The sequence below is a fragment of the Passer montanus genome, unplaced genomic scaffold (genome assembly GCF_014805655.1).
Source record: "Passer montanus isolate IOZ18808 unplaced genomic scaffold, ASM1480565v1 scaffold64, whole genome shotgun sequence".
Lineage (NCBI taxonomy): Eukaryota > Metazoa > Chordata > Aves > Passeriformes > Passeridae > Passer > Passer montanus.
The window spans coordinates 1,745,930-1,888,247 of NW_024371482.1; the positions used below are offsets into that span (position 1 = coordinate 1,745,930).

Here is a 142,318-nt window from a genome sequence, read left to right on the forward strand (position 1 = left end):
CAGCTTGGGGACCCACACCTCAACAGCTGGGCAGTGGCAGACAGTGCCATAAGCTTCATTTGTGTTTTTTTCACTGAAAACTTTCATTTAAAACATTTTTGATCCTTTTTCCCAAGGAAGATCCTGATCCTTTATCCATGTTTTGAAGTTTCATCCTGCTTCTTTCACAGTTTTTTGAACAGAAAGGGAGGGGGAAGGAAACTTCCTTTGCAGATCTGCATCTTTCTGCAGTGGAAAAGCACAGCAAGGAGAGCGATGTGGCAAAATACTTTCTGCCACTCAGCCAGAGAGAGTGAAGTGAGGAAAAAAGTGCAACTGAAATCAAGCACAGCATTTAAAGATCAGTCAGCACTGAGAAATATCAGATGTCAGCAATCTGCTCCTTCCAGCTATAGAAAGAAGAGTTTTCTCTCAAACTGTCTCAGCCAGTTTTGGCGACAAAATTCCAAACATGCAAACCCACTTGCCAAAACCATTTTTGCCTTCCAGAAAGCATAGAGTTTGTGGGTGTCAATAAATCTGACAGACACTGCAGCCTCCTACTGCTGTGGGAGATAAAATTTCACCCGTATTTACACTTCAGTAAAATGAACTACAAGTGGATTTACCCAGAGAGAGACAAAGTCAACAGCAAAATTCACATGTTCCAGTTCCTTGTTTCCAACCAAAAAGTGATTCCAGAATAAAACTCTGGAGGGAGGAGGAGAATAGTCAATGTTTATCCACCAGCTTTGGTAAAAATACACCAAGCAGCCTGCTCCAAAGTGGAGGATAGTGGCTCTGGAGTCCTTGAAGGTGTTTTTCCTTGGAGAGCCCCCCTGGGGAAGAGCTGTGATGGTGACAGGCACTGTGCCTGCCCCTGTGGCTGTGCCCTGGGCAAAGCTGTCAGGCTCAGCTCCACTCTCCTCTCACTGCAGCTGATGCAGGAATTCTGGCAAAGCCTAGAACTCCTGTCTTGCCAGAAGTTATTGCTTGCTTAGGTACAAGGGCTCCTGGAAAGTTTCCAAACCCTAATGGGAACTTCACTCAAATGACTGAGTAGTGGGTTCCCACATATTTCAGCCTCCCCAGTCCCTGATATTTCCTTCTACAATACATCTTCCCTCTGTATTCCACTCCTCACTCTCACAAGACAACCTTTAAATAGACTCAAGAGGACTTTGTGACAAAGGGACAAGAGTTAGGAGGTGTCTGTGAACAGCTTTGGATGGAGAGCAGCAGGAGGACATGGAGCAGATCCAGAGCAGCAGCTGCTCTTACCAACGTGTACCACCCCTGCTGCCTTCATTCCCTGTTCAATGATGAGTGCTCCCACTTGGACCTCCTCACTCCTCTTCACAAGCCTTCATTGTGGTACAGCACATCCTCAGGAGGCCTCCAAATGGGGCTGAAATGGAAAGGTGCAATGATGAATCACACCAAGGAGAAAAATACCCACAGAGTGACCTGCATACAGTGGGTTTCACACTGCTCCCCTGCTGCAAATCCTGACCCCAACATGGCACCAGTGGGGACAATCTGAGCAGGGGTTCATGAGGTTTGAATGGGGCCATTTGCCACTTAGAGAATTCACTGAAAATTAGCCTTTTCCATAGATGTTTTGGGGACAGAATGAGGAACAGAACATGACATGAGTCTGGACAGCTGCTTGGAAAATCAGTGCTAGGGGATGTGGACTTTACAAACATCACCATGTGGGCACCCTTGGCCAGACAAAGGGGCAGTGGCAGCCTGGTTCCTCTCTGCTCAGCAGGAGAGATGTGCCCTGCTGCCAACAAGCACACACACACACACACACACACACACACACACACACACACACTCTCACCAGGACTGTCTCCTTCTCTGCATGGTGAGCCCTGCAAGGCAGATCAGGTGTCCAAACCCTGCACTGACTCCCTGCCTTGATGGTGTTCAGCCAGGCAAGCTCTGAGGGCAGGGTTTGTGCCAGAGCCAGGAATGACCTCCTCTGGAAACACCCCAGTGCAGCAGGTGCCCTGCACACAGCAGCAGGGGAAATCACTTTCTGCTTCTCTAGCTGAACCAAGAGGCTTCAAGGCCTCTCTGATGGATCCCTCACCACTGTAACACACTGCTTTCCCACCTGCGAGATGCAAAGGGTTAAATCAGCAGCAGCTGCAATTTCCAAAATGACAGATTTTGAGTAAGCCGAGACTTGTTCAACAGTGCTGCAGTTCTGACACAACCCCCCTCCCTGTGCCAGGCTGCCCAGCAACCCCAGGGAGCTGCAAAGAGCCTTCCTGGTGTCCTGGCTGCTCTGACAGCTCCTAATGGCCACCACTATTTCACACTGGATTTACACCTAGAGCTGCCTCTGTGATGGATGCCTCCCACCAGCACTGCCCCAGCCTGTGCCAGCAGGGCACAGGCAGACAGGTCCTGCTCCCTGTGGCAGGACTGACCATGATCCTGGCTCTTCCAGGTCCCAGCAGAGTCCCTTCCCTGCCCTGGCTGCAGCAGGGTCTTTGCCTGGTGTCTCCCCAGACACCAAAGGGAGAAGGAGCAGGAGTTCCATAAAACCTGGCTCATGGAAGATGCTTCCTGACATCAAAACATTCCCTGTCTGACAGGGTCCTCTCTCTGCCAACAGGCATCTGCAATAAACAATCTATTTCTTGGCTGGAGGAAGCCAAGAAGCTTTTGTGATTTGCTGCTCTCTGTCCTGCTCTCTCTCCTGTAAGGTTTGGCTTTTCCAAGCAGTACAGGATGGAAAGTCTGCCAGGATCTGGTGGCTGATCCCTACTCAGGTGGGAGACCTTGAAGGGAGCCCTGCAGGCAGAGGCAGCACAAGCAAAGCAGGACTCACTGCAGGGACCCCCTCCCACCTCCAGGCATCTGTGGGAGGACAGAAACAGCCCAAGGACAGGAAACATCCTCCTCTGACTGCTTCTGCCTCATCTTTGTGCTGAATCTCCCCTTGTGCCTCTGCCTGCAGCACCCAGCCTGTGAGGAGAGCACAGGGAGCAACCCTGGACCTGGGAGAGCAAGGAAGCAGCAAGGGGGGATGTGCAGCTGCAGCCAGCTCCTGATCCCACCCTGAGCTCAGCAGCAGGGATTTCCTGGTGTGCTGCTCCTGATGCTCTGTGTACTGCAGGAACTGTAAGGGACAATTCAAATAAATCTGCAAGACAAGTTAAATGCATTTAGTTATTTTAAATTCTAGCTATTATTCTAGGAAGCAGAAAAGAGGGATTTTTTTTTTTCTAGGAATTTTTTGATTGTTCATAATTGGCAACACAGCCAAATTCAACCTCTCCATCTCCCAGCCTTGCACATCCACAGCCCTGCAAAGCCAATTTTGGAATGGAGCAGGAAGATACTCCTGCATCCTCTGAGACAAATCACATCTGCCATGCTGCCACAAACAAAACAGGGGGATTTGTTAGTTTGGTTTGGGCTTTTGGGGTTTTTTTTGCACTAAACCGTTAATGTTGTTTATTACAATAGTGGCTAGAATTCAACACAGCTCAAAGATTCCTTTGTAGTGAATATGAAGTGTGGACAAGCTGCCATTTTCTATGACTCAGGGTGTAAGTGAAAGAACCACTACAGAATGTCCTGGTTGGGAATTTCGGGGGTTTTTTAGGGTATTTTGTTTGTTTGCTTTTAAACCAGCATGACATTAGTGGAAAAACCTCTGGGTTTTTCACTAATCTCTGCACCTCAAATACTGCCTTTATCCCACAGCCACCAACAGATTTGTCCTTTACCCTTTCTCATCCCACTTACCATTAAACTAATTAAATGTTAAAACTGAAGAATAAGGGAAACTTTTGAAGAATTGGCAAATTAGTTTTTCCCCAAGATACTTTTTGAAACCGGTGCCTGCCATCTACTGGCACTTTTCTCAAAATGCAGCCAAAAACTGGGTATAAGAACCGTTTTTCCACAAGCTACTTATGTTCATCTTGCAACTTTTTTATTCCAAGCCCCAGCAAAGTCACTTACTCTAAATGCTGAGTTGGGGTGTCGACTTTCTTTGCCAATTGTTGATTGTATGATCACTTGATACAGATGACAGTTATGAATTTAGAGTAATAAACCTGTTTCCAAGCTGTTTGCAGTAAAATTGCCTGAGCCCAGTGACAATTACCAGAATCCTGGGATGAGCAGTTATCCATGACACTGATGCTCCCAAAAGAAGGGATTCTAAAAGGCTCTCTGCCTCCCTGCTCTCTTCTCTCCCTCCTTCCCTACAACCAAGGCTCCCAGCTTTTAATTACTTGTCTCTTCAGATTAACCAGAAAGAGCTGTGACTGTTTTCCCATTAGTTTATCAGAATTGTTTTTACTCCACAAGGTGGGAAACATATTTCAATTAATATTTTCTTGGCTGAATCTTTCCAGTCTAATTTGATTTTCTTCTAGAGCTGACAATACTGAAGTCCTGAGTAGAAACCCTGACAGCACTTTCTAAGGGGCTTGAGGTGTGCACCTTTTTTTACCCCACAATCATTTGATGTCAATGGGTAGCAAATTTACTTTTTAAAAAAATCTGTCTCCTTGCCAGCAGTGGAATGACTTCTATTCCAAGCAGTATTTTGATTCAACAGACTGATATTTTAACCTCATTCTCTAAAAACCAGGGTTCAAATCCTTATATGTTTCCTAAACTCCTGACAACCTTCTTCAAAAGACTCCCACCTTCCCCACAAGAGCCTGTTAATGCAGCAGAGCCACCACCAAGGCAGTGAGCCACCTCTTTACATGAAGCTATTTAAAGCAGAATGCTCTGTACTAATCTAGCAGGGAGCTGGAGGCCGTTATAAAATAAAGAGATTTTCACGGTTTTTTAAAGTTTTCTGTCTTCCAACACCTTTCAAGGGCCCACATCTCTGATACCAGCAGTGTTTCTCTTGGTCTGGATCCTAATAACACTTGTTCTTAGCCTGCATCTCTAGTGTAGGGTCTGCCTCTTCTGGGGGTGGTGATAACTCAAGTTTGTAAAACTGCTGAAAAGTCTCAATTTTTTGTTTGTTTGTTTATAAAGACCTACTGCACTCATTCTTACATAACTACAATGTTTCACAGTGTGTGACAAAGCTTGCACATGCCTAGGTTCTGACCTCAGCAGGAATCACAATCATTCCTAGAGGAGATTCTGCAGCTGTGCAGCCAGGTAAAAGAACATCTGGACAAGACAGGTCTCCAGAGCCACCCAAAATTCTCAGAGCTGGCAAATGCAGTGGCCACCCACTGCAGCCCAGCCCAACACACCCACCCAGCACCCCCTGCTCAGGCCCAAGTGATGCACTCTCAACCTTCCTCAATTCAACAGTTTTATTTTTCTTAAGAATACTTCCAGAGGACAGAGAAACACAGACAATTGACAAGTCTTCATATTCAGTTCTTTCTCCAATCCTTTAAGAGGAAAAAATCCTGCAAATTAAATCTTTTTGGTGAGTTCCAACACTGCTCTCAGCTCTGGCTAGGAGACAGTCCCTGCCCCGAGGAGCTTCCAGTCTAAGAGAGTGATACAAAGGTGAGGGGCACAGGGACAACAAGGAGGAAGGTGACACAGTTTTTATGCTGCTGGTGCCATTCCTGGAGACTGGTACATGTGTTTGTGCTGGCAGTCAGGATGGACACACTGAGGAGACCACACAGTGCACGTGGCACAACGTGTTCTCTCTGCAGGGATTTGGAAGGGACAAGGTAAAAAGCTCTCAAGAAAGTTTTCAAGGCAGTCCTGTGATGAGGAAGGCATTTGTTCTATGTAGAAATTTTTGCCTATTTACATCTTTTTTTTAAGAAGAAAATAAAACATTTAAAATGCCAAAAAACACATTCATCAAATCAGCTGAATTACAAAAATAAAATTTTCAAGCAATGTCTTTCGAAAGTAAATATCAATAGGTAAAAATGGAAATAAATAAATACATGTATCCAAGCTGTCTTGTTAAAACACAAACAAGCATAATTCCTTACTGAAAAGTAGCCATGGAATCCCAATTAAAGCAGCAACTGTTCAGAGCATCCTTCTCAGTAACAGAGGAAAATGAGTCCCAAGCCTCAAGCAGCAAAGAACAGATTTGTAATAAATGAAATATAAAGGACTGTGTTCTTTATAGGAAAGTATAGAACATTTCCTTCTTTGCTGATCAACAGAGGCTAAAAAACAGACTTCCATGATATTCCCTAATGAAATGTACTGGTATTTCCAACCAGTGGAAGGTTATAATTTTTTCTCTCATAGGATAAAAAAAGAAAAGCCCTGTCTGTGAACTTGATTGATTGTGAACAAACATATTTAGTCCCCTGATTGAGCAGAAAATTAATCCATCTTAAAAATACTGAGCTGCTCTTTCTCCCCCTCCCCAAACAGCAACTCCCATGAGCAGAACCCAGACATTTCAGTCCTTGGGGACTGCTCAGCACAGTGAGCTGGGCCAGCTCCGCCTCGGGCAGGACACTTTTACTGCTTGGGAGCACAAGCTGCACCAGTTTGGGATGGTCCAACAGGAGATGCATGTTTCCATGGCAGCACCTTGCATTTCAAGGGGTAGTTGATTGCCCTGAGCTCCTGCTGGCAGGAGCCAGGCTCAGTTTGGCCGGTGTAAGTCACAGTGCTCTGGGTGACAGGAGGCAGGGTACCCTACTCCCCACGCTCATAAGGCAGTACCACTCCAGGAAATCTGTTTCTTTCTTGAAGGTTCCAGGTTTTTTGTGGTCCTTTATGTCCTCTTACTTTTTAAGTTGTTTTTCTACCTATTTAAAAGGAGCAACATGCCCAGATTAACAACAGAGGTCAAGTAGGCAAAGATTAAAATGTCCACAATGCAAGCTCTAGGTTTACAATGTACTGGTCATGCATAAACCCCTACAGATCCTGGCAGGCATTTAAACATTTAGGTTGATGGAAGATCAAATTGCTAATGAACTGACTGCTGAATGGACTGTAGCCAGCTTGAAATCACTGGTAGGTTCTGCTTCTGATGTCACAACAACTGAAGTCATGTCAGTGGTCATCTACTTTAGCCCTTTTTGCTTTCAAGGAAAGATGCTGCAAGAAAAGAAAAGAACAAAAAAACTGCTTAGCAGATCCACCAAAATTAGGAAAAAAATCAACTACAATGCTTTCTATCCTGAATCATAATTTAAATTAATTCTAATACAAATATCCACATCTATCCAAGCTCTGCTTGTTACTGACACAACTAAAATAAACCCATTAAATAAAAACCCACATGTACCCCAAAGTGATATACTGGCTTGTAATAAAATAACTCCTAGTGTTTTTGTACTAGCTGCAAGCACAGGAACAATTTCCCACTGGGAACAATTTTCCAGGTGTAAAAACGCACAGAAAGATGTGCTCCCAACAATACATCTGCAAAAACCACCAGGAGAATGTACGTGAAGGACAAGATTTTAACAACTGTATTAATCCTGAAGTTGCACTGGATCTTTGGAACCTCTGTGCCCATAAAGACCAATAAATGTGGAATAAAATGTGACAGGAGTTCTGCAAAACTTGGAATGAGAAATAACTGACCAAGATCAAGCTGTAGAACAATATTTTTTAACATAGTCCTATTCAGTGGTAATTTGTCTGTGACTTGACAAAGGAATAAAACCTTTCCTTCCTAGCACAAAGATGTATCCTTCAGTAGAAAAAGGGTCTGAGTATCTATAAATTAACATAAACGTGTGATTTGCAACAGTTCACTTATTCAAATTTCACATGTATGACTCAAAGTTTTACACAAGATAAATATTTCTAATTTTCAAACATTTTATAAGGACACCCAAGACTCTTGGCTGATATGGATAACTGACCAGGCTGGAAGAGAGAATTTTCCTCAAAACCAGCACCATCCTTGAGAGCTACCATTTATTTTAGGATGAAAGCAATGATTTGATCATACTGCAAACTAACTTCACTTGATCAAAAGGTAAAAGACTTGGTGAAAATTGGATTTTGATGTAATTTCCTAGAATATCTACAGCAGTAGTAGCACTACCCTGAAAAACATGTTCCCTCATTCAAGACAAGTCCTTTTTGCTACCACCTACCTAAAGGAAAACCTCACCCCAAACTTCAGCCCATGGAGAGGTCACAACAGGATTTTGTGTGGGTGTGGGCTGCTAAATGTAAATTATGTGACAACTGTAAATATGTGAGTCAAAGGACTAATTATTGCAGGAACAGATTTGATACAACATTGGCTCAGCTCCTCTTCACACCATGTCTGCAGATCATCTCCCAGCAGCTGAAGGCTCTGCCCCACAGGGGCATCACTGCCTTTGTCAAATGTCTTATAGGAAAAAGGCAGAAAATATTCAGCTACTTAGTAAGTCCATTTATAAATGGGAATTGTCTGGATAATTGAGACAAATTATCCAAGATGAACATAAAAAGCCCCTCTCTTGAGTCAATCACATGAAGAGATGCCAAACTGGTGGGAACTGTAACCCACAGAGATGTCCTAAGGTGCTCCCTGCAGCACAGGATTCTCCATTTTGACAAAACCCCAAGGAAGTGAAGAAAACAAATATCAGATTCTCCAAGAAGTCAAATAGTGAAGCAGATGTATAAATTAGAAACACACCACCTTTTTCATAGGTCTGATATGCAAATGCATTTTTTCATTCAGATTTGGAAATATTTCATTAATTTAAAATATAAAGCCCAGTAGATATTAATGTCCCATGAGAAATTCAAATACAAGATCAATTTGGTAATCTGCACAGTATTTATAGGCTATGTGGTACCAACAGCCCCAGCTGAACTATGAACATTTAGATAATATTTAATACCAATTCAGTTCTCAGAATGACCAGTGAATAAGTCTGGATTGACAGATTCACATGGGACAGTCAATAGAGGTTGATGACAACTACTAAGAGATACTTATAAATAAAAGGTATCTGTATCACACACAGCAATTTGCAATAAAGCTTTGCACAAACAGCAGCCATTCTTTGCCATTTCACATTTGAACAGATCAGAGCTCAAAAAAAAAAAAAGGCTCAGGATTTTCACAAACATTTGCAAAACATGCAAAGGCTCTCCTAAAATTATTATGCAAAGTGTGACCACTGCCTACCTACAGTGCTGCTCAGGGAAATGCTACCAAGGGCCTGCATTGAAGTGCAGATTGGCTGAAGGCTTCACTTCCCAATGTGATATGATGGTAAATGTAACTTTACCAGCAAATGGATCTCATGTTGTAAGTCTGAGATCCACTGGCTGGATCATAGGGAAAAACATTTCATGCATCAACTTATTATCCTCTTCCTTTATATTAAAACCACTACAAAGACCAGAGCCAACTTAATTTCTGTCCCATTAGACCACAGCAAAACAGAAACCCTGAGAAAGTTCAGACACAAGAGCTGCTCTGCAGCAATGGTACCGTTTGGCCTTTATGCCGATTCCGTACCGTTCCTTGCTGGTAAAAGTGAGGTGCCAGCTCCAGCAGCCAGGAGGATTCAACAGCTGTCACATCTCTCATGTAGTATTTAGCAGTCTGTATGACTTCATTGTAGACTACCCTGGGAGAAAGGAGACAAAAATGAATAGTGTTTGCTGTCAAGCAATGAGGGAGAGCTGATTAACACATATTTAGAGAGTTTCACATACGTGCTGCCAGAGGTGGCACTTCCAGAGTGACAAGAGAGTCCTTAAGCTGTAATTCAGCCTCTTGCCTCTTTCTCTGTGGTTGTTCAGAATCGTCGACATTAAAAAAATCTTCAGATTGCCATGAAAACAACCTCACATACTACCTGACCATATGGGTGCAAGGTATACATGAAAGAATGTTTCTTATAATAGGGTCAAGGGGGACTCACAACTGATGCTTTGGAAGACAGAATATTAATTACTCTGTGATATCATAAGGGAAAATGTCCAAAGCACCAAAACCCTGCACCCACAACAAGGAGGGCACAAACCCCAGCATGACTACCCCTGGCGCCAGTCTGCAGACAGGTGATAAGCATCAGAGGAAGAAATCAGCTTTAACTCCTGCCAGAACGTCTCCTGGGAAGAGATTTAGGAACATCCAACCATGTGGACTCATCCCCACTGCCAGCACAGTCAGGATGCCAGCATGGACAATCTATTTCTGAGGTCATCTTCAGTAGGTAAGGTCTTTTTCCCCAAGGAAGTGCAAACCCTTGCACTGAAGGGGCAGCTACCAAATCCTTAAGTCACCATCTGCCTTCCACACACGGCAGAGCTGCAAACACCTGAGGTTTGTGGTTTCTCATTAATTGGTATTTAGCTCTCAAAAGCAAAGAGGAAAGAGTCCAAAATTCTCTTTGTCAAATGCATCCTGAGATGTGGCAACTAACACAGCTAAAAATAAATCAGAGGAAAACAAACCAGAATGAAAACACATTTCCTATATACTTTTAGTAGAGGGAGAACTGAAGCCGTCAACAGAGGATGATTCCCCTGGCTGCAGCAGCACTGAAATTTAGGCTGCTGCCTAAGTTAACTCCTATGTGACAGGATGCCATGACACCAGGCCAAGCTTATCCTTCCAAGTCTCAGCAGCAGGCAGTGCAGGATGGAAGTCCAAATACCTCAGGCTGATCATGCTGACCTGAGAGCTCCACAAACATTTCTGTTTGTTATCTGAGGACCTTTTGCCTGCAAATGGAATGACCATGACCCAGCTGATGGGAAGCACAGCCAGTTCTTTCCTCAATCTGCAGGACAGCCATAACTTTTCACATCATGATTTTATGTGTAAGCCCTTTCCCTAAAATCCATTTGCCATTTCTGCAGCACCTGTTTGACAGGGTATTTCTTTAATAGGCTTAATAAAAGTAAATTAACCCTAGCTCTGTTTAGGTACAGAGACTACTTGGAGAACAATTTGCAGTGCAAGATGTGACAAAGATGTGATGCCCACTAAACTTGGCTCTGCTTTCCAACCTCTGCAGGTTTCTTTGACAGTTAAACATCACTCTATTCCCCTTATTTATTTGGATACTCCCAAAAAAGTTGCAAAGGAAATGCCACTTGGATTCTCCCTGTGGAAACTATGACCTTCCACATCTATTCCTCCACTGATGGGGAGATCCAATTCAATTTGGATGGTGCAAATCCCTTAAAAACCCCCAAGGAAGAGAAAGCAGCTCTAACTTACCAGCGTGGAGGTTTCTCTGCATACAGCACTGAGCTGGGGTGGATATGAAGCTCGTGGTCATCACGGATAGTCCTTGAAAGCAAGATTCTATTTCAGATTGTGCCTCTCTTTATTGCTTAACATTTGGTTTCTTTCTGCCCCAGTATCAATGCTTAATAAAGGCAAGAATGAGAGGGCTGGAGTAAATTAACATTTGCATTTAATGAACAGATAAAACCAGGCTTAAATGCTGAAGAAAGGAACAATCAATAATTTGATGTCCTAAAAGAGTTTTATCTACACTAAATGAAAAAGTAGCATTTCAGGCTTTTACGCAGTGCTCTGGGAGTGCTATAACACTATTGCACAACTGTACTTGCTTAACTTAAAGCAATCTAATGCCTACTGGTAGCAGTTTCCCACTATTAATAATTTTAGTTCTATTTGCCAAGGAGAAGAGATAAACACTGAGGCAGTTTTCAAATACAGAACTGCAAATATTTAGTACATTGATTGCCACATGTTCCTAATTGCAAATTAGAAGAAACATCTGGTTGTTGATTCAACTTAGATTTATTCATCAGGGGAGCTTTCCAACCAAGCACCAGTTGTAGTGAAACTGTACATAGTCACCTGTAAGCTCCTGTGGAGTGGAATTTAGCTGCATTAGCAAAGAACCCAGACACTATGCACCTCAAAACAGGATCTGGATCACCTGGAAAGATGAATTTTTCTGTAAGATGAGTCAATGGAAAGGTAAAAGTCCCTAAAATACCACTTAATCATCTCAAACAACTTTTCAGAGTGTATCAGGCTTTGACAGCAAAGGCAGGAGAGCAGACAAACCCTGCAATTCCTTTTGACTCCAATTTCACAGCAAAGCAAAAATTGCTGCCTAAAAAACGAATGTTGCCACCCGTGTCTCCATGAAGAGTTTCACAGTCCCTAAAGCAGCCCAGTGTGACAGCTGAGCATTGAAGGCTGATTTTTCAGAGCAGGTAGAGACAAGAGCTAAGAACCAGCCCTGGCACCTGTGCACACACAGCACAGCTGGAAAGCACATCCCAAAGGCTGAACAGCATTTTGAACAAAAATGGCCTTTTTGAAAAGACAAAGAGGGAACAGGGTGACCTATTTATGAGTCTTTTGGAAAATCTGTCCATTAAATAGATAATCACTGGTTTAAACTTTCGCTGGAAATCTCAACTAATGAAGACTGGACTACAATTCAATTTTACAAATAGGCTAAAGTACTCATCTGCAGCCATTTTTAGGAGAAAAATCTGGTCTAAACTAACATTATTTTGAGGCCAGGATAAAAATACTCCAAAGGTTACAAGAAAAGCAGGGAGCAGACTGACAGTTTGGAAACTACCTTCATTATGTACTGGACAAGAGCTTAAAAACAATCACCTTCACTGGACTTCTTTGGCACTTTAAAGCGGACGAGAAGTTTTTTCAGCTGCTCTCTTACAACAGAAGCTCTCACAAGCCCTTTGTAGTTCAGAAAGTGCTCCTGACACCACTGGGAGCTCTTGCTGTGCTGTACAGTGAGAAGAGAAAAAAATCTCAATGAGATACCATCAGCAAAGCAAACCCAACCTCTTTTGGATAGCCTTGTTCTGTTTTAATTCTGGTCTCCTACAACACATTTCTTGTGGTTTTCCCTGAAAATTACCTATTTACAGAGCAACTAACAAGGGTATGTAGCACTAGTAACTAAAAAACATGCCTCAAACAACTTGTAAAGAACAGCAGATCAAATGCTATGGGTTATTTTTAAACTGATGTGCTTCATTTCTTCATATGTGGTGAAAGAGAAGAGCATCAGTCATTCCATTTAATTCTCTCAGATCATAAACTCATCTGTTTTCAACCTCAAAATGTAAACAACCTTTTCAGTGCTGTTTTCATTGGTCTGCTCTCTGCAAAGAGCTGCTTCTCCAGAAAGCAGCTCTCCCTCCAAGAGCCTTTGCATCTGACTGTTTCTAAGAGAATTAACACAGATACAAAATGTGAAAGGCAACATTTCAGTTGGTGCCTGCCTGGCTGCTTTGTGGCTGGTTAAAAATAGTCATGTTTGAACACTTGGGTGGTTATACTGCTTCAACTCAGTACTGCTGCAAGTATTTTGTTACAGAAGTGGTTTATATCAGCAAAATATACTTCTCCCAAATAGGTGAAGCAACTTAAAAACTATTAAAGAAACCTCAGCTTACAGAGCAGTACTCAGGTTGGGGTTAGACCTCAGGAAATTATGATCAATGAGTTATTTAACACCAAAAAAAAAGACTACTAGATTTAAATGCAGATTATCATCAGTAAAACATAGGAAACATACTAATTTCATTGGAAATTTGGACATTTGTTTTTCCCCAAGCCCCAAGACCAAATCCCTGTCTCCTTGAAAACACAGCTGTCTACCCTTGAGATTTCCATGCTGTACCCCAACAAAATTCTCTTTTACTCCCAGTTCAGAGGAACTGTGGAAGATCTGTGGCAAACGGTGACCAGAGAGTCTTTTAATGTAGACTTATCACTTGATAGGCTTGCTAAGTCCTCAGCTTTGAGGACCTTTTGTATCCAGAACTTCCAGATTCAGAAGTGAGAACCTCAGCTTCCTCCTGTTCTGCAAATCCACATCCACTTGATCTGACTTACTTTGACAAAGGCTTCATAAACATTCAGCATGGTCAGGTGATCACCTTCCTCCACAGCAAACTTCCTGTGTTGCCTGGCCTGCAGAACAAGAAATACCATTTTATAGGCAGATTGATTGTTGCTGAAATCATGTCTGACATGCCCAGTTCCTTTCAGTTCTGTATTTCCTGGGGACTGTTAAATTCTTACCAACTAGGGCAGCTCCTCTGGGCAATAGCAATACTTCACTAGTCCCCCTAAACACAGGAACACTTCTAAAACTGAAATTGGGAAAATGACCAGATCAAGAATCTCCATTCATTAAAAATAGGCTATTAAGAATTTGCTACATCCTTCCTGTTTTGTTCATCTCAAAAGGAAATGGTGTGTGGGAAGGTTTTGGGGGATTTTTTTTGCAAACCCTTCCACAGACCAATATTGGTTTATAACCTTTCATGTTCCTGTACCTCAGAAGGAGGATTTTAGCACTACTAAATACTCCAAGGTTCCCCTGTTATTTGGTTTCTTCTTTTACCTACAACAAACAGATACAATTCCAGACCTTATTTTATTTTCACACAAAGTTGCAGTCTGTAATAGGCACCAGTAAAATACTTGCCAGAAGTCCAGAAATGTGGAACCAACAAACAGAAAAGGAGACACAACTGAACTTACAGCCTGGTTTTTTTGATTTGGAGGGATCACAAAGATGTTTTGAATCTGCATCATGGCAGCAATTGTCAAAATCTCTTGGGAGCAGCCAAAATTTCCTGAAGAGCAAATGAAGAAATTCAATAAAATAAATCTTCCATTCAACTTACCCCACAGAGAATAAAATTAAAAAGAAGCAGAATATGTTTTTATGGTCTTTAAAACAAAAAAACCAAACTCCTGTATTTTTTCATATAACAGTGAATGTTTTCAGTGGAAAACAAGAAGCAAATGTTAAACATATTAGACTGTGAAATGTCTTAGACTAATTATTTAATAGAGATTTGTCAATTCTTTTCACTGCAGACCACACCAAGATGAAGTATGGTTTGAGCTTAGCAAAAGTCTAGCAATGCATTACAACTACATGACTGTGAAGAAACTGATCTTTTTCCTCCCACCTGATTCCAGAAGCATCTTTGCAAACATAGGATTCAAAGGAAACTCTGCTATTCTCATTCCAAGAGGCTCTGTCAATCGGCAGTGCATGTCCAAACCTGCAGCACATTAAGAAATGTAGCTGGGACACAGGCAAAACAGCACAGCAAGGCTTCTTTTACACTGAAACTGGACTAAAGAGCAGAATTACAAGCTAAAACATAGCAAATGCACCTTAGAGTTGCTGAATGTATATTACACTAAGCTTAAAGGCAATCCATTATAGCCATTTACTCTCCCATGGGTCACCAGATTTATTTTCAACAATACTTGAACACACAAGTTTTTTTTAAATTTTGACCAAGTTTCACTCTTATTGTCAATAATTTTAAAAAAACCTGCAGTCCAAGTCAATGCCATGGCCAGAGGGGATGTTAGCTGTTAGACCTCTGATCCTCTTTTTAAATATTCAGTAACATCTTTGTTCATGGGGGTGTAAAGCAGATGAGAATGAAAATGGGGAGAAACATGGAACAGGCATTATTGCAGGAACAGGAAGCACTGCTGATGGAAGGGTGTCATTTTTCTAAGCACATTTACTTAGGTCACGGAGAAAAATAATGTATTATTGACTTAACAAGAGATGCACAGCTGATAAAGCTTTTCTACAGTTTAGTCTGGCTCATGTATCATCCACTCAACTGCCAGTCAAGTTCCAGCTGCAGCTTTTTCCCTGGAGATGGCACAGGAGGGAGGCCTGACAGCTTGATCTGTGATGGCCAGAGCAACCCAGAGCAACCCTGCACATTTACCATTTCAGAGGTTTGGCTCCCTCCAGTCAAACCCCTGCAGCAAGGGTGACCCAGGCAAAGCACAGGTCACAGTCCAACTCTGAGCTTTATGCTGAGATTTCAGAGAAAGATTTAAGTGGAAAAGCCTTTCCTTTGCAAGAGGATGTAGAATTTAAAAAATGCAATACACAGTGAACAATAATAAGGAATAAAAGGTTGCTAAGAAAAGCAGCAAAGAGTGAAAACTGAAAGAGAAAACTTCAAGAGGCTAAGTTGTATGAGGTATGACAAAGAGGTAAAGCACAAGAGAAAGGCTACACAAGCAGGGGTGAGTGAGAGCCCAGTAGCAGGACTTTGGGGCACTGCAGGTTGCATAACCAACCACAGCAAAGAGACCTGAGGAAACACAACCACAGCTCTCACATTACATAAACACATTATTTGTCAGACTGCGTGCTGGTAACAAAGTCACAGCTGCACTGCAGCTCTGTTTCACAGAGAAAAGCAAAACCACAAGTCAGGTCAAGGAATGAGATCTCCTACAACTCATGTCAGCATATCTTAACCCACAGATCCCTCCAGCCAGTGTTTATTTTATTATTTGATATGCTACCAACTCATGACAACGTAGTAATCCACTCACACACTCCTACACTGTCCAACACAACCTACCAGGCTTTTCACATAATGTCAGTGTTTTCCTCAGAAACAGGTACCAAAGGCAGCTTTTGTGCAATGGTGAACTAATATATTTAAACACTAAGTCACAGCACCTGCAAAAATTAAGGTATGATAGTTTTCATTTGACTAATGCCATATGAGAAGTTTAAGTTCTACCACAACTAATAGCTTAGATAGGTTTTCATCTACAAAAAGACAACTGCATTCCTAAGTAGGAAAAAGGAGAAATTTCCAAATATTTATGCACCACTTTCTACAGGTGCACCAAGCCAAAATCCTTTGGCTTCTGCTGCATGCTACAAACATCAATACAATCTGGCATAATCTATATATGGGTTGTGCACAGATCTATTTGTAGTAATAAGCTTGAATATAGCTTGCAATGGATACTAGTTTGGAATAGGTGAAAGTTTCCTTCAAATAATCCTGAAAGCAATCACTGAATCCACATATATACAGGAAATTAAATATCTTGGAAAAAGATATTACAAAGATTTTAATTAGATATGCCCAGGAGAGATTATTCAAGTACCATGGCACTAAAATGTTTCAAGTAACAACCACTGGTGTGTGACAGGCTGAGGGATTAAAACTATCCTTTTGAACTTAGTTAAAGTGGCTGCTTCTGATAGGTGACAACTCTCAAACAAATCTTTAACAAAGACCTGAAATAACCCTAAAAATAAATCCACTTTTTGTCTGCTTATTTACTTCTTAAATTATGCTTAAAACCAATAAACTCCAACTGACAACTCAGGCTCTCAAAAAGGCATCAAAGGAGAAGGCTGAGGAGAGATAGCCCTGATGTAATCAGTTTGCACCACTGTAAAAATAACCCCTCTACAAACAGTGAAGTGTTTATTCAACACAGCTATCTCAGCCTTAGGAGCATCTGCCCTGCACGAGTTGGCACCATGCTGGCACAACAGGGGCCTGACCCCAAACTGCCTTTCTGAATGTGGCTGCAATGCCAATGATGAAATTCATGTTCCTACTTGCACAAGAGAAATTTAATCCTCACTGCACCTGCAAATGCTTGGGCAGCTTCACCTCTGCACTTTTTATATAAATTCTTCGTAATACACCACCTAAAACTTAACTTCACCTTAAATTTCAGCAAAAAACTGAACAGTGTATCACACACATTTCCTTCCATCTGAAACACTAAGATCAGCACTTCTCTGTTCTGCTACAAAGCTGTGCAGCCAAGAGAATAAGAGCTCTTTGAAGCTACACGAGCAGAACACTTATGCCAAAACATCACCCAGCTAATCAGTGAGTTTATTGAACTTTCCTCTCCATTTCCCTAAGGTGGTTTTGGCTGTGAATTCATCCTTGCAACACATTCCTGAGCCACTGTGAAGGTCCTTGTTCCAAGCTTGCTGAGGTTGCCAAGAACCAAGGGTCTTAAGTGAAACCCTCCTTTGCGAGATGGAGCTGAACCAGCACAGGGCAAAATCCTGGCCAAGCAGAGCTACAGCTCCATGAGAATAAAAAGAGAGCAGACTGCCACAAGTTACAGCACAGCCACTGTGAGTGGTCTAAAAACAGCCACAAACCTCTGGAAGCTTCCAAAACTTACACAATCTCCTTTATGCTGCCTCATGTTTACATTATGGAGCAAACATTGTCAACTCTGAATTAGCTACAAACAAGGAGCTGAAGTCAAACACAGCTTAGTTTTGACTACTTGGCCTCCCATCAAGTTTCTGTTTTGTTTAGTTTATTGAATTCGAAAAGATTACACAGCTGTCAAAAAAAACTCAACAATATAACAGTTCTTCCTATAAACAAAATTAGGCAGCAGGCATCCCACTCACCACACAAAAAGGAGTTGAAAACTGTGTATAAAAACATATTACTGCAGTGTGATCTGAGTGTTAAAAGTATCCAACAGCAACATAATGAAAAGAAGCAGAATGAACACACTTAGAATCAAAGATTATCTCAAGTTGGAAAGGACCCACCCATAAGGCTCAAGTCCAAGTCCCTGCTCCTCACAGAACCACCTAAAACCAAACCATATGCCAACAGTGTTGTTCAGACTCCAATGAACTGGAGAACAAGCTGTGATTAGTAACACAGAGAACAGAATTTTTAAAAAGATACTCTTTTCAGTAGCTAAATAGTAGAAAAGTACTTTGAATTATGCTCTCAAGATCTGTCAGTCTAATATTTTCTTTTCATTACAAGTTTGTGTGTATCTGTTGACTTGTCCATAACTGGCAAGTTCAATACCAAAACTAGAGCAGTCTTTGCAAGTGGCATGCATTTAAAAGAATGAAAAAACAGAAAGCTGTTCACTGAAATACACACACTGCCTTGAGAAACACAGTTCCAGTTCATCCAGAAGAAAATGTGCTGGTTTTAGGGAAGACCAGAGGTTTTTGTTAATGGTTGTATCCTGTAATCACAGCTAATAGAATCAGAATAGTTCACTTGCTGTGGGTTTGAACTTTGCCTCAGCTGCAGGACCAACAGCACAACCATGAAAAGCATTACACTACAGCAGGTGTAATGCCTTTCAGCCCCAGCCCATCCTGAATCCAGAGCAGAGAACAGACTGGAATTAATTTTAAAAATTATAATTAAATTAGCTCTTAATAACTTCTGTCAGTAAAATCCTCAAAATCATAGCAAGGAGGCAGTTTGAAAATTACCCAAACTCTCTGTGGGGTTTCATGCACAGCTTCCAGAGACTGAGCTCTCCCAAATTCAGGCATCACATTTGACTCACGATGCTTAGGCAGAGTTCCAGCACACACACAGCAAGATCAGATAATGACTGCAACGTGTTAACAGGAAAATTTATAATATACACACTATGCTTTTCAAAGTCCCACTAAGGAATGAAGTTGCAATTCTATCAACCTTGATAAAGTCTGGGTTATTACAGTCAAACCTTTGCTACAACTTTTTCTATTTATATCTGCAAATGTTACATGTTTCCATTGCTGGCACAGTAACATGAAATGGAAGTCCACCACACCAAGTCTTAGGTATGTAACAATCTGTCTAACTGGATGCAGGTAAAGTTAGTGTCTAACTCCTCTACTGGTCTAATTAGTGTCCAAACTCCATTTTTATCTTCATACCATTCTGTAAGGACTGAAGGAACACAAAGAGGATCTGTCAGGTAAAAAACACCCTCATCAGCTCAGAGCCCTGTCCCTAGCAAGGACAAAGAGGTGGTTTCCTCTCATGAAATTGCAATGAAATACAGATAAGATAGCTATAAAATACTCATTTACCCAATCTAAATAGTTAAATTCTAGTTTAAATTCCATTGCTGCTGTTTGCTTGCTTACCCATCTGAAAAAGAAAAGACAGTAAATCCAGAAGAAACTGAGGTACACTCTGAAAACCCACCAAGAAAAAGTTTCCACCAGTCACAGCTGTGTTTCTCCTTTCTCAAAGCACAGTTCTGAAATGCAATTTTTATTAATGTCCATCTAACACCAAATACAAATTACAGGTTTTTTTCCACAACTCCTGCAATATAGCTACAAATAAAGCAAAGCATTAAAATCTCACCTCCTAAAGCATACAGCAACTCCAAAGCTTGCACCATGGACTGTGCAGGGGGTGGCTGTGAAGAGAAAATGTGCATTCATTGAAGTTATCAGCACAGAACATGAATTCATAGATCTTTCTCTTCTGCAAAATCCTTAACTACCAACTCTGCTGCAAAATGAACAAAGAACTCTCACGCTCTTTCTCCCTCATAAATTCAGCGCAAAGGGACTGCAGTTACAATTCCACAGAACCTCACAGTTTGTCTTTTTAAGACTCTGCTGACTTCTCAACAATTGAAACATCAAACTCTGGAATACAAATGGTTGTTTCTAAGTGGTCACATACATTATTTGCACCATTGGTTCCCAGGAACACACTTTGCTGCCTGCCAGGGGATGATATTAAAAGATTTTAAAATCATAGAAAATTCAGGGAGTTAGAAAGAAAGTTAGGCTTAGTAGGCCCTGGGAAAATGTTAAAGGCAGGCCCTGGGAAATGTTAGGCCTTGTATTTGCAAGATCATGTGAAACTGCACCTGTGTAGTCAGTGTATGATAAATGATGTAACTGTTAGATGTGATTAGATATAATTATTGTTTAAAGAATCATAAAAAACTATGTGAGGAGTTTGAGGGGGATCACAAGAAATCCATGCTTGGATGAAATCAATGTATACAATAGAACTATGTAAGTTTAATAATTAATATGTAAGTTATATAACGATAGAATATAAAATATGTTCAGCTCAAAACCATGTTGGAGTCAGATTTGGGTCTGAATACCCCTGACACCCAGAGCTCTTTAATAGAAGCACCTGCATATAATCATTCTGTGATTATGTGTTCCTGAACGCTAACAGGGACACCAAGCTACACTTTCCAAACCAGCAGGACAATGGTGAATGGTGGTGTGGGCTACCCCCAAGTCACCCCCTGATCTCTCTTCAGCCCAAGGGAAGCTGGCAGCCTTCAGAGCCCAGGACTCACCGAAAGGAAGGGGAACCTGAGCACGTTGTCAATGCCCAAAGCCTTGAGCTGCAGGATGACAGGGGCCAGGTTGCTGCGCTGCATCTCCGGCACCGTGGACTTGGGCAGCTTCTCAAAGTCCTCCTCTGTGGGGGAGAAAAACACAGCTGAGCTTCAGCTCCCCTTCTGTGCAGTCACCACAACAGAATCACACCCATTTCAAGTTCATATTATCACATATGGATAATTAACAGCTGTTAAAAGACAATCTCTATCCTAAAGATAATCTTTCTCCAATTACTTTATTTTACACTATTTTTATCTAAATAAATTCAATGGTTTTGGCTACAGTTTTGATTTTGTAGTTCACCCACTCACATTTCAATTTGAAATTCTTCACAGAAGTCTGGAAATGTTTTGTTTGTCTTCTGTTTAATGTTTTTGTCAGAAAATAAAAGGCAGGGTGCAATACTACAAAAAAGGCATTTTTTTAAAGAGACATGGAAAAGTTTCAAAGCAGCATGCTTTCAGTACAAGAACACTATTTTTGTAACTACTCAAACAGTTTAAAATATATATTTTAAATAAAGATTAAGAATGGAAAAACAATTTATTTAACAATGCCTTTTTAAAACCATGTTCACTATAAAGTCCGAGTATGGAAAAATACTCCATGTAAGGATAAAACACTCCAATAACCACTAACTGCAGTAAAAAAAACAGGGCACATCCTACATCATTTTCACCCAAACTATTTTCATTTCTACAGAACCCTTTTCTATCTCAAACCTTCCCTAGGACAAAGACAGTGCTGTTTCTCTGCTGCTATTCACTCTGTGCACTTACTTCTTTTCTTTTTTATTTTTTCCTCCTTTGAACACTTCTTAAAGCACTCCCTAGACCAGCTCTTGAGCACAGAAAAATATCTTCAGTGTAGTCAGGGTTTCTCCAGTAAAACACTCACAAGGCTAAGTAAGCTTGGGATATTGTGCAGCACATATTGTCTCCTGATTCTTACTGGATACATATAAATTCAGGGCATAAATCATGGCTTGGTTTAATGTGGCAACTGCTGGCAAGCACATACACATTTAAAGGAAAATGCTTCATCTCCAACATCTCAGAGCTCCAGTAAAACCAGAGGGGGCCTGAAGCCCATCAGCAAAGGGAGTGTTCAGCTGCAAAGCCTTTTCTCATTAAGCAGCTGAGAACAGACACTTTGACTGCAACTCTCTGGATAGTGTGAGGTGGCCAAGAGATTTATTTGTAACAGCAATTTTTGTGCACTGCCAGGGTCATTGATTCAAGGGAAGAATTTGGTGTTGGCAGCTATTCCTAGGAAAAAAAGAGACATGAAGTTTTCTCTGAGTTACCTAAAAGATTTCCAGAGCCCTTTTGTTAAATGCAAGGTCTATAAAGACTTCAGTCAGAGAAGAGAGCTTATAACACTGGTAAGTACTAAAAGCTGAAACTGCTCAGAAACCAAAATCCTTAAAGACCAAACTTCTTCATAAGCTCACCACTTTTAAGAGCTGCATTAACATTTCGTGTTTCTAGCTGCTGACTCTGCCCCATTTGTGCTTCTGAGTCACAAAAAGATTGTTTCTAACACCTAGCACATAAGAACAAGGTATTTCTAAACTAGACAGAGGAACAACTATGGGATCAGAAAAATAGAAACTTCCACAGATACTAAAGAATTTGATTTACAGTCTTAGAAGAAGCTTAAATTGATGTAAAAATCCAATACACAGATATTAAAAAGAACAATCATAAACTTATGTTTCTATAGTTGTAAGTAAGAATATACCTTAAGTGAGAAACTGTATTGATAAGATAGTGGAGGGTTTATAATGTAGGGGTGAGGTTATATAGATTATATATATGTAGTGTAGAGGTTATATAGAATAAGTTAAGGGTTTAGAAGTTATAATAGAAACATGTGTATACATACAACAGCAGCCTATTAGACAAAAGTATCTGCAGTGCAGTAGAAATAAGTAAAAGTGGTAAGTTAAAAACACAAAATAAACCTTATAACATCTGTCCATTAAACTAGAAAGTATATAAACAGTTATAAATATATAACTAGGAAGTTATGTATTACCTTGTAAGGAAGAAACTTGTGACTACTCTTGAACTATAACCAGCTACTTACTCTCACAAATCTCACAACCTCTAAAACTAATTTATCTAAATAATAAATCGCTCTTAACCCAAAAATAATCCCACTCCTTCATTAGTAACAGCAACAAGATAACCAGCAAAGGGAAATACTGTTCTCTGGATGAAAACGAACCAGCCCAGCCTTTCCCCTGTCCCACACTGCACGAGCAGCACGGTGCCCGCAGGGAGGGCAGGGCTGCTGACCTGTGTAGAGCCGGGTGCCCGCAGGGAGGGCAGGGCTGCTGACCTGTGTGGAGCCGGGTGCCCGCAGGGAGGGCAGGGCTGCTGACCTGTGTAGAGCCGGTAGCACTTCCCGGAGCGGTTGCGGCCGGCGCGCCCCGCCCGCTGCTTGGCCGAGGCTTTGGACACGGGCACCACCACCAGGCACTCGATGGCCGTCTTGGGGTTGTAGGCTCGCAGCTTCACAAAGCCGCAGTCGATGACAAAGGCGATGCCGTGCACGGTGATGGAGGTCTCAGCAATGTTGGTGGCAACGATCACCTGCAGGCACAGAGAGGATCCTGTGAGCCCAGCCACGACAGGCCCAGGACACTCAGGAGCACAAAAAGATAAAGTACAAGCAGCAGAAGGAGTTGTCAGCTTGAAATAAGCCCAGTTTGCACAGTTCTCACAGCTTCACCATCGCTTTCTTATTCAAATTTATTCTCTCTTCATAAAAGAAGAGCTTGGCAGTGTTTGCAGAGAAAATCTTTGGCAGTGTTTGCAGAGAAAAAGATGAACTGACTGTAAATCAAGTGTTCTTACGTAGCAAACTAAATGTTTTCTTTCTGCTTCTCAGTTACACTGAGCTATTCTTTGTACAATGAGGTGGGGATAGGAGGGGAACAGGATGATTAAGAGCTCCACATTCAGCATTCCTGCAGGGATTCATTTATATATGTATGCCCCAAAATAATAAAAAATAATTGTTCCGAGACAACAGTGGGAAATCTAATGTTTTTAAATTAAAAAGTAAATTTTGAAAGTTAACTGACTGATGTCATATCCTGGAGAGAAGTATTTACATGAAATGTTCTTCAATGGCAGATGAACAATTTCACTTGTCAAAGCAGGTACAAGAATTACAAGTCACCTTGGTGTAGTTTTGTCAGCTTCTTTCAGCCCCAACACAGGCTGTGCATAAGCAGAAAGCACTATTCACATCCAATTATATACTTCTGTGACATTAAGTGTCCAAACAAGACTTGCAGAAGTCAAAACAGAGCTTTTTTTTTCCACTAAAATCAAGTAAGTTTGAACTTGTTCTTTACATGAAAATATAGCACTTACCCACTCTGTCACTAATTTTACTACTACTGGTGGAAAACAGTCATGGACATTTAGATCACAAAAAGAAAGTAAAAGGTAAAAGCAAAGGAGTTCAGAGGGTAAGAAAACAAATACAAACTTGTATGGAGACATTTAAAAATTGCAGAGTTGATGAGGCAGAGAGTTGGAACTGACACATCTAGGAGTGATCAAAGATGATAAGGGAAGCCAGGGAACATGTTCTTGGTTCCCAGTCTGAAAGCTGGCAGGCACTGATGGGAGATGCAGAAAGCCTCCCTCAAAGCAGCATCTGCAATAGTCCCATGATGTGAACCTGATAAATGCAATCTGTGTGCTGCAGACACCCTTCTGGGTGGTGGAAATTGAGACAGACACCAGAGCTCACCTTCCTGACAGTGTGAGGGACTCTCTCAAACACTTTCAGCTGCTCAGCAGAAGGCAGCCCAGCATACATGGGCAGAACACGGAGGTGCTTCTTCATCCCGGTGCGAGCCAGGGCCCGAGCCTGTTCTATGAGCATGGAAACAACAGTCTCCACTTCCTCCTGCAGCCAGAGCAGCACAGACACAGTGAGAGAGGTGGCACTGCAACAGCACATCCCTGTCACCTAGACACAGAAACTGCACCAAATAATACCATTGTAATTGTCCAAACTCCAGGACTTGGACTAGCTCACTCCATGCTCTAATATTCTTAAGATACATTGCTATTAATAACAAATAAAGCCTTATATACATATTTGTGTTCACTGTTATTTAAGTCAATGTCATATCACAAACACATGAGCAAAATCATGGGGAAAGACTGAACCAAGCTTAGGAGGGAAGCAAGTTAATTTTCACGTCTATCTCAACTGGTGAGAGCAAAATGGGAGGCCAAAATATTTTGGCAGAGCAGAATGCTGTGGGCCTGGATCAGGAATGGCACAGGAACAGCACTGACACCTCTTGCTCAGCTTCATGTTTAATCTCAGCTGTGGCATCTCACTCTTAAAGACAGAAAACAAAATGTTCAAACACTGCCTAATGAAATACCAAATTCATTATTCAAAAGTTAAATCAATAAAGGGGGTGAGGAATTGCTTTTGAAAATATGCAAGATGTTACTGAAGCTCTTCAAGGTAGCTCCTCTCTGGAGAAATGAGTTGCCTCCCATTTGCTCTTCCCAGCTGCAAAGTGAGCTGACAAGCACAAATAGAGCAGAAGAGACCAGTACATTTTGATCTCATGGCAATTTGTTTTTCTGTCAAACACTTCAGATGTTAAGCCTAACAAATGGAAATTCCATTTGCCCTAACTATTAATGATGACTCACTGTCAATTTAACAACTGGATATGTGTGACTTGCACCAGCAAACCACACAGAATTCCACTCACTAACAAGGCTGAGAAATACAGCATTAAATGACAAAAACTATCATCCATCACCAGCTTTGATAAATTCAGGCCATATATTGTCTTCACATCTTTGGGACTGGCCTAGTTTTGCTCCTATCAATAGAGAAATGCTTGTCATCTTTACTGAGAATAAAGTAAGCACAACTAAGGAAAACCTCAGGAGACTGAGACAGCTTTGCAAAGCTCATAATACAGCACTGTAAAGCAAAAAAAAATTGCTTATGTCTATACCTGACCAGTTAAAAATGCCAGTATATCACCATCATTCTCCATCTGGTGAATTTTCATTGTAGTTTCCACAGTTGATTTGATATAGTCAGGAACAGGGCTATGGGGAGAGAAAACAGCAGAGACATGAGCAGAAAAATAGGTACAGACTCCTCTTCAGCAGGGACAAACAGAGCAGCTTTGGGACAGCAGAGCCCTAACCTAGACAAAATGATAGCACAGTTGCACAGTGTCACTACTGCCAAGACCAGACAGGAACACACCTCTGCAGGTAAAAGATGTCCACTGGAAACGTCCTCCCCTCAACAGTGAGGATCACACTGGTGTCTTTGCTGGGGTCACCGGTATCATTTTGATTAAAGAAATCTCTGAATTTCTACATTAAAATAAAAACAAACACTTTCAGTTTGATATTTAAAGGAATGGTGAGAAAAACCTGAAGACATGAAGAAGTTAAATGAATACTGCTTGGATGTTTACTTCATCAATATGACAGTGTCAACTGAAAAATATCAAAGTTCGATTTTGTTGCCTTCTATTCTGCCTGGGGTTCAGGCATTTAGCACAAATAGTGTTGCAATGTCTCATTACTTTGAGAAGTAAAATTTTGAAAGGGAAATAAAATTAATTATATCACCCGCTACATCTGGAAAAAAAAGATAAACTCTTAACTGGAAGTTAATCTATCAAATTAGCAAAGTCAAAGCTGAGAAGAACTTAGAAATAATTGATGCAAAAGGTTTGTGTGGGGCCTGCATATTCTCATCCATTTTTGGGTGAGTGAGTAAATTTTACAGCACTTACTGAACACCAAGATTTCACTTTGTAAAAGCAGAGTTAGACATTATTTATGAAAGTTTTTGATTTATGCATTGTGAGACACCTTCATAAATTTAGATCTATTGTCATGAAGTATTTTCAATAAATAACAACAAAAGATGGAACTTAAGAACCCATATAATTCATCTCAACTTTTATGAGCATTGTAGAGATAACCATCAACTCTCTGTATTAAAAAAAGTATTTATATAGTAATACCAATCATTTTGCTCGTATTAACTCATTTTAGATTGTCATCTATTTGAAATGTGGTTTCAGGCTGTTAAAATTTTGTATTGTAATGTACAGAATATAGAGCAGTGCAAACATCATCAAAGCACAGCATCTACCAACATTCAAGGCATATGGTATTTGTCACTGAAGGACATCTCTGTGTGCCCACACCTTCAGTGCCACATGCAAGCTCTCAGCACCACATCTTATTAAGGACAGAGCAGTTAGGGAAAGCGGAGAAGAGGAAAGAACATGATATAGGAGATGGAACAGCTGCCATAGGAGGAGAGACTGAAAAGGTGTGCTCGGGGAGCACAAGGCTGAAAAGACACAGCTGAAGTTTACAGAATCAAAGGTGAAATAAAGTAAATGTAAAGATGGTTTGGGGGGTGTTTTTTTTAAACACAAATCCCCAGTACAAGAACTGGGAGATCCTTGATGAAACTAACAGGTTTGAAAGAATTAGACCAAGTACTTCACTATACAGCAGGTGGCAAACTCCTGAAAATTACTCATGGTGTGCTGGAGATTCAAAGACAAATGAACAAACAGCAGGTCCATAAACACATAGCAGAGGGAGGCAGCAGGCAGGTGCTGACAAATATCTGTACTACAACTGCTGCAGATGCTGAGGCAGCTCAGGCTGAACAGACCCACAGCAGGTGCACAGCCTCACGTGCCCTCCCTAAACAGCATCTCCTGTTGCTGCTGCTACAAGCAGAGCACAAGGCTGAGTGAAACACTGCTCAGCTCTAAGAGTTCCTCTTCTCTTCCTACTCAAAATTAAATTAATGATGTTTTTACTAAGTTTACATAAGTGTCCACAGGCCACAAGTGAATCAGGGATCTAGTAACTTCTCACTGAAATGAAATCTATTAATTTATCACTTATTTTTTACTTGTCTATAGTTGCCTCAGATTATTTCTATCAGCAAAACTGAGCTAAATCAACATCTCTTAATAAATTAAGCCAAGAGAACATATTTCTGTAAAGAATACAAATAAGGAGAAAAAAGATATCAGTACATAAAAAGCAGATTCATATTTAAATTCACATCCAAAACAGTTTGCTAACAGAACATGAAAACCAAAAAGAGCAACTAACTACAGCAGATTTTTTCCTGCAACCACTCAAGCAGCACAGAGGATAAGCTGTACATGAATAGCAGTGGAGCTGTCACCTAATGTCACCTGATTTCAACCCAAATCTCTGAGCTGTACCTCGGCATCCAAGGTGGCTGAAGCCACAATCAGGCGAAGATCCCCACGCTTCTTCTGAACCTGGGAGAGACCAACAACACCCAGAGTTAAAACTGAAATACAAGACGAGAGTAAAGATTTAGAGAATCCAGATTGCCAGAAACCTCTCTGTAAAACTACTTTAAACTACAAAACAGGTGATGAATGAAGCAGCCATATCACCCCACAGGTCTAAGGACCCAATGACTGTTTGGAGTTTTATGTATTTATTTTAAGGGCATTCAGTCAGTTATTTTAATTTACTCTTGATTTCTGGTGGGCGTCAGATCTTTAGCAGGCTGAAAGTCAGCAACAAGCCCCAATCAGATCATTTCACATGATCAGCAGCAGCAGAATCAACAGTGTATTTTTGGAACTATCAGCTAAGGAGACATTTCAGCATCAGGAAAAAGAGACAGAGGATCTTCAATGTCAGATGACCAAAGTAAATAGCTGGGTATGTACAACAGGCTGCAGGATAAATGAGGAAGCAGCAATCACACTCCCTAAATGAGGAAGCAGCAATCACACTCCCTCAATTACCAGCCATCAGGATCAGAGGTTGAATGAAAAGGATGAAAATTAAAACAGTTACAGAGAGCTGTATTAAAATTACCAAAGTAAAATTACAGAATTACAGTGAATTAAAAAAGAATTACCTTTTTTAGCAAGCCAATGGCAATGTCTGTATAAAGAGTCCTTTCATGAGCTTCATCCAGCATGAGAACACTGTGAAAAAAACAGAAAGGTAAGGTTTCAGAAATCACTTGACTGACACTAGAATCAGTGTCTCCCTGTCTTCTAGAAACACCATTATTTGAAATCTGCTGCTGGACTATTACTGTTCACAGCCACTTACAGAACTGGGGAAGTTCAAAATGCTTGCAGCAGCGAAGCAGGGAGAAAAATGTACCTGACATCACATGGGACATACACACTGTTCTCTATTCAGGCTAGTTTTCGGAAAGGAATAGAAGAAAAAAAGTCTGTACTGCACAGGTTTTCTGGATATCAGAAAAGTCTGTTTGTTGTTGATTTTTAAAATTAGTATAAGGAAGAAAAAATAATTTTAAATTAGGAAATTAACAATTCAGACTCCATAAGGCCCCCTTAGCTTTCATCTCAAAACTACAGGATCAAATCCTGCTGGTTTTGGTGTTGCAATGAACAGCTAACAACAACATGCTGTTGATAAAAACAGTGTTGTTTTTACAACGTAAAGAAGTCAGACTTCTACAATAATTTTCACTTTTTTGATATTTAATTTTTAATAGCCACTAATAATTTATAAAAACTGCTATCATAATTGCTTGGAAAAAGCAGGTTTTTACCAAGTTTTACCAAATTTCTGAAGAAAGCACTCATTCTATGTTTTCTTACCTGTATCTTGTTAATAAAGGATCAGCCATCATTTCCCTCACCAGCATACCATCAGTCAGAAACTAGAAGTAAATTAAATTTTAAAAAATGTAAAATATCCTTATCATATAGTCTCCACTAACTGTGATTTTTATTGATGCTTTTGCCTGAATGTTTCTTGGCCTTTAATTTTCTAATGATCTATCAAATTACACTGTGATTGCAACTGTGGTCTTGAACTAAGTAAGAACTGATGGTAAAACCCTCCAAATTTCCAACTCTAAATGAATAATCATGCTTAAAAAATTAAATTCAGCTCTATTTAAGGAACAAATATCTCCATTTCTTTCACTGTAAAAGAACACCAGCCTCTGAAAAAAAATCACAAAGCCAATTGTCTCATTCATCATCACTGCTATTCCAGCACAACTAAAGCAAGTCCTCTTCTGCAGGAACACAAGCAACACTAACATTGCTCATAGCATTGAAAAACAGCTGCGAAGTTGCTATTTAATCCACCAAATTATCTCTCAGCCTACTCATCTTGGGTTTTATCTGTGCTTTTAATCAAAATCTATTGTTAGAGGAGGATACTTTTAATCTGTGATTCACTGCAGCCTTTCCCTATGACTTTGAGTGACACACAGGTCACACCAGCACTGTACCAACAGCTGGCCATACCCTGAAATTGTCCTCTAGATTTAAAATGGTGCTTGTCAGACTATCAGAACAGAATAGATACTCATTTTATTAAGGTTTGGATTGTCACAGCACATTTCAAGCACAATTTTGGGGTACCCACCTGGGAAAACGAAATGTTACCTATTCTCTTGAGTGGGCATCACAAGGTTCTGATTAATTTTGCAAAAGTACTTGAAGAGTTTCAACTAATCCCTTCAGAGTAACCACATGCTGTTCATGTTTCACCTTAATTCTTGTAGCCTGAGGGTCTGTGCAGTCGTCAAAGCGGATACAATATCCAACCTCATGTCCCAGCACTGCACCTCTCTCATCAGCAACTCGGCCTGCAACCTGAGAAAAGAGATCCTCATAAGCAACAAACAGCTCAGCACCCTTCAGCCTTGTGTCATTACAAACCACAAAGACACCTAAAGACACAATAAAACCCACAATACATGAATTAGTCCCTGCAGAAATCCAACCACAAGTTAGTGTCAGTCATTTGAATGACACTCTAACCCATACCTACAGGCAGTGAATTCATGATTTCACTTGGAATCTTATCCTCCCTGTCATTTTCAGCCCAAGAACTCAGAATAATTGTCAATCTGGGTAATGCAAGCAGAAGTGCAGGAATTTCTAAACTATGTGCTTTTTATCTTTGCAGCTACCTATCTTTATTTCTAACAACCCCCATGCTCTGCATGGGAGAGGAGATAAGTCACCTATTAAAATAAAATATCATTTTCAGTTCAGGACAAAGCAATAAATCATCAGTTATATTTCTCATCTCCAGTAACAGCCACAGTCCAGGCAGTCTGCAACAACAGTCTCAAAGAAAAACCCTGCTGTGTGCATGTACTAAGCCTGAATGGAATAATCTTTCTATTTTAGGCTTAAAAATGCCGCATTAAGACATGAAAGAGAAAAGAGAAGTGAGTTTGCTGTGTGAAATCATTGCAGCACTCACAACATCTCCTGTAGAACTTGTGCTCTGTCAGCTGGATGCCCTATGAAGGAGAAAAGGGAGGACACTGCAGGCAGACTGCCCAAAGCATAGGATGCAGAGCACTGCTAGAGACTGTTCCCTTAGCCAGGCTGGATCTGGTCAAGGAATACTGGATTCTACAGTCATAGGATGCAGAGCACTGCTAGAGACTGTCCCCTTAGCCAGGCTGGATCTGGATTCTACAGCATTTACCAAGGTACATGCTGGTGTGTTGGAGATACCATTTACTATATTAGACAGAACAGGCAAAATGAGGGTTATAAAATGGCACCTCAGCTCTCTGTAAAAAAAGAATGCTGCAGCAGAAACTTCACTCAAATCAGAGCCTGGCAGCAGCTGTGAAGACAAAGGAGCAGTGGATGCTTTCTGTGCACGCTGCTACCAGAGAGAAGTCATTGCCCTCAGCATCTCCTTTTCCCCCTCACAGCACATCTAGATGGTGTTAAGACAAAATATGTATATGCAAAAATTTCCTACAATAAAACTTTTTCTCCTTCTGCCTGACATTTTTACAAGGAGAAACCAAAAAACCCACACCCCATAAAAACAACAAAAACAAACACAGAAAAAAATATTAAAAATCTAGTTATGAATTGCTAGGAAGAGGTACACAACCTCTTGTTCCTTCCACTGGCTGCATAACCATATGCAGATTTACATCACTGTTTCACCTTGTGAAAGAATTTGAGGGTCACACAAGCACAGTTCTAGTCCTGAGTCAATCACAGCTCAGCCCTAACTTGTGCACACAGTTCTGCTGACACAGTCAATTTTACTTCAAAGCTTCTACATCTGCAGTCCTGGAATGCTGAAATGTTGGCCAGACCCACTAATCAGGCTGAATTTGGTGTGTAACACCAGCAGATCTTAGAGAAAGACAAGCAGAAATATCTTTTCCTTCAGGAGCTTGTGCAGATTCCTGCTATCAGCCAAACCTGCTGATAAACTGGAGGTAGAATGCCAACAGACTGGGAGGACGGGGACACTCACCGAAACAGCAGCGACCCGACGGGGCTGTGTCACCCCAACAACTCTTCCTTCAGCTGTCCAGCCAGCTTCTGCCAGGTACTGCAAACAGAGGGAATAACAGAGACACTGGTCATGCTGTGGTTACACCAAGGTGTTAGCTCCTCACACTGTGTTTTACCTGGCTCTGCTCAATGTTCCATGTAAAATCCCCTGAGGGACTACCTGATTTCAGCAACCCAAACAGACACTTACTTGTGGAATCTGTGTTGATTTCCCACATCCTGTTTCCCCAATAATCACCAGGGTCTGGTAGTTCTCCACTAGGTAAAGTATGTGATTTCTTAGCTGAAAGACAAGATGACATTTAAACATAAAAAGCAGATTGTACAAAAATAGGAAAACTATTAAAATTACACTATTTACATATCTGGCAGACGAAGTAACTTCTTGTTACATGGAGTTCACTGCCAAAAGCTAAACAGTCCCTTAAAATCTATAAATGACATGTACAGCATATAGTAAATAACATCCATCAACAAAGCCCTTAGAACTGACATTTACAGTTGCCAAACAGGACAATAAATTCCAATAAATAAAGAGCAAAGCCATAAATTTGTTATTTATGTTGTAATGTGATTTTATACTGTTCTTTCAAAAAAAAAAAATAAAAGACACAAGAACCAGGAATCATACATTGCATTTAATGTATCAAAAAGAACTCCTGTACCTTAAAAACAGGCAGCTTTTGCCTTTGCTGTTCAATGGAGAGGGAAGCATAAGGGTTGTAGATGACAGTGACAGCGCTGCTCTCAGCAGGGCTCTGCCTCTCCTCCGAGACACTGACACCAGGACCTTCTGAGCCTACACAACAGGAGGGAATTTGAACTGGAACAACACACTTCTGCCTGGTGTATCACAATACAGCCAAAATAAATATGTTGCATACAAACAGGAATCATGGGTGGCAGCACATTAAAAAAAAACAAACAAGTTTTCTGTGAAAGCAATGGAAATATTACCTTACAATAAAAAGGGATATGCCACTCACTTCAACTCTGAATTTACCTCAGGAACTGAAACTTAATTTATTCCTGCTGCAAATTATCACAAAACTACCGACATCTGAAACTGTGGAATCACTCAAGTGAACCAGAAACAAAAACTCATCTCAGTAACAGAAAGGGTCATCTCCAGCTGCAGATTCAACGGGAATCTGAGAGCAAAGAGGAGGCTTCCCCTGTTTTGTAGGATTTCCTTGCTTGCACTTCTCCCACTGTTACAAGGTTAGTCCTTTTCAGAGCTGCCAAGCAGTCCTACCACAAATCAATAATCACTGTTCTCCCTGGTGTTAACCACGGCTATTCCCACCCATGGCCAGGATTTTACTCCTCCCTCAGAACTCCTGGGGATTCCCCTGCACACTTCACATCCCCTGCAGACCCCGCAAAGGGCAGCACACCCACCAACCACGCACTCCATCCCCTCCCCTGCCCCCCCGTACCGGGCAGCACCAGCCGGAGCCACACACACGCCCTGGGCTTTGGCAGAGAGAGGACAGCCATGTCCCCACTGCCCTCACTGAATCATCACGGTTGGAAAAGACCTTCACGACCACCCAGCCCAACATCACCCTGCACCGCCGCTGTGACCCCCAAACCACATCACCCAGCACCAGACTCAGACGCCCCTCAAAAACCCTCACGGATGGTGACTCCACCACCTCCCCGGGCAAACTATTCCAATGCCTGACCACGCGAACAGTGAAATAAAAAATCATAATAGCTGATGGGAACCTGCGGTGTCTCAGTTTAAGGCTGTTTCTCCCGGTTCCCTGCCGGCAGACACCGCAGAAGGGACCGGCTCGCACCCCAGCACAGCCTCCTGTCAGCAGCGAGCGACGAGGTCACCCCTAAACCTCCTCTTCTGGAGACTAAGCACACCCAGCTGCCCCGCCGCTCCTCGCAAGACACGTTCTCGAGTCCTTTCAGAGCCTCACTGCCCTTCACTGTAAATGCGCCAGCGACCCCAAAGAGCCGAGAGGGGCAGCGCCGCGCCCCTCACCGCGGCCAGGCAGCTCGCAGCTCTGTCCCCCACACCCCTCACCGCGGCCAGCAGGGCTCCATCCCCCACAGCCCCCAGCGCGGGCAGCCCGCGGCGGGGCTCGGGGCCCCGCACCCCCACACGCCTCACCCGGCTTCCAAAACTTCACCGGCCCCACGGGCGCCGCCATCTTGGGGTGAGAGGGCGGCCGGAAGCCGCGCGCGGCGCCCACGTGACGCGGGGCGCGTTGCCATGGAGACCGCGCCCCCCCCCACCCTCTCCCTCACGATGCAGTGCCCGAATGTGTCCGCCGGTGCAGACCTGCCCTCCTTCCCTCTGCCCTTCTTCCCTCACAAGGCAAAGATCTGCAGCCCAGAGACGCCGCAGTTACTGTTATCACCCACTAACAGCCAGTGTCCGGCAAACTGCGGCGCGGGAGGGTGTGCTGGCAGCGGCTGTGCGAGGAGCAGCGGAGTGTGAGGGAGTGAGGCGCAAACCGGCACCAGGGCAGGGCCTGGCACACAGAACCTGGGGCTGCCCCTGGGTCCCTGGCAGTGTCCAAGGCCAGGCTGGACACTGGGGCTTGGAGCAGCCTGGGATGGTGAAAGGTGTCGCTGCCCATGGCAGGGCAACCCCTGAGATGAGATCTGCGTTTAGGTCTTTTCCAGCCCAACTCCCTCTGTGGTCACCTTTGGGATCATATGGGATTTAACGGGGTCGAAAGATCACTGTCCAAAATCTCTGCTCATTAATTAATTAGAGCTGATTCCTTCTCCAGTGAAGGATGCCTCCACACTACCCCCACCACAGCTGCTGCACTTTACACCAGGCAGCAGAAGGACAAGAAAGAAAATTATCCCACTAATAGTGAATAGATAGTGCTGTGCCCCAGCACAGCTGCTTACAGCCTGTTTAAACCACAAACATATCCATGAAAGCCCATTGAAATTACTATTACTTAATGTAGGCTTTGAGTTAATTAAGTAGAAGCCAAAGGAAATACAAAAAATAGAAAGCCCAAACTGTTTCTAGTAAGTTTAATAATACTGTCATATATTCATCCTTATGGGAAAGTAAAAATCTAATCACATCTTATATTCTTATAACTTCCCACGCTAGCAGTGCAGTTATGGTGATTAACACAAACTGCACCTCACAACACCCACCCTCCCTGGTCACTTGTTATGCTGAGTAACCACATGTAAAAGAGGTTATTAAGTTATAATTATGATGTTCTTTAAGGTTCTAAGTATATGTTTCAATGTACTTTTGATACTAAGTCCACCCTATCAAAAATAAACACAACTCGCAGTATTTTGTATCATCAATATATTAGTAATTATTGAGAAAAAATCCCACATGGAAAGAGCTGCCAATTAAAATAATGAGATGAATAACAAAGTGGAGAAGTTATGCTTGAGAAAATATATACAGAAAATTATTATGAAAATAAGACTGCACAAACAGCATTTTGCATAGAGTCCAACATTGTATGGGGTTTGCCTTTATGGAAAATATAGCTAAGAATAAAATTATGTATTTCAAACTTTACATCTGGATGGAAATTAATAGTATGAAGCTATCAACTACTGAATATTTACAGATTAGGAGAGTCAGAATGATTACATTTCCATGACTGTCAGTGCAGAAGAAAGAAAGCCCAGATTAGTTGCATACTAATCAGTACCTTTTTGCAATGTACATTTTTGTAAGATCCATCTGTCCAGTTTAATGTCACCTTGATGCTGTTTAGCTGAAATTCCTCTGCCAAGTTTTAACCTTCCCATCTGAAGCCCAGAACCCACAAGACACTCACACACACACATATCTGAGTATTTTGCAGTACAAGAGCCACAAGAACACTTGAGAAATGAGAAATCTTTGTTTTGGCTAATAAGTATCTGCATTGGCAGGCTGCTGGAACTTCAGGACCTCAATGTGCAGCTGTTTGGGAGGATAGATTATTCATTTGAGGGTGATTTTTTTCCCTCCAGAAATGAATGGATTAAAAAATAATAATAAAAAATTGGGCTTCCAAGAGACCTTAAAAATGGTTCTGTCACTGACTTTTGTGTCATTGCATTTCTAGTGGAATTAGGACTTTTGTGAAGAGGCAGCAGCTTGACAGATTTCAGATCTACTCAGCTTCTCCCACCAGAGAGCAGAAGCAGCCACAAAGATAACAAAAAGTCTGTCTGGTAATGCCAAGGAATTGGTCTCATTTGGCTCTCCTACAAACATAGCGGGTCCTTTAGAATACTATCACTTGCACACATTTACTGCATGATGTCCAGCAATCCAAACAATCTAATGTAAAGGCATTTGAAATTCAGTCCCTGCTAAAGCCTTGCCTGCTGACACATTAGCTCATTCTGCCTGCCAGCATAGTTTCATATGAAGAAAATGTAACAGTGGAGGAGTAGCAGTGTGGTACTGACCTACTGGCTTCTAGATTAGGGTTACTCCTGGTTTGTGTCATGAACCAGTTGGTGGAGAGTTTGTACAAGACCAAGACTGACTTCAGAGCCTGCTTTCATCTTGGAACAGACTTTCAAGCAATATGAATTTCAATACCTAGATTTCTTAACCAAAAAAAAAGGGTTGAGCTACTGAGCTATGACACTGCTTTGTACAAGACCAAGACTGACTTCAGAGCCTGCTTTCATCTTGGAACAGACTTTCAAGCAATATGAATTTCAATACCTAGATTTCTTAACCAAAATAAGGGTTGAGCTACTGAGCTATGACGCTGACAACCCATCAGCTTAAAACATGCATGAACAGGTTGAGAAATGAAAATTTAACAGAATAGTAGAAGTCAATAACAGATTTATAGTATTCTTCAAACAGCCACAATTCCAGTTTCACTTTCTCTCAGTCTGAGGTTTCTTTGCCAGCTGCTCTCACAAACACACTGCAAGACAGTGCTGGATAGGGATGGACGGACGTGGTTCCTGAGGTTCTGCTGCTTGCCCTGCATGAACATGCCGTTCATCTCTCTATGATCCAGTGTGGCCTCATAACCAGGGAGCCATTCCTCTTAGTCAGCGGGGGAGAGGTGTGCATCGTGTTATTTGGGCTGTACACGGCCTCCCTGGAGGCGTGCAGCCAGCTCCTCTTCCGCTTCAGATCTCCTACAAATGCTCTCAGATACAAAAATTCCATTCTCAGGAAGTGTTCCCTGGTCATGTCTCTGGACGCCAATGTTATCCTGAAGAGCTGGTCCCACACCCTGTTCTTCTTGCAGCCAGAAAACTCTTTGAGGTTGATAGGCTTTGACCGTGAATGAAGAATCCGAAATTCCAGGTCAAAGTGTGCAACTGCAGGGCCTGACAGGATCAAAATGTTACTGCTGTTCAGCTTCCCATCTGTCCACGTAAAACTAGCAAAGGAAGAGTGAGAAAATGATGAGTTAATTCAAAATAATCAGTAAAGAAAGTATTCACTGGAAATTCTCCTACATCACATTTAGTTATGTTGTTCTTACAACCCAACTGAGGAGCAGTGGGCTCTTTTAAGAATAAATGTTGGTCATAAAATCTGATAAGGAAAGCTATTCTTCAGCATTGCTAATTTTCCTTTCCATGGAGAGAAATCATGTAAAGCAAGAGAAAGATTGGCACTTGCCTGTAGGAGCCTGTGGTCACTCTAATGCCATCAATTAACATGAACTTTTCACGGACTTTTCCAATGATTTTGACGCCCGACCTGGTGCAGTACGTGCTCCCCGTGATAATCCGAACCCTCATCAACTGTTAAACACACAGCAAGAGTCAGGTGGGCTGCAAGGCTCAGAGATTGCATTCAAAGGAGCAACACAGCAACAACCATCCCTGATGAACTGTGCACTGGCACAAGAGTCACCCACTAGGAACCAAGTGAGGGTTTTGTCTTGTTTGTGTAGGCAAAGAGGTGACATGAAGGGGCAAACCCATAAACTGACTGTGCAGAATGGGACTGTGAAAATTCCTGTCACCTAATCACCAGGATGCAAATTCCACAGACTCCTGAGAACCTGCTTCTCCCTCAGCCTTCAAAGTCTCGACAAGCCCAAGCAACTCCAGTCATGCTTTAGGAACTGGACACTCCTCCTGCATTTCCTTGAACATTCAATTAAGTATTTGTTCTCAGAAAGCAGCTGTAACATCCAATTACAAAGGTTTCAGATTTTCTATTAATTACTGTCCTATGTAGGAATAGTTAAATCTTCCAAGATAGAGGATAGAGCTGGAGCTACATAACACCCATTTTAAGTTGTGGCAGCAGGTGTAATAATTTCTTCTTCTGACAGCTTAAAGATTACAGTCACAAGAGGATCAGTTCCCTACTCCTATAAATATGACAAAGCTCACCTTTTCCTGTTCAAGGTCAACTCCCAGATCCTTGCACATTTTTAGAAAGTGGGAAAATGAAGACTGATCTAGAAGGATATACACTTTAACTTGCCGTTGGCTACAGGCTTCCAAGAGGTCTGTGAAGATATCAGTGTCTGTGAAGGAATCCATGACCAGGGCAATCATCTGAAAGGAGTTTCAGAAGAAACCATTAGGCTGTTTCTACAGCATTGCAAAGGAGAGAGCACATGAGAAATTTGAGTTTCAAATTAAATGCTCCCCCCTGCCTTTTTTTCAGGTGGTTATGAAGCATGGTACAGTATTCTGTGATACAGAGTATTCTTCCTCATCCTGAGATAGAACTAGACCACTGGTTTTGCCCTATGTTAGGCAAATTTGATCTCTTCCCAAGCAAGAGTTTTTTGAGGTTTTTTTTCTTGAGAACAGATATCTCTTTCCTCAAAAGCATTGCCAGAAGAAAAAGTTAATGCTACAGTTTTTCCATCTTCCAACTTTTCAAATATAAAAAGAAACAGTAAGAAAACCCAAAACCACCAGTGTCTGACTGCTCTTTATATCTCAGCTCTCTGTTTATACAAGTCAGGTTTGTCTTCACCTTATTATTCAGATTCTCATATTTCAATTCAAGATCTGAATAAAACATCCCTTGAAGAGCCAGCTCCTACGCCCGCAGATCTTCCCCATGGACTGAACCCCAGGATTTGCCGTGGATCCTCAGCAGGATGGGGAAGCAACGGCTATTTCAGAGAGGCGGGAATGGGCACCCACGGGTGCCAACTCCGAGGGAACCTCAGCAGCACCCAGAGAGCCCGGACCCGGTTTTCAGCACTGGGAGGGGGAAAAGCTGACAAATTATGAACCTGATTGAAAAATAACTACAGAAGATGGTGGAAAAGACATAAAGCAATACGAAACAGCAGAGTAAATAAAAACGGAAGAGTATATAAGTAAGAGTATGTAAGAGTTAGAGGGGAAGGACGAGGTGGCCCCGGGCAGGGCAGAGCCGGGGCGCTCCCCAGGCACTCACTCACTCTCACTCTCACTCACTGACCTGTCGGGCGGAGCGGATCTGGCGCCGCACCGCCTCCTTGCAGCCGTAGATGCTGTCCCCGCAGCCGGGCTGGAAATGCGCCTCCACCCGCGTCAGCCCGCGGAAGGCGCCGCTGGCGAAGCCCGGCCAGCCCAGCTCCAGCGCGGGCGGCTCCAGGTCCGAGCGCTCGGGGAAGTAGGTGAGCGACGAGGCGTCCAGCGAGGCTCCGGCCGAGCCCTCGGCCGCCGGCTCCGGGCCCGCGGCGGGCGGCAGCGCGGCCCGGGCGATGTCCTGCACCTCGGGCTCCGACAGGAAGGGCGGCAGCTGCTCCCGCCGCAGGAAAGCGCGCAGCGCCTCGGGGCCGCCCGCCACCAGCTCCTCCAGCGCCAGCCGCTGCGCCTCGCTGTACGGCCCGGCCGGCGGCGGCCAGCGCCCCGAGCCCTCCTCCAGGCACTGCGACGCGTTGGCCATGGCCGGAGCGCCCCGGCGCTGCCCCGGCTCTTTATAGCGCTCCGCGGGCTCCTCCCGGCCGCTCGCCCACGGCTGTCACGGGTGGCACAGCCCGCAGCCTTCCCCACGCCCAGGGAAGCGCCCGCAGAAGCGCCAGCCTCGAAGGGGGAAGGATCGGCCCAGCCCTGGTCCTGCTGCCCAGCCCGGATCAAAAGGCTGCTCCTAAGGTTGGACAGGGCATATGGCCCCAGCCGGAACGGACCAAGTTCCGACGAAGTGACTTAGTCACCCCGATTTAAAATGCCAAATAAACAGAAAACAAAGCTCAGCGATGATCAGGTGAAAGCCCCGTGGCAAAAAGGAGTTTATTTGTAAACTGTTTCTTGTTCCTGTTAGAGTACCTTGACAGCAGCACGGTATAATAAAGTTTAAAAGCACATAGAACAAACAAGGTAATTTTACATACATTCAAGAACTGCAGGACTTGAGCTCTCAAAAATACAACTCGATATTAGCTTTGAAGGTGTAATCTTGGCTCCCTCCCTGCAACTTGGTTTAGTGGCAGTGTTCCAGATCCACGAATCAAGCAATAAAGTACCTTATCATTTTGAACAAGTGCAGACAAAACTTTTTTCCCTACCTCCAGCTTCAGTGAAGGAGTGGCTGCTTAGAAATCCAAGTAATTTAAGCAGCAAAACTTCTTTGTCCATAGAGATTTCAGACAGAAATGCCAAAGTTAGTTACTCTCAACACTTGCAGCCTTTTTGAGTTATGGATATTTTTATTCATTCATTCATTTATTCATTCATTCATTCAATATTCAAGCCAACAGCTGAAATGTGCCACCTACTGGACACACATGTCCCTAAATAAAAAAATACATAACCAAGACTCCGATTTGATTTGGCAGAATTCAGTGTGGTTGGTCACTGAAGTACTGAGATGCAGGTTTGAAGAAAAAGGGTACAGGCCAGATCTCAGGGAGACTGCACACACTGCTCAGGTAAGAGACCCAGCAAGAACAGACATGCACAGAAATCTGCAAGCAGATAAAGGCTTTGCAAAGCAACCAAACCTCACATCCACTCAATGTTGGAAGTATCTTCAAAAACCAGAGTGGCACTTTAGCTCCTCAAAATGAGTTAATAATGGAAAAATTATAGAGCAGGAAAGAGTATTTCAGACAGTACAGTTAAAAAGAGAAAAATGTTTATGTAATTCCTACAGTTACTTGTAAATTAACATTACCCAACATAACCCATAACATTCCGTAGTGCATTTGTCAGTTTACTTTTGAACAGGGGCTTTGTCACATGCCCTCAGTGATTGTCTTGCCTTGGAGTTCTCTGCAAAAGAAGGAACCACACACATGCACACACATATATATTTATACAGCTCTAAACAAAGGCACAAGAGCATGACCAAACTAGAGGGCTAGTTAGCTCATTCTCTTTCAGAAGGCTTAAACAATGGAAAAATAATATAGTTGAAGATAACCTGCAACTGTTTCAACAGACTCCTTGCAACTTTAGTGGAAGAGTAACATATATACCACAGAAGTTAGAATAAAATCAGCTTTATGGCTCTTTGTAAAAGCTGATTCCTCTCCTGTCAAAGACAAAGTAGAAATAAAAGCCAATATTGAAAAAAAAATTGAGAATTCTTGATATAAGACAGATCTCCAAAGCTACTCTAAGCAAGTTCAGTGTGACTCAGATTTTTCCAAGTTTACATAAATTAAAACTAGGGCATTAGCAACCCCAGAAAGCAGTAACAAGTTCAGTTTTGATGTTAAATACCCAGAATTAAAATGATCTTCACCACTAATGCAAGAGGAACTTCTAAATTGTTACAATCTGATGTCTCTTTTTCATCACTTACATTGCATAGTATAAAACAAAGTGCTGGAGAGTAGTGTATTAAAAAAGTATTAAAGAATTAAAAGTGCTGGACAGAAGTGAAAGAATCTTTAGGTGCAAAGTGCCAGCAACTTGAGCCTGGGGTTTGTCTGTTGTGTGGTCGGGGATCATTTATTGAGGGAGAAGAGCGAGGCGTCGCGCAGGCTGCGCAGGCTGGCGCTGATGTCGCGCCTCTGCTTCAGGCTGCACCCGCCAGGGTACTGGCTCACGTAGCTGGCAGGGACACGGCCCCGCCGGGACAGGATATCCACCATGTGGCTCAGCTTCGACCTGATGGTGGAGTAGTGGAACTGCCTCTCTTTGTGCAGTTTTTGGAAATATTGTGCCCTGTGACTACTGGAATATTCAAAGGAGCGGAGAGAGGATATTGAGCCTGTAGAGCTTGCAAGAGAGCACTGGGACGATGATGAAGACAATGATTGCAGACTAGAACTGGATACGGCCTTTGCAGACAGAAAATACTCTTCTTTTGAGAACTTTCTGGGAAGGAGGGGTGTTTCTGTGCCCTCCTCTTCCTTTGTCTGTGTCACTGCAGTCTTCAGCAAAATGGATGTCTGAGTGCCTGTCACTCTGGCCATGACAGAAGCCTGAGTGCTAGTGTCTGCTGTGGCAGTGCTGGCCTGAGTGGCTGCGTTGCATTTGGTCACAGCTGCCATCTCTTCCCATGGGCCAGTTTGAGTTGATGCATTTCTCTGTTCCACTGAGGCCACTTGATTGCTGAACAACTCCTCTTCACACAGGCAAGAATGCTGCAGGTTACAAAGCTTTCCTGCAGGAGTATATTCAGTTTGATCTGCTTTTTCCAGCAATTTCTTTGGAGTGCTAGACAGTCTGGCAAATTCTGCTCTCAAGTTGCCTTCCACAGTATATTCTTTGGAGGATTCTGTTCTGGTCAGCAGGTGATCAAACATGCCACTGTTCCTGCAGCTGGACGGTCGCTTTGGGCTGATGGGCAGGGACTGGGCATACAGAATCCTGAACTGGAGGTCAAAGTGTTCAACCACTTGACCTGACAACACCAGCAAGTTGCTGCTGTTCAGCTTCCCATCAGACCATGTGAAACTGTTGAAACAAAACCAAGATTCACAATTAATCTCCAGTGCATTTCAACAATACAGCTACAGACATCAAGACTCAGCTTAAAAATGAAGATAAGGTAAGAAGACAACAGACTATTCATTTCTACAGGAAGAATTCTATTTAGCCATGGCCAAGCTCTCTGCTAGCAACAAGCTGAGTAAACCAGTTTTCCAAATGTGTTTTCAGATTTGTGTCAGCCCCACTTTGACCCAGCTAGTCCATGTGCCATTGGCACTCATTAACACCAGGCAAACAGCAAAGTTAATACATCCTGTTGTAGCAAATCCCCGTTTCTACAGCTTCACTGGGCACCAGCAGACCCCAATACTTGCCTGTAGGAGCCTGTTGTCACTCTAATGCCATCAATTAACATGAACTTCTCCTTGGCTTTCCCGACAATTTTGGCACCTGACCTCATGTAGTACGTGCTCCCTGTGAGAGTTCGCACTCTCATCATCTGGTTCAGAAAAGAAAGGAAAAAAGTGGCATCAAATTTAAGTTAACTTCCAAAAACTTAAGCACAGTATGGAAGATAGGAATGAAAGGAACTTTTTTATACAGTCTGTGTATGAGTGTTTTTAGTCACACAGTGCTAAATTCCTGTTAGATTAGGTGAGAACAGTCAGTTCCAATTAGTTACTGCCCAGGAAGGCAGGAGTGCTTTTCCCTCTCCAGGGAAACTTTTACTGCAGTGAACATAAGCCTATCCAAGACAAACCATAACACAGCTATGTTCATTTATATTCACAGCAGCTAAACAAATCACCTGGCTCACATTACCCAAACCCTTTTAAAAGTATTAGGAAAGAAAGCAGATGATACCAGAGCTATACCACCCTTTAGCTTCCCACGTTTCTGTTTTCCTTAGCAAGCAGTTCCTTGAGCCAAAGAATAAATCTATTTAAACATTGCAAAATTAAATCCCTGAAAATTGCTGCATCCTCAGGACAGGGATCCCAGTGCACACAGCACATGGGGCTGGTGCACATCATGGTTGTAGCTCCTACATATGGACAACAGACAGGTTGCTTTAGCCTTTAAGGCAGTCTGATGCTTTATAGAAAGGTTTCTTTGATATGCATAAACTGTACCACAAAAATAAAAACAAACCACACTGACTCCAGTTCAGTACTTACACTTTCCTGCTCAGGACAAACTCCCAAATTGTTGCACATTTCCAAGAAATGGGGTACAAAGTCCTGGTCAAGAAGGATGTAGACAGGGACTTGGCGGTTGTTATAGGCATCCTGAAGGTCACTGAAGATCTCAATGTCTGTGAAGGAATCCATCACAAGGGCAATCACCTGCAAGGAAAGCCACACCACTTACTCAAGGGACTTATTTTACACAAGACCACTGCCTCCCCCAGCCATTTTCTCCTGCTGTTATCATCAGGGCCTCATGCATATCTCCTTGTCCTGCTGCACAGGCTCTAGCAAGCTCTAAAAGATTTCTGTATTCCCATAACACTTCTGTAAATTCATTGTGCCTCAGCATGCAAAGCATAGGCCTGAAGAGGTTTTTCCTCTGTCTGCTGCTTTTGTACACTTTCACATCCTCCTTTCCTACACAATTCCCTGTAGTGTGGCCAGACTGGGGAAGCTATCACAGCAGAATCTGGACTCCAGACAAGCCATCTCCACTCCTGTCCTCCCCGTGTTTCAAGCAGCAACAGGAGAATTAGCTTGAATGGCCTCCTTGCTGTCAGAGCCCACAAACCCCAGCTGATCTCCAGGCTCTTCCTGGTTTCTATATTCTTACTGAGTTTCTATCCCTTACCTTCAGAGGAAATCCCTCCACTCACCCAACAGTTCTTTCAAAAAGGCAAACCCTAAAATGGGAATACCACATGTATGAACCATCTCTCCAGCTAATTCAGAGCCACCTCACACACTGATTTGGTTGAGTTCTCACCCTTCCAAACCACTTCTGTGTAGGGACACAAAGGCATAAAAGATTCAACTTTATGACTGAATTTTCCACTTTTGTATTGAACTAGCATAAAGAACAAAGAGAATACAACCACTGTGGGTACCTGGCACCTGCCCTTATCAGATGGAGGCTGCTGCAGCACACCCAAGGTGTAAAAACATGCAACGCAGCTGCTCTGTGTGTGGCACAGCCTGTACTCACAGGACACCTTTCCCACAGGAACAGGCTGAGCTCTGCATTCCCACCTCTGTCCTGCTCCCTAAGGGTCTGGTTCTGTTTGGCTGAGTTCTGACATATAACATGCACAAGCACATGGGTATTTCTATATAAAGTTACTTTATGTTGGTGCTTCTTGCGTGTGTCCTGAGCCTCTTGCCACCCAATCACTCAACTAAGTGTTGAAGAAGATTAAAAACCAATAAGATGCTTTTGACAAGACCAGACAAGTAAGAAAACCACCCCTGAAAACAAAACAATTCACACTAAATCCTTGGGAACACTGATGCCTTCATATGACAGCTCAATTCACAGCATATTTGAGTTCTAGTCCCAGAATTAGCAGCTTGAAAAGAAATATAGTTTTGCCTAAAATCTATAGAGGAAAGAGAGAAAACCCTTTTCTCTACTCATCCATTCAGGATAGTAAGGACAAGATCACAGCAGTCACTAACTGCATTTGAGTGCATTAATTAGGGAAGATATTATGCAGCATCTGCCATTTTCCCAGTCTTCACATTAACTTGAGGAACTCAGAAATTATTGAGAAGTATCACACAGAATCTGACATTCAGTAATCTTAGGGTGTCAAAAATGTCCATTTTTGTCCACAAAAATGCTCCCTGGATCAGGCACAACCACAAACGGGGCAGGAGCAGCTTGCTCTTGGCTCAGAGTGAGGGAAGGTGTTCGTCAGGATGCTGCAAGAACAATATTACAAACAATACAGCTGTTGGGGGGAATGAATACCTTTACAGTGTTTATTCGAGTTACCAGAGTGGTCTCATATACCTGTAGGGATTTTTTGAGAACAGAGCTTCCTCTGTGACCGTTTCTGGCAAGGAGCCCGTCGTTCATGTCATCCTCACACACTCCCTAAGCCTCTGCCCTCGCAAGGGAGTAGAGACTAAGCTCGGTTCTCATTCAGGGTGTGCCGTGCACGTTACACAAAGAGACAGGGGTTGCTTCATCTGGCCACCCAAAAAGGAAGCTACACATTTAAATTTTAGCTGAGCCAATGGAATGGCTGCTAAGGAGAAGGGTGGTTCCCGGCTGGGGATTGCAGTTGCAGGCTATAAACTCCGGGAATGCAATGAGTTACAGAGAACAGTTACAAGTTCCTACGCCACGTGGTTACAAGGGCAGCTGTCTCGCAGAAAACATCAGTGGGGAATCTTGAATAGGAGACCTTTTGCTCCCAGTGAAAGCAGGGTCAGCTGGGTCCAGCGGCTGTGCTGGCCAGGGCAGCAGCGCTGCGGGACGGGGAGATCTTGGGGCATCACCCAGAGCACCCGGGAAAGGGAGAGCTCGCAGATGCAGCAAACAGAGTGTCACTTTCTCTGTATTTTCGAGCTTGTCCTCCTTAATGACACTGTCTGCTCGACAAGGGTTTTAAAGCCACTTGGATGCGCTCCGTGTCCCATGGCGACGAGCAGCGTTGCCAATTCTTGATGCGCTCGCAAGAGAGGGAGACCCAGGGGAGAGGCAGCAAACAGAGTGTCACTTTCTCTGTATTTTCGAGCTTGTCCTCCTTAATGACACTGTCTGCTCGACAAGGGTTTTAAAGCCACTTGGTTGCGCTCCGTGTCCCATGGCGACGCGCGACGGTGCCGATCCTTGGTGCGCTCGCAGCCCCAGGGGAGAGGAGCCCCGGGCCCCGAGCTCTCCTCCAGGCACTGCGACGCGTTGGCCATGGCCGGAGCGCGGCCCCGAGCCCGCCGGGCGCTTTGTGGCGAGTTTGAATCCAAACAGCGCGGCCGCCGCCGGAGCCTTCCCCGCCCCGCGCCGCCGTTGGCTCCCGCAGGGCGGCACCGCCTCCCCCGGGCGGGACCGGGACAGGGCTCCCGGCCGGGGACAGCCCTGCCCGAGCCCTGCCGGCCCTCAGTGGAGCCGGGACAGCCCTGCCCGAGCCCTGCTGCTCTTCAAGTGAGTTCCCGGCCGGGGACAGCCCTGCCCGCGTCCTGCCGGCCCTCAGTGGAGCCGGGACAGCCCTTCCCCAGCTCTGCAGGCCTTCAGTGGAGCTCCCAGCTGGAGACAGCCCTGCCCGAGCCCTGCTGCCCTTTAATGGAACCGGGATAGCCCTGCCCGGGCCCTACTGTCTCTCAGTGGAGCCGGGCTAGCCCTGCTCGAGCCCTGCTGTCCTTCAGGGGAGCCGGGACAGCCCTGCTCGAGCCCTGCTGTCCTTCAATGGAGCTCCCAGCTGGAGACAGCCCTGCCCGCGGCCTGCTGCCCTTCAGGGGAGGCAGGACAACCCTGCTCGAGCCCTGCTGTCCTTCAATGGTGCCGGGATAGCCCTGCTCGAGTTCTGCAGGCCTTCAATGGAGCTCCCCGGCCGGGAGCAGCTCTGCCCGAGCCCTGCTGCCTTTCAATGGAGATCCCGGCTGGGGACAGCCCTGCCCAAGCCCCGCTGCCCTTCAGAGGACGGGCAGGGATCGCGGAGCTTTTGCCCTGCACAGAATCAAACCCCTCTGAGAAGGGCGCCCGTACAGATGCGTGCTAATAAATGCTGGAGCTAAAGCCTTGAAAGCCCCACGGAAGGCTTCAGAGGACGGGCAGGGATCGCGGAGCTTTTGCCCTGCACAGAATCAAACCCCTCTGAGAAGGGCGTTCGTACAGATGCGTACTAATAAATGCTGAGCTAAAGCCTTGAAAGCCCCATGGAAGACAGGCACAGCTTTGGCTGTCCAGCTTGTCTCCAGCTCCAACTGCCTCCACTTCACAGAACCATGGAATATTCTGTGCTGGAAGGGATCCCCAAGCCACATCAAAGTCCGATTTCTGGCCATGCACAGGGCAGCACCAAGAATGGCACCATGGCCCTGAGAGCATTGTCCAAGCGCTTCCTGAGCTCTGCATTTGAAACAAAAGTTACACCCACCCACTGCCTAGATTTCCTCTTCTAGACATCCCCTGGCTATAGACAGCTGAGAGGCAGAGATATTTAACAGAGTGCCAAAACTCAAACCAATTTAAAACCAAACCAACAAACAAAAACCCTCAGTAGAATTTTTGTATTATTAAAAGAAATTTAATATAATTTTTAAATTAAAAAATTCAATCTCTCTATTAAAGACACTGAGTCAGGTGCTAATACTGTCAAACACGCTTTTGGCATGAGTTTTACATAAAGTTTAAGATTTTATGCATTGCTTCAACATGTTAAGAAACCATCTTCATACTTACAGTAGCAATAAAGTCAATTCCATACAATATCAAATATCCTTTTTTAAAAAAAGTTTTAAATATATTAGACTCTGATTGCCAAAATGCCATTTTATACACAAAGCTGCTAATACAATATACAGTTCTTACATTATTTTTTTTTCTTCACATAAAATACATTTCATCAAGTTTTATCTGTACATCATTTACTACTGATCAATGGAATTACGAGTTATTGCAGAAGGCTTGCCATCATCTCCTACTGTCCTGTACACGCAGCAGTCCCACCTGTACCAGGCTTATCCACACTCCTGCAACCTCACACTGCAATCTAAAGGCTGAAGAATGGTGGTGGCAATGCTAAGGCTGCATCTGCACTGTTTAAAAACCTGTGTCTCCCCTCCAGCTGTGGGTGGAGATCGTTGCATTGCTGTAGTTTTGGGAACAGGTGTCTCGAGCAGAGTCTCCTCTGCTACAGCTTTCCTGGTTGAAATACAGCAAAGTGTTCTAGGCCATAATTGTGTCATGGCAGATGTTGCCCGGAGAGCCCAGTGGTACTTGAATTGTGTGAGGGAACTGAGAAGCAGTTTGGCCAACATGAAAATAAAATAAAGGTGAAGAAAAACCAGGGAGAACTGTTTTGTCCCACAGACATGGGCAAAACAAAACAAGAAATGTAAATGTGTTCTGGTGTAAGAGGTGACACCTTGCTGCTGCAAGCATGTTCTGGATTCTGCTTGTAGAGAACTGACACACCAAAGCAGTCAACATGATTTGTTAAAATACAAAGAAGCCCCTGTACATTTCCTTTCTGTGTATTTAGGAAGAGAGAAGTGGCGATCATGAGAGAAATTGAAAGAGTAAATAATAACGTCACAATCTGGCATGCTCTGGACTGTTATCCCCTTGCAAAAGTCTCCAAGTTAAAGATCAGCAAGAACTGTATAGCCACCACAAACCTTCCAGAGATGAGTTACCTTTAGCAAGTATAAGGCACAGAAATAACCCAGGTGTAGGGAGAAACCTTCCAGCAGACAAACAGTTCATCCATGGCTCACTGGAGACCAGTGCTATTGCTACCTCAGGATATTCCCTTTTCCATGGTAACAGATTTAGTTTCAGCAGGGATGATGGGGGTAATCAAAGCTCCAAGACTGAAGGAAAAAGACACTAGACAGAAGTTATAATGTCACTTGGGAGCTTTTAAGGGGCTTCAACCCCATGAAGTAAGATCCTGCTCAATAAACTCAAGAATTCACTGCCTCCACTGAGTATTGCACGGAGTCATTATTGCTATTGCCCTGCCATGCTCTTCTCCTTCCCTACCAGGAGTTCTTCATCCAGGTGGTTCTTCAACCACACCTCCAAGATGGCACAGAATCACCTCAGCTAGAGTCAGTTCTTTCCAAAATTGGGAGGGTCTTAAGATTCAGGAGCACCAAAGCAGTGAAATTAGGTGGGCTGAAACTGCATCATGTGGTATGTGAAACACAGATCCAGGTCTGATTTCAAACAGATCCCAGCAATGGGACTTAAGCCCTCATCTAACATTTCCGTGCTGGGGCTTCCTTGTCTGAGCCCACCAAAGTAGAAACATTGTTTTGAAAGACATCTTTTTCTCCATCTAACAAATTTCTTTCAACGTGGAATGTAAAACTGCTCTCATCAACCACTAGAAACAGTACAAATTCAGCACACAGGAAAATGTGAGGAGAAGGTAGGGTTATGCTCATGCAGCTCTGCCTGCAACAGACCTGTCAGTACATTCACATTCTCAGATCTTTGCACAGTCTCTATGAACAACTACAACCTTTGGCTCACTGGAACTGAACTGGGACTCTAATCTGGCCTTGAATCTGTAATTAGATATTTATTGATCTCAAAAACATTAAATATATCATAAAAACCTCAAATGCTGCTCTAATAAACTAAGATATGCTAGTCACAGCATGATTTCTACGTTCTACAGATTTTCAGCCACATTAAGATCCCATGAAACAGCCAAGTGCCCTCTGCTCTGTACCTCAGAGCTTTCCTGTAGGATGGCCTTTAAAACACACAGATATCAAACCCCCACTATTGTTGTAATACTGCTAAATTTTACAGTGAAAAGTGTTATTCCTAGAGGTAGGCTGCTACAATGCCCATGTAGAGAATCTGTGTGGTTTTTATTCCCCCAAAAGCCTGTTTTTCTCCACAAAATAGTCCACCAGAAGCAAATTAATTATCCACCTTACGGAATCCCTCATCCCAGACCTGCAACCAACAGCTCTGCCAGTGCTGCACAGGCAGTGACCATTACATCCCAAATGTCACCACACAGAAGCATGAATCCATTTCAGGCCATTCTTCAACAGCTTTCCAGCTCACACCCTGGTGCAACTTCAGCCCACAGCCATGGTAGGTAAACACTTGGCAGGGCTGTGAAACATATCCTTCAAAATTTATCCATTACTGCCTCTTGCCATTAATAACTCTCCTGTCTGGTTAAGAATGGATTACATTTGATCAGACACCACTAGACTTCACAGCTAGGATGATGAGTTCCCAGAGTTTTACTTATGTGAAATACCAGTGGAAGCCAAAAAGCTGTTTGTCTAAAATGGACTGGTTTCCTGCAGTTTTAATGTGTTAATAGTTCTCAGTGAAAAGAAGCCTCAAGCTACTGCATTCAGTGATCTCCTTTTCATTTCCTTGGAATTAGGCAGGGTTCAATACACTTGCTAGCACAAAGTTGCTCTGAGAAGGAAAAGGGCCCAACTCCTCCTTTGCTGGGAGGGAAGGCAACATCTGGGCCCAAATTTTGCACCATATACAACCTAGTAGATAGCGGCACCAAAATTTGTTAGAGTGAGTTCAGAAATCTCATCAGGATGGATGTGGAGAGACAAACCTCACCACCATGGGAGAAGAGAGGCACCTGAAAGAATCATCTCCCCGGTTCTGAACAACAGCCAGGCCACACTTGGTGTTATCCCAGAATAATTTACTCCAGGTAATCAGAAGATCCACTGTTAACCACACACAGATGCAGTAAAGTCTTTCCAGTTACCAAATCATCCTCTTACTACTAGAGAATGACTTTAAAAATCCCTTAAGGTCAAGCACAAGAAGCATTTTCTAGTTCTATAATTAGCATATGTTTCAACAATGGAGGGAGCCTAACTTCTCTGAATGCTTCAAGCTCTGCCTTTAGCAGAACTGGTGTTTTAAGTGAGTCAGATCAACTGCTACCAATTTCTAGGTTGCACCTAAAACTGGAGAGGAAAGAGAATTCTATCTTCTTACAATTCAAACCATTGAATTGTCAGCCTGGTACCTCACAGGTCCAAAGGTGTCTCCTGGACAGCGTGGCAGTGGTGGTGACACACAGCCACCTCTGCTGCCTTGAGGAGCCCAGAGCCCTGCAGGGGAATGTATCCAGCCCCAGCAATGGGTGGGTTTATGGGGGGCAGAGGGTAGCACTTAACAGTCACTGGCAGCCTCAGCCAACTTTTTATAGCCTAGAAAAAAGTTAAGGCTGTGAGGATCCCCACAAAGGGAGAGTACATGTGAAAGGGAATATTGATGTCTAACAGGTGCCAGATAAAAGGAACATGGGTGGAAGGTGCATTTGCTGTTGCTTGGCTGAAGCACAACTACGTGAGCTGGATTTAATCCACTGAGGCTTACAGAGACCCAAACAGGTTTATGTCTTCAGGGTTTGGAATTTAAGCTGCCCAAGAAGACACATATATATTCATGCAGGCAAACAGTTACGTGTGTGACAGCCCCTCTGTGCAGAGGAGTTAGAGATTTACAGTTATTCCTTAGCTACGACTGAAGCGTGGCCAGTTCCTCAGAGCTATCCCACAGCTCCCCCAGGTACACAGAGCCTGAACCTGCTGCAAAGCCAATGCCAAAGCCCCAGGTGACTCCAGGTGGGCTGTCAGAGCTCACATGAACTGCACCAAGACAGTGTTGGCACTGCAGCTGCTCCACAGCACAGAGGCTTTGTTAAGTGTCAGGCAACTCCCCCAGACACAGAGGCATTTAAACCTTCCTCTGCCAGCTGCTACCCACTGCTGACAGCTTCAGCAAGGGAGCTGGAAAACAGAACAGAACATCTCCTGTCCTGCTGCAGTGCTCAGCTACCACAGCAATGGTTACAGTTATTTCTCAGCCAAAGACTGCAGGTTAATGCAAGTGTCGTTCACATCTACGGGATTAGAAATGCTTTCATGGCCTTCCTGGGTTAGTGTTGGCAAGCCTTTCCTTCCCATCCCTCCTGAGCCCTGTGGTTCTGGAAATCCAGAAAAAATCAGAACACAAAGCATATTGCCCCTAATATCTGTGTTGAGCATACAGAGTAAACAAACAGAATCAATAGGAAAGTGAGATCAACAAAAGTCTTTTCAATTTTAACAAATTAAGAGTCTAAATAGTACAAATAAGTTTTTTAAATTACTTATCCCAATATAGACGTTTGTCAGTATTTTATTGCAGTAAAATTCTATTGCCAGGGCCCCTTTATTGCAACATCAGTTTTAAAGCCTATTGAGTGAAGCCTGTTCCAGGAAAAGTTCTGCTTCAAACCTGATGGCAGTCTGCAGTGACGAGCTGGCACGAGCAGAACAGACCCAGCCAGTGCACAGTTTGTGATGGTGAGCTGTCACTGCAAGGAGGTAACACCTTGCAAACTTCCTAAGTGCAGCATCTGTGCTTGCTTGTTGCTTCAGCCCAGGAAGTGCTGGATCCAGCTGTGTGGAAAACAGCTCTGTCCACTCTTGCAAACCTCATGTGGGGGCTGACCTCTCCTCCAGGATATGTGCATCCCCCAAGAGTGAAAACACAGGTCTGAACTGTCACCTCCCAGCTGCTTGGTGACTTACAGCAAGAGGCTCAGACACAAAGATTTAAATTCAGATCCTTTCTTTGTTCCAAGGCATTTCATGACTTCCCAAGGATGGGGAGGGAGCACGCCATACCTTCTTCCCCAGGGAGCAAGACTCAGGAGACTCTTTTGACATCATATTGATGTGCATCCCTCCTAAGAGCCATGCTCCACCTGCATTACTCATCCAGCTGCAACGGAAGTAATTGGCAGGGTAAAGTACAATTTGAGATGAACAAGGCTGCCACAGTCAGGATGTCCATAACCAAATTCTCCCTTTGAAATGCAAACAACCTGGCCACTGTGATAGATCCAACCAGCCCACCCACGTCTCGTGTCCTCTGGGGCGAGACACAGACCAGACTAGGAAATCCTGCAGCACCCGTGCACCTTCTCTTCCATCTCCTCCATGGGAGCTTTGAATTTCAAGAGGGGTGGATCACCACTGGACACTGTGTAGTACACTGAGGTCCCATTGGAGCTGTAGGGAGAAGTCCTGGATTCGATTAAGTGCGACTTGGCCTCGCCCACGTTCTCAGCAACTCCTGCCATGCCGGCGCTGAAGTGGGTGCTGAGGAAGGGGTGCTGCAGGAGCTTGGCTGCAGCTCGCTGCCGCTTCAGTTCCGACAGCGTTTGGTGGTTGTGCTCCTTGTAGGTGCCCCAGAGCTGCGGGGCCTCGGGCAGCCCGGGGGTGCCGTAGGGCAGCACGTGCCCGGGGGTGCTCTCGGGGTCAGCGTGCATGCTCCAAATGTCCCCGTTGGAGAAGCTGTACTGGTAGGGGCTGGCAGATGCCATCAGTCCATTCTGCAGCGGGATCTCGCTGTCGCACTGGGTGCTTTTGTTCGCTAGCTCCGGGAGGAGGGAGGAGTTGTCCAGCACTGAATTCTGTAACAACGAGACATGAAAGAGCATTTTCCCCCATTCCCCATAGCAGGGTTCATCCCTGTGACAACCTCCTAAGTCTGCTCACACTCAGCCTTTCTACCAGACAGGTGCTGCAGCACAAACACTGAATTCCCCCACTAATGCTGTGAGCCCCAACCAGGAACTGTTTCCCAAACAGGAACCTTAATTCTGAAGGCCTTACACACACACAAAAATAATATGCTTATCTACATGAAATGACAATAACTTAATTAAAAACAAGTCACTGCAAAGCAAGTTTACAATTCTTTTGTGCTTACCAGCTTGTGAGCTTTAAAATGAAAGGCAGGCACTATTTTTTGGAGCATCCTGGTTAATTTTTATCGCAAAAATATGTACGCATATTTTATCTCAAAAATATGTACATCCAAAACAGGCTTTCCACTTGAGTGGGACATCCCAGTTTATACCAAACAAGAATTTGGTCTTTTACTCACACCTGGTGGATGAGGTCTACAAATTTTTCAGCCACCTTCCACCCACTGCCACTGAACCTGTACCACCACCCCTCCTCAGTAACTCCCATGAAAGAGAAGAGGTTCCTTACAGGGTCTGTATTCTCCTGGTCAGACCGAGTCTCCCCAGTTTCTCCAATGAGACCCGAGTTTCTTCCTTCTTCTGCTGCCCCCAGTTGCTGCCACACCATGGCCTCCTTCTCACACTCCTTCCTGTAAAGGTTTGTCCTGTCCGAGAGGCTGGCCCTCCTCACCACCTTCCTGTGGGACAGGGGGCATCAAAGCTGTGAGCAGGACATGACATTTCCTCTTAACCTGTAGCTCTTCTCACCTCCTCCTCACTCTTCCCAGCCTCTCCCTCTGGAACGGAACATGGATTCAGCTTCCTAGCACCCACGCAAAGCGAAGGCACTGCCGTGGACACTGAAGGTGGGAGGAATTTTAAGGAGCTCTAAACCGACACTGCAAATTTGTTTTAGAGCCCATGCAGGTCACCTTATGGACCTATTCTGCAACCAGCATAGTAAATGTAGAAGGAAACGGCCCATGGGCTGCTTAGGGAGCAGCAGTGGTGTGCAGGACTGCTTTGGTGTCTAGAAATATCTCCCAAAGGCCTCTGCAAACTGTGTCTCAGCACTGCATCTCGGCCATGTGACATACTACTGAAAAGCTCGAGTTAATCCTTAGTTGAAGCACTGATTTTCCAACACCAGTTTCAGTGCTTTAACAGGGTGAATTCTCACCATTTGGGCCTGTGCTGTGGGCAAGTCTCAAACCACACCAGCACAAAACCATTTCCCCCCCAAGAATTAGCACCTCTTCCTAGTGAAAAAACCACTCTTCAAAGGAGTTCTGCTTTCATCAACCAAAGTGAGCTACTGCCTTTCATGAGTTCATTCAGAAAGGACAGATGGGTCGTTCTCACCAACCTCAGGGAGCTCTGCAACCACATCTGGGTGGCCAGGCCAGTCCCAGGTGACCTGCAGGGAAGAGCAGAACTCACCCCCGGCTGCCCGTGCTGGAGGTCCTGCGGCTCAGGGAGGATTTATGCCTCATCTGAGACTTCATGATCACATCGTGTTTGTGCTTCAGCTCCAGAAGCAGTACTTTGAATTCCTCCTCTTCACACAGATCTATGGCACACACAGACCAAGCCCTTTGTCAGATATTCTCATTAACACCGCGTTACTAATTGTGCCTTCCTAGTTAGACACCCAGGTCTTAGGGCTGCACACAACAGCAGGGAGGCTTCCAAGCACAAGGGATAACACAGGAAACACACAGCAGGAGAACTTGGTGCTTGGGATATGCCTTCTTCCTTCTTTTTATGAGCAGGAAGAAGCATTTTCTGTAGTAAAGTGGTGCTTCAAAACTTCAGTTCCAGTTAAAGAGCTTTAACTTTGATTCTAAAAGGACACCTAAAAAATTATGTTAAAGCTTCTGAAAGCACCACGTGAGGACTCCAGCCATTTCTTAAACATTTCTTTCTTTAAGCTTCATAAACTCACCTATTGGCATCTCATCCAAAGATGTCCTGGCACTCAAACTAGCCCCATGGGACACAAGCAATTCAGCCATCTGCATCTAAAGAATGGAAAAAAAACCAAGATGATAGAGGCATTTTAGGCAATTTAGCCTTTCCTCTCTAGAGCTGAAATGTTGGAATAAGATGAGAGGCAGGTTCAACTCGCCTCAAATAACTCTGGTATGCATGTGATGTTAAACACTGTTCCCACCATCCACCTGCACTGGCATGCTCTGCCTGAAATTTCTCACCAACCAGGTCTTTTTGGAGCCCTTGGGATCTCCTCTGATGCTGTCCAGAGAGCCCAGCCCCAGCTCAGATTTATTCCATTTGTAGAGTACTCCACAGCAAATTTGTCCAAGAAGAAATGCCACCTTCACACGTGACACAGCAAACTCCTTACCTGTCCCCAGAAGGCAGCAGCATGCAGAGGTTCCCAGCCATCCCAGTCCTTAACATCCAGGCTTGCCCCCTGGTCAAGAAGCACTTCAGCTGCATGCAGATAACCATTGGCTGCAGCTATATGCAGCTAGGAGATAAGGAACAGAGCATGAGCCGCCTGCAAGGACCACAAATGATTTTATACACTCATTTTCAGAGGATTTTCTTGAATAATGTTTGAGCCTAGAGCTGGACAGGCAGCACATTTCACACTGGGCAGATGGCACCAGGTCGTTCCTGTTATTAAAGCTCAGTATTGCCTGCATGTAATTGTGTTTGGAGAGGAAATTGCTTAACAGTTCTTAGAATAACTTACATATATGGATGAGAAAGATAATGTATTCACATTTTATATCAGGGGCTTTTAAGTGCTTCCCAATCTGTAGGGAAAGCACCATCAAAACATGAGCCTGCAATGCAGAACATTATCCACTCTAAGTTCTGCATTCCTCATGCCAGAAGAACATCTCTTCCCCACTGAAGTGCTGTGGATGTGATTTTTTAAAATCAAATTTACAGCCTGCTTTAGTCTGGACTCTCTCCGTGCAATTGCACTTCCAATCACACTGTAATTATTTTCACCATTTGAAAGTCGAAAACATTTTAAACCTTGGCTACTTTAACTTAAGGGAGGATGATTTTTCAGATATTGGATTCCAACTACAGCCACCACTTTGGACACAATCAATAATGGTCTCTTTTGGTCCCCCAACTTCATGTCTCTGAAGATTTTCTTAATTGCAGTCTGCTGTTGCATCTCTGAGCAAAACATTGACCCATGCACTGCTCTGAAGGGATTAACTCCACTTAGAGCTCCTCCTACTTCAGTTCTGCTAAAGGGGAAAATCAAAGCTTCTTTTCAAAACATTTTCATGAGGATGCCACCACACGGAGTTAAAGCTTCATCTGGAAATAAATCCTGATGCTTTCTGGCAAATCAATTAATTTCTACATAAATTTTATGCCATTTTATAGAGGCCACGTGAATTAATAAGGAATCAGTTGAGGGGGGATACAAAAGGGGGAGCCCAGAGGTCTGCTTAAATGTATGTATATAATCCTTGTTAAAGGGAAAAATGTGTTAAAAATAAGCTGCAATATAAACTTTATTCATCCAAGCTTACCTTCAGGGGAGCCTGCCCTCCCCTTACACCTCTGGTATATGCTGAAGGTGACATTTAGATTAAGAAACTGGAATGCACTGCCGTGGCCTGGCCCTCAAACACATGAACCAAATTCCTGTATATCAGTTATGTCTGGTCCCAAGCATTATGACCATGGTTGTATGAAATTCCCAGCACATATGACCTCATTACTGAACTTTCCCTAAGCTGGGACTGCTGTAAGACACGATTTAGGAGACACATTTGTGGGGTAAAAAGAACTAGGATAATTCAGCCTTCCCAGTCCCTGTGCAGACAAATCAGATGCCAGCTTGCTTTGTGCTGTACACTTGTCCTGGGTGCCCACCTCTGCCCAGGGCCAGGTGCCACCAGTGTGAACACTCACTCTGTGTGAGCCAGACCCACACAAAGCAGAAAGGAGGTAGAAGTCTCCAGGGTTCTCAGCAGTGGATCCTGCTCCTGGGAAAACCAGAGGGCTCTCACATCTCCTCCACAGGAGTCCAATCAGCCCAGGAGAAGCAAGAGGTTACTGGGAATCTTCCAGGCCCAGTTCCCTGCAGGTCAGCAGATGTGTTATGTCCTGTAGGACTTCTCTCAGTGACTTGCACCTGTTGATTTTATGTAACTCCTGCTCCAGGGCAGGTTTCACAACCTCTGGGCTGAAGGAAGGCAAAACTGAAGGCGCTGCAGTTTCACTCACCAGCGTAGCACCTTGGGCATCCGTCCTGTTCAGGTCTTGGCCAGTGGCAAGTATGTCATGAATGTCACAGATCATGACCTGCTCTGGAGCAGCTCGCATCTCATTGATCCTTTCCTGGGTAATCCCTGTTAAAATTCCAGTTAGAAAAAGGACAGTTGGAAAGGTTGAGTAAAATTCTCCACTGGTTGAGTAAAATAAGATTTAGGATCCTGGTTGATATGACCCCACATCCTTCACCCTCGTGATCTTTAGGAATCAGAATAACCAGACAGAGTCAGGATCCAAGAAATTATGCCAGGAGCAGCCCTCTGCTTTTCTCCAGAGGCAAATCAAGAGCTGAGAAAGAGGGTAATTTTTAGTACCACATTGACCCATTTCTGTGTTTTACATAAACTCAGTCTCCTTACCTTGATAGGCCATGCAAGTCTCAATGACATCCAGGGTTGGCTCATCTTCACAGAGGTCGTATGGCATGTTGCCATCTGCATTGACTGCCAACAGGTCTGCTCCACTGCAAGGGGAAAACTGAGTTACACCAGCAAGGACTCAGGCATCCTGGAGCAGACAGTGCCAAACACTGGGATAAATGCTTAGGAAAAACTAACTGGGATTTGATAGCTGCCCAAATGTCACCAAGGTACATATGAGATAAGAAAGACTTGAAGCAAAGCTGTGGAGAAGATTAATTCCAGAATGGATGAAAGGCAGCACATTACACCTCCTTCCTGAGTCAGTAATGGCCTCTGTTCCACATCTGCTCTGTTTTTATAACCCTCATCCAAAAATTTCCTAACCCAAATGGGAACATCCTCCAAGGGATGCTTGACTGGATCCTCTTCTCTCTTTCATTATACAGTCAAAGAAAAGCCAGATTTTCAACGCTTATCTCCCAGATGACAGCACCACAGGGAGAAGTCTCCCTCCCAGGGGAAGAAGCAGCAGGCACAGCTGTGCGAGGCAGCAGGTCAACACTCCCAAAGCACCAGCACTCTGGGAAAGGGAGGAGAGGGCTCCATACACAGGCACAACTATCTGCTCCAAGCAGGGTTCACCACAGGTGCTCATGAAACAGCTCCAAACACATCTGGTTTCCTCCTCCTTGCTGGCAAGTCTAGGAAGACTTGAGCTTTAGGGACTTAGTCAAGCACCCGATCACCACCGGGGATCAAATATTGCAGGAAGTTTACTGATCACTAATTAAGACCCAGGGAGACAGGTCACAGAGTTCACCCAGGTGTTACACGAGCACACTGCTGCCCTCCTACACCAGGGTCTGCATATGGGGCTGTTAATGGGGCTGAATTCCAACACACAACAAACATTTCAGCAGCTGAGTGACAAGGACCTTTCAGGTATTTCTATTTTGTTTACTATTTGTACATGGAAGTGGGGTTAAAGTCATGCCTGTCACACAGCCAAGTTATCACAGAAGTGGAAGGAAGTCACATTCACTGGAAGGAATGCTAATGTGCCCACTGAGGGGCTTCTCTGTGCTCAGGGATTCAGTTCATTCCAGAGGATACAAAGCTCCCATCAGAACTCCCAAATGCACCTTTACAACCTCTCAGTGGGTAAGGTGGGATTCTCCAGGGTTTAGAACCTGGGTGGGAAAGAAGGAGGCTGTCAGTGCCTCTCTGAGTGCAGGATAACATCTCTTTGGAGAGGTGATGGTGGTGGGACCTTTTGTTCTTCCAGGAGCCAGTTTGCATTTTTAAACAAACATTCATCCAGCTTTGAAGAGAGCAGGCAACTGGCAAAAGAATCCAAAATCCCAAGTCAATGGGAGCATTCAGAGCAGGGAGTTATGGCCAGAAAGCCCTGAGTGCTCGTGTGACAACCACGCCACTGTTGTTTGAGGCAGTGGAGGCGGCAGCTGCCAGGCACGGCCAGTCCCACGTGCCTGAGAAAGAATAGAAAAGCCCTTATGGAAACAGCACAAGGGCTCCAAGGAAGGCCACAGACCTACACACCACTACAGCAAGTCTGTATTTCATTGGTGATCAGCTACTGCCATCTCATACTGATTTTGGAAGCCCCTGAGCCTACAGTGAGCAGCAGCAGATTACTCAGACATCTTGTGCATCATTTATTTAAATTACTTTCAAAACTCATGGATTGTCAAGGTCTCTAAATTTGAGTTTATCTGTTATGAGAATTTAGAGCCCAGTCCTACAAAAATTAAAGAGTGAGGGAAATGCTGTTCACATGTGAAGTCCAGCCCTGCCTCCTGAGCTCTTACTATCACTGAATAAAATCTGGGATACAGCAAGAAAAGGATTTGATCTCAGTTTGCTCCCCAAGAAACCAGATCTCCAGCACAACATGGTGAAGTTTCACTGCTTTAACAGAGGACAAAAAAAAGCAATCTAAGAGGTCTCCCTGTTCCACTGGCCAGGCTGGCTGAGTGGGCAGCAGGGAGGTGGGAGCTGCTGCCACGCCTCACCTGATGCAGCGCAGTTAATCCATCCTCATTGCACAGGTCGGGGCTGATGTTGCTCTTCAGCAGGTAACACACTGCAAGGCAAGGACAGAGGAGAGTCAGAGCAGCCACCCTGGTGCTCCCAGCCAGCCCTGGACAGCTCAAGGCAAGGCAATTCACACCATCATTGTGGGCAGAGTGCTGGCTTGTCACCGCAGTGAGAGCAGAGCCTGCCTGGCTTTATCCAGCAGAGAGCACCAGCACACAATCTTCCCCCAGCTTCCTTCCAAAGGAGACTCAGCACAGTTACAATTTTCATTCAGTTGTGCTGGAACAGTCTCCATTTTTGCCGTGTGCTTCACAATGCCTGAGAATGCAACCTCTGCACTCTGTGGCCCAGGAGAGCCCAAAGGGGATTTTGGGGTCCCGAGTTACAGCCACAGAAGAGATTCCTCCCACCATGAGAGGGATGAGCCTTGCCTCAAGAAGTAATCTATCCATTCAGGGCCCTGCCACACTGAATACACCAGGGCTGCTTTGGACACTTCACTTGAGCTGCTGGGTGTTTGGAGAAAGCTTCCCAGAGGCTTTAGTTTTTAATCACTGCTTTGGGGGAAAAGGTAACATTTATTCCATTAAAGTGAAAATTTCTGAAACACATGAAAAGTCATTAGCCCCTAGGTGAAAAACATGCACAGGGCAACAGCAACAAGGTTGGCAGAGGGCATAAATTAACAGCAATACCAGAAACTCTTCAGATTCAATGCTGCTGACACATCTTGATGATCCATGCCCATTTTCTGTTGTTTCCTTGCTCACTCCCTGTTTTCTCCCCAGAGATTTCACTACCTAATGCTTTTCCTACGTCAAATGTCACTGACAGCACAAGCCAGAGGATCAAAATCATCTCCCCAGGGCCAGAGCAGCAACAGATAATCACATCACATCTGATTTGAAGGCAGGCATGCAAGCCCTGAGTGAAACCAGAGCTGCACAGCCAGGAACACTGACAGAGCTAAAAGGGCAATAACTTTCCCCAGAGCTGGCAATCAAAACCACTAAAGGCTGCTCACTCCAAAGCATCCTGCAGCCTCTGATCCCTGAGCTGCTGTCAGAGGGAGCTCTTTCCCCAGCACATCCACAGGGAGAACCATCTGCAGGGTGTCCCTGGGGACAGAGCACTTCTGGCACGCAAAACAGAACATGGAAAACACACCCACCATGACATCAGTGATGATTTATGAGGCTTTGTTTAAAAGATCTGGAAAAGGCACTTGCAAGAAAGGCAAATCGAAAGCAAAGTGAAATTTAGATTGGAAGCCACTGCTCTGACGTTATCACAAAGGAAGGCAAAACCAGACAGAAGTGAAATAAAACACTTCACAGAGCTGTTTCACCCAACACAAAATGAATGCTTGGATTTACTTTTGCTGGAAATAATTTCAAGGCATTGACACCTGCTCGATGAAACTGCTGCAAAAAAGCAGAATGCAGCAAAGACAAAACTCATCCAGCACCACAGTGAATCCAAAAGCCTTTTTTTTTTTTTTTCCAGCTCAAAGGCCAGTGCAGGAAGCCCACGCCTACACTGGACTCACAGCCCCTACACTTGCATGCTTAACAGTAATAAGAGCACTGAACCTCAGCCAGTATATCCAATTTAATGACTCTGCTTCTACTGTTTCTGGCCAGCCCTGAGCTCCTGCTCTCCTAATCCAAGCTGAGTGATACACGAGTCATTCACCAGTGGGTCTGCTTGTCTCTTTATTTACTTTGGATGCTCTGCCATTAGGGTTTTAATTCAATCTCAGTCAGTTAAGTGCCATTGTGTACTAATGACACACAGCTCCATAATCATGTTTTGCCTGATTATGGAGATTTGGACAAGTAGATGCTGGCAAATTAACCTTGTAAATGCTGTCTCTCCATGGAAAGAAGCAGCAGCATAAATCCCAGCTTGTTACAGGGTTTTGTGTCAAAGGCACTGTGATCATGGCTTGACAGAGCTTGCAAGAGGCCCTGAAGGGTTAAGATTCAGAGAAGTTTTAATCTTACCCTAAAGAAGCTTTGAATTCTTCACTAACCCCTGCAGCAGTCATGTACCCAGTGCACCTCCCCTTGGCTCCCTTCTGCCCTCAGGACAGGCTCACCTGATTTCCCAGTACTTCCCAACACACTGAAGACTGACAGCCACAAGACACCAGAGAAGGGCTCAGAAAAGTCAGATCATGCACCCAGGTGTGGATGTGGTACCACTGAGTCCAGGCAAAAAAGGCATGAAGAAGAGATCAGACTGCTTTCTGTCCAGTCCTAAGCTGAACATTGCATGTCAGGGCTCAGGACATGCATTTCAGGGCTCGGGGCAGCAGGGCCAGGCAGAAACAAGCCCTCACTCCTGCCCACCAGCCCCAGTTCCCAGCAGAACACAGCCCCATTCCAGCCCAGCAGCCCCAGTTCACAGCAGAACACAGCCCCATTCCTGCCCAGCAGCCCCAGTTCACAGCAGAACACAGCCCCATTCCAGCCCAGCAGCAGGGCATGGGGTGGCAAAGAGCAGCTTCATCACCCCCTGTCCCTGTGAGCTGCAGAGGCACATGGAGGGAGAACATGGCCACTTTCTCCATGCCCAGTACGCAGGAACAGCCCTTCCCAAACAGCCAGGAAGAGTAAGTCCTCCTTCCTGATAAACTTCAGGAGAAAAATGTGCATTTGTGGGTTATCCAGTGCCCTAAGAATAGGAAAGGGAGGGCTCATCTGTGCTGCTGTGCAGTGCTGGAAGCTGGACCCTCACCTGTGGCAGTGCCACCAATCTGCTCTGCTTCTTCACACACAACCTAAGTGACAGGGCCCTGAGCGTGCCAAACGCTTCTCTCTTCAAGCCCTGCTGGTGTCACACGCTTCCCTGCAGAGCCCAACACGTTCTCCCCCACCTCCAGGCATGACTGATGCTGTACAGGTAGGAAGCAAACCCTTCAGCTCCCAAGGACACAGATTAATCACCCAGTGCCAGCTGATCCCTTCTGTTGGCTCAAGCCTCAGCCTGCGCTCGTGGAAGGACAATCCCCAGTGCTTGTGGAACAGCACAGAAATGAGCCCTCTGCAAGCCCCTGAGCCCCACAGAAGGGGCTCTTTGGGGTCACATCAGCATGGTCAGCAGCATCAGGCTCCACGCTAACACCATGATTAACTTCTTAGAGAGCTCAGGGCCAAAAACGCTGAGCTCCGTCAGAGCTGCGTGCTGCGTGGGGGTGGAGGCAGGTGGGGAGCAGGGGCTGGGTGCGTGGAGATCCTTCACTGCACAAGTTGTGGGAAGCAGTTCCAAAAGCACAGCAAATGAAGGAATGAAAATGATGGCAATAAGAGCTGGGTGAACAAATTGTTGTGAATAATTCATTGCAAATTGTATTAACTGAGCGATCACTCAAATGTATTTTCCATTATTCTCCTTGCTCTGCCTATAATTGAAACTCTCACACACCAAGATGGTGTACATTAATCTTCAATTTCTATTTTATCATTCACATCTGTGCTGTGTTAAATGGAAAAAGCTCCCACAACAGCTGTAAAAATACAGCCTCGGTTTTAAGCCTCCCTCCATCAGATGTCCCGGGGCAGCCTTAGAAAATTCTCCTCCCCAAACATAGCAAACCACTTCTCAGGAGTTTGTTTTCCTCCCAGCCTCACTTATTGCCCCCAAAAATGAAAAAGCAGGGGAAAGACAAAAACAACACTGCAAAGGTCCTAAGGAAAATTCGACACAAGGCAATGGACTCTCCAGCCTGAAGAGATGTTGCAGTGCTATCATTTTTTACTGCTGTTACTTCTCACTGAGTTTACACTAGAAGCTGCCTTCCAGAAAAGTTCCTAAACCAGATGAAGGAAAAAAAGCCTCTGTTAGTGCAGTTTCCCCAAAGTCAATAAGGTACACCATAAAATCCTGGATACTGTTACACTCCCATCCATACCAAGCACTTGCATACCTCAAGCATTAATAACTCATAGGAGAAAAAGCCAGCTGGAACTGATATGGATACCATGGAGGGATTAAAAAAAACCAAACCAACAGACACCTTCCTGATAGGAGGTCCTGATTCCTCCAAAAAATATATAATGGCAAACTGCCTCTACTGGCAAGCAGGCTTACCTGTGTGCTCCAAATTTACATACACACACAGGCCATTACTTGGTAAAAATCCAGGTTTGTCTCAATCTTTTTTACTCAACAATTTCTCTTTGAAATCATCCAAACTCTTCAAGTTCCCCTTTTGGTGAACCAGGAACTTTCAGGCCACCTTTAAAAGCTGAGGTCTCTATGACAGTACAATAATTTCTGTATGTTCACACAATTTCACTGCATAAAATGAAGTTTCACTCGGGTTAATAAACCATTTTTACGCATTGCTCCAAGTCCCTTTCACCCAAATGCAGCTTTAGTCAGAGACCCAGCGTAGCAGAAGCTCCTTCCAGCATTATTTGTAGTGACATACACACAGGGGTGTTGGCAAATGTCTGCAAAGACTGATCCCAGCCTGCCAGGCATGGGACTGTGGAGGAGCTCAGCTACTTCAAAGCTGCATGTTTACTGCTGTGGTTGTGCAGGGATATTTATTACACAGGAGAAACAATGCCAGGAAAACAGCACTGAAGTTGTGAGTGCTCTGCCAGCTCCCTAGCCTAGCATACAATGACACTCACATTTTACAACATATCTAAACTGAGCAATAACAGGATGAACTCACTCAGCCTTATCCTCCACTCCCTGCAATGTACAACTGATAGCCCATGCTGGTCCATTGATAAACTCCCTAAAGCTTTCTGAAAGACAGAAAAACCCCTCAGAAAGCAAAATGCCACACTCAGCTTCAAACACAGAGTACACCTAAAAATAAATATGGCCCAGTTTGCCTGCTGAGCCAGCGACTGAGACGTCCCATCCTGATTGATCACTGAGCTTTCTCAGCAAGGTTCAAAGCCTGTTAAACACTTCCCACCCAGTTTATAGCCAGGCACACACACTGCTTCTAATATACCCACAGAATCTGGCAAGTCTGGAGAGAGGCCAGCAGAGCCCCATCTGCTTGGTGCCACATTGAGGGCAGGCACACTGCACGCAGCCACACTCATCCAGGGGCTGCTTCTCTCAAGGAAAATCCATTTCTGACTTTGATGCTTCTCTCAAGGAAAATCTATTTCTGACTTTGATGCTTCTTACTTAAGAGGGCACAGCCCTCCCCAGCCCCGAGGAGCCTGTTTTTCACAGCAGGCTCCTCCTGCATGGTTGGGGGCCTGGCTTATAGAAGCTTTATTCTGACAGCAAGTCAACAAGTTGTACGTTTATTTAATGCATAGAGTCCAATTCTTTCTCCTCCTGTTTGTACATATTTCAATCCATTTTTGCTTTATGCTTTCACCCTTACCCATCACTGCAGCACCACAGCAACAAGAGCAATGCTACAAAGGGACAACCTCCTACAGCTGCTTCTCGGATGGATGGGCCACAGCCTGGCCCCCCACCCTTCTGCATCCCACATTTTTCTTGTTCTGCATGCAGGACTTCAAGCTCTGATAATCCACTTAGTGCTAGTGATGATAAAGCATCTTTCCTCAATGGCTGCCATCCACCTGGGATTACTGGGATAAGGAAATGTGCAAGTTACCCATCTGCAGCCACAGTGCTTGAAGGGCGTAGCAGAAACAAAGCCAAATTTATTTCAATTGGGAAAATAAATTTTAGAGGATGCTGCCATCTGACACACCTTTTTAAGGATGTAGTGTAATGCTCAAAAGTATCCTGATCCTCCTCTCATGTCAGGCTAACAGTGAAATTGGTCCACACTGGAAATGTTAAACACATAAAGCAAAATTAAAGTCAAAGGTTACTTCCCTGGTTTCCCATTTGTCATCTGGTCTTGGAAGAATAAATAAATCATTTTGGGATGGTTTTTAAACAGATGATGGGATTTGAAAGGGATGAGTGTTTTATGTAACCTTTGGGCTCAGCTGCCTTCAGCAGGATTGCTGTGGGCAGGGAGCCAGGAAAGCAGATTCCCCAATATCACTGTGACAGAAACACCTGGGCTGCAGCAGAGCCTCCTGTCTCTTTACGAGGCATTTCAGAGTAGTTATTTGAACAGTTCTGATTTAAAGAGCACTAAAAAATATATTAACTCAGACTTTGGGAGGCATGGACCAAGCAACCCAAGGCCAAGTTTCCCAAGGATGACTCAGGAGCTTGGCACCAGCAGAGCAGTGCTGGCTTTCAGGGTGTGAGAGCTCCCAAGGGAATGGTCCTGCTGTGGTGGAACCACACAAGTCAGTGGCCTGAGCAGGGAACACCACCACAAAGAGAGGGATGATGGACAGCCACGGTCTCCAGCAGCAGCTCCAGGGGCACCTGCACCCCCCATCTCCTGAGCTCACACCTGACATTTTGGGTTTGGTGGGCCCAAGTAGGTGAGCAACACATCTTATTTTAATTTGAACTTCAGAGTTTAATTTGAACTTCAGGCAGAGAGAGACACAAAGGGCACCTACAGAGCCAGAAACTCAACCAAGACCTCCTGTTCTCCTACTCCTCTGGCTGCTTCCAGCTTTCTTCCTACAAAAAGCACTTGAAAGTCATGACAATACAAGCAAATCCATTCAGACAACACAAAATCAACACTAAATGTGCCTTTTATCTGAGCAGCACAGAGGATCTCACTTGTATATGAGTTCAGAAACAACTTTTGATGTGTTGGTCCAAAATCCATCTACTGAGACATGGAGCACTCATCACCTGTCTGTACTAATCTTGTTAGAAATTAAGTCTGTCAGGGTACTAAAAAGGAAATGCATCATAAAAATTAATTTGCTTTAATAGAAATGACAGCCTGAGAAGTGTTTAGATAAAAGGGAGCAGTGGTGTTAGGAGGGAAACTTCTGCAGCTGTCTGTGAAGAGCTTCCCCAGCCAAATTAACACAATAACCTAACAGGTGATCAGAGGAGCAGGATTGCAAAGGCCCCCTCCAACCTCCACACAGAGCCAGACTGTCAGGATTTGCAAGAGGATACTCTGATGTGCTCTGTGTAGCAGGAAATAGCTCCTATTGCCACTTGAAAGTGCTCTTAGGTTCCAGAGCCAACAGCCTCTGCCCCAGCTCGTGTTTCAGGCATCCTATGGCCTCACTAAGCAGCTGTATGCTGACCTGAACCACAGGAACGTTTTTAAGAGTTTCAATTATAAAACAGGAAACTTTCTACTTAGAGTAACGGAAGAGAGGTTGTGCTGGAGGGTGGGGAAATACAGATCTGCTTTTTGAGCTGCCCTGAGCTCATACTGAACGATTCCCTGCAGTGCCAGCCTGCTGACCACATCCCAGGAGCTCGTGGCAGGCTGGGCTCTCTTCCTCTGCCCAGGAGCCTTGTTCTGTGTTTCTCTAACCACACTCTGCTCTTCAAAGGGCCCTGGTCTGTTCTCTCCATCTGCTCTGGCTGTTTCAGTACCTGCTCCACTCTGACCTCAATCAGTCCTGCCTATTGGGGGTTTTCCCCTCCTCACCTCCAAAGCTGTCTCTTTTTGTACAAAAAGTACAGTGCCCAGTGGGGATGGAGATGTTTCAGAGTTACAGCCCCACATCACACCCTCGGGGCTGCTCCCATGGATGGCTGCACCCCTGACCCTGCTGTAAACGTCCTGCTGTGCCAGGACAGTGCCACAGCAGCAGCTGCTGCCAGCCCAGATGTGCCTCACACCATTACCCACCTGGGAGACCACAGGGGACTTGCCAGCAGTAAAAGAGTAATCTGCTAAACCTCAGCTCCTTGGCAGTGTTTCTAACTGGAAATGCCGTGCTGCCGCTCAGTGTGGGAAGGGAAATGTCTACAAAAGCAGAAAATCACCTCCCCACACCCCCTTTTCTAATATCAGATAAAGACAGAATATGGTTTCATTTTAAAAAACAAACTTTACAGAAAAAAAAAACTTTCATGCAAGTTTAGCAGCAACCTGAACTTTACCAGAGAAGCACTGATAACCCTTTTGCTTTTGCAATCTTTAATTATTCAGCAGGAAATTTTACACATTTCAGAGATTTGAATTTCAACAGCACTTCCATCCAGAGATCTCCCAAAGTGCAGCTGCCTGTAGTGGAGTGAGCTCCAGGCTATCTCCTGGATTTTCCAATCAGTTTTTACCTCATTTCACAGCTGTGACATCTCAGCCCAAGTTAGACCAAAGCTCTGGAGGCTCAGGGCCTTTCTTTGTCAAGCTGACAGTGACAGTCCATGGCACTGCCCTGTGACACTGCCCTTGAGCCCAGGTCCCAGCTCTGCCCTTTAAGCACAAAAAAACTCTACTCTTCCCCAATCTTTCTGCTGTTCAGCCAAGAGAAACTGGACAAAGCAGCTGAAACCTCAGTGCTAACAGCAATTTTTTATCCCTATTCTCACATGCCCAAGTCCAAGTTTGCAATTTTTAAGGGCTGATCCAATCTCACTATTCCCCCCTGAACCTTCATTTCAGCACCTGTCACACAGACAAATCACACAGCCCACAATTTATTCTTTGTATTAATAAAGCAGTGCATCCAAATTTGCTCTCCAGGTCAAACACCTCCAATCCCAAAGCAATCCCCAAAGTCCAGTGTCCCTTGGTTTCCAACAAACTCTTGTCAGAGAAGCCAACTTAATCTGTGAACAGCATCACCAGAGGCATTCAGCACTGCAGGGAAACCAGCTCATACATGTAAGAGTGGAATCAAAAGTTAGCATCCGAGCTTGACAGAAATGCAGGTTTTTCACAGCTACAGTGGTGCTTGCAATAAATGAGACAGAGTCTGCAAAAAAGCCTTCAAATTTGGTGAAAACAAGCAGGCACACAGCCACACAGCCTGGCCTGGTCTGTAACCTGACTGTGAGTGCTGTGCACACAGATCACCTTTTGTTTTGATAATTATCTCATCTGTTCCATCACACAAAGCTGAAAACTCTCTCAAACAACTTCTGCCACAAGCTCCACATGACTTCTGCTTGGGGAAGGAGAAGATGAGTGTTCCCAGGCAGGGGATGCAGTGCAGCTCTGTGGCTGCTGGAAGGCCCACGGGAGGCAGCTCCAGAGCTTGACAGGCCATTCAGACCTTAGAAAGGCACAAAAAAGCCCAAGTGGCTGTCTTCACCCATCCCTGCCCTGTGCACAGACACCAAAGGGCAGCCCCATGTGAACTCAGGACAGCTTTTGCTGCCAGCTCTCCTCTGCTGAGCTTGCAGCACTTTGATGCAGAGAAGAAAGGAACTGAGCATGGCGCTGGCAGCACTTTCCTTTTTCCTCTCACTTTCAAAAGCCATCTCCATCAGCTTCAATCTTTCATCTGCACAATGCAGCCTGAACTCAGCAAACCCCTTCAGATCAGTGATGGGCAGGGAGAAAAGCTCTCCATTTCCTGGCAGGGTAACAAGGATGCTCCCTCGAGCAAGGAGAGGTTTGGGGTCCAAACCTACAGCAGCTCAGAGTGGAGCTCTGAGCTCAGGACTCCACCAGCCTTTGGGGCAGTCTGAGAGCCTTTTGCTTAACATAAAGAGGAAAAGAACTGAAAGTCTCCTCCAGAAAGGGCTTTGTCTTAGTGCTTCAGGCCAGGTCACTGATGGGAAATGAGCACTTCAGTCTCTATGCATACACTGATTTATTTATTTTCAATTCACTGCTTTGTGTTTACATGCTGAGCTTATTATAATTATATGTATTATGCATTATCTGAATATATTATTGTAATATATATTAACAAAATACATAGCTCAAACCACCAAATTAAAAAACACGTCATTCCTGCAGCTCCTACACAGCTTTAAAGCACCCCACTTATCAGAGCAGTATCTCTGCACATTGAAGCCACAGCTCCTTGACGCTGGGAACAAGGAGTTACAGGCAACAGCAGGGAGCAGAGAGAGCACAATATATCCCACTTAGAATCATAGCATTGCTAAGGCTGGAAAAAGACTTTTAAGATCATCAAGTCCAACCATCTGTTGACTTCCCTCCCTTCATCCCTGTGTGAGGACTCTTATCCTGGGATAAAAGACAAGTCTCCATGTCAGAATTGCAAGTGAAATGCCTCCCCCAGCCTCTGCAGCAAGAGGCAGCTCAGAGGAATTCTAGTTTTCCTTTCTGCACCAGTGGAGAACAGCTTCAGTTTGCCAAAGTATATCACATTTCCCAATAAAATGGCAGTTTGCAAAATAATTAACAGCCATTAAAATTCCCCATTAAGTTTTGCCACTAGCAACAGCAGGACCATTCTCCTCCCAGCAGCAGTGAAAACTCTGCTTATTTCTGTAGTAAACCCAGTGTTGTTAATGAGCCATTTTATCCCATCCTGTTTGTTTCTGAAAGCTCCCTCACCAGCAGATCCCTCTTATCAGGGAGCTTTTCATTACATATTTAACACTACAAGATCCTGAGTGCCAGGGACCACCTTTGAGCTGTCACAGAGCAGGAATGGTGACATCCATCTTCTGGGCATGAATGGCAGACTGCTCTGAGCTCACTGCTCCCCTTACACTGAGGAGTAAAGGGGGAGTAAAGGAGCCTCCTTACTCTTTCCTGCCATGCTGCTTGAGGAGAACACACTACATGATCAAATTAACTAAAATAACCCCAATTTTGAGCATTAAGGCAAAAGGAAATCCAGGATCCAGCTTTGCATCATCCCCCATCAATTCTGCAGTCTAATATTTTGACTTGAACATTTACAGGAACAACAAAATGCTTTAGTAGCTCAACCCACCTGGGTAAGTTCATTAAAGTAATTAATGCTGAAGTGGCTGCTTACAGCTCTGCTGACAGCACTAATTACAGACTGCAGAGGTGGATCCCAGTGACAGCAAAGGGGACCAGGAGCTGGCACGAGATGGGCAGATGAGCAGCCCTGTGCCGTCCATAAGTGTGGGCTGGACCCAGCACTCCCCTGTTCCTCCTGCTCCTAACCCCAAAATTCAGCATCTCCAGCACCATCAGAGTGTAACTGAGCAACTCCTGCAGCTTCTGCTGTTTTTCTGCAGACCAACACCCAGCAGAAGAGACCCGGAGCATCCCCCTAAACCCCTTTTTGAGAGCAAGCCCTTCATTAACAGGAGTAGGGCTGGCTAGCCAAGGTGACAGGGCCCTTGCAGACCCTCATGAGGAGAGCAATCCAAGTGTTCTGGATCCTGGAGACATCATGGACCATTTAGTCTCCTGTGAAATGAAGGGAGAGGGTTGTACTCTCCTTCACTAAACCAGGGGTAGAACATTCCTCACACAAGAAATCTTGTCCTGAAGGCATGGGCAGAGACCCCAGATGCTCAGTGAGACTTGTGCCAAGAGCACCCGGCTCTGTTTTGGGAGATGGAGATCTCATCCTCATTTCTACATCTGTGATCAAGCACAAGATCCCTCCCCAGCTGTTTTTGGTTCACCTTTGTCAGGGAAAAACACAGGCTTAGAGAAAATTATTATTAAAGAGAATTATTATTTTTCCCGTCAGTTGTTTGTAAGAAATGCTTTTGATGTTTCCCACATTTCACAGGCTGAGGCAATCCCACTCCATCAGCACCCAGTTAGTGCTACAACAGAGGAATCCTGTTTTTTCTGTTCATCTGATCACAAAGAATCATTCCCAGGGAAAGGAGCCCACCCCACCAGGAGCACCCAAGGAGGCTGGATCTCACATGAGCAACTGCAACCAGTACAGTTGTATAATGGAAACCTGACCTACAAACCCTGAACCAAATTCTACTTGTCCCCCTTTGAGAAGTGAGCACGTGAAGGCTGCACACATCTTGTGCCAGCTCCCACAGCTGTAATCCCAGCTTGGCTCCACATCCCAACAGGACTGTGACCTCTCCTCCATCCAGCATAGCTGGCAGGAAGAGGACCACCAGCAAAAAGTGGGTTAAAAATGGGCCCTGGTTGCATAAATTGCATCATCTGTGCTATCTACAACTCGGGGATGGATGTGGTTTGGTGGCCAAGCTCCTGAGTTGAAGGACACACAAAGAACCAGCTGGTGCTGCCTCTCCCACCAAGCAGGGCACCAGCAGCACCGGAGCAAGGGACAGTCCCCAGCACACACATCCCTCATTGAGCCCGCAGCCTTCCTGGGGACAGAACAGCTGTGTGGTGATCAAGGTGACAACCAGGTGACACAGAGAGGTTTTGGGACAGGCAGCATTAACCTCTTAGCTGCTGGAGCCTTGCTCTCCACTGCAACCCCAGCTCCTCAGGAGGGCTCTTTCTCTTCACAGACCCAATACCCAGATTGTTTGAGGTGTTTTCTGCCTGCGATGCACGGCAGCATAAAAGACATTAAGAAGAATATATTGCACCAGAGAGTCTAACAAATAACACACCCATAAAAGCAGAGATGAAAGCTCAGCACATGCAGGCAAATCACAGCAGCTGGGAACTGCAGAGTCACCCTGGGAACGGGACAAGAGCAAGGCAAACCCATCTCCTCCTCCACCCCAGCACCAGCCAGGTGGGAACATGGACAGACCTGAGCCCCAGAGAGCTCAGCAAGATGCACAAACCTTCCCTTGGGTTTCTATACTGCAGTAAAATTCCACAAAGCATTAAAAGGAGGTTCTTCAAAGGACTGTGAAAGGAGCAGGAGCTCTCATAAGGATGTCCTTACACTGTCAGCAGTTTTGAGGTGCTTTGCAACCATCTGATCCCTCCTTCCCCAGGCAGCATATTTAATATTTAAACCAAGGAGTTTCTTCAGAGAGTGGACTAGATTTGAATGACAAGGTTTCCTGACTCCCTGACTGGAAATCCCTTCTTTTCCTACAGTCTTGCTGAAAATAAGGAGAAATCTGCACATTCCCAGGAGTGATGGACAGGGGCCAGGCTGTGCTGACCCACTGACCAGTCCTACTTGGCCACACTCCTGGGCCAGCTCCCCGTGTCCATGGACAGCATCTCCCCTCACAGGTGACACTGCCCCTCACCAGGAAAACAGCTGGATAAAAGCTGCAATGTTGGACTTATCCCAAGAGAAAAACCAGCCCAGTCTGCAGTCAGAAGGGGTTCCATGAGCCAGTGGGGAAGATGCTCCTTCACCCCATCTGCCTTTCCCCGTGGGCAGTTTGAGCGTGTTACAGACACCAGAGCACACTGAGAGAGGTTTTAGCCATCACATGTACCCCCAGTGCATAACAACTCGCTGAACACCTGATTTACTTAATGACTGCAGCAGCAGCCTCACAAAACGTGGGTGATTCCAGAAGTACTCAGTGCTTTGCTGCTGCTCCCGTTGGCAGCCAAGCCCCAGAGCAAGGCAGGAACACTGAGATTTCCCCCAGCTGCTCTTATCTTGTCTCACAGTGCTGGAAACTGGGATCTACTGAGAGCAAACAAACAAGCCATGGCATTCATGAACTCTGCTGTAAATCACCCACAGGGACAGGCTCTTCATGTAGGAGTGACAAGGAAGATGTGTCTGCTATGGTTTTACAGCACATCAGCATAGAAAATGGTTTTATGTCCCCAAAAGTAGGTGATTAAAATTCCAAAATGCCACAGATTTTAATCCTGAGCTAATTTTTCCACTCTTCTATGCTGTATCATACATCACCACCATCAAGAGAGAACTCTCAAAAATCAGATTTCCTGAAGCTAGAGTACAAGAAAATTACGTTTTCTATAGCAAATCAGTTCAACAGAGGCTCAATAAAACATGATTGATAATTAGTGTTTTCTTTTTGGCAGCTAGTAGCAATTGTCTTCTCCTTAAGCCTAGTGCATTTGCCAATTTAAAACTAATCTGTCCAAAAATGAAACAAAACATCTGCCAAAAAAAATTCCCAGTGAATATTGGTTAAGATTACAAAGTTCCACAGCAGAGTGTCACCTGCTACAGCATCAGACAACTCAACAGTAATTAGGGTAGAGCTGAGACAGCCTTGTGGAAAGAGCCATCAGGCAAATGGAAAATGGATGGGAATAGCTAAATCAGTTTAGATTTCCTTAACAGAGGTAGATCAAAAGAAAACTAACCCGATTAGAAGGGAGAGAGACACTGATCCAGATTCATGGAGCAAAGCAGAACAGCTATAAAGTGATATTTATGCCTGTTTTCCTTTCTAGGGCTGCATAAAGCATCAGCACATACCAGTAGATCTGGCCCAGATTTATGGGCTAAGTGTAGACCCTTTTAAACAAGGACAGCTTCTCTTCTCCAGTTTACTTTCCCAGTTAAGCAACTGTCCAAAAAAAAAAATTAAAATAGGCCATTAAAAAAAACCTCCCAAACTCAATTAAATAGAGTGGGTGACAGTGAGTGCCTGCTGGCAGTGCCATTCTCCCTGCTCGGGGCACCTTGTCCTGCTTGCAGCAGGGCAGGGATGCTTTGCCAGAGCCCAGCTTTGGGCACAGCCCGTGTCAGACAGCCCCAGCTCTGGTGCCAGCCCTGGCTGTGGCCAGGACAGGTTTGCAGTGTGGCTCCGTGGTCCCTGACACCAGGCAGGCACCTCAGTGCTGCTGTTGGGATGCTGCAGCACTGAACATTGCAGAATATAACACACACATCCCCAGGAGCACCGTGCTGCCTTCCCAAGGACAGGCTGACACTGACCCTGCTCCCTGCCCCAGCCACCACCTCCTGCAGCAAACCTCTGCTGCACAGGGGCTCACCTCAGCTGAAGGCAGCTGCTCAGTGACTTTGGGGATGCCCAGGCTCCTCATCAGCCACCCCCAGCACCCTGTGCCATGCCCAGCCCAGCCACAGCCTCCTCCTCAGCCCAAAGTGCCTTTGCAGCAGCACCCACCCTCTGCCAGGGCAAGAAGCTCCATGGGGCCACTCCTGCTGTCCCCAAACCCCACAGGAACGACTCCCTGCCCACAGATAATGACAGCACAAAAGCTCCCTGCCACCAGCAGTCCCAGAGAAGGCCACCCTGGCAGTGTCCCCACGTGCTCTTGGCAGCCCTGCAGCTTTCCAGAGCTGTGAGTGTCCCGGGGGATGTGTGAGCACAGGTACACAGCATTTTTCCAAAGCAAACGCACTCCCAAGCCTGTGACACTTTGGCCCAGGTTAAACACCCATGCCCCCAGGGCAGGGTTTTACAGCATCGCTCTACACCACAAATGGTGCTGATTGAAGAGGTTTTTGTTGCTGAGGAGGCTGTGCCAGAGCCAGGGCAGGCTGCAGCACTCCTCCTGCTCTGACAGCGACACCTCCAGCCTCCCTCTCACCCCCTCCAGAGGCACTTCCACCAGCAATCCCTCTCACAGCTCAGTGCCTCATCCTGCTGGCTTCTACTCAGCTGTGGGGAATTCAGACACCCCAACAAGAGCAAAGGGATGCCCAAAATAGAAGAGCCCAAAATCCTCTCATATTTTAGAGATAAACACAGCCGAGACTTTGCATGAGTGCCACCTCCCTCCACACTCCTGCACGTGTCAGATGCCACCTGGCACCTCCCAAGGAGCTGGTATTGATTGGATGTTATCAGGATTATTGAACATAGAAGCTGGTTTGGGACAGGGCAGAAACAACTCTGCTCACTGCAGTGCCAGCAAACACCCTTCTTGTGCCCTCCAGTCCCAGGACCTCGGGTGACCAAGCTGTTCTTGCCATGCCCCAGTCACACAGGAACCAGTGCTGGGCTCTTCACCCCACAACTCATCCTGCTGGGCTTGGAGCCTCTCTGGCTGTGGCACCTCAGGCTGCTCCATGCAGAGCTCCTGGCAGAGGGAGCAGCAGAGACAAACGAGACAACAGAGAGCAGCTGACACAGGAGGCACAGCGTGAGCAGCGCGGGACAAGGAGCAGCTTGAACCAGATGTGAGCAGCTCGGGGGGTAGGTAAACAGGATCCCCACTTCTTTCCTGTTCCACGGCTGGAAAACCCACAGGCCTTCCTGCAGGAAGGGAAGGAGGAGGGTGGGGAGCCCACAGCACTGGGGTCAGCTTCCCAAACTGGGAACTGGCTGTCCCAGGGAGCCACTCCTGCCCATGGCACACACAAGATGTTTCCACTGCTGCTGGGAACTCCTGGTTCTGATCAGGGTGATCCCTGAGGACACAAAATGCCATGTCAATATATTTTAATACCATGGGGCAGTGATTAATGGGGTGCTCTGTACAGCAGCAGCCAGCAGGAAGCAGCTGAGTGTTCTTCACGTGGACTCTGTGTCCTGTGGAGCACAGTGCTTCAGGTGACCCAACCAAACTGATTGCAACAAAGGCAAAACACCCAAATATCTTCAGAGGTCTGTGCCAAAGTGCTCAGGGATCCCCAGGAAGTGCCCAGTCAGTGGCAGCTGAAGGTGCTCCCAGGAGAGCACCAGGACAGCTGAGTGAGCAGGGTGTTTGTGGAAGCTTTGAACCCCACAGAATGACATGAGGTGGCCACACCTCTCCTCAGCACCCTCGCCCTGCTCAGGGCACAGCTCCTTCCACCTCCGCTTGCAATCCAAGCTGTCAATCCCACCTCACAGGAGAAAAACCAGCCAACAAATATTGCCCTTGAGCTACAAGACAAGTCTCTGGATGTAAGCAAAGCAAGAAATATTTCCTGTTCACTTGCTCCCTGTAGGGTAACTGACAGATCAATGCTGCAAACATTCCCATTACTGAGCACATGGCAAAGCCTAGAGCACTGATTGAGACAGTGCAATGATGAGCCAAGCCTTGAATTAATGCTACAGATCCAGTGCTGACCTGTACTCAGATGAACCTTTCCTGGCTCTGAAGAGTGGTAGAAAATTGCCACAAATGAGAGTAATTTGGGTCAGGGGACAGAGCAGCAGCTTTTTCATAGCTATTTCACAACTGCATGATTGAAGTTATGAGAAATAAATTTCCTATGAAAGCACAAGGAATCCTGCTTAGGTGCCTTTTCAGATGAAATTTTAAACCCAGTTGCCCTTCTAATGAAAGCAAAATGGACTTCCAGCACCTCTCCATGACCCACTGCCACCTCCCAAACCAGACATGCTGTGGTTTTGGCACAGCATCCAGCAGCAGGTTGGAAGCTGGCTGGTTGCAGCCCAGACTGGAACTCGTATCACATTCAGGCCTTGCATCACTGATGTGACAGCATCAGCTCTAGGAGGAAAGAAACCCCAGTGCTAACTGCCTGACAGGCAGCAGGATGTCACTGCAGATCCACGGGGACTGTCCTCCTTCACTGGAGCTCTGGCTCTTTCTAACTCCTGCTATTTCAAGCTGTTAGACCAAAATTTTAATTAAAATAAGAGGCCCATTTAAGCTCTCTTGGAGCCCTGCTCTAGCCTTGCTAATTAAAGACAAACTGACAGGATCTGAAATGATAAAATAAACCAGGTCTGAAAAGTTTGAGGGGCAGAGGACGAGTCTGAGCTTGAAGTAGGTTGAAGTTTGCTCTGCGTGGGAGCACTGAGTGCTGCCAGCCCCAGGTTCCTGAGGAAGGTCCTGGTCTCTGTGGAGCTGATGGGCTCTCCAGAGGGTGAATCACAGCATCCAGGTCAGATCTCACCTGCCTCCCCTGACAGCACACAAGATCTGAAGCCAAGGCTGGCAGACAGGAGTTCTCTCCAGGTCACTCACACGAGTGGAATGGTGCTCTTCACTGCAGGGTCCCTGCTCCTCTCCACCCCAAGAGGCTGGGCTGGGATGGATTTCCAGGTGAATTCCTTGGCCCAAGTCACTGGGCAAACCACAAACACCCTGCAGCAATGAAACCTCAGTGCTCTGTTCCTGTGTAGTTTTCATTCAACATTATTGAATAGGGTAAAACTTTGCTGTTATTGATAACAATGGGTTTGACACAGAGAATCCTTCAGATCAGATAATTTAAAAGACCATGAATACACCAAGCCATGGTGTCTCAGTCCTCATCACTGCAACCAGAGCCATAGAAGTGGCAGCACCTCACCTCTAACCCTTGCTGCTCCAATTGGAAATGCTTTGAAGGTGCCACAGTCTTTCCCACCCATAAAACATGGATATGTCCAGACAGATGCAGGTGTAGCCCAGGACAAAACAGAAGCTGTGTGCAGGTAACTCTGCCATGGACACCATCAGCTGCCAACCAGGCTAGAACAGGGCTGGTGCAAGCAAGGCAAAAATGAGAGGTTAATTCCTGCTCTACTCTTCCCCTTTTTTAGAGCTGAACTCTACAGCAGTAGCCCTTAGGACAAAAAAATGAGTGTTGTTTTGTTTGGTGAGTGGGTTGCTTGGGGTTTTATTATGGAGGAGGATTGTGGTTAACGTTTTTTTACTAAAAGGATTTCTCTTGTCAGCCCAGGTAAGGGCAGACAAAGATAAATGAGATTTTGGAAGTTTCCCACTACAGTTCAGAGCTTGATGCTCTTACACTCAAGGCAGGGACCTTTTTGCTGCTTTGAAAGCAAAGCCCAGCACAATGCACAAAACCACCAGGGAAATGTGAATTAAGGCCTAGCTTGAAAACCTTGGCCAAACTGAGAAATGCTGTGACCTGTTATAAAAAGGTATTCAGAGCAGGAGAAACACCCCAGAGTACCTAAAGCCCATCTCCCACATGAGTGGCACTTGCAGTCAGCCTACCTCACTCTATCCAGGGAATCCAGAGGCCAAACCCAGCAACAAACAATTGCAAATTGCAGGGAGATCAGTGGAAACTGCATCTGCTGGCTCGGAGCTGCACAGGGGCTCTTGTTCCCTGAATTAAAAGGGAGTGCAAGGTGCTTGATTGCATCTTGGCTCTTGATTACAAATGCACCAGCAGCCAGAATTAAACAGTTGGCTTCCTGGCCTATTTAGCATCCTTTAGTGCTGGGTTAGAGGGTGGGCAAGGCTTAGGAGGTGTTTTTATACACCAGCAACTGATTTTTTAAATTTTTTTTTTCTCAGGACACTCACAGCGAATGACAACGTTTCCCAAAGATCTGGCCAAGCTCCAGAGGGAAAAACAAGCAGTGGAAGTGTCTGTAGGAGCAGCTCTGCACTAGGCTATAAGGCACTGCCTGAATCAGCTGCCATAGCAACTGCTATTAAAGAAAGAATTAGAGCATTCTTCACGGAAGTAGGAAAACTCCCAGTCAATAAGTGTAAGGATGAGATGCAAAGCAAAACAAAAAAAAAATGCACAACTGAATGAGAAGCAGGGCTACTTGCCCAGGTAGATGTGCTCTGGTGTTGTGGAGATGCCTATAAATACACTAAGATACCTAACTCCACCCTCATTAGCAAGCATTTTAGATACAGTTGATCCTGCCTTGGGGCAGGAGGTGGATTACATGACCTCCTGAGGGCCTCTCAACCTCTATTTTCCATGATTCTAGGAGGGAGAAATCTACACCAGCTGAGCTGAGCTGGCCTCACTCCAGAAAGGCAGGAATTTAAATCTGGGGAAAAAAAATAGATTTAATCCACTTTTCAAGTTCTCCTTGACCAGGAGAAAGAGGCAGAAAGCAGAGCCTGCAACCACAGGTTAGAGGCAAGGAAATGCATTTTCAGCTCTACCAGGGCTAAAGCAGCAACATCAGGTTTCACCCTGCAAGAAGGATTCACCCCCAGAAGTATTCATTTCCCCTCCAACATTCATTTGCAAAGAACAATCAGGCACGTGGCCTGTGGTTTTGGTTGTGGGCTGTTGTACAAAATACACTTGAAAACAGAATGATGCTGCAAAAGGCCAGTGAGCCCCCAGGAGCAATCAGGCTCATGGCCCACAGCCCTTGGTGGAACTGGATCAGACCCCACAGCAGGGCAGAGCCTTGGCTCTCAGAGCCCACAGCCAAGGACAGAAAGCAGACAAAATTCTCCTCTGGGTTGTGCTGCTCATTGCACAGAAGACACCAGAGTCCCTGATGGAGCTGCTGTTTATGCTCTCTGATTCCTCACTACTGGAGTGGGACAAAATATCAGAATAAGTCATGTGAGACTCCATTTTCTTCATGTGGAAAAGCCTATTTTTTATTCACACAACTCATTTTATGTTCTTTTTACAGAACTTCTGTGCAACTGTAATTGGTTAATCATTTTCTTGCCAGTTACTCTGTTGGTTAGTGAAAGGTATTGTTCTTGTCCATCAAATCTCTCCAGTCTTAAATTGTTTACATATTTTCTTCACTGATTTTTGCAGGATGAATTTAATGTTTATGTAGGTGCTAGCTGTTTTTCACCTAGGAATAAATTGTTATGTTAATGAACTGTTCACACCAAGATGGTTTTCACATGGGAACTTGCAAAGTTCTGGCTGCAGTTAGAACAAATGACAGGCCAGCCATCAATCTAACCGAGCAGGCCTGATTTTATGAAGCCTTTCTTTGATAATTTTTTACCTGACTGCAACAACAAAACACACCATGAATCAGAGCACAGGAAACAACACTCACCTGGAAGGCAGCCAGGCAGGCAAGAAACACTCTGCCTGCAAGAAAAACCCCCATGTCCCATCTCCTGGGGCAAGGACCTGGCTGGGCTGTAGTGCCAGCCCTTGCAGCTGTCATCCCATGAGCAGGAGCCAGGTGTGCTGCTCCCAGTGCTCCATCCCAGAGTCCATCCATCCCAGTGTCCATCCATCCCCAGTGCTCCATCCCACTCCATCCATCCATCCCAGTGCTCCATCCATCCATCCCAGTGCTCCATCCATCCATCCATCCCAGTGCTCCATCCATCCCAGTACTCTGTCCGTCCATCCATCCATCCCAGTGCTCCATCCATCCATCCCAGTGCTCATCCTAGTCCATCCATCCATCCCAGTGCTCCATCCCACTCCATCCATCCATCCATCCCAGTGCTCCATCCCACTCCATCCATCCATCCCAGTGCTCCATCCATCCATCCCAGTGCTCCATCCATCCATCCATCCCAGTGCTCCATCCATCCCAGTACTCTGTCCGTCCATCCATCCATCCCAGTGCTCCATCCATCCATCCATCCATCCATCCATCCATCCATCCATCCACCCAGCCGTCAGTGTCCATCCATCCCAGTGCTCCATCCATCCATCCCAGTGCTCATCCTACTCCATCCATCCATCCCAGTGCTCCATCCCACTCCATCCATCCATCCCAGTGCTCATCTCACTCCATCCCATCCATCCCAGTGCTCCATCCCACTCCATCCATCCATCCCAGTGCTCCATCCATCCCAGTACTCTGTCCGTCCATCCATCCATCCCAGTGCTCCATCCATCCATCCCAGTGCTCCATCCCACTCCATCCATCCGTCCATCCATCCATCCATCCATCCCAGTGCTCATCCCACTCCATCCATCCCAGTGCTCCATCCCACTCCATCCATCCATCCATCCCAGTGCTCCATCCCACTCCATCCATCCATCCAGCCATCCATCCCAGTGCTCCATCCCACTCCATCCATCCATCCCAGTGCTCCATCCCACTCCATCCATCCATCCATCCATCCATCCATCCCAGTGCTCCATCCCGGTGCTCCATCCATCCATCCATCCCAAGCCATGCCTTGGCCCCCCTCATGCACATGGCAGGCAGGAAGGAAACACAAGGACAGCCAAGCTGGGAAGTTACAGGCTAGAAAGAGCCACTGACATATCAGCAAGAGTGGCAGATTTGGAAGTCCTGGCTTTGACATTTGGCAGCCCTGCAGACAGCAGGGAAGAAGCAGGCATGCCAGGCTGCCTCCACGTCACAGGAAGCAGAGCAGCCAGGACAGGGAAGGGAAAGGTTAAATGGCACTGAGCACCTGTAGGCAGGGACATCTCCAGGCACCTGGCTGAATTAAGGTGCCATTGATAATCTGCCCTGGGCTCACCAAAGCCTGACGTTCCTGTTCTGAGCCCTCCCTGCTGTGATTTGGCTGGGCAGGGTTCAGAGCAGATGGTGACCTGACATATCCTACCTGCTGCACCTTGCAGCACCACCTGAGCAGGGCCAGCCTCTCCTCACTACTGCCCAGATCTCCTTGGGAGGCAGAACACTCCTCACACACATCAACACCACCGATAAACCAAGGACACCAAGGACATGTCCAGTTTGTGTTTAGGTGCACATGCAACCAAGGAGACATAGAGTTTCTCCTCCAAAACACACTGCAGCCAAATGTTGGAAGATGATTAAGTGGTTTATGCTACCTCTTGTAAGAAACAAAATCTTGACAACAGCGATTGGCCAATTCCTGTTTGATTAAAAACACCTTAAACCCAAACAGAATTCTTACTGCAGTTTGAATCCAATGTTTATTCATTACTCTGTAATCCTATTACAAAAATACACTAGAAATATTTTCAGTGGGATCAGAAATGGTGGGAGGCAGCACACACCTTTTAAAAGCCAGAAAATGAAATTATGTGGAAATGACCAACTTTTGGGAAATAAAATAAGTATTTCTGATCAAACTTTTTTATTTAAAGAAAAACTGTCAAATGATTTGGCGAAGTTGACTGCAGATTTGGGGAAGGAGAGGGCCAGATTCCAGGAAAACGTTAGGTGGACTTTCAGTGTTCATTTCAAGACAGGAAAATTGGCATTTGAAGCTCTTACAGACATAATTTCCCCACTTGACTGAATTTCAGAGAGTAGGGGGAAAATTTTTTAAAATATTTACTTGTTATGACAACAGAGAAAGTTGCCGATTCAATATTGCTCATGCTCCCAGATGCCTCTAGTTATCTGCCATATGCAAATCACCCCATGTTGGCATCACATCCAAATTGCATGAAAAAGCCAAGTTAAAATGTGGCCAAATTCGTGAATCTGCTTTTGGAAGACATACCAACCCCCATTAACAAAATTAACAAAATTCATCATTGCCAAGGGCTCCCACACTCAGCTTCCTAAAGAGGACAGCTCTCATTTCCACACCCAGTGAGTTTAAAACTCAAGAAATGCCTTTGTTATTAAAAAGAAACTTTTCATTTCTGATTGAAACCATTCCCAAATACCCAGATAGACACTCAGACTGATGGTGATAAGAGATCTTTTCTTTTCAGAGCCCTTCAAAGGACACAAAACCCAGAGGAAAAACCTTCTCAGACAGATAAATGCACTTACTCACAGACCTGGACACAGGAACCCCACGAAAAAAAGCTTCAGGAGATTAATAATGTGGGTGGAAAATTAAGGCACCTCATAAAGGGTTTGAAGTAACAAGGGAACAGATCACATCAGATTGGAAAGGTTAAAGAAAGCAATTTATAGACACTAATTAGGGCCTCTTTTAAAAGTGCCTTTGCAAATGACAAGGTTGGGTTTATTCCAGAGGTGCAAAGGGAGCGCGGTGGGAGCTGCTCAGGGATGCTCCCTGAAGGTGCATGAACCATGCTGGGCACACAGGAACAGGAGATTTGGGATGGCACAGAGGGAAGCAGGGGGATGTGTTGATGGGAGAAGTTGCTTTCTCCTCATGGAAATCTTCCCCACACAGTGAGCTCCAGGCTTATGCCCTCTGCCCTGTCACTGTTTCACCAAATGCCAAGTCCAAGGTCACCAAAACTGAGTTTTTCTTCACTTTCAGGCCGACCAGCCATGAGGATCTGCACAGTGAAACTCCTGCAGAAGTGCTGCTTTGTGCAAAACTCGAGCTCTGATAAGGTTTTGCTTGCAGCATGAAGTGCCAGGAGGTGGGAGCTGAAGACTCTGCAGCGATGCCGGGGGCAGTGGGTCCCTGTGGGAGGCAGCTCTCACCCAAGAGCAGGAGAAACCAGGGCACCTCTGGCACTGCTGGAAGGTGAATCAATCCTTGGAGTCTCTACTTCTCTGCTGGCTCCTTGAAGGAGCCCAGCCCACCCTGAAGCCAGTGCCAGCACCTGCAGTTTGAGTCATTCAAGCAGGAGCTCCCACCACGAACAGCCCAGGTGTGCAAAGGGAGCTCCAGACAGCAAATGCCACATGTTTGTACAAGCAGACACTTCACCCACCTCTGGGATCTGGGTTTTTTTTCAGTTTACAGAACATCAGCTTGTCTCCCATGCTCTGGGGCTACTTTTAGAAAAGCTCAGTGAAGTAGAAAGAGCTGGACATGACAGCCCCGGCTGCTTTTGGGGCCAAGGTGCTGCCCTGGGAATGGCAGGACCAGCCTCCTCTCCATGGTTTCAGTCCATCACCTCACAGAACAGCCTCAAAGGGCCACAGCCCTCAGCAATTTCTTATCTTCTCAAATCCTTTGCCATCACTAGAGTAGCTCATAAAGCATTCCTTCATTGCATTGTAAAACAACTCTGCAGCCATTGGAACAGCCCAGAGGCTGCATCCAGCACCACACCCCTGTAAGCTCTGTGTGGGCTGGGGGTCCTCCCTTTGCACCATCCCTTTTTGTAACCAGCTGGGACTGAGCCCAGAGCTGGGTGAGACTGGAGCACATTTCCAAGTGAAATGGAGATGGTGTGGGATGCCCCTCCCCAGCATTCCCACAGAGGGGCACGGACCAGCTCCACTCTGGCAGCTGGGAGTGCTCTGGGCTCCCACCTCAGACTCACCCATGAGCTGCCTGGAGCTACCCCAGCTTCCCAAAGTGAAGGTCCAGGCAGCACCCTGCAGCCCAGGGGCCCTGCTGCCCTCAGCCTGGGGTCACTGCTGTCACCTCGCTGTCCCCAGCGTGGCTGCCCACTCACATCTGCCACCAGCGTGTTTGCAGTGTGCTCCCTGCTCCTCTTCTGTCAGCAGACATCCAAGGGAGCTTTTAATAGCAGCTTGTTTGTAAACCTGGGATGTTTTGACAGATCTGTTGCAGAAGATGAGAGGAACAAGCAGACAGGAGCCATCACCCCTTTGCAGCTCCTGCCCGCGCTGATGGTCTCCAGGGGCCCCTGCCTTCAGTCCTGCTTGGCCACCACACTGAGACCATGGAGCCACAGAACAGCTGAGGCTGGAGAAGCCCTCCAGGATCATTGAGTCCAGCCATTCTCCCAGCACTGCCAAGGCCACCAGTAAGCCATGGCCCCAGGTGCCACATGGATGCATCTTTGAAATCCCTCCAGGGATGGTTACTCAACCACTGCACTGGGCAGCCTGTGCCAGGGCTGGACAACCCTTTGGGTGAAGAAATCTTTCCTAATCACCAATCTAAACCTACCCTGGGGTGCAACTTGAGGCCATTTCATCTTGCCTTTCACATGTCACCTGGCACACAGTAGCTCTCTCAATTACACCTGGGCAAGAGGCAGGCAAAGGACAGTGAAAGCAGCAGGTCCATGAGCTCAGGACCCCTGAAGAGCAGGGCTGGGTTCTGCACCCACCAGCTCCATCCTACAGCACTCAACAATCACCTCAGGAGGTGGTCAAACACACCACAGCCTCAGAAATCATCTGGACAAAGAGCCAACTCAGCACCTAACTCCACTTTCTCCTCCCTGATTCCATTGCACAGCACCTACCACCATCCCCTCTCCCACCTTGGGGGTGAGAATGATAAAAATAAACAGAGAAGTCACAAGGAATGGAAATGGCACAGCCACCCAGAGGCAGCTCAGAGGTGACACGTGCCAGCTGCGCCCCCAGCTCCAACCTTCCCCACACTGACTTATCAACTTCTTAATCATTTATACTTCACCTCCCCCTCCACAGCCCACATGGAAACAAAAGATGATTCATATATCAAAATAATCACCTGGGACCTCCAAAAGCCCACGAGTTTCCACACTTTCTTGATAAAGAATTTTGCACCTGGGTTTGACTCTGTCCCCTCCTCCCTTTATACTGGTCCCACACCACAGAGGGGGCAGAGCTGGCACAGAACCTGCCCACACACTACTTGTAGGACTTAAATTAATTGAGAACAAAACAAATTCACTGTAAAAACTTGAGGCATCTGAAAAATCCAGCTACTTGGGAAGAACCTGGGTCCTGGGAGTACTGTCCCTTGTCCTCTCCAGAGGGTGGGGACATTCATTTTCTGTCAGCAGGGAAGTGGCTTTGCAATATTTGGGTTTTATCACCAGCATCACATTGGAGGGAGCAGCTGCTGGTTCAAGCCCACAACCTGGGCTTGCCCACAGGAAGAGTGGAACAGGATTATGGTGCCAAAAGAGACCTGCAGTGATGGATTTTCCCTCACAGGAGGAAAACAGTGAAGCTGGGAGCTGGAAGATCAACTCTGCAGCTTCAGCAGTGAAGTATCCACGTCCACACGTGGTGCAAGAGCACTGTCCACAGGAGCCTGCCTCCAGAACACTGGTGTCCCAGGGTGAGCACAGGCCAGCACTGCCTGCTGGCTGCCCTCAGGGAGCACAGCCACCCTAAACCAGGGCCCCAACCTCAAACACCTCCACCATTCCTGCCTCCCTCACAAAACAAGAGTGCATCTGTAGGACAGACAGTGAGGAGCTTTCCTCCTTCCAAACAGCCCAGATCCCAAACCAGAGAGAGGTGAAAGCAAAACTACAATGCTGGCCTCTTGCAGAGCCATCACACCGCCAGCCACAGCGCTGAGCAGAGGCACCACTCCACACTAAAGGAAGATGATGAAACTCTCATCACCTGTCCCAACGCTGTGAGCTGCCACTGGCAGCTGAACAGGGGGGTAAAAAACCCAAACCAGAACCTGCCAGCAGAGGCAGAGGTGATACAAGTCCCAGAGCCTTCCCTCAGGCACAGCCAGCAGTCACAGCTGGCTTCACTGTTGGAGCCCTCCTAGAAGACCACAGCAGCTCAGAGTGAGAGACACGGGGCCACTGAGGCAGAGAGCTGGAGAGAGCTATGAAACCTCTGAAGCAAGGAAGGAACAAATAAAAGCCTGCATTTCCAGGGTATTATCACAGGTCTGCTGTCCCAGGGAGGTCACAAATGCTCAAAGAACCAGAGCCACGGCAGGGCTTGGCAAATGCAGTGACAGTGCCCAGGCAGGGTCACCACTGTCCATGCTCTGTTTCCAAACAGGAGCAAAACACACACAAGGACAGGTTACAGTGCAGAAGAGGCTTGCTCAGAAACAGGGACATGACTTTGGGGAGATTCTTCACCAGACAAGACGAGGTCCTTGCCTTCCACCCACGTACCAGGCAAGGACACACTGCCTCACCACCTTCCAGGGTGCTGGAAACTAGAGCAGCATTCTCCAGCAGAGATGCTCAACTGGCCAGGTTTCCCAAGCACCCTCCTCTGCCATGCCAAGGGATCAGGAAGATCACACCAATTTTGCTATGCAGAGCACCAACCCCAAAGGCTGCTCCAGCTCTCCTGCAAGAGATATTTTCACTTCTCTGCAGAGAAGCACTCTCTGGCTCCCCAGAGCTCACAGGTTTTCCCCTGTGCTGTGCTGAGGCTAATGGTTATTGACTTTTAGACACATTTTTTCCTCCTCCCTTCAGATTTTGTAGCAGAAGCAAAGCACTTTCATCCACTTTGAAATTGCACAATTAAACCAATTTGGAAACGATTTGCAGGTCTGTTCTTCAGGAAGCACTAAGCAAAGCTGTGCTTCCCAGCATTTTGGGAAAAAATTCATACATTCACCTAGCTCTGAATCCATGCCCTCAAGCAGGGAAAGTGAAGAGATTCACACTGACATGTAAATCCCTGCGACAGACTCCTCCAAAACCACAGAGAGGCACGCCCAGAAGGCAAGGAAGTGTTTCACACCTCCTGTAAGTAGGAAGTGTGAGAAGGAAAGAGATGAAAACTGCCTTCCTTCACCCCAACCTCAGTCACAATTCCTGCCCTATCCTGGCACTCATGCACCCACTCCCGATGCCAGCCAAGGTAACGCTGGTGTCACACGGGGCTTTGGGGACCTCAGAGCTGTGTCAGAGATGGCAACGCTGCAGAGCCCAACACCACACCAAGGGCAGTCCGTGGGTGGCAGCACAGATGCCTCTGCACACCACAGAGGGCTCCACACCACCTGGAGCTCCCAGGCAGCCAGACAAAACCTGCCAGGCACCAGCGCCATACCTTCCTCCACGTCATTCCTCAGAGAAGCCTCCAGCAGAGCCACGCTGGCTTCGAAAGACACCTTCTTTCTGTTCACGGCATTTCTCTTCTTTTCATGCTTCCTCTTCTTGTGCTGCATCTCCTTCTCATACTGGGCCCACTTCTTCAGCTGCTGAGCCCTCCGTTTCTGGGCTGCCCGCAGCCTCTCCAGCGTGGGCACCTTGTCCAGCAGCTGCAGCTCGGTCAGGAGGTCCACGTGGGCATCCATGGCTTCTGCCCAGAGAGCGGAGGGGGAGGATGTCCCAGGGGGAAGGGATGTCCCACCACAGCTCCTCTGATGGCAGCCTCCTGCTGCTATACCAGCATCCTGAGGCCGAGCTGGGGAGGGCCCATGGCAGAGTCGGGGGAGAAGGTGGTGGGAACCTGAAATGAGGAGAAAAGCAGGAGAGATCAGGTGTCGTCAAGCACATGAGTTCAGCCTGCTGGAAAACACCACAGGCAACATCTACCACCTCAAAAGGCAGCTGAGTTAACTGTGCTTTAATTGCTTTGATTGCTTTAATTGTTCTTACCAGCCTTGGTGATTTCCCCCTTCCCTCACTCCAAACATCCCAGCAAAACCCTCTTGATTAAGCAGAAGTTCCACTGTGCAGCTCGTTCATGTCTACTGCTCACATTTACCCTCTCCTACAATCAGAATAAAGTCTTAATGAGCAAAGATCTCCACATGTTGGATACCATTTGTCAGACAACTTGGGAGCAGTTTGAGTACTGAGATTCCCATCCTTCCCTGGGCTGGTCCTTCCCACCACCTCTGTTCCAGGTGTCCCGACCCCACAGTCCTGCTCCAATGCACACCAGCAGCCACCTCCCTGAGGCATTCCAGTCTGAGCAGCCAGGCACAGCTCAGAGGGCACCAAGCTGCAGTGCCCAGGGCAGTCACAGACACCAGACAGGGCCATTCCAGCACAAATAACCCAGAGGCTGGACTGGACGTATCTGGGGCTATCTGTCTGGTGGCCCAAGGCCAGGCAGGTTTGCCCAGAGGAACTCTACCCACCAGGAGCATCATCTGTGCTGCTCTGCCTCATCCATCCAGCCCAGCTGAGGACAGATGGACAGAGCTGGCTCTGAGGTATTAACAACACTTGAACCACCTCAGCTCTTAAAAACATGGGGGTTGTGTTCATTTCCCTCTTCCTTCAGGTTTTCTCCTCACCACACACTGAATCACTTTGGTTTTGCTGTTCAGGGTCCACAAGCAATGAGAGCAGTCAGTTCACAGCTCCTGACCCTTGGTGTGACCACAACAGAAACCTCTGAGCAGGGCTACCCTGCACAGGAGGAGGAGACAGCCCAGATTTCAAGAGATGTCCAACAGGTGCATTTGAAATAAAGCCAAAATCACAAGCAAACTGAATTTATCCTTTCCAATCAGACCTGTGCAAAAGCACATTGAATGCAAAACCCAGGTAAGCAGCAAATAACCAGGTATGAGATGAGAGCTCGTGTGGTTCAGCCAGCTCGGAGGGGACAAAAAAAAAAGAAAGTGTTGATGGGAAAGGGTGACTGAGGAACTGAAGCATTCACAAGCATCTGAGAAAGCCTCAATAAGACAGATGAAGTTCAATTCTGCTGCTGCAAAAGAGAGGAATCAACAGCCTTGTCAGCACTGGATGCAGAGAATCTATGGGGAACATAGCAGAAGAGAGGCAGCTGGACCCAGCTGAGAGCTGTGGTGAGGATACCAAACCTTACCCAGCCAGGTGGGGCAGGAAAAGCCACAGCTCATCCCTGCCAGAGGGTGAAGCAGCCCATGGAGGAGACTCTGAGGGGCTGCAGCACATCCATCACATCCCAAGGAATCCTGGCTGAGGCATCCACACCTACTAAACACTGCTCCAGACCTTCCACAGGGCTTTGACCTTACCTATAAATATCTGGGCAGACAGAGCAAGACACGCCATTTCCTCCAAGAGATAATTAGTTTGGGAACTGAAAACAAACAAACTCAGCCAGAGCACACAGGCAGGGCCAGGCAGCTGCTTTATCCAGCAAATGGCCAAGGACAGCTTCAGCTGCACCTGCAAACCTTATTTTGAAGGCTTCAGAATAGACCTCAACAGAAAAAAAAAAAAAACAAAAAACCAACCCTTCTTAATCCCACAAGAATTTAAGAATGCAAAAAATTGCTGTAGTTCCACGCAGGAACAAACCCAAATCCTTGCAAAGTTTTTCATAAGGGAGCTACTGACTCAAAATCCAAACTCAATTCACTTGCTTGAGATGGAAAATACCAACTTGTGGCTTTAGCACGGCACTGGAAAGCAAGAAAAGGGTGTCACAGCTCCTCCACAGCACTCACAACTCTCCCTGACCCCTGCCCACAGCCCCCACGGGCTGGAATTCACCACAATCCCCAGAAACCCCATGGAAAATGCATGAATGCACTTCCCAAGAAGCTTTTCTTTTGGGACAGACGCATTTCCCCACGCAGGCGCTGGGCTGGAAAGCTCTTCAGCACCTCTGGTGAACTCAGCTCCTGCCCCTGGCAAGCATTCCTGGGAAGTATCTTTGTTGGCAATCTCAGCCTCTGCTGCAGCAGCACAGCCTGCAGATCTGAAGCCCCAGTTACAATACCTCGAAGGAGGGGAGATAAGGGCAGGAAATGCCTCTCAGAATACAGCACAGGCACTCCCACCTCGCTCCTTTTCCAGGCCACTTCTGCCATTGTTTGCTTAGAGATGAACAAATATTTTCCAAAACATACCTGGAGTAGATATGAGGACCTAATTCTGCAGGATTATTAAAGCAGGAAACTTTATTTAAGCATTTCACAAGACAGGCTGGAAGTTTTCGTGTGGGTTTAGGACTGCACCTTGGAAAGTGCAATTTATAAATAAGTAAAGGACAAGTGTGGCTGGGCTTGCCCATGTTTCAGCTTTCCTGCATGCACCTTGTCCTCCAGCAGCTCCTCTGCTCTCACAGCAGAAGAAGTGGGGGATTCAGGTGGTCTGCAAAGGGGAGTGGAATGGAGAGGGGAGATCCACGGACATCAAGACATGTCTGGAAGTACCAAAGGCCAGCATGTCTTCAATCCAACCAGAAAACAAACCTCTAAAGGAGCTAAAAAGGTCACCCTGAGAGCTCTTCCTGAAGACCTCAGCTTCTCCCAGACATAATTCCCTCACTCTCACAGACCCCAGAGCACCAGAAAAGACTCTGGCCCCACAGCTCTGGCTGCCTGTTTTCCAGTGACCTGGTTCCTTCCCTGTACCTAAAGAATTGGCACACGGACCTGTGGCACAAACAGGTCAGGCTAACTATAGCACAGGTTCAGGCCTCAGCACTTGTTTACCTGCAAAGTGACACAGAAGTGCCTGTGTGGGTGTCTGTGGCTTGCAAGGCATCACACTTTGGTTTCTGTTTTATTTAAAGAAGCAGAGGGGGCAGGAAGAAAGCACCATTCCTCGTGTGGGACCGAGCTGAGCAGTTTCCATGAGCTCAGCAGAACTGGTGCCACCACGCTGAGCACATCCTGCCTCTCACACACAGCCCCTGGCCCTGCAGGGACAATGGGGACTATTTGGGGGGCCAAAAGGAAGGCAAGGCACTGGTGCCATCCCCCTCCTCCTGGAACTGCAGCAGGGAAAGGCTCACTCTGATCAGAGATTGGCTCCTGAGAAAGGCAGACAAGTGTTGGCCAACACCATCCTGGGGTTTAGGTAAATTTGCATTTCCTGTGTGTTTTGTATCACCTGACTCAGCCCAAAAGGACTCTCAAGGCAAGGTTACTCACTGTTCATACAAGAAGAGACAGCAGTTCCCTGAAGTGGGAGTTGACTGAGTCAGGGGTTGCAGCTTGTGCCACCAAACCTCTCTGAAGGCGTTTCACAAACACACACACACTCCTTCCCATTTCACACCTTGAGGTTGGCACCTGCATCCCTCAAAGGCCAAAACCAAAGGTACTCATTTCCTCCACCAGCACACACTCAGAGCTGCCCCCCTGACCTTCCTACTCAGCATTCAACCACAGACAGCTTTCCCTAACACTGCTGAGGCTGGAGCCGGGTCTGTTAAAGCAGCCATGCTGCTGAGTGAGGCTGGAGAGGCTCCTCATCTCCCCTCCTGATGATGAAGCTGGAGCTGAGACCTGCAAATCCTCTGTCACATCTTCCCAAGGCAGCAGTTAGAGCACAGCATGACACTGATGCAGAACACAAACACTCACAGAAGTCCTTCACTTAAGTGTCATCAACTGATTTCAGTTTTATTGCACTTTTAAAAAACCAAAAAAAAAACCACCCACAAACCATGGAAGAGCAACCCTTGAATGGTACACTTTGAAGTGAAAGACTGGGGATTTTTTAAAGCTTTCAAGCAAAGGGAAAGCAGAAAGACCCAGAGCAGCCATCTCTGAAGCTAAGGAGATTGTTTCCAGCCACGGGATTGCTCGTGGTGAGACACCCACAGGACTGGGCCGGATGGTCAGGTGAGGTGTCTGCAGCACAAAGTCAAGTCAGTGGCATGAGCAGACAGAAATAGCCCTGTCCTCCCCACACCAAGCTAATCTCTCCACTGGAATTGGAAACCAAGCACCAAAGCCTACAGCAGGGATCTGAGTGCATAAGCAGCCAGCAGAAGAGGTGGTGCCTGATTTATTTATTTCATTAACATCAAAACCTGCACCATGGCAAGGTGAGCAGTTGCCAAATTCACCTTTTCTGCCCATTGCAAGGCCAAGGCCAACCTGTGTGCTCCTGTCCCTTGAAATGCAAGGTGACCAGCCCACTGCAGCCCTGCTGCTGAACCCCTCCTCTGGCACCAAGGAGAACTCACAGCCTTTTCCTTTGGGCATCACCTTCAGCACATCAGTGTCCCTGCTCAGGGACACAGGCCAGCCAAAGATGTGTGTCCTGCATGGCTGCTCCTGCTGCTGGCCAGGATCTTCCCAGGGTCTGGAGGAAGCAGCAGAGCAGCTCTTCACTCCTTGGTCCCCAGTGAGGCAGGAGAGCCCAAAAGCCAAACACAGCCAGAAAGCCACTGAGAGGAGGAGGAGACAGCCCAAGGGTCAGGCAGGAACAGCAGCAAAAGGCAGGCACAGGAGCTCAGCCACCCCCAGGGAGGACAAGAGGGCTCAGGGATGTGTCCTGTCCCTCCTTCCCACAGCCCAGCCTGGCTGGGAAGGGCAGCAGTGTCCCCCCCGACCCTTCCCAGGGGAACATTCTCCAGGACATTTCCTGAGCCATGTCCCACAGAGCACAGACCCACAGCAGCTCTGTCCAGGCACTCCCCACCCCACCCCACACACGTGCCCTCATCTGCTGCACCTCCAGAAGATGGGAAACAAACCCCTCTCCTGCCCTGCTGATGGGAACAGGAGCTCTGTGCTGGACAGGAGCTCCTGAGGTTTGTGTGGTTTATTTGTTTAATTCATAGAGATCAAGAGGGTCTTTCATGCTTAGACCACCACAGCCTAAAACTGTTTTTTATGAAACTGCCTCTGTCACTTCCTGCCTTTTGGGAAAGCATTTCATTGGAGCACCATCAGTAAGGACACTGCACTGAGCCCCACTGTCACAGCCTCACACACCTACAGCTGGGACCTGGCCAGAGGTGGGAACACCAACAGCGACCACAGGGCAAAGGGGAAGGGGACTTCAAATCACAAGATCTATTTCTCCACTGAATCACAGCTCCAAAACACTCATTTTCACCTGCAAGGCCGCAGGACACTGTCCCATTTCCTACAGAGCCATATTTCCAGCCTCCTGAAGGCTTTCCTTTTTTCCTGAAGCCTAAATGTTTATTTCTCCATATCACCCTGCCAGGCAGGTTGTACCATGTCCCTTGTCTGGGTCCCTGTGCATGGTGTGACACTGACACTGCCTCCTCTGGCCATCAGGGCTGGTGGCAAGGCTGAAACCTGCCCACAGCCCAAGGCAGCACAGCAAACAGCAGCTGGACACACACCTCAGCCAGCACCCTCACAGTAATCTGCACCAAACCCTTCTGCAGAGCTCAAGAGCATCCACAGGTGAGCAGATGAACACAGATCAAAGTCACTGCAAGAGCCACATCAGCACCTCAGGATTGTTATTTCTAGCCCTGTTCTCCTGCCATAAGGTGTTGGTGGAACCCACAAGCCCCTCAGTGCTACTGTGAGAGCTCTGGCTGTTGCTTCTGATGGCAAATTCATCTGATTCTCTCTGTGTTGTGCTGTGAGCCCCACAGCACCCACAGGTTAACCACACGGAGGAGTGAAAATTATGAAAACTGTTGCTGCCTGATTTAATTTCACTGGTATCTTAGAAGTAAACAGCTCCTTTCCTCACTCAGGGCTCTAGCCACACTTTAAGCAGCAGATGCTCAGCACTACCAGAAGAATGGTTCCTCCTGAGGGAATCACAGGAAACATCACTTAAAATATATATAAAAATATATATGTATTTCAGCCAGGACCCCTTAAGGAACACAACTCCTACATCTACCCTGGAGTGCTGGAGGGGAAGAGCAGATACAGAAATATTCTGGGTGAGAGATCTCATCAGAAATTAGGAGAGATTCTTGGCTTTCCCACAGGTTTCTTGTATGCAAAGTAAGTAACTTAATCTGTGCCCCAATTACCTCCTTAAAGTGAAGATACTGTTTTACCATCTGCAGCAAAGGAACTTTCATTGCTGCGTGCTGCAAATGTGGTGAAGGTGCATCATTGTAAATATTTTTCTAGCTTGATGGAAAGCTCAAAATTTCAAGCTAAATTCTGCTCCAGAGAATTAAAAAGATTTTGGTTTGGCTGCTTTATCTTTAATTCCAGATAATCTCTCTGTCTTCAATGAGCTCCTTCCCAGCAAAGGTAATAAAATACAAGCAAAAAGGAAAAAAAAGTGAAGCAGAAAGTAAAAAAAAAATCTCTTTGGAATCAACACTGGTAACAGAAAATTTTCAGTGCCTCTTTCTTTTCTCCTCCCAACTGTTCCACTCCTAACAATACTGGCAGTTGTTTGAGGAAAGCCCCTCAGTATTTTCACTATATATTTCCTGTAAACACCCAACACAGCACAATATACATTCTTTTTCCTAGCAATATTTCAGCTTAGGCTTCCTTAAAAAATAAAAAAAAAAATAATAAATTTTAAAACCCCTCCTGTGCCAAGCAGTCCTGCCCCAGACCAGGGCAGTGAGGAGCAGCCCAGACCTGGGGCTGGTGCCCAGACACAGAGGGCTGAGAGCTCTGTCTGGGGGCTCAGCAGGGCAGGGCTTTGAGCACAGCTCACCCACAGGATTTAGGAGCAAGCCAGAGCATTAAAGCTAAACCAGCTCAGATCTCACTTCTCTCCACGTGGCTCCTGAGCAGAGCAGCTCCTGGAGCCCCATTCCAATTAAAGGGCAAATATTATCTATATGTTAGGAGAAGTTGTATAGATTTAAAGGTACGCTTCACCACCTCCCTTGTGTTATCAGGGGGTGGCCTGGGACATTTAGGAGGGTTGGTTTGTTGTTATGGCAACAGCTGACCTCCAATCAAGGTGCAGGAGATGTCCATCTCTGGGCAGTGAAGGAGCTGATGGACAGAAATTTGGGAGGGGATAAAGGGTTAAAGGCAGAACATCCATTTTTTGGATGAGCACATGGTGGGAAAAATCCTTTGCTCCCGGGGGTGTATGATTTTCTCTATTCAGTCTTCTGTTGTATTTTTGACAAGGTTTTAATAAACATTCTAAATTTTTGGAAGTATGTACCATTTCTCACACACCTTTCTGCATTAAGCTGCCCTTGCCTGGGGGTATTTTCAAAACTAGAACTTCCACGTGGATGGTTTTCCCACTCACTAACAGTTGGGGGTTTCTTCTCCCCTCTCTTATTTTTATTCCCCATCATCTTCCTCACCAGCCCAGCTCCACTCTGTGGCTCTTCCTCCACATCCAAGGGCAGAATGGGCTGTTCCAGCCCCAGTTTGAGATGTAGCTCTAGTCCAGGCACTGGGAACAACTTGAAGGATGCATTGGAGATGTAAAAACTGCTCAGCCCCCTTGTACTTCCCAAGGGGAACACCTGGGGTTCCCTCTGCTTTCAGGTTGCTCAGTGAATCAGTAAAAACAGACACCCTGGGCTCTTGGCTATGAAATTCCACAAGGAGAAGGGAAGGGGACATTTCTGCCAGCTTGAAGTTGAAAATCTTAGCATCGATTTCAAGTTGAGTTAAAAATCAGAAAGTTCAGGGCTCAATTTCAACTCCAGCAGAACGAGGCATTTTAACCCAGTGCCACAGAGAAACCCCACTCAACAGCACTCACTAATTGTCCTGATTGCTTTTCTCCCTGCGCTGAGGGCTGGGCACACGGAACCAGGAGCAGAGCTCTCCCCTCTGACCGTGCCCCAGACAGCACAGACGGCTCCAGGGAAGATGATGCTCGAAGACAAGGAAATTTTATTCCTTCAAGAATGCAGCACACACCACTCCCCTCTCCTTTGCTCCCCTTAGCAGAAAAGTGTCTGCTAACAAAATTTATCTGCAGCATCAGAGGAGCAGCAGGATCCCTGCCCTTAGGCAAAGAAAGAAGGATCAGAATGGGATTTCTGTGCAAACATGAAGCCAATCCCAACTTCCCTCGCACGAGAGCAGCCCCATCCTCTGAGCCAGGCAGTTAAATATTGAAGGAAAGGCATGCAGCAGCTCTGATTATGTGGAACAAAAATTAATTGAGGGCATAAGTCTCCGATTGGGCTCTCAATTTCTTTTTTCCACAGCACATTATATGGGAGTGGGGATTGCAATGCAGACACCTGCAGGGAAAGCAGCCCGACCCATCTGTGACAGTGATATTACCTCTTTTTATTTGTTTTTCTGGTTAGAGCTTCCATTTTTTATCAACCCTGCCACAGACAGATGTGTGGAGGCTTCCAAAACTGCATCCCTCTTCCTGACATTTTCAGCTACACATTGAGAGATCTGTAATTTGGAAAACAACAATTTTCCCTCAAAACAGGCTTGAAAATAAGACATGGGGAAAATCTAAAAAACAAAAAAAAAGCAGCAAACCCCAAGCTTATTTCCAACAGAATCTCAAAAACACCACTGGAAAAGCCCACACCCTTCCCTCAAGATATAAATTACAACCCTATTCACACCCGCACCCCACTCTTTTTAACAGAAATCCTTCCATTGTTTAAAGCCATTTACACATATTTTGGCCCACGGAAAAAAAAAATAATCCTAGGAACAGCCCTATTCTGGCACAGTAACAAGGTAGATAAGTGCCTGGATTTTCCATTTGCAGCTCCTGGGCACCTCAGGCCGTGCCAGTGGGATGTGCCAGCAGCAGGGTTCTGGCAGGGTCCCTGTGGACAGGGATGTGCCTTTCCCTGGGAATTCCCACTCCAGGCATCCCACCTGCCCCCATGCAGATGTGCACCCCAGGGCTGTGCCTTCTTACAGGGAGTTACCATCCAGTGGGACTGCATTCCTCAGTTTTTATTGATTTTTCTGGGGTTTTTGCCACCAAAAGAAATTCCTGCCTTGCTGGTCCCTTTCCAAGGCAAAGGTGTGATTCTGTCACCTTTATGGCACCACGGTGACAAAGCCAGTGAGTGGCAGAATCTAAAAGCATTTGCTACACACCTGACAGGAGGAATATTGATTTTGTGGGAGATTTATGAGAGGATTCTCTTCCCAACCCATCTGATCCATCCATTTTAAACAGCGGTTGCATTTAATTACCACTAACAAAATGCTTTCAACTCTAAAGCTTATGGACATTATTGAGCACATCTATAACAATTCCAATAATCCTCAAAAGGTCTTAAAGTAACATACAAAGGCGCCCTCTGACCCATCTGCATCCATCAGGGAGCCCGTACAGCTGCTCAGGGTAGTGTTACCCTCCTGCCTCTGCTGAGCAGGGACCAGCAGGGCGCCCACAGGCTCTGCTGGGAGAGTGAAGGGGTGAGACTTTGGGGAAAATTAATTATCCATGTGACAGTGTGGGATGCTTTGTTCCAGACAGCTCAAACATCTGGATTTGTTGTCTAGGGTTTAGCCCTCATACCTTGGTGAACTCCACGATGACTTCTTGACCTGCTAAACCACACGTGTCACCAAAAAATCCATCCTCCAGTTCCCCCAGACTCTGCAGGTCAAGGTTAGCCCCCAGCATGCAAGAAGGGGGCCCTGAGGCTGCTGATCCAACACTCACAGACCGGTTCAGGCCTCCTGCAGCACCCTATAGCTGCTATAGGGTACCAGGGCCAGCCCCACCATCAGCAGCACGCCTGGACCAGGGCAACCCAAGCTGTTTTCCCTGGAAGCCTGCAGGAATATTACAAGAGCATCTTCTAGAAAGTGGAACCACAACACTTGAAGAGGACAAAGGCTCCTTAAGATGCAGATGAGCAGAAAGCTGCACGGGAAAAGCAGCACTGCCTCTCACTTCCACCTCTGCCCGCCCCGCTCCAGAGGAACTCGCCTTATCTCACATGCAAGCCATGAGACTGAAACGAAACGTTTTGCTAGCAGAATGCTAACAAATGTTAGCACAGCTCTCTGTGGTGCCAACATCGCCAGTTTCAGTCTGAAATCAGACTCTGGGAGCAGCTTGCCATTGCCTTGCTTGCGAGGCAGATTTTCTGTTTCTGAAGAACCTTATTTTTAGGCGCAGCCATCAACCCGCACGTCACCATACGTGCCCTACTTTCTGTGCTTTCTGCATCTCCTCTTGGCCACAGGCAGGGTGGTTGTTGGCTTGACTTGCTGCTCTGACAATACAATTGCTCTGACATCTAGTTTAATCACATATTTACCACTTACCAGTTTGAAAATAGGATTTCTGATACTTTAGATTAACTTGACTTGCGAGCATGGAAGCAGAATTGCTGGTACAGCTCTCCTCCTCACCAGTCCAGTTCTTGCTTTGCTTCTGCCATTTCTGGGATTACCAGCACAAGGGCTCTGCTGCCACATGCCAAGGAAAACCTTGGAAAATCTCAGCCACTGATAAGCCCAATGTTCAGCCACTCTTCTCTGCTGTCCCAATGTGCAAACAGTCAGACCTGTCCAGGAGAGATTCTTCCCAAAGATATCAAGATTTAGGGCCTCAGCTGGGAAGAATGGTTGCTCTTAGGGACTTTCTGGAGGGTTTCCTGGGCAGAGGTGCCAACCCTGCCATTCAGCAGGTACCTCATTTGAACGTTTGTTCTGAGAAGAAATATCCTTTAGATGGCAGAAAAACCAGTGCAGAAGTCAAATTCAGGTAACAGGGGCACCTTAAAGCCTGAAATCTGATCTGATCCAGCAGATGGTGGGGATGACCCTTCTGCATCCCACTGAGAGCCCTGCAGCCCTGCTCCCACCCACTGCTTTGGGGGCTTAAGCAGAGCCCACACAGTACAAAGCCCATTTAACTTCACATAGCAGATGAACTCTTGCTCGAGACCTCACCAGTAAAAAGCCAAGTCCTATACAAATCCCTAAATCTGAGCTGAGCCCCACCAAGGAGAGAAAAGGAAGGTATTACTGGACACCTCACAGCCAGCACAGGGCCCTCCTGCCTTCCTTCATCTTTCTCCTTGGAGGGGTATTTGACCTTTGAGCTGCTGTGCCAGTCATCAAGCAGAATCTGAGCTCATGAAATGCTGCCAAACTCCAAAATCACCACGTGGAGCACTTAGAGCAATGCCTCAGACTTGGGGTTTTCCCATATGGATCATTAAGAATGCCATAACATCATATGGAGCAGCTGGGATAAAATTAAGGCAACTGCTCCTGATGAATGAAGCTGTGCATCTCCATCCCTCCCTCCTAGGCTGTCCTCTCTCCTCTCTTCCAGAAATACCCAACCTGCAACTCCTGCCCCTCCCAGCTCAAGGGCAGAGCAGCAAGACACAGCAGACCCTCACCTGCAAGAGCAAGCTCACAAGGAAGGTCTCCTGGCAACTCAGGGCGAGAGAAAAGCAGGGGGGAGTTGCTGCCAGCTTGTTTGTGTGCACTTAGGGTGGCATTCCCAACCCTGTAATTGTTGCATAATGAATTTAGCAATGGAGTTCAAGAGCTATGAATCACTCAGGCCAAGAAAGCATGAGTCAGCCCCCGAAGAATCAGGAGATGTTAAAATTACATACATGTCTCTTGAGCTTGACAAATCCAGAGGAGCAATGTCCAGCACAACTCAAACCATCATGCCAACATCCTCACTGCTCCTCCTGATGGATACAAGACCAGAGCAGCACCAGAGCAAAGCCTTTGGCCACTGCAAATAATTTACCCCTGGCCAGCCCAGGTTATCAGCCTCAGATCCGAAAAACCACCTGATGCTGCTCTTAGCTGCTGCTCACACTGACTCACTGAGAAAGGTGGCAAGCCTGAGAAAAGCTCTTTGCACAATCCTGACAGGGACTGAGCACTCGGGCTGCTCATTTCACTGAGTGTGACCTGCTCAGGAGCTGGATGGGGACAGGGGAGGACAGCAGAGGTGGCTGTGGGAGCTGGCAGTCAGGGTGTTGGAGCAAAGCACAGAGCTGGGGTGGGAAAGGAGCACAGCTCTCTGTGGGTGATTGAGAGTGAAACAGGGCAGATTAACGACAGAGAAGGATGCCTGAATTTAGGAGTGTGTGTGGATGCAGGGAGACCTCAGCAAAAAGGTGTTTTCCTGACTCTGGTGGGGATCCTGCTAAAGCCATGCCCTGTATTTTGTATTTACAGGGCCTGCATATAGGGAAGGAAAGTTCTCTTGAAGTGAGATAGGGCGCAAATTCAAAGCAGAACAACTATTCTGGGTTAACTCCCCAGGTGGCTTCTTATTCTAGAGTGGCAGTGCCTTTTTCTAGTTTAATTCACTGTAAAAATAGATTAGGCCAATGGTTCTCATCTGCAAGGCCATGGTAGCTGGCCTGTTGCTTTTAGAGCATCCTTAATTGGAGCCTGGCTATGGGGACATGGGGGGCTCTGGGATGCAGATGTGGTACTCTCAATTTGGGAACATCATATTAACTTAAACCAGGAGAAAAACAACCACCTGCAGGAGTGTCTGCACAGCCACAGGGCTGTCCCTTAGCAGGTGCAGGGACACACAAGGCAGGGGACAGAGCCTGCAGTGCTCTCTGCCCACCACAAGCAAACAGCACTAGAGCAGCCCCACAGGCTGCCCTTTACACGCACCCCAAGGCCTCCTTGGGAAGCCATTTTTGTTTGAGTTTCCTTTGAATGTACCATTTATCAAGCTTCCATTTAGCCCCGTTAATCACAGCCTATCAAGCTCTTTCAAATGCAAACACGGAAATGTACCCAGCAACTGCACTTCTCCCGTTTATCCTTCCCCTGCTGGAATTATGGAGGGCTACAAAGCAGGAATGCCAACCCACCTGTCTCATGCTTTTCAACCACTTCCCATGGGATGAAATCAGCTGACTATTCTGGAAAAAAACACACCGATCTCTTTCCCTGCCAGCTAAACATTCAAGGAGAGCAAACAATGTGTTGTGCAGGAGAAAGAGCATCCCTGTGAAAGTCAAGGGGAGAGGCAGATGGGCGGCTCCAGCAGCTCAGCACCTGCATCAGCACATGGATGCTGTCTCTGGAAGCAGGAACAGCCAAGCCAGCTTTGTCAAAGGCTGTGTATTTGTGTATTTCCTAGCTGGGCCTCTAGAGCCAGCGATCTCACAGCTCACTTAATCCCCGTCAAACGATACACCACTTTTTTTGCTTTGTTTGGGTATTAAGGCTTAGCCTTCCTCAAGCTATTCATTCTTGTTCCTCAGTGCCTACGTGGCTGTTAACCCCAGTGCTGACATGCTTCTGAGAGCTGCAAGGAGAAGCTCTGTCAGGAAGAGCCACATCACTCTGCAGGTGTCGTTTGTCCCAGACAGCAGTGCCAGGCCTGACTCAGTCCCGTGCCAGCAGCTCGCTGACAAACCCTTGCCCACTGCCGTGAGACCAGGGCTGTTGCATTCACACCTCTCACCTCCCCAAGTCTGACAGCTTTTCTGCTGCTCTTTGCTCAGGCAAAGTGGGAACTGTGCTTGAGACCAGGGCTGTTGCATTCACACCTCTCACCTCCCCAAGTCTGACAGCTTTTCTGCTCCTTGCTCAGGTCAAACCCAGCACTGCCCAGCAAAGTGGGAACTGTGCCGAATTCAGGGGCGAGGTGCAGGCGATCCCCACCCAGCCATACCTGCCCCTGGTGCTCCATGCTGAGCCTTCAGCTGGGCAGGACCTGACCTAGGCGTGGGCTTTGCCCTAATCAGAGCTGGACTCAGCTTGCTGCTGGTACCACCCTGCACCTCCACCCAGCCAGCAAAGCAGCCGGGCTCCGCTGTCCTTTCAGGAGCATCACCTTCAGAGAAAACCTGTAAAAATATAGTATCTCTCTATAGATAAAGGAAAAAACATGTTTGACAGTAAAAACTGACAGTCCACAACTGTGCATGCCCTAAACAAGGCTCTGGCAAGCAGCAGAGCTGGTGTGGGGCAGCAGCAGAGCAGGGCTGTGGAGGTGAATGTGCAAGGGAGCGCTCGAAAAGGAGACAAGGAGAGACAAGCAGATTAATAGAAGACGACAGATTTCTAGTAAGATTGTGATAAGCCTCTTGAAACTTCCCTAAAGGATGAGCCAGCTGGCAAGACCATCCTAGGAGGTGGTGTAAGTCGACTAACAGCCTTGCAAAAGCCACCAGCTGACCCCTTTCACACATCCCAGCTCACGCCTGCAGCTGCTTAAGCAAGGAAAGCTGAACAGGCCACACCTGGATGCCTCTACCCTGGCAGTCACTCACAATTCCAGCTCTCCTTGCAGAGAAGCCACTGGCCCTGAACAGTTTAGAGCAAGCAGCGAGGTCGGGCTGACCGCGGCACCGGCACAGCTCGCTGCCCTGCTCTCCTCTCCCCAGCTGGCCACCAGCACGTTTCACTGCCCACGAGGGGTTAACCCCCACCCGTGTCCCCAGCACCTGGCCAGGAAGCTGCCAGGCATCTTTGGGAAGTGGCACATGGCTCCTGGAAAGGGCTTTGCCAGAGCAGGGATGGGAATGGCAGGGTGATGAGCATTATGCTTTGCTTTCCTTCCTAAATTCAGCTCTGCTGGGATCCCCCCAGAGCCAAGTCCTCCAAAAACACCACACCCCAGTGAGCAGGCTTACCCTCCGAGGAGGAAGAGGAGAGGGCTATCCACAAGCCTGAAGAGTTAAGATTTTTATCCTTCAAAGGACAATACCCTCAAAATCTGCTGGAGGTGGAGTGGACACCACACCCAGGTATGGCCAAAAGGAGCTCACTGTGTCCCCTTGCCAGTGCCACAACAATACCCTGTCACCATTCAAAACTAGAGCTTTCACCTGGAGCATCTTCCTCAGGATAATGAACAGCAGCAGCCAGTTTATTTGGTATCAGGCAAGTTTTTCTTCTTAGGCCAATTAGCTGCTGATATAATTTGCCCACCGAGGTCACTGAATCATCATTTAGCAGTTTCAAAGGAGATGAGATGAACTGCAGGCCAATTTCCCCCCTCCAGCTCAATGAGTGATTCAAAATGCAGTTAATGATAGTGGCTCATAAGTATCTGGCAGAGGATTTGAGAGAGCAATTTATTGCCCAAGAAGAGGTTGATCTCTTTCAGCCAAAGCAGCTCAGCTGGTGAAGATGAAGGACCTGATTTTGCCACCTTATTTGACAGTTGTTAAATACTCAAGAGCTGCTAAACTCAAGTCAGACACAAGTAAAAGGAAAAGGGAGAAGAACTAAATTTAAGGTAAGGAAGGTCACAGTTAAAACTCACTTTGTCACCAGTGGGCAAGAGACCTTTTAAGGATGGGGAAAGGAACCAAGTGATAACCAACAAGACTTTCAGCACAAATCCTGCATTTTTGTGAGTTTATATAAGATAAAAATGAGACACCCCCTCATCCACAAAAGCTTCATTATTTGTCAACCTCAGGCTCCGTAACCAGTAAACACTGGTTGATGTTTTTCTTCTTGCTGGATGAAATGTGCCTAGAGGCAACAGGCATTTTATAAATTATTAAACCAAGGGAAAATAAGGTTCCAACAAAGTGACTGCAGAAGCAATGCAGAAGCACCGAGGAGCTGGTACAATTGGTACCAGCACATTTACACAGAGTCATTTTTCCTGCAACAACTGACTCAACAACAAGACATTGTTAGAAATGCACATCCTGGACACGTGGTCTTGATGGCAAAAAGAAGATGTGATATCTCAGCATTTCATCACATCCATCACGCATATCTGAAGTTCAACACTTTAAACCTTATTTTTCTTCTGAAATAGTCACTTATGTTTTCCAGTCAGAGGGAAAATTAGCTTTTTTATTTTTTCCAATTCCAACCTCATGAGAGATGTCAGGACATAAAGCAAAAGTCATGAAAATACTGTAATAAGAGTATTTTAATATCATCTGCAGTTTTTTATCCAACCCTTAGCATTGAGAAGGAAAGGAAGAAAAACACATGAATGAAAAAAAGTATTCTTCACTATCAGGGTTTTTAATACATTACATCTTTCACAACAAACACAATCCAGACTAAGTTCTGTTCCAGCCAGAAAAAACCCTTCTGCTTTCTGCCATAACAGCACTTGGCCCTTCCATCTGTGAAAAACCACTTACCAGTAATGGCAGGGCTCAGGACAGCAGGTCAGGGGAGCCTGGGTCAAGGTGACAGCGAGGGCAGCCCCGGCAGCCGCTGCTCCCGAGGTTCCCGGAGGGTTTGTTAGGGAACAGGAGGGCTCACAAGTGGGTTTGGGTTTGGTTTTGGGGTTTTTCCCAGGTTTGTGAACCCTCTCCTTTCTCTGACAATTTGTGAAAAGCCACTTTTCCAGCTACTACTCCACTGCAGCTTAAAGCATCTTCCTCCTCCTCCTCGAGCAGTTTTCACCGTGCAGAACAGATCTTTTCACGATAAGCAAGTAGAGAGATAAACCAGAATTTGGTGGCTTGTCTGTCCACCAAAAGCATCTCTACCACCACTGCCACCTCAGGCCCTGGAGCTGGAGAAGGGGCAGAAGTTCAGACTGAAGTTCCCCGGGTCTGCCAGAGCCTGAAGGAGACTGTCCCCAAAAACGCTTCATCTCACCCAGAAACCGGCACTTGCAACCCCGATGCCAATTTCAGCAATTACTGTTGCTTGTATTTATCCTACCTCGAGTAAATTTCTTCCACACCCCTCTCGTGCCAGAAGGGAGAGGAATTCCACACGCACCGAGCAAAACCCACCCGCGAAGAGCGCGGAACCTCCCCACGCACAGCGCCCGGTGACCGCGGCACAAACAGCGCCTCGACAAAAGCTCCGCGGAGCCAGAGCTGCCCCGGGAGGCGGAACCGCGTCCTCATCCATGTGCCACGGAAGGCGGCCGGGCTGAGCCGTGCCGGGCTGAGCCGTGCCGGGCTGAGCCGTGCCGGGCTGAGCCGTGCCGGGCTGCCCGAGGAAGGCAGAGGCTGCCCAGCCCGCTCCGAGTTGGAGTTACCCAAACTCCGCCGTGACTGCGGCGGGGACCGCACCCGCCCGCGGCACCCCCGCAGCATCCCCCGGGCCGGACCGAGCCGAGCCGAGCCGGGCCGGGCCAGCCCAGCCCCAACCCCGCTGCTCGCCCCCCGCACCGCCCCGGCCCCCGCGCCGAGCCGGGCCGGGCGGGGGGAGCGGGGCCGGGCTGAGGGAGCCGGGGAGAGCTCAGGGATCCGGGCCGGGCTGACCGAGCCGAGCCGAGCCGGGCCGGGCCAGCCCAGCCCCAACCCCGCTGCTCGCCCCCCGCACGGCCCCGGCCCCGCACTCACCGCGGAGCTCCGCGCAGCGGGCCCGGCTCCCGCAGCGCAGCAGGCGCAGGGAAGCGGAGGGAAGCGCAGGGAGGCAGCGGCGCCGCGCAGACCCGCTCCCCGCCCGCCTCCGGCCCCGGTTGCGGCCGCAGCTCCGCCCCGAGGCGGGGCCGGGGCCGGAGGCGGGCGGGGAGCGGCGCCCGCCCCGCAGGTGAAGCGCGGAGCATCCCCGGGGATGCTGCGGGAGCGGCCGCTGCGGGGCCGGGCAGCGAGGGCTCGCCCGCATGGGGCGGTTTCTGTCGCCGGGAGGAGTAATTAGGATAAATAAATAGATTTTTTTTTTAAAATCTCTTTGAATTTCGGTGGAAGGTCGCGCCCCTGCCTGCCTGCCCAGCTGCCTACGGATAAGATTTACCCCGACTTTTGGTTTAGCACAAGGTGAGGGATGCTGCTGTCCCCACTGAGGCTGGAAGGTGGATATGTGGTTTAGAAACTGTTTTGCCAGGGTTTTTGGCATAAGTATCTGAGCCCGGCAGCAGGTTCCTGTTTGCCACAGAGTGATTTGGTGTAAGGGATGGAGTCCCAGAAAATTTCCCCAAATCGCCCCAATGCAGTGTAACATCACTTTAAAAACAGTGACTGATACCAAAACTAAATGCCATTCCTGAAGTGTGCCTTATGCCAATTTTATAGGCAGATAAGGGCCATTGCCAGGAGTCAAACCAGTCACTGGAACTGGGAGAGAAGCCAAGAAGCCTCCTGGGCAAGGGAGTGGCAATGGGGAGCCCACACTCACCCACTGGGAGCAGAGCGGAGCAGATTCCTCATGCTGCTGTCAGATATTGTGTCTGGGATCAGTTGCATTTTCCAGGGTGAAATGGGTTTCAGAAGGTTTGGAGAATTAATCACCAAGGACTCTATTTCTTCTTGGGAAAGAGCCTCCTTCCAGGCTGAACAGATCCACAAGGAGCAGGTCTGACACCGAGCTGTGAGGTTTCATTTAAACCCTTCTAGCCCAAGAGAGGCCTTTAGGTTCAAAATGTGAGTCAGTCCCTGAAATAGGACAAGGTGTAGGTAAGTGTTCACAGGTAATAAACCTGAATCTTTGCAATCGTACAGGAGTGTGAGACACCATCCACAGGGTGAAGGTCTAGCTAAGGTGGGAGCTTTCTCTGACATGTGACTGAGAGCTCTGTCCAGAATCCACTTATTACTACTGCAACGTGGCAGAACCCAGTTTAGGAGTCAGCAAGTGACCCACAGAGCCATGGCTTAACTGTAAAACTTATCTTAGTGCTGCCTCTGTGTGTGCAAAAATCTGAAAACAAAGCTGATGAGAAGAAAGTGCATCTGTGTTCTCCTCCTCGCTGGATCCACAGAGATATAGGTGCAGGATGGATGGAATGGGAAAAGCTTTAGCCACGTTAGAGGTTAATTACAGCTCTGGGACTAGACTTAGATCAGCAGCCAGGACCTTGGCAGCCCTGGGCTGCGCAGGGTGGAGGCGGCTTTCCAAAGCCCGAGTCTGGCAGCAGGAGCCTTAGCCCAGGGCACTGGAGAGCTCAGCAACTTTGCATCAGTCTCTGAAGTCCATAATTCAGTTGTCTGTTTATTGAAATTGTGTTGTAAGCACAGCTGCTTTCTGAGGCACGTATGGAAATGAAGGGGGAGTCTCATAAATGCCCTGGCTCTGCGCCAGACCAGTGAGTCAGCGTAAAGAGCTGAAACGCAGCTTAACAGCTGCAAGATTAAAAAACCCTAAAATATCCTCAAAATTGTTCTCCCAATACCCCCCCCCCCCCCTTTTCTGTTCAGTTTTGGGTATCAGCATTGTTATTGGGAAGATAAGGACAGCTACAGCCCAGCAGGATCTTGCAGTGCCCAGGGCCTGGAACTGGAGAAGGTGGAGACCTTCAGGGCTGAGCTCATCTGAGAGCCCGCAGGCATCTGCATCATCCTCCTTTCTGCTGGCAAATCAAAGCCTTTGCTTCAGTTGCCAATGCAAAGATTTGGAGCTAGAAAAGAAATACAATGTTTGTTTACTAATATAGTCAAAATTCACAGCATCAAGTTTTCTTTTTTTTTCCAGTACAAATAAAATTTTGCAGAGATCTAAGGAAAAAAAAAAAAAAAGACATTTCAAAGGTGAACTTGCACAAAAAGCACTACTAAAACTTCCAGCAGTTCCAAAGACCCAGTTCCTAGATTCCTTTTCCTCATCCAGCTTTCAATCCAATTTCACAGTTAGCTTTGGTCACTCAAACTCCTTTCTTCAGGAAGCTCACTATTTGCTGGAAAAATTTCTCCCAGGCCTAAGAAGGGGATTTTTCTCTTGTGCTTTTATAGTATATGAGTTGCTCAGTGGTCAGAGGAGCCTCCTGGATTAAACAGCCAGGTGGAAAGCTGCAGTGGCTGAAGGACACTGAGCAGCTCCTGATGCACAGAAGGAGCTGCTGTGGGCCGTGCTGGGAGTTTGAAGTGCAGAAGTGAGGTGACAGCAGAACGCCTGCCCTGCTCTGCAGGCATGCAGGGCACGTGTGGCTGGTCTCTGCTCCGGCGTGCAGGGCTGCTGTCAGCCTGTCAAACACACAGCTGGGCACAGCTGGGCTGCAGCCCACACAGGGCTGAGGGTGCTGCTGTGTTTTCCTCTCCCCTCTTCAATTTGTGCTTCCGATCTCTGCAGTTTTAATGCTCTGGCAAAGTTCTCCTTTCGTGGTGTTTCAAGGTCTCCTGGTGTGACTCCAGCTCAGAGCTGCTGTCTGACAGCGAGCGAGCAGACCATGTCCTCACTTCAACCTGCTGCGAAGGAGCAAGAGCCTCTGCAGAGCAGAGCAACGTGTCCTCCCCTGCCTGCACATCCAAACACCTCCGGGAGTGCCCATGGGCACTCTGGCAGCGCAGTGAGGGCTGGGGAGGAGGAACAAGTCATGAGACAACAAATGAAGGCAGAAGTTGGCCAGGGCTGTGGGCGCGGGCTGCGCCGAGCACTGCGGCTCACCCAGCACAGGGGGTGAAGCCAAGGGAGGCACAGAAAGCACTGGGAGGGTGCTGGGAAGGAGGGTGGGTAAAACAGAGATGGGGAACCAAAGGAAACGGGCAAACTTGCAGGTGAGGGCAGGATCTGAATGGAGATAGTGGGAGGAAATCAGTGATGCAGCACAAGGGGAACTGCGGGGTGGTGGGAGGGGAGAGAGATCCAGCTGTGGGGTGTGGGTTCTCTAGAAAGCAACAGCAAGGGACAAGATAAGGAAATGATGTTCAGGCCAGACAGTTGCCAGTGGTGGAACAATATCATAGAGAAAGATTCATGAGTAAGAACACTGGCATTGATTATTTTCTGTTAAACAAACAAACAAACAAACAACAAATTCAAGGGCTTGAAAAGTGCTGATGTCATGGGAAAGCTCTCAAAGGTCTCACACGTGGAATAACCAGAATCTGACTTAAAAAGGAAAATTAGATGAAGGAAATCAGTAAAAGAAGAGAGGACACAGGAGGGCACCAAGGGAAAGGTGAAAGTAACAGCAGAATTGAGGGACTAAAAGAGACAGAGAAGTAGATCTGGGATATTCATGCTGATTTCAATAGAAGGTCAGGAGAGGATATCAGAGATTACCTGAGGAATAAATCAGGATGCAAAACCAAGGTGCATTATTCTGGTACAGCTGAATTAAAAACTGCTGTAGCAAGAAAAGTCAAAAATAACTGATATTTCATGTTCCAGCTTCAGATCAGTAAAAAACTCTGCAAACATTGGTGGGAAGGGCTGTGACCTTGAGGACATCACTCCACCTGCACCAGGAAAGTCCACATCAAACTGGGCAGTGAACTGGAACAAGGAATTCCCAATGCACCAACAAGCTCTCCAAGTGTATCCTCACCACTGCAGGAAAATCAAGACATGGGATGGTGCCAGTGGCAGTTTTTACCTTGTAAATAGACCAAAAGAAGAAAAAGGATTAATTGATCAATCCGCAGTATTTGTACAACACACCCTTATCACAGGCTGCCACTCGCTCCTCCTCATCTGCAGGCACAAAGGCAGAACATAGAGCACCAGCCCCAGCACTCACCCAAGGCAGTGACAGCTGCACTGTAACACCCAGGACTTTCCCAGCATGGTCACCTGCACACATAAGAGCCAGGAGCAGGTCTGGGGAGGAAAACCTCTGTAAACCCACAAAGAGCCAGGACCAGGCTGACCTATGAAGGATTTCAAGCCTTGGCAGGAGGGAAATATTACAGGCTGGTGGGCAAAGATCCACTGTGCAAGGTCACAAGTCAAAATCCCTGTGGTTAGGAGCTGCCTGCTTGCCCAGGGTGAAGCAGTGTCCCAGTTATTATCAGCCTGCTCCTCCTCATCCTCGGGCTGAAGGAATGGGCACTGCCTGCCCCACCTTGCCAGGGGTGCCAGAGCAGTCCCCTATTGTCACAGAGCACATCTGTGGGGTCTCCAGAGTGCCTGGCATAAAATCCTCTGGGGTTTGCTTTGAGGGATTTGCTCTGGAGGCGGTTTCCTCCCCCCACTGTGCACAGGAGCTGCAGTGACAAGCAGGAATTGCACTGCAGCACAGCACAGCCCTGCAGCAGCCCTGGATTAATCTCACAGCTAACCCCAGCCTCTTCTCCAGTGCCTCCAATCCCTGCTGGGGCCTCCCTCCTGCTGCAGCAGAGCAGATGTTTGGTGAGTGCCATCTCCAGAAGTTTCTGGGAAGACCACACAGACAGCTCCAAGCATTTCTCTCTGTCCATAGCTTGGGAGATGAAAACCTTTTACACAGCTATAACTTGTTTCCTTCCTCTCACCCTCCCACGACACTTTAATACCTGTTACTTACCTTCTTCACTGCATTTTGGGGAGATTAATCACAAATATCATCTCAAGGTGCAAACTTTGCACCTGGCTGGAAACTTTGAAGATCAGCAGTAAGCTGGTTTATGTTTATTACAGACCAGAACAGGAAAGAACAGCTCTGCTGGTGCTGCACAGGCTCACTGCACTGACACGTTGGCAATAGACTCATATCAGGGACTTCAAAGGTCACAGCTACTCATGAGGAGGGGAATCTCAAAATACAGTCCCCAAAAAGAGTGAATCAGAACACGACCCTCTGGCTACCTAAAACCAGGCCATTCTGGACAGCTCTGATGTCTGTGATGAAGGCTTTTAGGAAGAAAATATCACACCAGGCAGAGCAGGGTGCTTCTAAAATATCTCAGCAAAGGGCTACTGAAAGATGCTTTCGCATTTAGATGACACAATGTTATTTTATTTGCAGCTCTCTTTCCTGATAGCATCCTTGGATTTCTCAGTTCCTGGCCTTGAGGAAATCTCCCAGCCCATAATTCACTTGTGGAACAGGGTGGGCCTTCACCTGTAGTTCACAAAGCTGATGGAAACTTGGAAAATAATTGCCATGCTCCTGTTCTCCAGCCTGGGAACTATGCCCAGAGAAAGCAGAGACTTACACAGAGCTACCGGGTTTGTACCCCCGTAAAATGGGGACTGCACCATCCTCAAACACCTGCAGCACCACTCATTTCTCTAAATTCTGGTTTCTTTAATCTGTTTAAAAATCTGAGAATAAAGCCCTTGACCACAGGAACACAACCGTGTCAAGTGTAATGGCAAATACAAAGAGCAACACTGGTTTTGAAAGCAAATGTCACTTTTGCAGAGGGCTGTGGTTTAGAGGGAAAGTCAGGGCACTACCAGAGGAAAACCATGACATTTTCTACACAACTCTCACACACTGGTCCCATTAAAGGCCCTTCCACCTTCTATTAGGCAGCCATTGATTGGAATTAATTAAAATATCTCCTGTGCACTGGACTTGAAACTCATCAGTGCTTGTCATTATCTGTGAGCTTTCTTCCCAGTTAAAGCAAATATTGTTCAATAATCTGGTTTGCAGTAAGTGTACAGAACATTTAGCCACAAAATACCCTGTGGCATTCAGGTATTTGACAAGCTGGAGGGTTTAAGGGTGTGCCTGGCATTTCTGTTTAGATATACAACTGTGCAATGTATTTTTTAATCCAAGCTCACATAGAAACTTGGCCTCAGAACCCTCTGGAACAGAAAAACAGCAAACACGTTTCTGGAATTGTAACCTCAAGCCCTCAGCTTGTTCTGGCACTTAACCCTTGAGATGAACCAGCCATGCTGTCCTTGCAGCCTGCTCAGTCACCTGGTTCTGCTGCTGAGGAGCTTCATCCTCCAGTTTCCAGGTGGGTTTATTCTCAGGAATGTGGGAAAATTAGGGTACTGAGAATATTTCTCTGTCTGCTGTGGGGTGCCCTGACCCCCAGGGGAGCACTGACTTTGACCCTCATCCATGGAGAAAGTTTCCTAGGCTAGAATCCACAAAAGTGTGAAACAGATTATAGAGAGCAGTGTGGGTGTATCATTTGGTGAGAAATTTAGGTTTTGGGATTCTTAGTATGTTGTGGATGGAAGCAAGATGGAGGCACAGGGTGTCATCCTGGGTTTCTTCTTCATGCTCCTTCATGGGTTAGGGTGGCTTTTTGTAATTGGACAGAAAAATCTGCATTGTGGGCTCCTTGGGATCAGTTATTGGGTTAAAAGGGAAAATAATCTAGGTGTCAGTTCTTAATTGGATAGTTCAGTCTTAAAAGACCTTATAACAAGAAGTTGTTAGCCATTTTGTGCCTTACTAATGCAAAGCTGCCGAACTCATTGTTGTGAGACTGTTTCACTGATAAGAAATAATAAACACTTAATTCCAAACATGAACTACCATCTCAAGTGCCTTCAGTCCAAACCCAGGGAAACCAATACAGGAACTTCTCTCCAGCCATTCCCATGGCTCTGGTGCCTTTGCCCAGGTCCTGCTCCTCTCCAGGAGTGAGCACACCCTCTGTCCCCTGGAGCAGCACCCACAGCGAGCCTGTGAGAGGCTGGCAGTGCCACCCCTGACTCTGAGCAAGCCCCCAGCAGACAGCAGGGCCAGCTTCAGAGGGCCCTGAGCTCAGCAGGGCTTGGCCATCTGGGAAGGGAAGGAGCACAGAGAATGCTGGAGCTGCTGCTGGCAGCCCGGGCAGGTGCCCCAGGGAAATGATCCTGACAGGCCATGCATCTTTAATGGTGCTCCCTGCACAGACACATTTGATAGCTGAAGGCATAAAAGCCTCAGCAGGAGTGTCAGGAGCCTTTGTCCATCTTTCAGGGCCAGATCCAGTTTCTACAGCTGATGAAAGTCCCCCTGTTAGTTTTAGCAGGGCCTGAGGAAGGAAAGCTGCAGCTTGGGCTTAGAGCTGTGAGAGTCAGGGGCTGGTTTATAGGGATTTAAACACAGATATTCCATGCTTAGGACTTTCTCCTCTGTAGGAAGGATGGCTTCACTGGTCAGCTGCCCCGACAGTGATGATGCTGTGCAAACACAAGACTGCAGCAGCAGCATTCAAACAACCTGGGTTATGCTCTCAGAGTTCCCCTGTCACTCATGCCCACTCTTTCTAAAAGGGAGCATAATGCCTTTGCTCTTTAAATCCACAAATTCACATTTAAATAATTAGCAATTAAGAACAGTGAGAATGAGAACAAAGCAACACCAAAAGGCACATCAGGAAACAGAAGAAACTCAGCCCTTTATCAAAGTTCCCTGACATTCAAAATACAGACTCAAGGTTAAGGTATCCAGCCTCAATTGAATATTCAGTATCACACAATGCACACAGCACTAAAAGCAACATCAGGATTCTTTTTTTCCCCCTGAGGCCACTGAGACCTGGTTTAATGTTGTATCAAGACTCCCTAACAGAGCAGAACACACAGAGCAAACCCCATTCCCTGGTTATGGGAACACACAGGTCATTCCTGCCCCAAACTTGGGTTTTATTTTGCAAACCCCCAAAATTTCCCCACTTTCATCAAGCTTTTAGCAAAGCAGATGAATGGTTTTTTTCCTCTCCCAGTGCATTCAGCAGTTCATTTGGGCATGGCTCTGCATCTATTGCAGGTCAAGATGTTCCTAATTGCTTTCACATGTATTCCAGTGAACCAGCCCTGGTCATGTTACACAGCAAATGAAAGACAATTTTATCATTGAAATCCTAACGAGTAGGAAAAAAAAATCAATGTGACAACTACAACAGGAAAAGTGATGATGACAACATACACTGTCCTACAGTATGTAAGATGAGGGAAAAAAAATGATTCTAATCAATCTTAATTGGAAGTTTCCTGCTCTGATACTCAGAGTGCTCGTTGAAAGTCTGCTTCTCAGTTATACCACCTAGTCTGATCATGGGTCCCACAGAGTCTGGCTGATATTTTTTGACACAGAGATGAACTTCTAGGAAAAAATAAATACTAAGAAAAAAAGGAACAAAGAGCAAGATGATGGTTGTTTCACAGATGAGTTCTCCTCACATACTTCTCCATTTCATAAGACATAAAACTGTTAATGTCTACTGCCCATTAGAAGATTTGGTGGCTGACCAGGCAGAGTGCAGAGGGCTTTATTTCAAGTCCTCATCTATGCCCAACATCCCCTCTTCAGCTGCTGCTGCTTGTTTAACAATAACCACATTTAACCATGCAGTTATCCAGCTCTAAAAGTGACTGCATGGATAAAAACTCACAGCACTGGGGGTGAAGTTATCCAAAAGGAGCCTTGGCCACTTACATTTACATAAACACACTTATTTCAGTCTGAAAGCATTCCAGGTGTTGGACAAGCACAGAGCTACCACACTGCTCAAGCTCCCAGGAAAACAAGTGCAGAAAGGAAGATGGCATTGAAAAATGTAAAAGGACCCTGCATGAAGTTATTCCAAAGCACACAAGACACTGCTAGAAGTTGATAACTGCCTAGCATTAATTAATTTTTTTTAAAAAATTTAATTCCACCCACAGGTGAAGGAGTAAAGCCCTGATGTTTGAAATGAGCACTTTTGAAGGCTCAGCAGAATTAATGCTGTAATGACTCAGTGCTGGTTACCAGCAGAACTTAAACTGGGGGCACTAAAGAGACCCCAAAGGGACAGGGCCAGCTCACAGCAGTACCTGGCTGTCCCAGTGCCCTGCAAGCCTAACCCCACTCATTTCCTAAAGGTTTTTGAGAAGGATTATTCTGGTGGAGAAAGAAGGAGGGTTTGTGATGGTTAATCTGAGTATTTCTTAAGGAGATACAGTATTTTTATAGTTGTAAGAGAAATCCAGTTCTGCAGATTGGAGTGTGGGGAGAAGTAGGGATGGCTGTTTCCATGGCTGGCTTACAACAGGCTGGAGATGGACAAGCTGCTCCTTGCTTTGAGGAGATGCTTTGGCTCTCATGCTAAGTCATTCCCCAGGGGCAGGGCTTGAAGTGAGAGACTTCTGGTGTGCCTTGTGCCAGCAGACAGCAGCCAGGTCTGTCCCTTGGGATGGAGCCCTCTCCAGACAGCCACCTCAGGTGTGGGTTTAAAGCACCCCTCCCTTCCTCAGAAACCCCTGCTCAGCACTTTGGGACACTAAATAACACATGATACAGAATGCTGTGGCTAAGCTTCTTTGGTAAGGTCTTAAATTTTCTTGGTAATAATGTTTTAGAGGCATAGAGGGGGATGAGGCATCAGTGAAGTCACCAGAAACACAGATTTATATCTATTAAATCTGTTAAAGCTGCAATGAGTATTCTCAGTAAAATTATTTTCTTGACTGTGCCTTAAATAACATTCTTAACAAATAATTTTAATACCTGGACTACAGCGGCCTGGTGTTAAAATATCACTGCCTTCTATCAAGGAGATATTCCTATGCCTGACCATGAAACAGTGGGAGGGAAAAATCATCTAAATCTGAAATACAGTAGAGGAAAAAAATAGGTTTCCAAAAGCAATGAATGCTGGTTTAAGTCTGTTCTCAAATATCAACAGAAGCTTTGTTTTGTTATCAGACTGGGCACTTAAAAATCACCTTATAATGCCTGAAATACAAATTCTGCTGAGCAAGGGACAAAATCTTGCCTTTTCCCCTGGTGGTGGGTTCAAACCTCACTCAGGTTTGTATACCTAAATAAAATACATACACCCATGGAGAGTAACTGAAGTTCCAGGTCTGACTTATTTAAAAAAAAAAAAAAGTCAGTTTGCAGCTCTCATGGACCCTGAGGCTCACTTTGGAGGCCAGGCCTTTGGAGGCACACCTGGCCTGGCAGCTCCATCCCCCAGTCCATGGGAAAGCCCTGGGAGCTGCCTGGCAGAGCCTGGCTGCAGGTGGGAGGTGTTGCAGTGCTCCCCTGGGAGCACAGGGACTGCAGGCTGGAGGTGCCCCACTCCCAATCCACACGTGTGGGAGGGATAGAGAAAAATCCTCTCCTGCTTCCTTTTACTGATTCATGCAGGCAGCTCCTTGCATTTCTTAAGGCAAGAATTAACAGAGTTAATGGGTTGCTATAAATTCCTTATTTCTGGAAAGCTGATGCTTTCACTGCCTCTGCCCAGCACAGGCACACAGCAGCACTGGAAGGGAAAAGTCCATGTGGCTTCTTGGGCTCTCACATGGCCTGGGGGACACCCAATTTAGAGATCACCAAGAACCTTAAATGACCTCTGGACAGGCACGAGCCCTTCCCCTGCCCAAGGGGGCTGCAGAACAGCCAGAAATGCCAGGAGGAGGCACGCTGCAGAGCTGTGCCTGGTGGCCCCAGGCCTCCCCGGGTCACAGCCTCATTTGTCCTCTGACCACCTCACCCAGTGCCACTGGACACCTCCATTTGCTGGAGTTTGAAAATAACCCAAACCACTCCTGCTCAGCTTCCCAGGGCTCCAGCACACAACAGAATGAGCCCCCAGCAGCATGAACCTCTAGAGAAGCCAGCCAACACCCCTCCAGCTGCTCTGCCCTGAGGGAATCACCCATTTCCCTGATGCCTTCCACAGTGTGCCAAGGCAGCCCCCAAACAGGAGTGTCACCAAAACCACCTGGGATCAGACACAGCAACAGAGATCACAAGCAGAACTCAAATAGTTAATGTGTGATCTCCACAGCATCCTCCTTTCACCACAGAGGTGGCAGTCCCAGCCCCTCAGCAGTGGCACAGCCCTGCCAGGCTGCAGCTCAGCGAGTCCCCAGCAAAGCTGGCAGGAGCACCAAGTGCTGCTGGCACAGCTGGCTGAACTTGCTCAGCCTGAATCCTTCAGTTCAGCCCCAGCCTGAGCACACCCTCAGCTGCAGACAGGCCCCTGACTCCTGGCACTGAGCTGTGAGACACGGGCACTGCCCTCAGCACTGCTGCCAAGGGTGCTGCAATGGATTTTCCTTCCCTGCAGCTCCACCAGGCTGCTGTCCACACTGTGACAATTGGCTTTTTCCCTTCCTTCTTCCTGCCCAGCCTGGCCTTGCACAGGTATGGCACAAATGGGGAGGGGCTTGGAAAAGAGTCCACAGCCTCAGAGGTAGGAGAAGCAAAGGATAATTCATCTACAGATTCCTTTCAGCCAGCAGAGAGATGAGTCCTGGTGCTGGTGATCCCTGGAGAGATGCTTCTCCCAGCAGCTGCAGTAGGAAACACTCTCAGAGCCATCAATAAGCCTACTCTTAATTCAAGAGTAAGGAGAATATTATCTTAGATAGATCTACTGATTTCTTCCCTGTCTGCTGTGGGAAACCTAGTTTTTCTACCTTGAGTAAGCCTCCTTTAAGGCAAAGCAAAAGGGAGCCTGAGACCACTGCAGGGTTTCTGCAAGGCGCTCTGCTCACCAGGAGGCCGAGACAGCTGTCCTGCAGAAACACCATTCCAACCCCAGCCTCAGAACCCACCCATCCCACAAAGATTAAGCCAAGCAGGGAGTTGGGCCAAGGGTCTAAAAGGAGTTACAGAACTCCTTGGGAGCACCTGAGGTGGGATTTCACTGTGGTTACTCCACTACAGAAGGAAAAACAACAGAGACCTGTTTGCCTTCCCTCTAACAGCAGCCATCAATGCAAACCAACAGACCCAAAATTTCTGACATCACACAGCTGAGAGTCAAACCCCTATGAGATAAAGCTGATTCCCAGCTGGACAACCTCCACACTCATTATCCCCATCCCTCTGAGCTCATCTCCTGCCTACACTGGCTGAGCCCACCACCAGGCACTCCAATGCACCCACCAACACAGCACAGGCACAGCTGGGCAGGATCCCTTTTATTCTGCAGGATTAGAAATGCTCCAACCAAATGTGCCATGTAATTACTGCAGTAATGTATAAAGCAGAGTGGAGGTGGTGAGTAGTTCATGGTGCCTTATTTAGTGGCAGGTAATTAGTTAAGTTACAGGGTTGGGGATTTTTTTTCTTTCTTTCTTAATCTTTCGCTCTTCTGTGAAAAATTCAATTTGCCTTAAGGCAGTGTTGAGAGCTGATACTGACCTAATCCCTGAGCAGCCAGACCTGACCTGCTGCAAATTCCCACCTCTATCACAAAACCACATTCCTCTCCCTGACAATACAATGCCCCTGGTTCCTTTTACCTTCAGACCCTGCTTAATATGTGTGCTTCAAAGCACATTATATAACAGTGAATCAAGAGTCAAATCTGAGCCAGCAGGTGAAAATGTATTTGTCTTGTTCTGCCAGCCTGAAAAAGCAGCATTAAATATTTTCTGTAGTTCTTTCTTTGAAGGCTTCCAGATTTTCCTTCTCCTCCCTTCCCCGTTAGGATCTTAATCTTTCTGCTCAGCAAACATTAATTCTCTTCTGTCCTGCTAGTGTTAAAATTGGCATCTCTGTTGATCACTCTTCCCCCTTTCCCTGTGCACCTAATTGACCATTACCACTACTAATGTCACCAGGAATCTGGGAGGAATACTTAATATCAAGGTTCTCCTGGGGAACAGCTCAGGGAGGAGCTGCAGGCTGAAATAAGCATTTATTTCTTCTTCCAGCCCTGCAGTAACAGAGAGCTTGACGTACACTCTCCTCCCTCTGCATTCAGAAGTTTAAGCAAATAATTTGAAGGTTGTATTCTCGAGCACAAGGGTGTTCCAACACCCTCCCAGTGACACCCAGCTGTATTCCTGAAACACAAGGGTAATAGTAGCCTTGGACATGTGGGTGTCAGCATGTGGAAGGAAAAAGCACAAATGTATTTACATCACACAAAAAATGTGGGCTGGTGGCTCAGAGGTGAGCAGTGATGTGTGAGCAAAGCTGTGGCACATTGCACCAGGGTGTGCACAGAGCATATTCCAGCTGCATCATCCTGCTCCTGCTCAAGCCATTAATGCTGCATTCCACCAGGAGAAGATAAATGCTCCCAGGCTCCAGGAGCTGGTGGCAGAATGTGCTGTACTGAGAATAAAGGGATGAGGCGTCAGTGCTGGCATTGTGACCCCTGTGGGATGCAGCAGGGCCAGCCAGCAGTGCCAGCTGCAGGTGCTGCTTCACTCACAGCAGGACAAGCGTGCAGCCATCAGACCCTGGAGTACAAGAGCAAAGCATAAAGTTACACCAGGGCACCTTTCCAGAGCATCCCCACACCAGTGTGCTCAACACTGAGTGCAGGAACTTAGAGCTGAATGAAAATCATCCACTCATGGAATGGTTGGGTTGGAAGGGACCTTAGAGACCACCCAGTTACACCCCCTGCCATGGGCAGGGACACCTTCCACTGCCCCAGGTTGCTCCAAGCCCTGGCCAGGGATGGGGCAGCCACAGCTTCTCTGGGCATCCTGTGCCAGGGCCTCACCACCCTCAAAGGGAGGACTTTATTCCTTACATTTAATCCAAATGTACCCTTTTCAGTATGCAATGTCTCTGTGTGCACAGGCTCACGGGTTTACAAACCTTCATGAGCCTCTCTGGAAAGAGTCACTGGAGGGCTGGGCATGACAGCAGGGTCATTGCTGCTGCTCTACACATGTTCTGCTTCCCAAATGGCCAGGGAATGCAGTTTTGACAAAAAATGGAGAGAGTAGTGGAAAACAGAGCATATCTTGTGGAGCTCTGACAACCAAACGCTTTTCATTCTGTTTTCCGTGGAACCGTGCTGAGAGGAAGAGGGACAGCTCTGGAAAATCCCACTGCTCCACCTGCACCTGGGTGTACTTGTTTGGGCTGGAGTTAATTTTCTTCCCAGTAGCTGCCATGGGCCTGTTTGGGGTTTGTGCTGAGCACAGTGCTGATAACACAGGGGTGTTTCAATTCCTGCTGAGCAGGGCTTGCACCGTGCCAAGGACTGTTCCATTCCAGCAGCCAGAGCCCGGGGTGCTGCAGATGTGGGTGGGGACACAGGGGGGACAGCTGACCCCAGCTGGCCCCAGGGACACACAGCCCGTGGGGCCTCATGCTCAGCACTCAGAGCTGGGGGAGGAGAGGGAAAGGGGACATTTGGAGTGTTTGTCTTCCCCAGCCACTCGTGATGGGGCTCTGCTAAGGAGGGCTGAACACCTGCTGCCCGTGGGGAGTGGGGAATGAATTCCTTCTTTGGTTTTGCTTGTATGAGTGACTTTTGCTTCCCATATTAAATTGCCTTTATCTCAGCCCATGAGTTTTCTCACTTTTATCTCACCCCTCACACTGGGGCAGTGAAAAAATGGCTCCATGGGGCTGAGATGTTGGCTGGAGTCAAACCACAACACCAGAGAGGGAGGATTCTGTGAGCATGAAATGGGATTCTCTCTCCACATCTCAAGCAGGGCATTCTGCATTTTATATCCTACATCCATCCTAGCTAATACCTTAAATTTCTTTTTCCAATGGCTAAATTATTTTTAAAATCTTGTCATTTACTCATTTGAGGAAACTGTCTTTTCTCTGGAGAAATTATTCCATCGTTCTGTTCAGTAAGGAAGAAATTAAACATGATCATATTAATTATGGTTCCTCATTTAACATAAAGCTGTAATCAAATGACTTTTATGTCTAAACAGTTGTGGCAGTGGTACTAAAAATTGTGCCATTAAAGGCTTGCACTTAACTTAAAAATATTTGAATTATACCTCTCAGAAGAAACCGATGCCACATTGAGAGAGGTACAACCTTTTTATTTTCAGGCAGAAACATGAAGGTGCAAAACACTTTAAAAAGAAACTTACTTTTGTTTTAATTTCCAGGAAGATCTGAAATAATATATATATTTATAGTAATATAAAATACCAGGGTATTTTTTGCTTAGATTTAAGCCATAGTGCCTTCTTTTGAAAGGAAGGGGCAGCTTGGTTGGGCATCTTCTGACAAAGTCCATGAAACAAAAATATCTCAAGGACAAGAAGTCTGCAAAGCAGGACAACTGGAATCTGTCACTTCTGGCAGGGCTGGGCTCACTGGGTTCCTACCAGCCTGGTGGGGACTGCTGCTGTCTGTGGCTCCAAAGTCAGCCTCAGGTTTGAGGACTAATTTCCTCAGCCAGAAAACCCAGGAGCATTTCTGTCTGCATTTCAGGAAAACACTTCCTTCAATTCAGAAGCTGGAGCTGCTCAAACAGCCGCCTACAAGGAAAAAAATAGGAAATGGTCAGAGGGGCTGCTCAGAACGAGGGTTCCTTCTACGGGAAACACCAAATTGCTATTTTGGGTCCAAAATCACAACAGTGGTGTTTGGAGGGGTGATTTTTGTCTTGTTTTCTTAATATCTACTTCTTCCAGAGCAGGCACATTCCCATGTGAACCAGCTCTGCTTCCCACGTGGCTCCGTAGCTCAGTCCCTGCTGCCAGCCCCTGCACAGGGGTGTTGGAGAGCACTTGAAAGTAAAAGTTCTCCTGAAACAGTGACCATCTACTTAACCCCTCCCCATAAAACTCAGAGCTTGAGATAAACCCCTCTCTGAGCCCTGCTTCCCAGAGTGTAAGGGTGCACTTTCATACCTGATAAAATCAGTTGTTGGTTGCTGCTGGCTCCTGTGGCTGAAGTGACACTGCTTGTAAAACTCCCATGCACAGCTCCTAAATTCATAATTAAATACACATTTCCAAGCTCTCAATAAGACACAGAGTACAACCAGTGCTTGTACCTCTTTCAAATCCCAGCATGTAAAATTGCAGAGTGGGTTGAAGGTGATATAATGTTATAAAGTGCATTTTGAGTTGGGTAAACACACTCAAGGCATTTATGGTTCCTGGGAATTGTCATCTCTGCTGCCTGGGGATTCTGTTGTGTGGTGAAAAACAATATTAACTAAGATTCCTAGCATGTATCCAAGAGACTGGGCTCACGGGGAGTTTAGATATGAGTTATTCCCTCCATTTTTGCATCATTATAAAAGCTGTTCTCACCCAGTACCCGCACTAATGGATCTTGGCAGCAAGGGGCAGAAACAGCCTCCTGCGACCAGGAGCTGTGGTAAAAGGCACGGGTGTGGCAGTTTTACAGCACAGGGGCAAGCCAAGCCCTCGGCAGCTGGGGAATCATCCCTGGCAGCCCGGATTCAGGGCAGCCCTGTGGGAGGGGGGCTGGGCAAAGCTCTCCTGGACCACACGCTGGGTATCCCCACCTTTCCCTGAAGCATGAACCCAGCGCAAAAAGCTCTGTATCCTCCTAGTTCTTCTCTCCCAAGAAAAACTCCACAAATTCCCAGGAGTGCCCAGTCGCATCTTCTCCCCCTGCCGGCGCTGCAGCACCACCAGCTGCTCTCGGGCACCTTTGCTGCTGGCGAGGGACATTGCTGCGGCACAGGAGGGCGAGGCTGGGCACAAATCACCGAGGGGGATACATTGGTAAAGAATACTTAAAACCCGATAGAAAGTTCACACAATTTTGCTACACTGTGTAGCAAATTTCGCTACATCGTCTAGCAAAAGTTAATAGGCAAAAACACATTTATAAGGTGTTATGACCAAGAGACAGGTTCGTTCTGATAGAATAGCGTTAGGTTTTAATCTCTTTTGTCTTACCATTCATCGAGACTGATAAGAGAATAAAATATTATATTTTGACTGATAATAAATATTTTGCTCTATTTCCTCTGAAAAACTAAGAGTAATGCAAGCCGGCAGGCTGGGCAGAGCCCACAATGGGTGATGCCCTGTGCCCCCGGGCGATGGCAGTGCCAGGGCAGCGGGACAGCAGCCCCGGCCCGGGCTGGATGAGCCCGGCTCAGCTCTTCCCGTTCCCAGGCCAGGGGACACTCCCGGGGCAGAATATCAAAGGCCTCCTGCGAACCACGTCAGGCAAAAAGCATAAATAAAACCTCCAGAGGAGTCACAGCAGTTCCCACAACAAGAAGCTAGCAGCGGTTAACAAAGGATAAAAGCAAATAACCGAGCCCCCAGTTCCTTCCATCGGCACCACCCTGGAGCGGGAGGGTGTCCATCGCTGCTGGAATCAAAGCCTTCCTCTCCATTGTTTCCAAGGCGGCCAGGACAGCCCGTGGCCGTCTGCCACAGCAGGAATGCATGGAGGGAGCCCGGAGCTCCTCCTGCTGCTGTCCGTGCCCCTCTGGCAGGGCAGGAGCAGAGCCGGGCTCGCTGTGCCCCTTCCAGCCCTGCCCTGCTGGGCACAGCCTGGGGATGGCACAGCCTGGGGCTGGCACAGCTGGGGGATGGCACAGCCTGGGGCTGGGGGCTGGCACAGCCTGGGGATGGCACAGCCTGGGGCTGGCACAGCCTGGGATGGCACAGCTGGGGATGGCACAGCTGGGGATGGCACAGCTGCTCGGCTGCAGCTCAGCAGCATCCCCAGCCCAGCACTCCAACGTGATGCTCAGTGCAGCGTGGTGTTGCTGCTCCAAGCTCATCATCCTTGCTGTAATGTGGATGCTTTCACCTGTCCTGTCAACAGGGCTCTGGGTGGATCCCACATGAGCACTCCAGGAGCACTGTGCTCCAGAGGCCCTGGCTGTGTAGCAGTGAGCAGCTGGGATGATTTCCCATCCTCTCCCTGTTTTACACACACAGCACATTGCTCCTATTCCTGGACTTCCCCCCAAACATCTCCTGGAGGTCACTTCCAGGACCAGGCTGGAGGAACCTTTGATCCAACCAACCTGTGTGTTTATTAAGGGAAGTTCATGACTGAGTCTGGATGAAACTATTTTGACTTAACCCTCCTTTATGGTGTCTATATGGAGAGTTTGGCCACACTGTAGCCTAAGTTCTGCTGGTCTCCCCATCTACCTTTGCAAGGATGCAAATTTCTGCTTCACCCACAGAGAACTTGCTCCAACAGGGTCTCCATCAATGGCAATACTTGCAAAAACCAAGCAGAAAGTAATTATTGAATAGGGAGGCAAAAACTCTGCTCACCATTACTGCAAAAGCACGGTTTGCTGTCATGGACTATCTTTCAGGGAGATTGTATCCTAAATGGGGCTTTTCATGAGAAATCCACTTAGTATTCCTCTAAAATTCCAGGAGGGTGAAATCCCCCACTCCTTCATCTCATTAAGGATGAAAGAATGCCAGGTATGTGGCAGGAATCTGGGGTGAGAGGAGGAGTGGGGTATATTTTAACTAAGTTGTAGAATGGGAAAAATAAACTGATCTAAGGATGAGGATATGAAATATATTTCCCAAAGCTGAGAAGCAGTGTTAGCCAGGAGAAATGTGCTAATGCACAAGGAACACAAAACTGTGTTTAAAGGTTACATGTCATTGTGGATGTGCTGGAGAAAGCACTTTGGGACCCTCTCAAGGCATTTTGCCTCTGGAGCAACTGAGATTTTATCAGTTGATGGCTTCTAGATCAGGTGGATTTATCTAAGTGTAGCAGACAAAAGGCAGCTGGTGCTCAAGGTGAGGGGGTGACAGGGACTTCTGTGTACCACAGGGGACTTCTGGGCATTCTAGCAGGGACTGAGTTATTTCTAAAGTGTTGTGGGGAAGCCCTGTAGACCCCACAAAGCAGAGCAGGAAGATCAGACCAACAGGACTGCTCCTCATCTGGGGCTGCTGTTCAGGTGCAGAACAATTGTCAGTGAGGCAGGACAGTTTTACCCATTAGTACTCTCCTTTGAAGGGGATGAAAACACCCCGAAGAACAAAACATCCACATCAAAATGTTTAGTGGAAAGATAAGACTACCCAAAAACTGTTTGCACAGACTGGAACTTGTTGCCAAGCAAGCTCAGACAAGGCAGTGAGTGCCCAGCCTCCCAGGATGTACAGGACATTTTTTGCACTTGGCATGAGGAGCCATTTAGGAGCAGGGAGTGTGCTCCAGGAGAGCTGCAGAAACAGGGTGATTGTTTAGAGAGGAGGAAAATCAGCTTCTGCTGCAGCAAACAGTCTCCCAATCCTCCTGGGCACTGTGTCACCACAGCCTTTTGGGGGCTGCAAGTTGCCATCATCCCTCAAACCTTCTCCCACCCAGAGGTCCACGATGCATCCTTGCCCTTCCCCTAAATAAGGAAGGCACCCAATGCCCTGTGCTCTCCCTGCTATCCAATACTCTATCACCCACTATACTCCCAAAAAGCTCAAGCAAGAAGAGCTTTCCAAAGGTCCCTCTCCTCTGGAATTGACATAGGTTTGAACAAAGCCACACTTTTTCTTTGCATGTTCTGATGCTCATTTATCCAGGCAGACCTGCCACAAGATTCCCTGGGGACAAGCTTCCTCTTGATGTAACTGCCTGACTACTGGAAGTGCAGGAACTTGGATGCCTTCACAGAACATCACTGACAACATAAAAATGCTTTCCCCATCAACACTGCATATTCACCTCCTGTCAGAAGAAGGGAGAAGCTCTTTCATACTTCTCGGTTCTGAAATAATTTAAAAGCTAAAAAAATACTGTCCTGACTAAACCCAGGGATTTTAAGAGCACAAGAGTTTCTCAGTCAGACCATAAATCCAGCTTGATTCATGGGGAACAGCAATTGCTTAAAAATAAAAGTATACCTGCACAGAGTGATTCCTACTGTACCTGAGACTTCTGCTGGCTTCAGGAAATGAGTGGCTTGAAGATTTTTTCACTTGGCACACTGTGCATTCAGCACAGATGGACCAAGTCTCCATGATTTTACTTGACCTCCCTCCTTCCCCAGAGGAGCTGTGCACTCTGTGAAAGCCTCAGCCAGCACCACTCTCAGGCTGGCTCTGCTGAGACAGAACTGAGGGCAGAGCAGCAGCTGTGAATTGTCACGAGCAAACATTGCTATGAGCTGGATGCATGAAAATGATTCTTTCATCATGGCCTCTGCTGCATTAGGGAATAGGAACCAAGTCCACTGCTCATAAAGAGAAAGAAAAGACCCCAAAGGGTGTAAAAAAAGAAATATTACTTAAAAATAAACAACAAAAAAAATCCTTTGAAACTATGACACCTTGCTAACATGAGGGCTGAAATCGTGTGAACAAGGAGGGGGAAAAGGTGTTTGTCAACTACACACAGGAAGCCGAGTGCCTGAAAAGGAATGAAAGTAGCCTGAAAATCTCTTGGCAAACCATGCTCAGGGTCTGAGCCATTTACACCCAAATTCTGCTGCAGCTGATGCTCAGGGAGCAGCTCTCTCCCTGCACAGAGCAGTGGGAGTGAGCAGTGGGGAGCAGCACAGCTGCTTGTGCCTGGCATTCCCAACCATCGGCTGGAAATCCCACCATATGACTTTGGGGATAATGTTAAATCCATTACAGCATTCTCCTCCATCCCACACAAGCTTCAAAACTTGTGGTTTATGACTGACTGCCAGAGGATCACTGTGGGCTGTCTCTGGAGGGATAATCCTAAATTTTCAGTGACACTTCACGGGCATCTTCTCTTTCTTCCGAGATGCTGTCTTACACAGCACATTAAGTATTCCAGAGATTAATAACTGGAGCAGAGAGTTCTAATCTTGGTGTCCTAGCAGAGATTTAGCAAAGAACATGTTTGAAGTTGCTGTGGCACAGGAAGCATAAGAAGCCCTGAAGCCCCAAAGCGAGGCTCGTCGGCAGCTCCAAAGGAAATCTGGGACATGGGACACGTGATGGATGTTCGGTCTCCAGGGCTGCTCACTGACGTGGTGTTTCCACCCAGAGCAGATCTTAGGGACCCTGTGAAAGGTGGGACCCAGTTTGAGCTGTCTTTTAAATAGACCAAACTCAGGACTGCTGTGAAATTGTACTGTCGTACTCTTTGACCTGAATTAGGGCATAGCTGAATTGTATAACCAGGTTACAGGTTGCTTTGAACTTAATTTACCAAAGACCAAATGGGAACCATTTGGCCATCTGAGACCTGGCAATTGCCCTGGGCCAGCTTGGAGGACACTGCCAGGATAAGCACAGCAATGATTCTGAGGCTGCTGGCACAGCAGTTCTCTCAACAGCAGCCCTGCCACCGCTTGCCAAAGGCTCTCACAGCAGCACTGTGAGATTCCTCTCCACAGGATTATTTTTCCTCCTACTGCTCCTCACACAACCAAAAGTCCCATTAAAAAGAGGCCTAGCAGGTGTCTTTTGGCCTGTTCCATTCTCAGGGGCATAAACCAATGACAGGAAACAGCCCAAGCCCCTTGTGGGTTTGGAAAGCCCTGTGCCACTCACATGGAAAACAACCAAATTTGCCTGCACAGGGGGATGAGAAAACCTTGCCACAGATGTCACAATGGTGAAGCTCTACAAGGACTCCAACACTACTGTTTGAAATAACACTGTTGTGTCCTCCTGCCCTCACACTCCTTCCATTTCTCTCCAATGCTCAGGTAGCACCACAGCAAATCACTACCAGGGAACTGAAATGGCTAAAATTCATCCCATTCTGCAATTCATGATTTTCATGGTGCTGCTCCAAGCACCTGAGTGGCCACCAGCACACTCAGAGCAGCCTGTGACAGTGACCACCTGGTCCAAGTTCATCAGTTACTCTGTTTACTGTGGCACAAAGTAACAAAGTAACAGCTAATATTCAGGGGATTATAAAATTATGCTTCCTTAAAGCTTTTTAAGCAGCTGCTCCGGCACCTCTTGGCAGAATTAGACAGCTCTGCTTTGAATTAATGAAAGAGAAGTGGCTGGCACGATTTGGCCACAGATTTAGAAGTCACATAATCATGATACCCTTTCAGGCCCTCATTCTATTACTGTTTTGTGCACAACACACTTATCTATTTAGCAGGCAACACCAGGTATCAGAACTATTTCCATACCTTGGGTAGTCCCTCTGCCTAAAGTAAAGCTAAAGATGGGTCAGAGAGGGGTCAAACAGCAATGGGACATCATTGACTCCAGGTCACTGAGATCAGAAAAGACATCTTCAGGTGTAACTTGGCTGGTTTCAGCACAGCATGTTTTTCCACATTCTTTACCACCCACAGAATTCCCTTAATTGTCCTAAAAACTGCCTCCAGGCAGCCAGGGGTAGGATCAATAATCCAAACTTGAGGTCACCTGGAGGCAGCCAGCTCCTTCCTCCTGCCCTGCCCAACAGCCTGTGAGGAGCAGAGGCCACCAAGAGCAGCATCCCACCTGGGACTGGCCAGTGCTGGGTGCCAAGGAGCTGTGTGAGAGCAGGTGTGCAACAGCCCTTCCTCACAGGCTCTCTGAAGGACACTCAGTGCACAGCTGAGACCTCAACATTTGCCCACAAATTTATCTTTCATAAAAAAGATGTAAATCTTGGTAATACTTTTGAATTCAAAAATCTCACCCTGTGGCAACCAACTTCAGCACAAGCAAGTTCCTCATGTTCTTTGCTTTGAATCTGCCAGATGACAACTCACCTTGATGCTCTGCAGCCCTTGGGGACACCAAACACCATCTCTACACCTTCTTTATATCAGTTACAGTCTGGATATTTTCCCCAGTACCTTGCCTTTCCCAGCTTTTGCCAAAGTGATGGAGTCTCTTTAGATTCGGGTTCAGCATCTAGTATGGATTATTCTTTTGGGAAAGCAACAAGTTGTTCAGTGGGACAGCTGAATCCCCAAATTTAAGCTGGAACACTGTACAGCAGGACAGGGGCCTGGCTGCAAACCTGTTTTGAAGCAAGGTACAACCAATCAAATCCATCCTCATAGCTCTAAAGAGGTGAAATCACTGAAACACATAAGTTAGTGGTAAAGCAAAAAACTTTGCTTTATTGCTACAACAACTGTTGATCAAGAAGTCCCATCAAAGAGCTGCCCTGCTCAGCCTGCAGAACCACTCAAGGGCAGCAGCAGGCTGGGCAGTGCCTCTGGACTGTGCTTTTGGAGGGTTGTGTCTGTCTGTGCCCAGCTCTCCAGTTTCAGCCACAACATGGCTATCTCTGACATCGATGGAGACAAGAAGGGCCCCTGGTTATTTGGTGCTGGTTTAGCAGGAAGGAGATGGAACACAGCCCTCGGGAGGCAGGGCTGAGCTCAGCCCCGCCGGTGTCCTGCAGCACGGCCTGCCCGACATGTCCCGACATTCGATTGTGACACGGGCAAGGGGGACACCTGCTGGGCTGCCTGCCTTGCTACAGCCCAGCTGCAACAAAAACCACATAAAACCAGGACATTTCATTACACCTTAAAAAGTGTAAAACACACACTCTCCAAAACCCCTGAGCCTTACTATGACAGTCTCTAAGAGGGAGTTTTCCTCTCCACGAGCTGCTGTGTGTGAGCAGCACTGAACTGTGCCAGCATGTCCCGTCCTCCTGGGCCAAGGACCTGATGGGACCTCAGCAGGCAGCGAGGCTCTGTCCTGCTGCACAGGAACTCTTCCCTGCAGTGCTGAGGGTGCCAAGGACAGGGCTATGCCTGCTCACCGGGATTCCCTGTGCCCGAGGCTCTGCTGGGAGCCTCTGCTGCCCGTGGGGCCTGCTTGGGAAGGCGGATGGGAACATAGACATTGGAGGCACAGTGTTCCTTGAGGTACTCCCCCCCTTTCTCCTCATAGTCCTTCCTGCTGATCCAGCCTTCCTCACGGTTCATGTGCTCCACTGCCCAGTCCCTAGCCCCATACCAGGCATCCAGGACAGGGCTGGAAGCAAGGCTAACCTGGATGGAAGGAAAACAGAACAACAATGTCAATTCAGCACATGAAAGGGAAGCCCTTTTTACCCTGGTTACAATGGTATATGACACATAACTGCTAAATTTCAGAAATTTGAGCTGATTACTCAGTGTCGCTCAGAAAGAGTCATGTTTACAATGGGTTCAAGTGTGTTTTCACCTTGTTATCAATTCCTAAGCAATCAATTTGCAAATTTCCAGCCAAACATGCTTTTGTGTGCATGCAGACTTTCCTTTTCCCTGCTCACTATGCTGTCTTCACAAAGAGCAACTGAATCTTTGCTTAACCTGCACCTTCTCAGGTCAAAAAGCTGTTGGCAGAGCCCTGCCCTAAAATCCCCTCTATGCCCATACTCTAAGTACCTCTGCTCTCACCTCATCCAATTCCATGTAAACACAGCAGAACAGGCTGCTCACATAAACACCTTGGCAATACACACACCTGAAAGGATGACTGGAATGGCCTCATTTCCAGGAGTTCCTTCTGGATCCTGGCTTTCAGTCCAGGGTACATCGTATTTCCACCCGTGAGGAAAACATTCTGGACAAGGATAGCCTGTTGTTCCTTTGAATACCTGTGAAGAACAAGAACAGCTTCAGCTTTTCTCAAGGACCTCTGCCCTACAAACTGGAACAGCTGTGGGAAATACTGGCACCTTGTCCCAGGATTCACTTTGAGAAACTTCATTTTCCTAGCACCAAAAACTTTCTTTGTTTGCTGGAAATTAAGGGAAATTCAGAAAAAATCTGAAAGCACTCAGTATCCCATAAATCATCAACTGGATTTCCTTCTGGGGCTGGAATTCTTACCTCTCAGAAAATGTGATCTCCTATGTTCATACAGTTCAGGGGGGACATTTCATCAATGCTAATTTGTCTGGAAATGTCCAGCAGGCCTGCCTGTACCTTAACTTTAAAATGCCACCCCTGATTTTGGTCTCCCAAAACCAGAGACTGCCAGCTCACTGTTGCAAGTGTTTGTTGTTTCCCTCAATAATGAGTTGGACCAGGGATCTCTAAAGTGGGGTCTGTGCAAAACAACTCAGTGGGGTGCAGGAAGAAAAATTGATAAATACATTTAAATAGTGTTTATTTCCCTTTGATCTCATTCTTTTTTAATTTCTGTTTTTGTGTATGTTTTAAAATGTTCACAATAGTTTAGTAGTAGCTGTAACTTACAAATACACATATATTGGAGGTGTGTGCTCAAAAATTTATCATTGATGGGGTTATAGATGAAAAAACTTTGTAGACTCACTGACTTAAAACAAGCAGAGTTACATGTGGCTTTCAGGAAGACATGTCTAACCTGCAATGCTTGACCCCACCAAAAAGAACTATTCAACATATTTTCACAAATTATTGCTAAACCCCCAGCATTTCAAAAGCTGGTATCAAATGAAGAATAGCTAGTTTGAAGTAAACAGCTCTGTAAACTCACCTCTCAAGGACGTACTGCATGGTTTCTGCTATCCCAGCCTGGTCCTCTCCTATCAGGGAGGGCTGGAAGACAATCTCTGGAGCCCTGATTCTTTCAGTGCCAAGGAAAAGCTGGTGGTACTCTGCCAGGTTAAACACGGGCTTTAAAAACATTGAGAAGTAGTGGGGAATTATGTTAAAGAACAATAATATTCTATAATATTCTTCAATAAGCAATGTTTCCTAACCATTCTGTACAAAAACCTAAATATTAATGCTCCCACAGAGAAACAGCACTATGCTAAAGGTTCCAAAAGTTCACAGAAGCTGGACTTTTCCTACAATTTATTCTGCTTGGAGCCACTTAATCCTAAGGCTCAACCTCACAAGTGGAAAGCTGTGTCCACTGGGATACCAGGCTATGGATCACAGACAAAAACACTTGAGCTGAACTTTTTTCCCTTAGTAACACAGCACTGTTACACCAGGCACTGCCTGCAGAGTGAGCCAAGAGGGAATTCTCATCCTAAACCACCAGCTAAGATTGCCAGGATTTCTCTCTTCATGTCCTGTTCAGGTAGTTTAGGCATCTCTTAGAGCAGGCAAACAGTGTTTGCATGAGGAGAAATGTCAGCAGACTGGCTGGACAGCTGGGATGCAAACCCCTGGCACAAGGTGTAAATACAGAAACCAAACCTGCACTGCAGCAACTGGCTTCTCAACTTCAGGCTGCTCCTCAGCAAATAAAGGCTCAAACTCATTAATACTTTCCACATCCTCCAGGGACTGTTCACTGCCCAGTGGATCCAAGTCAGGAGTCTGGAAACAGAGCAAGTTATGGTAGCTTAGCTCAGGTGTGATTTCAGTTCTGGTGACATGGCTGGAAAACTCAGGCTCCTCAAATCTCAACTCTTTAACATGCCTGAAAGCAAATATGCCCAGGAAATAGAAATACAGACATTCACACAAAGCATAAAAATCAAACACTTCCAATAAATTTATCCCAATGCCAGCTCAGAAATGCAGGCCTCAGTCACCAGGCTGAGTGCCAGGATCCCAGGCAGCCATGTCCCTAAGCATAACAGCATGTTAAAACTTAGTAAAATAGCTTTTTATATTGGTTAAAACCTGGTACCCTTCCAACACCTCTAAACTGCTCTATAATTACCATTAAATTCCCTATTTTGCTTGTGTGGGACTGGAAAACAAATATTTGCTAGCTACAAAGGCACCACACAATTTTTGAAAAGTTTCAACTGTCTAGTATTTGCTCACAGGATGCATCAAATCCCCTTTTATTTCACACAGACATGAAGCTCTGTCCTAATGAAAAGCATCACTCAAAATCCTACAAGACTCCTGTTGTGAGGAAGGCACAGCTTTTAATTATCTTCTTCATTTTTTTGTGTTACAATGTTACCTCTGGGATTTTGTTGTTAAATATTTGTTTTGGTTATTTTAAACTTGAAACATTTGTTGCAATGCCAGGATAAGGTAAAATTAAGCCCCTCAAACATTCTTAAGTATCGATTTAATATCTACTTAACCAATTCAATCAATCAAACTGAAGTTTAGAAGTGTTCATTGTTACAGCAAAAAATGTAGGCTCGTGAAGTCCTGTTAAATCAAGTTCATTTTTTATCTTCTAAAAAAAGGAAAAGGACAAAACCAGAAAGATACAGAGAACTCAGCTGAATATCTGGTCTTACAAAGGGATTTTGTGATAATTCTAAGTGCTCTCTCAATGCACAGACCAAGTAACAAAGCTTGTGGATTCATTCTGAGGTCTGAGATTGCACCCAGCAAACAGCAGGGGTGTGGGAGATGTTGGAATTTAGGTACAGTCACTGAGAAAAATCACAGGTAACTGCTAATCTTTCAATTCTCTTTTTTCTAGAGTATCTTCTTTATACAGAAGGCAGAAAGATTCTTCACCACAACGATAAGCCCATCATCTCCCTGAATTTTGCTGAAGCACAATAATTCTGATTCTTGCACTGATAACCATAGAATTATGGAATGGTTTGGGTTGGAAAGGACCTGAAAAGCTCATCCAGTTCCACCCCCTGCCATGGGCAGGGACACCTTCCACTAGACCAGGCTGCTCCAAGCTGCCCTTGAACACTTCCAGGGATGGGCCAGCCACAGCTTCTCTGGGCAACCTAAATTAGGATCTCCCCTCTATGCTTCAATTTTCTGTTTTTCCCTCTACCTTCTCCCTGAACAGGGGCTGAAAAAGCTAAAAAAGTTGTATCTTATGTGACTTGAAAGGCAATTAAAAGCACATGCACAAGCAGCCTTAGAGCACCTCCTGGCAGCAGCTGCTGTGTGCTGGGCCTGTGTTAGTCTGGCAAAGCAGACAAGGAGCTCCTCATCTTCAAGACAACTCCAGTAACCAAGTGTAGCAATTAATCTTTCATTAAGGAACCAAAACAGAACATGCTGCTTAAATGCACCAAAAATAGACGGCTACAATGAAGGCAGGGTTGGTTCTTTACCATTTAACTTCTTTGCACCTGAAGGGGAAGAATAAAAAGGAAAACAAATACTTTTTTAAACAAAAAGATGGATGGGTTCTATCTTTATCTCCTCTGTATATTTAATAGAAAACTACTGAAGATTAAGGATGGTTGTCCCAGGACACTCTCTGAAAAGAGAGAAGCAGTTGCCAACTTAATAATGACTTGCAATGTGTTAAAGAAAAAACTTAGCTCACCAATAGAAGTCTAAAGGGACACATTTTCAAGCACAGAAGTTTAATTCATTCAGAGATAAAATAAGCATTATCTTGGTGAAAACATCCTACCTCTGGCTTGCTGTCCACAACATCCACTTCAATATTGACTTCTGACTGTAGGATTTTTTGCTTTGTTTGTTCAACAGACAGACTCAATTTGTTGATGTAAGACTGAAGCTCTTCTGCAGAGTCCATGTTCAGCTCCACCAAAGCTTTGTGGAACTGATCCATCTGACCATCTTCTAAAAGTTCCTGTGGAAGATCAGAGTAAGCTGTGATGAACACGACAGGGCAACAGCAGTCAGCAGTGATGTACAGATACTCTGCTTGCATGACTAGAGACGATGATGTGCACACTTTGACAGCATTTGAAGTAGTTCCCAGAAGTGCTGTTCAGAAACTGAGAACATCCCCTGCATCAATAATCTCTATTAACTCACAACTAACCTTGGCAAGCTCCTATCAGAGAACACCCACGACAGCTTCTTTACCACAATGATGATGTGTGACCTTCTGCTAGAGCCCTGAGGGCAGCCTGCCCTCCTCCCAAGACAGCACACTGCAACTCTGCCTGCATTACCTGCACATACAGCAACCTGTCCAGCCTCTCCTGGTCCAGCTGCAGCTTTTCCTCCCGGCGCCGCGCGTTCAGCTCCTGCAGCCGCCGCAGCTGCTGCTGCCTCTTCTCCTGCTTCTCCTCAGAGGCCACCGTGCTGCCCAGCAGCTTGTTGGAGAAAGGCAGCTGCATCTTGTGCACGTTGTTCTCGTAGTACTCTGGGCACCGCCACTTCTGCAGCTCTGGCCATTTGGAAAGCAAAATAACTTTTTGTTCTGGCAGCTCAAAACGATGGTTCGTGTGTTATGCGCACCTCGTGTGAAGGAGGAAAGGTGAGGAAAGAAGGCAAAAAAAGTGCAAGCACAGCATTTTGTTGCCTCTTGGCAGCTGCTCCCAAGCTTGGCTGTCCCCTCTGAGTGCTGCCTCCAGGTCACACACCCAGTGCAGGCAGCTCTGAGTGCTCTGACCTCCAGGAAACACCAAGTACTACAAAGTGCAAGTGCACACTGAAGTCTCTCTGCCCAAGGGGAGGGAGAGCACTCACACATTTCTAAGGAAGGCTCATTTACAAGTGACAAATGTAAAAAAACCACTCTCTTCAGGCACTACTTCAGATGACATTTGCCATGGAAGTTTTAAAACTTCCTTAGTTCAAACAAAGTTATGAGAAATGTCCTGTGCAACTTAGGAAACCTTAAAGCAGATACAAAACACAGAAATCCTAACCCACTTAGAGGTTTTGTTGACGTATAAAGGAAACAAAAAGCTCATTTTAAATTCTTTTAAATTTAAAATGAAACATCACAATTTTCATTCACAGAGAAATCTGAACCAATACAGATTTTTTTCTTTGTAGTAGTAGTTAAATTTTATTTCTGGCTTAATTTTAAATATTAAACTGCTGTTAAATGTAAAGCAGCTTGCCACAAAGAAAGCAAAACAGAAGTTGAATATTTGTGGAAGAATTCGAGCCGAGTTCAAAACAAGGGGCAGAGAGGACAAACTAAAAACATTGAGAACTAGTGGGGAATTATGTTAAAGAACAACAACACGGGTGGGTGAACAACACCACCAAAGTGGGTGAGCACCAGCTGGCAGTGACTAGAGGTGGTGTTACCTTCCAGGTAGTCCTGGGCGATGTAGCTGTGCTCGTGCAGGATCTCCTCCATGCGGCTCAGCGTGATGGCTGCAAAGTGCCCGGGGTACTTGAGCTGCAGCAGCCGCTGCAGGTACACGGCAGCCTGGCACCCGCCCAGGTTAATGCGCTTGCAGTTCTTGGCATCCAGCCTCAAAATGCAAACAGACACAGCTCACGCTGGGGGAACTCACAGCAAATCAAACACAGCACCTGCTTCCCCACAGAGTGTTTGATTTCTGCTGATGAACGTGCACAGATAGGTATTTCAATATTTCAGCTATCAGAGAATCTAACACACCTGCTTTTCTCAGGCAACAGTGAAATCACTGCTGTGTTCACTATTTTATTGTGAAAGGCTCTGCTCTGCTTTTAAAAAAACCCCAAATGTTAAATAATTTTGGCTACAGCAAAATTATTTAACATTTGTTAAATAATGTTAAATAGAGATGTTCTGCTCTAACAACAGAAGTGATGGGTAGTGGTGCTAAAAGTGGTTTTTTAACCTTTGTGACATTTAGTGGTTGGACAAGGTTAAACCTTGAAAATTTATTACCAGGTATAATAAAGCCATCTCCTGCAGTAAGGATTAAAAAAGAGGGAAAAAAAAGGCAAAAAAATAAAGTAGAGCAATGTAGCAGAATAACCAAAATTATAAAAGCCTCCAGCATTGCAGAACTCTCACACACAGAGCAGTTCCCTTTGTCCAAAGCTGCTTTAAAACCTAAATTATGTTTGTTAATGCCCAGTTTCACCTGGGACACATATCCCCTCTCCCTCTGAAAGTACACATCAAAGCACAACTAAAAACCAAAACACAACATCTACAAGAGCTGCACTGCTTCTTCAATTCAAAACTCAACATAACTTAGCAAAGTGTGCAGACCTGGTTTTAACTCATCAGTATAAATTACTCCAAGAGTTAATAGTGCAGGGCTGGAGGAACAGGCATTTGCATCACTTGAAAAGCCAGTGGCTGCACCAGTCTTAAGACACTCAGAACTCACCTGCCCTCTAAGACTGGCAAAATGTGTGTGCACTGGTACCCTGAGGATATCACCAAGCCACTGCAGGGCCAGCTCTGCCTCCTGTTGTGGTAAAAGCTGTACAGGCTGTCCACGCCATAGGACACCTTTGGCACTTGGTAGCATTCGAAGAGGAGCTCAGACATCATTTGCCTTGAGTACAGAGGGTTGCAAACTGCTTCTGTCAGAACAATTGGGTGATCCACACAGCCCTTGGAGAGACAAGGGGAAAGAACAGTCATAAAGGTATGAAGGGGAAAGCCAGGGTTAGTTATCTCTGTTTCTTTAAAGTATCAGCAAAAACTCCTCCAAAATGGGCACAAGAAAGCACTTTATGTGCAGGGCACTAATCATGGAAGTTAAATCATATCTAGTGTTTAAGAGGGAAAAAAAGATGTTAATGTTAATTCAACCAAAGAATAAACTCATAATGGTGGAAGAGAATGGAGTTTTAAAGGCACATATAAATTATTAAAAATCTAAGTAACCAAAATCCATGCAACGAGGAGGTGAGTGAAAAGCAGCGGAGGTTTAATTTCACTCAGGGTAAAGCTTTCAAACTGGTGTTGCCATGCAGGTAAAGGGCTCCATGGTCTGAGAAGCAACTCTCAAGACAGCTGGGCATGCAGTGGTCAGCAAACACTACTAATAAGAGCATTACCCAGCAGTAAGTTTAGGGGAGTAGATGAGGAATTCAGAAAAGATTCCTCCCTGCGAGGCTGGTGAGGCACTGGCCTAGGCTGCCCAGGGAAGCTGCAGCTGCCCCATCCCTGGAAGTGCCCACGGCCAGGCTGCACGGCAGTGGAAGCTGTCCATGCCCAGGGCAGCGGGTGGAGCGCGGTCCCTCCCGACCCAAACCGGGCCCGGCCGTACCTGCGAGGGCACGCCGAGGCGCTGGAAGACGTGGTCGAGGAGCAGCTCCTGCAGCTCCAGCTGCACGGGCACGTTGCGGTCGAAGGGCGAGCGCAGCAGCCAGCGCAGGGGCTCGGGGCTGCCCAGGTCGTTCCCCACCTGGGTCTCTGCGCCGGCCCCGCCGCGGGCCCCGCGGCTCCGCGCCGCCAGCGAGCGGAACCGCAGCAGCGGCTCGGCGGGCACGGCGGGGGGCGGGGCGGGCGCCTCCCGCCCGCGTCCGGCCGGCAACGCGGGCCCGCACCGGGGTTCCGGGGCGCCGCCGCTGTGAGGCGCGGGGTCTCGAATAATGGAGATAATGTTAAATGGGTGTGCTCCGTAATGTGAGAGCTTTGTGTGCTGCCAAGGAGAGGAGATCTGACCTGTGGGACAGGGAGCAGCCAACAGAGCGCAGAATCATGGAATGGACCTTAAAAGATCTCGTTCCAGTTGCTGCCATGGCACCTTCCACCATCCCAGGGTGCTCCCAGCCCCGTCCAGCCTGGCCTTGGGCACTGCCAGGGATCCCGGGGCAGCCACAGCCTCTCTGGGCACCCTGTGCCAGGGCCTCACACTAAAAAAATCTCTTCCTAATATTGAACCTAAATTTCCCCTATTTCAATTTGTACCATTCCCCCTTGTCCTGTCCCTGCAGCTCCTGAGGAGGAGTCACTGCCCAGCTCCCCTGGAGCTCCTTCCCCCACTGGAGATGTGCCATGAGTCTGCACACAACCTTCTCCTCTCCAGGCCGAACAGCCCCGGCTCTCCGGCTGTCTGAGGTGCTCCAGTGCCCTCAGCAGCTTCGTGACCTGCTCCAGCAGCTCCGTGTCCCTGTGGTGCTGCTGACACCACCGCTGTGCCCAGTTGGCCCTCACCAGAGCAGAGCAGAGGGGGACAATCTGCTCCGACCTGCTGTCATCCCTTACAGGATCATTTGGGTTGGAAAATGCTTCCGAGATCATCGAGTCCAACCTACGACCTAAGGCAACCATGTCAACTGACCAGAGCCTCACCCAGCCCTGGATTTTGTCCTGCCTGGGCTGAGGGGCCCAGAACTGGGCACAGGAGCCGAGGTGACCCTGTCCAGAGCCCAGCACAGGGCAGGAATCACTCTCCTGGTCCTGCTGGCCACAGTGTTCCTGACACAGACCAGGGTGCCATGGACTTTGTTGGGCCCTGGGCGCAGCTGGCTCTCGTTCAGCCACTGTCCACCAGCACCCCCAGGGTGGAACCAGCCAAGATTATCTTAAATTGGGATGTTCTTCGAGGCAAGATCTTTGTGTGTTTTCAAGCCTAATGAGCAAGAAAGGAGACCTGGTCAGTGGAACAGGCAGCAGGATCCTCCCTTAGTCAAGGGCATCCTGAAGCTAACGAGCTTTAAGGATGTAGCAAATGAAGATGTTGATGTATCTCTATCTATATATTGCTAACTTGGCAAAATACTGAAGGTCCAGGTGTCCTAGAGCTGAACATGTTCATTATAATGCTACAAAAGACCCTTCCCCTGAGAATGCCCTGAAACTGCTCGGCTGATGTAACTTGCATGGAATTTACTAAGCAGTCCTAACCAGGGCTGTGCTTGAAGAGTCACTAACTCTGAATTTTTGTACAAATAATGGCAGGGAAAGTCCACGGGGGTGTGCTGGATTTCTGGAGTACCACTGAGCACCCAGGCTGGGGCAGCTCTGGAATAAACAGTGTCCCTCTCGAGTGTGTCATTATTGGCTTGCTGCACACCAGCTAACAAATCCGATTTTGTGGGTACCACCATCATCCTGGGGCTGGGCTGTACCCCTGCTCCCCTTCACACAGGGCCCCCAAGCCCTTTAAATTTTGCTGGGACACCTCCCCAGTGGTTGTGGCTTGTGGGGAGATGAAACCCCCCAGCCCTGGGCTGTGCCATTTGCCCAGGAGGTCACTGACACAGCCAGGCATCTGCCACTCCTGTGCCACCAGGCAGGGAATGGGGAGGGCCTTTCCCCCTTATTTCACCCCCCTTTCCCTGGGGAGATGGGGTTCCAGGGTGGGATCCATCCTGCCATGGCAACCAGGATGTCCCAGGCTGGCTCAGCTCAGTGACAGCCAGCGTGGACTCCAAGGGCTTCCCATGATATGACTGAGACACAATTCATCATTAAAATTAAACAGATCACAGCTTCAGCTCCTTTCCATCCCTCTCAGCACTCTAGACAAACTATCAACAGTCTGATTTCCAGAGTTGCCCCCAGCCTGCCACCCCCACTGTGTGAAATGGGGACTCAAATATTGAGCATACTTGAAGCTCAGGGCTTTAATGGCTTTTCTCACTTGTTTACCCAATTCACAAAGCAGGGCTAATAGCTTTCTTTTATCGTGCTAAGGTGTTATTAATGTGAATTAATAAGAATTTGCAGAGTTCATTTAGATCTTGGGATTAAAAGGCTCATTTCAAGGGGCTGTTACTACATAAAAACAAACACACGCTCACGAGCAAGAACATTAAATGCAGGCAATCATTTGTAATGTGCATTTACATCAGTGCTTTCTTCTCCTGAGAGCTGCACAAACAATCTAGTCAAACAACTCTCTGTGAGGTAAGCAACAGATTATGGCTTTATTTTATTGAAGGAGAAATCCACAGTGTGATGAATATCAAGTTATCAAATCACATATCTGGTTCCTCCTTTGATCACTGCTGAATTCCTTTACTCCTAAGCAATGCTTTTATAGACACACATCCTATGAAATGTGCTCGTTGCCTTTCTTGGAGGGAAGGGGGGCAGAAGGGCAATTAAAATGTAAAGGTTTATTTCCCTAAAGGATTAACTAATAGATGAGGATATACAGAATAGACTAAAAATAGAGTCTGTATGGGACATTCTTGTGCTCTACATTGAATAAGAGCCCCCGAGGAGAATCTTGTAGCTGCTCATCCTCTACACCTCTCTGGAGGGTTGAATCTGTTTTATTGTCAAGAGCAACCTTGGCTACTCAGTCTCAAAGTGGCCAAAGCACTTGGTTACCTCCCCTGTATCCAAAGACAAGAACCATAACTACAGTTTTAACATAAGCCTGGAAAGCTTCCTAACCTGTATTTATCCTCTAAATAGCAGCTGAAGAAAACATCTGACTGGCTTGGCCTTTCTCAGTTGTTCTGATCCCCTATTAATCCCTGCTGCTCCCTGCCCAGCACGGGGCTGTCCCCTTTGCTGATTTACCACCCCTTTCTTGTGACCACCAGCGCTGCAATGAGAGTTATTAAAAGGTGGTTAGAAAGGGGAGCAGTCGGGCTGTTCTAAACTTAGAGTAACCTGAAGCAAGCCATGAGGTATCCCCTGGTTCCTCTGGTGAACGAGCTGACCTTTCCTCTGCTTTTCTTCTGGTTCTGCTTGCCCTTTGTAATGCTGCTGATCGTCGCCATTATCTGGCTACAGCTGCTGCTTAATGAAGGTAAGGTGGGCAGTTGATCAGGTAAAATGCTGCTGCATAAAATTATCTTCCTCTTTAAAGCTCTCTGATGGCTATTTTTAGGTTAATGCCACTTGTCACTGCAGGCAGCTAAAGGTTTGTTGGTACTGGTGGTAGCATATAGAAAAACCAAACAAATTATTAGGCTTTTCTGCTAAAAATGCTTATAAGACAACCAAGCTGCTCCTTACCCTTCCTACACTCTCTCTTTTGCTCAGTAGTAATTTGATTTAAGAAGGACAAAGGACAAGTAATTTTTGTAGGTTTCTATTTCAAAAATCTCCCAGAAAGCAAGCCTAATCCTCTAAATCTGTACACTTTAAATTCTGGCCTCACAGTTCTCTTGCACCTCTCCTTTTTGGAAAGGCATGGAGGGTTTTACTGGGGGAACTGGTAAGGAATTCTTTTATGCTGAGGCTGATAGAAAGTTTTGAAGGGAGTAAGACATACACTTTCATTTATTTATGTATTTTTCCAGGTTTTTTTTCCAATCCATCCCGAATTTTTTCTTTTAACGTGTCAGCAACCAATAACAGGCTTTGGTTTAGGCTAATAATAAGTTTGTTGTTGCACTTGTGAAGATAAAGCCTTGCTACTGTGCTCTAATGCTGGAGAAAAAATCTAATCCCAGCTGAGGAAGTTCAAAATCAGTGACAAAATATCTATTTTACATGGCTGTGCCACATCCTTACACTTCAGTTGAGTGCTCAGGCTTTTGTCTGGACAGAGCAATTCTCTTGATGTTTTGAAGGAGATTTTTCAGGTTATTCTTGCTACATTTACATTCACAATTTCTGGCCTGTAATGACTGCTCTTAGCACCAGGCCTCCAAGTGTTTCCACAAATGCTCTAAATTACATTTTAACCAGTAAGACTAGACACATCACTAAATTTTTACATACCAGCATATTTACAGAAGAGGAACATTAAAGCTTTTC

The 142,318-nt window shown here is 46.5% G+C and overlaps 5 protein-coding genes across 6 annotated transcripts; all 5 read right to left on the reverse strand.

The window, feature by feature from the left end:
- Nucleotides 1-5,286: 5,286 nt before the first annotated feature.
- Nucleotides 5,287-34,403, reverse strand: DHX35 (DEAH-box helicase 35). Of its 2 annotated transcripts, none has more exons than XM_039728147.1 (22): nucleotides 34,364-34,403; nucleotides 32,901-33,034; nucleotides 32,426-32,518; nucleotides 32,195-32,272; nucleotides 30,442-30,546; nucleotides 29,536-29,597; nucleotides 28,815-28,884; nucleotides 28,138-28,197; nucleotides 26,127-26,239; nucleotides 25,867-25,963; nucleotides 24,624-24,782; nucleotides 23,239-23,449; nucleotides 20,804-20,928; nucleotides 19,837-19,891; nucleotides 14,854-14,949; nucleotides 14,417-14,511; nucleotides 13,763-13,840; nucleotides 12,515-12,644; nucleotides 11,735-11,816; nucleotides 11,123-11,194; nucleotides 9,407-9,518; nucleotides 5,287-7,023 (listed from the first exon to the last, which is right to left on the reverse strand). In XM_039728147.1, exons 1-22 carry the CDS (start codon nucleotides 34,401-34,403, stop codon nucleotides 6,979-6,981), a joined length of 2,112 nt encoding a protein of 703 aa, XP_039584081.1. In that variant the 3' UTR covers nucleotides 5,287-6,978. The 2 variants fall into 2 exon arrangements, with proteins under 2 accessions (XP_039584081.1, XP_039584080.1); XM_039728146.1 differs by having other exon boundaries at nucleotides 9,380-9,518.
- Nucleotides 34,404-36,883: 2,480 nt separating this feature from the next.
- On the reverse strand, nucleotides 36,884-40,115 carry LOC120511312 (protein FAM83D-B-like). The gene is made up of 4 exons (XM_039728149.1): nucleotides 39,620-40,115; nucleotides 38,566-38,733; nucleotides 37,841-37,965; nucleotides 36,884-37,595 (listed from the first exon to the last, which is right to left on the reverse strand). The coding sequence occupies exons 1-4, from the start codon at nucleotides 40,067-40,069 to the stop codon at nucleotides 37,205-37,207; spliced, it is 1,134 nt and encodes a 377-aa protein (XP_039584083.1). The 5' UTR covers nucleotides 40,070-40,115; the 3' UTR covers nucleotides 36,884-37,204.
- Nucleotides 40,116-40,383: 268 nt separating this feature from the next.
- LOC120511311 (protein FAM83D-like) lies at nucleotides 40,384-44,413 on the reverse strand. Its single transcript, XM_039728148.1, has 3 exons — nucleotides 44,184-44,413; nucleotides 43,380-43,504; nucleotides 40,384-43,029 (listed from the first exon to the last, which is right to left on the reverse strand). The coding sequence occupies exons 1-3, from the start codon at nucleotides 44,334-44,336 to the stop codon at nucleotides 42,075-42,077; spliced, it is 1,233 nt and encodes a 410-aa protein (XP_039584082.1). The 5' UTR covers nucleotides 44,337-44,413; the 3' UTR covers nucleotides 40,384-42,074.
- Nucleotides 44,414-48,207: 3,794 nt separating this feature from the next.
- Nucleotides 48,208-90,469, reverse strand: PPP1R16B (protein phosphatase 1 regulatory subunit 16B). Its single transcript, XM_039728129.1, has 10 exons — nucleotides 90,349-90,469; nucleotides 88,612-89,013; nucleotides 60,753-60,913; nucleotides 58,807-58,924; nucleotides 58,400-58,524; nucleotides 56,538-56,663; nucleotides 56,118-56,193; nucleotides 55,613-55,742; nucleotides 54,702-54,870; nucleotides 48,208-54,115 (listed from the first exon to the last, which is right to left on the reverse strand). Exons 1-10 carry the CDS (start codon nucleotides 90,380-90,382, stop codon nucleotides 53,594-53,596), a joined length of 1,863 nt encoding a protein of 620 aa, XP_039584063.1. The 5' UTR covers nucleotides 90,383-90,469; the 3' UTR covers nucleotides 48,208-53,593.
- A 38,774-nt stretch (nucleotides 90,470-129,243) lies between these two features.
- ACTR5 (actin related protein 5) lies at nucleotides 129,244-138,172 on the reverse strand. The gene is made up of 9 exons (XM_039728196.1): nucleotides 137,919-138,172; nucleotides 137,028-137,257; nucleotides 136,003-136,172; nucleotides 134,910-135,127; nucleotides 134,399-134,581; nucleotides 132,289-132,411; nucleotides 131,615-131,754; nucleotides 130,616-130,748; nucleotides 129,244-130,158 (listed from the first exon to the last, which is right to left on the reverse strand). The coding sequence occupies exons 2-9, from the start codon at nucleotides 137,192-137,194 to the stop codon at nucleotides 129,913-129,915; spliced, it is 1,380 nt and encodes a 459-aa protein (XP_039584130.1). The 5' UTR covers nucleotides 137,195-137,257; nucleotides 137,919-138,172; the 3' UTR covers nucleotides 129,244-129,912.
- Between the last annotated feature and the right edge of the window lie 4,146 nt (nucleotides 138,173-142,318).

Coding starts and splice junctions, on each gene's coding strand:
- DHX35 (XM_039728146.1), bottom strand. CDS start 34,403: ATGGCGGCGCCCGTGGGGCCGGTGAAGTTTTGGAAGCCGG. Junction 13,841..14,416: donor CAAATCAAAAAAACCAGGCT/GTAAGTTCAGTT, acceptor CTTGTTCTGCAG/GCCAGGCAACACAGGAAGTT. Junction 9,519..11,122: donor GCAGAGAAACCTCCACGCTG/GTAAGTTAGAGC, acceptor CCTTTCTCCCAG/GGTAGTCTACAATGAAGTCA.
- LOC120511312 (XM_039728149.1), bottom strand. CDS start 40,069: ATGGCCAACGCGTCGCAGTGCCTGGAGGAGGGCTCGGGGCGCTGGCCG. Junction 37,966..38,565: donor TTGACCTTGAACAGGAAAAG/GTGAGCTTTGTC, acceptor TGTGTTTAACAG/TTGATGAGGGTTCGGATTAT. Junction 37,596..37,840: donor GTGACCACAGGCTCCTACAG/GCAAGTGCCAAT, acceptor TTCCTTTGCTAG/TTTTACGTGGACAGATGGGA.
- LOC120511311 (XM_039728148.1), bottom strand. CDS start 44,336: ATGGATTCCTTCACAGACATTGAGATCTTCAGTGACCTTCAGGATGCC. Junction 43,505..44,183: donor TTTGTCCTGAGCAGGAAAGT/GTAAGTACTGAA, acceptor TTTCTGAACCAG/ATGATGAGAGTGCGAACTCT. Junction 43,030..43,379: donor GTGACAACAGGCTCCTACAG/GCAAGTATTGGG, acceptor TTGTTTCAACAG/TTTCACATGGTCTGATGGGA.
- PPP1R16B (XM_039728129.1), bottom strand. CDS start 90,382: ATGAGCTGTGGCTTTTCCTGCCCCACCTGGCTGG. Junction 56,664..58,399: donor ATGCCCAAGGTGCTACGCTG/GTGAGTGAAACT, acceptor CTTATCTCCTAG/CTGCATATAGCTGCAGCCAA. Junction 56,194..56,537: donor CTGCTGCCTTCTGGGGACAG/GTAAGGAGTTTG, acceptor TCCATTCTTTAG/ATGCAGATGGCTGAATTGCT.
- ACTR5 (XM_039728196.1), bottom strand. CDS start 137,194: ATGATGTCTGAGCTCCTCTTCGAATGCTACCAAGTGCCAAAGGTGTCC. Junction 130,749..131,614: donor ATGCAGTACGTCCTTGAGAG/GTGAGTTTACAG, acceptor TGTTCTTCACAG/GTATTCAAAGGAACAACAGG. Junction 130,159..130,615: donor CATTCCAGTCATCCTTTCAG/GTGTGTGTATTG, acceptor CCTTCCATCCAG/GTTAGCCTTGCTTCCAGCCC.